The 129,520-nt window shown below is 43.9% G+C and overlaps 3 protein-coding genes across 5 annotated transcripts; 2 read left to right on the forward strand and 1 right to left on the reverse strand.

Moving 5' to 3' along the window:
• Positions 1 to 12,223: 12,223 nt before the first annotated feature.
• LOC311271804 (prospero homeobox protein 1-like) lies at positions 12,224 to 45,803 on the forward strand. Of its 2 annotated transcripts, none has more exons than XM_084377665.1 (5): positions 12,224 to 12,505; positions 15,464 to 17,527; positions 21,425 to 21,532; positions 26,666 to 26,860; positions 40,947 to 45,803. In XM_084377665.1, the coding sequence occupies exons 2-5, from the start codon at positions 15,530 to 15,532 to the stop codon at positions 41,130 to 41,132; spliced, it is 2,487 nt and encodes an 828-aa protein (XP_084233791.1). In that variant the 5' UTR covers positions 12,224 to 12,505; positions 15,464 to 15,529; the 3' UTR covers positions 41,133 to 45,803. The 2 variants fall into 2 exon arrangements, with proteins under 2 accessions (XP_084233791.1, XP_084233792.1); XM_084377666.1 differs by lacking the exon at positions 12,224 to 12,505 and adding an exon at positions 12,805 to 12,819.
• Positions 45,804 to 67,053: 21,250 nt separating this feature from the next.
• Positions 67,054 to 75,741, forward strand: smyd2b (SET and MYND domain containing 2b). 2 transcript variants are annotated; one of them, XM_084376671.1, is made up of 12 exons: positions 67,054 to 67,402; positions 69,055 to 69,118; positions 69,967 to 70,077; positions 70,166 to 70,226; positions 71,539 to 71,663; positions 71,849 to 71,916; positions 72,744 to 72,846; positions 73,952 to 74,062; positions 74,210 to 74,330; positions 74,509 to 74,683; positions 74,777 to 74,885; positions 75,341 to 75,741. In XM_084376671.1, the coding sequence occupies exons 1-12, from the start codon at positions 67,233 to 67,235 to the stop codon at positions 75,425 to 75,427; spliced, it is 1,305 nt and encodes a 434-aa protein (XP_084232797.1). In that variant the 5' UTR covers positions 67,054 to 67,232; the 3' UTR covers positions 75,428 to 75,741. The 2 variants fall into 2 exon arrangements, with proteins under 2 accessions (XP_084232797.1, XP_084232798.1); XM_084376672.1 differs by lacking the exon at positions 69,055 to 69,118 and having other exon boundaries at positions 67,265 to 67,402.
• A 342-nt stretch (positions 75,742 to 76,083) lies between these two features.
• LOC311271148 (tyrosine-protein phosphatase non-receptor type 14-like) lies at positions 76,084 to 117,027 on the reverse strand. The gene is made up of 20 exons (XM_084376670.1): positions 116,617 to 117,027; positions 105,197 to 105,598; positions 102,271 to 102,446; positions 92,969 to 93,066; positions 91,963 to 92,030; positions 91,565 to 91,635; positions 91,354 to 91,441; positions 91,157 to 91,245; positions 90,931 to 91,018; positions 90,659 to 90,741; positions 90,379 to 90,439; positions 88,852 to 88,930; positions 87,221 to 87,690; positions 85,801 to 87,126; positions 83,801 to 83,941; positions 82,517 to 82,735; positions 79,570 to 79,698; positions 79,126 to 79,360; positions 78,433 to 78,596; positions 76,084 to 78,068 (listed from the first exon to the last, which is right to left on the reverse strand). Exons 2-20 carry the CDS (start codon positions 105,368 to 105,370, stop codon positions 77,940 to 77,942), a joined length of 3,888 nt encoding a protein of 1,295 aa, XP_084232796.1. The 5' UTR covers positions 105,371 to 105,598; positions 116,617 to 117,027; the 3' UTR covers positions 76,084 to 77,939.
• Between the last annotated feature and the right edge of the window lie 12,493 nt (positions 117,028 to 129,520).

Raw genomic sequence — 129,520 nt, forward strand, 5'->3', positions numbered from 1 at the left:
CTCCCTCCATCCGCCCCCCTTCTATATCCATCTCTTAAGCACATCCTTTTTTTTTTCTCTCCTTTTCTCCTCCATCTCCACCGCCATCCCTTCCTTTTAACGGATAATCTTCAGCTAAGTGGACAGCACTTCGCTCTCTCTCGTTCCCTCTTAAGTGACCATCCGATAATCTCAGGATTCTCTGTTGAACCCCCACACAGAGGGAGAGTGGACGGATCAGAAAGCCCAGAATGGAAGGCCTAAACTGGGTCAAGAAAAGGCCAGCGCCTGGGTCCTCTGAGGCTGATGGGACCAGAGTGGGATGGAGAAAAGGCTGATGCCAAAGAAAGTTGGAGAGAGATCATCAGAGCAGATGGACACTGTCTCTTTATCCTTTTATCTGTCTATCTATCTTGTTCTCTCTCTTTAAGGCTGCAGGGCCTCGACTTTGAGATGGAGAGACTAAAAAAAACCAAAAAAAAGGACATCACTTGGCTGATACGGGGATTTGTTGTGCTTTTTATCCGTTGACACAAAAGAGCCTGAAAGGAGGGAGGGAAGATGCATTCTCACCGGTTGGGGGTCGGTTAAAGGACGTGACACACGTGACACACACACACACACACATATGCAGAGGTTGTGCTGATTGCACAAGATTCATCGCACCTCCTTACTGGAGAGAAAAGAAGCCCTGAGTCAGGTTACACACACATACACACACACGTACTTGTTTTTTCTTTTTTTCCGCTGTCCTCTTTACGGGTCAGCGGGTGAATAAAGCCGCTGTCACTTTCCTCTGGGAGGCGTCAGTGACAGGCAGGCTGACCACGATAAACTTCCGCACAGGAAGAGGAGATTCCTGCAAGGAAAAGGCCAGGAGGATCAGGAACGGCCCCGGGCATCACTTGTCCTCTGGCTTAGCTAAAGACACTGAAAACAGCAGTGTGTGTGTGTGAGAGAGAGAGAGAGAGAGCGAGAGTGTGTGTACGTGTAATACTGACGTTGTGGGGACATCATTACACAGTCACAATGTGGGAACTCGATTTCCATTGGGAAACAAACAAGTCCCCATGATGTAAATGATTAACTAAAGAAGCTCAGTGTGGAAATATTTCCCTTAGAAAGACAACAAAGTCAAAATGTGCGGTGCTTTTCTGCTTCTCTTCAGTTTAGTAGTACTACAGCAATATGCTGTAACACATTAACACCAAGCTCCCTGCTGCCATGTCCGAGGATGGCGCACACCAAAAAAATAAAGTCGCTGCTAGCCGAGGGGAGAAAGTGTGCACGCCAGTCGGAGGGAATATGCGGCCAATCGGTGTGGGTAGGGGCACGGGATTCAAAGACTTAATTTGGTAATGTTACATTGAGTCTGAGTACATTATGACATCGAGAGCTACTGTGACTAAACACGTGGAAAAGCACTTTGAGAAGAAGGATGATGAGCAAAAAGTCAAGCTAGCCAGGGCAGACAAGCTAACGTTAGCTCTGACAAGCGACTGCTTGACTGCTCTCAAATGAAAGTCATCTTAACAACTAGCTGTAACTTCATCATTGCTGAGTGGGAGAAACAGTCCAGCGTGGCCCCGCTTTTTCCTGCACTGGCACGGTGACAAAACCAAGTGTGAAATTAAGTCGAGTGTGCTCCTCAATCAGAGCCTCTCCGTCGCTGGGGGCTGACGCGGTGCATCTACAATAATTGAACTATCCATGACCCAAGGAAGAAAACTGACTCAAATATTTATTTGAATTTCTGCAAATGTGGACTTACTTTCAGAAAACTACGGTTTGATTCCTACAGGAGATAATGGAAAAATTCCTGCACCTTTCAGGTAACTTATTTGAAAACCTCTGCAGTATATTTTCAAGATAAGGAACTTTGCATATGTTCTGCAAAATAGGATAAAATTACTTTGCATTTTCATTTTAGAGGATTTCTTCTTCATCCAACAGGTACTTTCCCTGCTGTTTTAAACACAAGCCACACCTCGAGACAGAAACAGTTCATCTCAGAACGTTTCCAGGACCGAGGAGGGGACATTATTCTGAGAGCAGTTACTCATACCGACAGAACAAAAGACACTGCGTCCTATTATGGGTCTCTCCTCTGTCCCAACACTGGATCTCTACCACCACAGGTGCCACTGTGGCTCATTTATAGCCAGGTCAGCCCATGGTTGAGGCATGGAGCTGTGGTGTGGCATTCACACACACACACACACACACACACACACACACACAACTCACTTTACACGAAGTGCATGCAACTGAGTGAAAGAAGCTGCTTATGGGTGTTTAAAGAGGAGATTACTCCACAGTCTCTTCTAGGAACTGCCCAGTGAGTGTGTGTGTCTGTTGGCTAAAGCCTGAACAATGTGTGTGTGTGTGTGTGTGTGTGTGTGTGTGTGTGTGTGTGTGTGTGTGTGTGTGTGTGTGTGTGTGTGTGTGTGAGTGCTTGTGCGTGTGTGAGAAAGAGAAAGTTTCTTGTAAATATTTGAGTGTTTCGTAGTTAAACCTCATGGTCCTGATCAGTATGTATGAGTAGTTACCTTACTTTGACTGTATTTTATGGTAATTAAAAGCATATGTGTGTGTGTGTATGTACGCGTGTGTGTGAGCGTAACAGTGAGATCTTTTATCTCCAGAACAATGATGCCACAAATAGGCACATGCCTCGCTATTCTTGTCCTCTCAAGGCTCCTCTGGCGTTCTGGTGGATGTACCCAGGCATACAAGGGGTTAGGGAGAGATTTGGAGTACGTACATGTGCACGGCCACATGCACATACATATTCGTCTGTGCTCGTGACTTTAAGTTTTGTTAAAAAAATTTTGAACCCCCACATCTAAAACATGTGTCTCCTTTCTAACAAAACAGAAAAAAGCCTTTTCAGATTAAAACACACTGTTGCATACGAGCGAGTTTATTGGCAATTCTGCGCCTTTTACTTAGAAATTAAATTTCAGAGGAGGGAATCATTTGTGTGGTTGCATGCCAAGCAACACACAGCAGTTTTTTTTCTTTTCCATAACGCGTTTTGTCTGGTTTTGTCTATAATAAGACCTTCAAGTGGAATGCCAAGCACCAAACGCAGGGCTGGACTGTTTGCTTAGCAGTAAAAAAAAAAAAAATCAAGGGAAATAATCAGCAGATAACCCAACACTCCACACATTCTTCATTCTTTGTTCAATTTTATCTCTCTGCTGGGTGGTGAGAGGGTTTAATGCTCCATTATGATCCTCTACACTTGGACCGGCTGTAAAAATCCTTTTCTTTCCAGAAACATTATACTTCCTCCAGAGGGGGTCGTGATGGAAAGGCGCACCTTCGGAGCCAAAGTCGGCACACCCTGAGGTAAATGGAGCGGAGGGAGCTGATTGGCCCAGAGCACCTGAACCAAGCCGGCACACGACAGGATGAGGGTGTCGGCATCCTCCTGTTAAATGCTTGCTTCCTGCTGTTTTGCTGTTCTCTTTCTCCTCTTTCTTTTCTCTCATCCCGCTCTTCAAGCAGGAAGTCATTGGAATGGAAAAAAGAGTTAAATGAAGATGGGGAGGGGGCCGTGTGTTGTTCCAAACAAGCCGAGCCAAGCCCTGCCCAAAACTGCAGCAGCTAAAAATTCCTACAGATAGATAAGTTAGTCAGAAGAGGAGGAGGAGGAACAATGGCAGGGATGGGGTGAGAGATGAGATGGAGGAAGGGAGGAGGAGGAGGGGAGATGAGGGTGTGTGTGGGGGGGGGTCTTCTCTAGGGTCGTGCTCGGAGGGCGTCGGGCAGCACGAGAGGCAGGATGTTATGGTTTATTCAGCCCAGGAGTGGGGGCGACGTGGACAAGGTGTGCCTTGCCCTCAGCACCAGCCTCAACGTGATTTATAGCAGCGCTGGCAGACGCCTCTGTCCGCGGGGAAGTCTTTGAAAAAGCTGGGAGTAATTTGCATGGATGTACGCCCGTGCATATACACAGCATAGTATGTGCTTCGACGTGCACTTGTGTGTGGCCTTTTCATGTGTGCGTGCATTCACTTTATAGGCTGCCGGTTTTTTAACCTGTGGTTGGAGCATGTTCACGCATGGCCCAACAGAGGAGCTACTCTGATTAATTACAAGCTACACACATACATTACAAGCTATATAAAAAGGCCTGGATCCTATAGGCAATGCACAGAACTGTGATCACAACAGTGGCACCGATATAGAAATGAAATACACGGCCGTGGAGGAAGAGGTATTCAGATCATTTACATTGGTAAAAGTAGCATTACCACACTTTTAAAATACTCAATTACAAGTTAAAGTCTTGCATTCAAAATTTTGCCAAAGGTGTTAATGCAAAAATGTACTCAAAGTGCATTGTAAATAATTTCAACCTGGTTCAACGTACATATGTAAGTTTCCCCACGGCCTCAAAAAATTTGAGTTAAAGCAAAACTATGTAACTTTTAAAGTAATTCTGGAGAAGGACAGCTCACTTTGCATTAAGGTCCAAAGCCAAAGACCCAATTTGGTATTTGATTTTTACGCCATTTGACGACTATTTGACCAATGTTAGCTCAGATCGACTCCAGCGCCCCTCAACCCTGCAAAGGATAAGTGACTGCAGCAATGGATGGATGGAAAGAGACTCAACAATCAACTATCTTTCTGCAGAAAGTTACATAGTGTTGCTTTGACTGAACTTAGTCTGAACAATAAACAAACCTCGTGTTCACCGTGCTATTCGGTCTGCCACCTGGCTCGGTGAAAAGTAACATTTGAATCACACAAAGTAAGCGCATCTGTCGTGCAACCAAAACAGGAAAGGTTTCCACCGGTTGCTACCCCCGGGTAGTGGTGGAACAACTGGATTAACTGGATGCTCTACATTTTCAAAGATGGAAGGCAACAAGGGATAGAAACTGAGGTAAAACAAGAGTTAACAGACGGGCATTTACTCGACAGAAAGCGCTCTGGTGTTGTGTCAAAGTCTGTTCCCCCGTTGATATGTGCTTCACCTTACCACCCGCAACTTGAGATGGCTCCAAACCGGCATTCTTTCTGCCAGATGGAGGTCGAGGCTACGTCCAACTGGAATTTGAAAAGTTGAAAAGTTGGATCAACAACTGCTCAGTCACACTGACAAGGAGGAGTGGACACAGGATTTACTTTTCCATTTACATTCTCCCATTTTGAAGAGGCAGTTCTTCACTTGCCACAAACATATTTAATCTGCTCCTGTTGAAGCCATTTTGTTTTTTATCAGTACAAAAACATGACTAAGGGTTAGAATAGCCCAGTCGACCGGAAGACGCTGTTGGCATTTTACTCTTCAAAATAACAGATACGTTCAAATTTTGAATGTCGTATGTACCATAGCAACGTTTCTACCATACGAGTTATATCACGTTCACATTATCTGAGCCGTCTGTTATGTAGCGAGAGGAAGGGGTTGGTGCTACAACTTGGCAAGATGGCTACTAAGCCAGAGACCACTGTTCGAGACAGCATTTTGAGTCAAGTTGCAAGTTTCAGATTTCTGTGGTTTTACTCTGGCGTTTCTGGCATTGTTTCCATTACTGCATGTATTACAGAGCAATTTTCCATGATATCCATTTGGTCTCTGGAGGGTTTTAATTGTCGGCACTGTGCGCTGGGTAGTCTGCTAATATAGTGATCATGTTTTATTTTATTTAATAAGTTGAGTGAACTTGCAGCAGTTCATTCATTCTCAGCACTTTAAGCCAAAAGACCTCAAGTGGGAAGTCTTATCCATTCTAATGTTTTCTAAAAAACATAAACTAGAGATTTTAAGATGCGTTTACTTGAAATTATTAAAAATGGATCTTGATTCCACTAAATTCTTCCACTTATTTATTACAGTGTTGTGGAGTAAAAAGCATAAAGTAGAATAAAATGGAAATATGTAGGCTGACAGAGCCAGAGATTGCATTTTTGATCAACAAGTAACAAGTAAACAACACTCAATCTCTGTGTGTGTTTGTCTGCCTGTTTGTGTGTGTGTGTGTGTGTGTGTGTGTGTGTGTGTGTGTTTACGGGCCAATTATAACAGCGTTACCCTCCCACTGACCTCCCCCGAGGCAGCCGAATCTCCTCCGGTGTGAAAGGTCGGCGAAGGGGTCAAGAGAGGGTCGCCAGCGAAAGGCCCCTTTGGTGTTCGGAGGGCCCCTGCTGGGTGCCGGTCCCAAACATCCACAGCGGGGGTCAAAGGTTACCCAGATACATAAAGCAGACAAAAGGGTGCCAACAGGTACAAGACGTGTGAATGTCCACTGCTGTAACAGGAGAGCAGACTGTTGCAGAGAGCTAAACTTATAACTGGAGACTAATGTGTGTGGTGAGAGAGGCACTTTAAAGCTACTTAAGCCTTGTACATGTCACTTCATACCCTATAGACGCCTCTCTTTATAGTATTTGGGGGAAGTGCAGAAAGGCTGAAGCACAGGTAACTGATCACTAATTACTCTTAATTGCCTCAGTCAGCTAGAGAAAGCTCAATGTGTGTGTGTGTGTAGAGAGAGAGAGAGAGAGAGAGTGTGTGCCTGTTAAACAACCATATAGTCGTAGCAGCTATTAAAAACTCATTAACCTGCGTTTTATTTGAAGCCCCCTGCCCCCGTCCATCATCCCTCTAATGTATTTTCCGTGAGGTTTTTTTTTTTTTTCCTCCTTCAGATTTAATTTAGCTACTCTTTGATTATACGACCCGCCTCTGTTATTGTAGGATATCTTCTCCTTTCCTTGTAATTTTATTTTATGGCATGGAGTGAGTCGAGTACAATACGCCCCCCGGGGAGGACCACTTACCTCCACGCCAACAAATATAATTACCGCTGATCAGAGGAGCGAAAACAGACCGCCGCTTATCTGCCACAGCCCTAGTTTTTTTTCTCTCTCTCTCTCAGCAGTGTAGTCGCACTGGAGGATGATGGCTGTGGAAATCTAAAAAAGCACAAAAAAAAAAAAATACCGCATAGAGCAGAGGTAGAGGGATCGCTGCCAGACCCCGTTTAAAAAAGTGGAAATTTGTGATGCTTTCTTTAAGGACAAAAAATCCATTGATTACAGAAAAGTAATCGAGACATTACATGAATCACTTATACCTATTTAAAAATTCGGCAGACAAAAATGTACGTTTATTCAAATGTTATTCCAACTGTCATAACTGTTATCCCTGTATTCCCTCATGCGTCTGTCAAAATAGCCGACACCGTGGGGCGGTAGCGAGCACTCTGGGCAAAATCTAAAAAGTTGATCCACATGTCGAATACATGCACTCAAGCCAGCTTGGATGTGCGCCGGATGTAGCCTACCGATGGATCACACATTGTCAAGACTTAATTCAAGTCATATTCAACAAAATATGCAGCCCAAACAACGGCCGCGTCAAAATTGCCACATTATTGAACGGAGTTCGGCGTGGATTTTTTTTTTTTAACTTCGCAGCCGATGGAGCTGCTGTGACTGTCCGCGGCCTTGCCGTGAATAAAACAGGCTTAGTTACCGCCAGAAGTAAACAGCTAAAGTCCTTTCGTGTTTACCAAGTAAAGTCCTCTGCTCCATGTTGACAGGTGAGAGTTCATAGGAGCAAAGTTGGTCCCCTCCCAATGGAGCTGCCAGCCTGACTGTGTAACCCCCAAGAAATGGTGAGTGTGTGTGTGTATGTGTGTGTGCCTGTGTGTGTGTGTGTGTGTGTGTCAGACAGAGGGAGAGATAAACAGGGAGAGTTGCTGAGGGGGCTCTTTGACTTTGAGCGCATAAGCCCTTATTTCATGGTGCCATTGTTTGTTTTAAGGACGTCAGGCTTAATACAGTTCCAGGCGGTTTCCCAGCATGTCTGTCCGCCCAAGCACCTCCAAGGCGCTCGTGCGCGTGCTCACGCGTGCGCGCGCGCCCTTCATTCCCGTTGACTTCAGCCTAACCCCATTTCACATGAATAAAATGTGTGCACTTTCAAGGTTGTCCGTGAGACATGTCGAATTAAAGTCAGACTTCAGGATTTAGTCTTTTTTATTTTCTGCTTAAAAAAAAAAAAGTCAAATAATTTTCCAACATCACATTTTTACACATGGCTGCGACTGATGATGATGTTTATAATATATCCGTGGTTTTAATGAGTTTGACTGCAGCCATACTCCCATCAGCCTCACTGAGCAGCATTATTTTAATTGCCTATTATTTCCAGTGCAGGCCGGACATGGAGCTTTATTTAATATTAGAGCAAACAGGTTTTTTTTTAAAACCACATGTTGAAAACTGGATTTTTAAAGCGTTGCAATTCTGTATTTTAACACTCAGACTGTGAGAACTAAATGTAGAGCTGATCCAGAGAGGGTGTGTGTGTGCGCGCACATGTCAGTCCTCCTATATGAGTCCATCTCGTGGCACAAATGCATCCATTGCGCATATTATTGTTATTGATTATTTATCATTAGTTTACTCGGTGTTTGCTTTGTGTTCCCTGTGTTCCCATTCTGCATTCGTCGCGTTCCCTTTACATTGTGTCATACATCTGCTTCTGCAACAATGGTCAATACCCATTGATGCAAATAAAGCATATTTGAGCGAGAGTGTGTGTGTATATAATATGCAGTGTTTCTCATTGAATGCGTAAAACAGGCCACAGAGGATGGCCAACCTCCCTCTCTCTCTCTCTCACACACACACACACACACGCACACACACACGCCTCCATAATCACCACTACTTGTAGCCTAGAAAGAGGGATGTGGGTCACCGGGGTCCACACTGTGCCAGCTATCACAGCCCTGTAGCAGCCAAGAAGTAATATCACTAATAATAACATCTATGTAAATTCCTGTCATTTCACTATTTCTTACATTGTGTTCAGGTCAGGCACATGGAGGCTCCCTGTTTGTTTTTTTCTCCCTGAAATGTGTTTTTTTTGCCTTGATAACAGAAACAAGTGCGATATTATATTTTCCTCCAGCATCCTCATCTTTGATGGTTAAAGCTGAATACATTAAGTGCTGGACATGAGGCCCAACAAGGACTGTAGAGGCTCTGAGAGTCAGACGCCTACTCACTTATTACACTCGGACAAATCCTGCATCCTCCTCTCCTCCTCTCCTCTCCTCTCCTCTCCTCTGTCCTGTCTCCTAAACCTTTTTATTCAGGGACCCGGAGACCTCTCCGGAACAAAACAGCTTTTAGCGCTACCATCTCTCTCTGCTTGTGTTTTCGCAAATAGCTCTCTCTCTCTCTCTCTCTCTCTCTCTCTCTCTCTCTCTCTCTCTCTCTCTTATTTCTCAGAAAAAAAAAAAAGAAATGTGTGAGTGAAAAGAAATGGAGCTGTTGCAGGAGCTCATCAAGTCATTATCTGATTAATGCCATGCCAGGAGATTGCTTCTTCTCCAGAATCTATCAAGAATAATTCATGTAACTTAAATGCAGGTGATTTCAGGTTGGTTATGTTTTCAGTTTGCTCCAAAAAATAAGAGGAAAGACGAGCCATCAACAGCAGCAACTAACAACAACAACATAACAATAATAACAATAATAATAATAATAATAATAATAATAATAATAATAATAATAATAGAGAGATAGTTGACCCGTCGTTAATCCAAATTAATGCTGAGGAAAAAATAGGCCACTGGCTCTTCTCCACTCCGGCATACCATCACCGCGTCCCCGCGCTAATATCACTTAATTGCGGTCAGAATGTGATAGAAAGCACCTTTTATAACACCTCTGGGAGATATATTGCTATCACACCCTCCCTCCTTCTGCTTTTGGGCCCAACTCTAATAAATATGTCAATAAATTCAGCCATCAGTGCGCAATGCCAGAGCGCACTATCAGTCTTGGGCATCGAGGTGTGTCGAGCCAAAAGAGAGGGGGGGAAAGCGAGTTTGAAATAAATACACCGAGTTGATCCACCTGGAATGGGCCGCGATAAGAGCAGCCGGTGTTAACCACCACGTTTCCTCTACACCTCATCCGAGTCTTCCTTTTCCAAACACGCGTTTCTTTAATGTCCCGGCCTGTTTTTCCAGCCTGTGTGCGCACCGACGGCACCCGGGGGAGCCGAGGCCAAATCAGCCACACAGGCCAGTAGAAGGGGAGCAGGGCGGCCGGGACACCTGCTTTGGAAAAGACACTCCAGACACTAAAAGTTTGCTGACTTCGTTGCATTTCGTTGGTCCCAAAAAAACACTTGCTCGCGACATGGAAAAGAGACTCGCCTTTTCCTTTCTGGCACCTGACAGAGGGAGCATATGGAAAATAAGATTTATCGTTAAGTACTTTGGGATCCTGTTTGTGCAGAGGAGGAAAAAAAAAAAGAGGAGATTCTGCGTGCAACAAATGAATCAGAAGTGAAGAGCTGGAAAATAGGGCACAGGCACGCTGATCTGATGAGAATAACGCGTGAACAAGTTTTTTTTAATGGCTGCAACAAATTGATTCACCAGTAAAAAAAATAAAATAATAATAACGTTAATAATAATGTATATTTCGTGCGTTCGTTATGAGATACATTTAAAGGTGATGTGCTTAATACGAGGCTTACGCGCTCTCTAATTGCAGAAACGCAGGCAGAGCCAGATGTGACCTGCTTTATCCAGAGATGTCGTGAGAGCCGATGCAAAAAAATTATTCTCATCTGTAAAAGATTAATTCGAGTGGCACAAAAACAATTATTTCCTAAATTATATAAATGACAATTTGTGTGCGTGTGTGTGTGTGTGTGTGTGCACCTGTTGTAAAGGTAGAAGTGGGGAAATAATTCCTGTGCGCAAAAATAAAATAAAAAAAACTGCAGCGTAATAATAAATATCCAATTTGGAAATAATGCAGGAGGATGAGGGCGAGCGAGCAGTCATCGTTTCATAAATCAGAAGCGTCAGACGGGTTGGATCAGATGTCAGTGTCCGCAGGGTTCAGCCTCACAGGTGGGGAAGGTTGAAAGAGAGAAAAATCTAATAATTCATTTAAATCTTTAAATTTGCGAACATGAAAGTGGATTTTTTTGTTGTTGTTGTTGTTGAATAATCATCTTTCATGACAGGGCAATCTTTACGCGCGGGGGGGGATTGTCGTTTTCAGTGGCAGCAGGGCTGCAGGATCCGAGTGACAGACGTTTCATGATGATATTCGGCTCTTCTCTGAGCGTTTCAACAAAGAGACGTTTAGCTCTCCTCAGATATTGGCTCTTCCCCGGATAATCTGAATTCCAAAGCAAAGCTCGGAGCCTCTGTGCTCGCTTTGGCTTGTCCATAAAAATCAGACTTTTCGCTGCGGACCAATGAGAAAACCGTGCACGTAAAATATCTCTACATGCCACTTTGAACCTCCAATGCCCGAGTGACCCACTACTGTTGTTCCCTCTGAGAAGCTGCACGCTAAATATGCAGCAGTTGTCTTTGCGGTGAGGGGGGGAAAGAAGAAAAAAAATAGAGGCTGATGTTTAAAATATAAACCTTATTAAGAGATCAAATTACAAAGTTGGCAATCGAAGCATGCGTCAACACGAGCGTTAAAAAGTAACTTTGAATCACACTGCCACAAGGAAGAAAGCATTCGCATTAAAACCTCACAAAACTCCAACTTTAAAATATAATTTAAAGTGTCATTCATCTTAAAAATGTGTCTTTATGAGTCACTGTAATAAATCAACGTACAAGCGGGATTTAAACTCACCGGTTGCCAAAGAAATCTACACATTTTCTGTGTTTTCTGATTCTGATTTTCTCCTCTAGCTCTGACACTTAGTATATTCACGATCTCTTGGAACCACTATTAAAAAAAACTTCCCCATTTAAAGTCTTGAACATGAGAATAAACCCCATAACAACATGTAGACTATGTGTTTTATTGCGGCTTAATAGTGTAATGCCAAAGTGCGGAACGATTCTTACTCGCGCAGTCGCTGATTTGGGAAGAAAGAGATTAGTAAGAGTGGTATTTCCTTTTTTTTTTTTTTTTTTTTTTTCCTCCTCCTCCTCCTCCTCTCTCTCTCTCTTTAGTTGCGTGCTCAAGTCCCGTTCTCTGGTCAAGTTCAGTGCGTTGTTCTCCGGACCCCGGACGGACGCTTCTTATTGGTAGGCTGCGACGGTTACATCACCGCCGCTCGTGACGCGCACGTCTTCCTGTTTCCTTCAGCCGCGTCTTAAAGTGAATCTTTAGTGGCGGAGGAGCGCTCCAGCGTTCCCTCTGCATCCAGTGCGCCTCGGAGACGCACAGACGCAGACGCTCTCTCTCTCTCTCTCTCGCTCTCTCTCTCTCTCTTGCACTCTCTCTATGTCTCTCACTCTTGTAGTCACAGCAGAGGATAGAGGGAGAGATCGACGCGCAAGAGCTCTTTTCATCTTCTATATTTTCCCTATTTTGTTCCTTTCGCCCGCGTCGCTGACTTTATTCCAGCTCTTCCTTCTCTGAGAAACTCTTACATCCCTGTAATCCAGCCATCCGCCGAGCTCTGCAACATATTCCCTCTCTTCTTTTTTTTTTTTTTTTTTTTTTTTTGGTCGCCGTTGGAGTTCAGGTTGTCCCCCTCTTCATCTAAAGGGTAAGTAACCTTGTCCTCGGATACCTCCCTCTCCTGTGCTGCCTCGCCTGCGCACGGTGGGCGGAAAGAGAAAAAAAATAAACATCATTAACGAGGGGGAATTTATTCTGGTGATCAGCAGCTAATCATATCTATAGGGCATTATTTGCTCTGTGTCGTTCCCCTCATCTTGATGTGTGGTAAGAGTTGCGTGAGCAGCCCGTGTGTATTTTTTATTTATTTATTTGTTGTTGGTGTTGCGAGGATGATTTGCGGACGGTAGCCCAACCTTCCTCATCAAAGCGGCCATCAAGTTGATTTGCAACTTTTACGAAGTAAGTTTGGGAAGCTTTTTTTGTTTTGTTTTGGAGACGTGATGTAAAAACGTGAGTTGATTTACAGACGCGTACTGAGATTCACCTGTGTTTGATTTGAAAAGCGTGTATTCGCTGTTACCTCTTTGTCCTGTGGGCTCAATCTTGTTGTAACACCCCCTAAGATGCCTTTTTATCGTCACAAAATCCACAACCGGGCGGTTGCGGAGCTTGTCAGTCGCCTTGTTTGGTGAATTTGGTGTTTATCTTCTTACTTTTTTTTTTGGACAACTGTGAGAAAACGCAGCCGGTCGTATTGTTGTCAGTGTCCGCAGCTGTGTCTCTGAGATATCTTAGTCCATCCACTGACCAGCAGATGTGCCAAGAAACAGTCAGGTCTCTGCTTTAGAGCGTAAATGTTGTTGGACTTCAAGTTTAACTCGTAAAAGTTACAGAAACTGGGCATTATTTTAATTCAAGACACGTTTCGCACCTTAACTTTACTCTTTACTTTGTTCAGCTGAAAGTTTTGTTTCGGGAATTGAAAAAAGAAAAACAGGTTTACGAGGTTTTGGTGAGCTTGTTGTTCACAGCTTGGAATTGTTGAAAGGTCTTTAAATGAGAGAGAGACGGAGAGAGTGAGTGCGCATGAGCAATGGGAGACAGGTGCGCCGTCGGAAAAGACAGGTGCTGGTGACTATTTCAAGCTCATTGTTAAGATCCTGAGGCGGTAGAGTCAAGTTTTTTTTTTTCTTTCTTGGAGATGTATCACCTCTTGTCTGAACTGCTGGATATGGCTGTCAAGACTTGAGCCCAGGCCATTTATCAAATGGTTGTATTGTAGATTAATGTTGTGACTTCAGAAGGAGGAATTATTCACCTCTTATTCCAGCAAATTAGACAATTACAGTTTTATCTTGTGAGTTTACAAAATGTCAATTTCCCCAAATGTTTTTTTCAGAGTGAGAAACCTGCTTATGCTTGTCCGCCTTGTGCGGTGCTTCACACAACCCAGCCTCTAACAAAGCCAACAGTAAAGTTGTGTGTGTGCGCTCATGTGTGTGTGTGTGTGTGTGTGTGTGTGTGTGTGAATGAAAAGAAAGAAGACTTGCTTAAAAAAAAAATACTTTTAGCATGCAGCAAATGTGTAAAGATGTTAAAGTTTCTTTTAGTCGGAGCAGGCAAATAATCGGGTAAAGAAAATGTTTTTTAAATCTCACTGGAGGTCAGTTTCCCCCGTCACTCTTCAATTTAGATGTCTCTGAATGGCTTTTGTCTGAATATTACAGCAAAATTAAACATAGATTTGAATCAGTCTTTTAAAATTTCTTTATACAAATTATTTTTTTTCTTAAAATCTACCAAAATCAGTGTAACATTTGAGTTTATGTGCTACCTGTAAAATTCAAGTCAAGTAAAGAGTGTATGTATTACATTTCTGTAATATTTTATTATTCTTTACCGAGTCTCGATAAGGGCTGGTGTTTTCCTGACGAGTGTAAAAAGAAAAATGTAAATTGTCGCACCACTTTCACGCCGTTAAGAAACATCCACATATTTATATATTCACTAACCTCTTTAATTTTTTTTTAAAGAGAGGCATACAGATTAAACGGTCTAATAATATCACTACATTTGAGATTGGATGCATCTGATATGGCTCTGACTAAGACACTGCCACTGCTGCTTACATAGCATTATTGATGCAGGCCTGTACTGACAAAACGTTTTGCTTTCAGAGGGGCATTAGGGTTTTTGTAAGAGCGCTTTAAGTTGCTCCTTGCCAGAGTTGACCCTTGTGACCTATTCATTTGAGCAGAATTAACTGCCCTTGCCAGATGAAAAGACAAACAAAAAACACAGAAGTGAGCTCACGCTGGCACCAAAATCAATAGGCCTATTTTGTGTTTTCTTTTATGTGCCACTCTCCCCATTGCTTAAGATATGATGGCCATATTGATTTATGTGGACACAGGACTTGCATTTTAAAATTACACAACGTGTGAACATGGTTTAAAATAAGAATATTTTGCTGATCTAACCAAACGATATCTCAATTACTAAATTTAGGATTTAATAGTGTATCAAAAAAGGACATGTACAACATGCACTCCCTCCCCTTGTACGCGGCATTTTTTAAACACTCTTAACCTTATTTCTTATTATTTTATTTTGTGAATTAATAGCTCGTATGTTGGCTCACACCGCACAAAAATGGAAATGAGGACAAGTACTTAAGTAATTATCATAATTTTATGCAGCTTTGTGTTCCGTGGGAACTGGTTCAGTGTCGCGCGGCGTGTAACAGGGGACAGGATAAAATGTAGGACTTTGCCCTGGAATGTCGAGCCAAGGCCTAATTCTGACCCCATCTTGCCTGCTCTCTTTACCCCTCTGTCACTGATCCTTACTGCCTGAATCCAACCACGGGTGTCCCTGTCCTTGTAGGAACATATATGTCGGCTAATACAATTCTCCTGAGGTTGACAGATTTTCATTGTTTCAGCCTCTGAAAAGCTTTTCTGTTCAATGCAGATTTAGTCCCGACACTGAAGTGTTCTAGGACATGTCCTGCCTGAGTGAGTGAGTGAGTGAGTGAGTGACTTAGAGTCTAAAAATATATCTCACTCTAATGAGTCATGTATCTGTGAATTTTTGCCCACAGGTACTCAGAGGCTTTGATCCTAGAGGACTGGGTTTGTGGGATATGGCCCAATAGCAGCAGCCCGTGATGCCGGACCATGACAGCGACTCCCTCCTGAACAGACAGACCAAGCGAAGACGTGTGGACATTGGTGTTAAGAGGACCGTGGGCAGCACAGCCTCCTCCACAGCAGCAGCCACAACAGCAACCACTGATAACATTGCCCGCGCCAAAGCAGCCATTTTCAGTGCCATGAACTCTCTGAGCTCCCACTCTCACCACGGATCAGACACCGACTCCATGGAGTGCTCTGTAGTGCAGCCACATGGTGGGCCTGGCGTTGTATCAGCCAGCGACAGTGAATCCAAGTCCAATGTACTCCGAAAGCTACTGAAGAGGGCCAACTCATATGAGGATACCATGATGCCCTTCCCTGGCACCACCATTATCTCCCAGCTTCTCAAGAATAACATGGCTAAAAATGGAGGCGGACCCGAGAGGGGAGAAAGAGGGGACAGAGGTGATAGGGACGCCGGCTTCCCCGGATCAGGGCTCTCCAATGCAAGTTCAGATGCTCCCCAAGAGGATGCATGCAGTAACTCCTCCCAGGACAGCACCCCTCAAGAGTGCTTGTCACCGTTTGGTCGTCCTCCAGGCCTGGCCACCTTTGACATCGAACGACTCAATGATGAACACCTGCGTGCCAAGAGAGCCCGTGTAGAGAACATTATACGTGGTATGAGCCACTCACCCAGTGTGGTGGTACCTGCTGCTTCCCGTCATGAGCGTGACCATGAGATGGATGGAGATAGGGACATGGAGTTAGATTGCCCACCCCCTCAGTCCCAGCATCAGGCCCCCAGCAGCCCGCGGGGCGGCGAGGTGTGCAGCAGTAGCAGCCGAGAGAACAAGCGTAAGCAGCGTCTGCCTCAGCAGCAACAGCAGAGCTTCACCCAGCTGGTGTGCCAGAGGAAGGAGCAGAAGCAGGAGGAGCGACGGCAACTGAAGCTGCAGCTGGAGGACATGCAGAAACAGCTACGCCAGTTGCAGGAGAAGTTCTTTCAGATCTATGACTCAACTGACGACTCAGAACACAATGACCTCCACAATGACCTCCACAACGACATAGGAAACATGTCTGAGGACAGCCCAACCCGGTCTGACACCGGCGGTGATGATCGGGGTGGAGATGACTTGCGCTCTGACAATGAAATGTCTGACCTGGACCCGGGCCATTTCCTAGACAGGGCGCGGGCATTGCTTCAGGAGCAGGCCCTGCTGGACGGAGAGAAGCCAAGAAGAGAGGGGCTCGGCCGGAGCAAAGCACAGGGAGGTCCAGGCTCCTCCATGCATGCTGAAGGAAAACAGCTGGCAGAAACACTGAAGCAGGAACTCAATTCAGCCATGACGCAGGTGGTGGACACAGTGGTAAAAGTGTTTGCCAAGCCTCCACGCCCTACACCCCAGCAGGCCTTCCCCCCACTATCCTTACCACCTGAAAGATTTCCCAATGTTGTCAATGGAGACAACCCCAACTTCCACACCGCCAACCAGAGGCTGCAGTGCTTCGGTGATGTCATCATTCCCAATCCACTAGACTCATTTGCCAGCATGCCCGGGATGCCAGGCGCCGCCAATGACCAAACCGAGGCGCTGCCCTTAGTCGTGAGGAAGACACCCAGTGAGCACCACCACCAGTCCTCAGCTGTGGGTGCACATGGTGGGCACCACCATCCTGCCCTTCACCCCTCCTCGCTCTCTGCCTCCATGGGCTTCAGCCCTCCATCCTTTAGACACCCCTTTCCACTTCCTCTCATGGGCTACCCTTTCCAGAGTCCCCTCGGTGGGCCCACAGGTGGCTATCCAGGAAAGGACCGCTCCTCACCAGACTCCATGGACCTGTCCCGGGAGACCACCAGCCTGAGGACCAAGATGACATCAGGTCACCACCTTGTGCACCACCATCGCTCTTGTTCACCAGCACACCCTGGCAGCACAGCCGAGGGACTCTCCCTGTCCCTCATCAAGTCCGAGTGTGGTGATCTCCAGGACATGTCTGACATCTCACCTTACTCAGGCAGCAATGTATCCTTTCAGAAAATTTGTGTGGTATGTGTGTGTGTGTGTGTGTTTTGAGGAGGTTGAAAGGCAACAAGTGAATATGTATGACAGTGACCCTGATGTTTTAACTCTACGTGGTCCAGTTCAAACCAGCTCATGCTTGTGTAAGCCAGGAAAAATCTGATTCCAGGTGGTAATTCCCTGCGGAGACAGGTGCGAACATGGCATCAAAAGACACAAAGAGTTAAAAATCAAATCTTTTTTAGCCCTTTTGAAACAAGCCTAAGAATCTGAGAAATTGTTGATGAATCACTTTTCCTCCCACTGCTGTTCTCCTCTCCATTGTACTGCATTGTTGTATTTATTTTTATACTCATACCTCTTCCTTCTCACAGCACCGTACTGCCTTTTCTTCCATCTTCAATCCTAAGTGCTTTAAAAGCTTTCTTGTCACATATCACTTACTCACAAAGATTAGGGCCCCCATGACATTTACTGCCCCAATTCCCTTTATGAAAAAAATAGCCCTGAAAGAACAAGGAGGGAGATAGCATCCTGAAACTTGGCACACAATGGTGTTATATAGCCTCCCTTATAGTTTAACCCCAGTGTGCCCCAATCATGCCCTACGGATAAAGAGGCTATCCCCTATGGGAGGCTCAAATTGAATCCCCCGGAGACTCAGGACTAATAGCTTAAAGAGATACATTCAGGCCCTTCTCTGTTTCCCTTATACCTCCTTAGTCCCCAAGTATTCAACACCCCTTAACCCTTATGAAAGTTTGATTCGTGTCACACTGGTTGTCCTTAGAAGGCTTTGTCTTCAAGTCATTAACATTCATAACATGCTTAAGAAATTAATCCAACAGCTCTTTCCCTGTTGAGGCTTTATTAGTTAAGTGAATATGTATATTTAACACCTTAGCAGCCTTGTTTTTGCTCTTGCATGTACCTGAGTGCCGAGCTGTTATCGAGTGTGTGTGTGTGTGTGTCTGTGTGTGTGTGTATACACTTCTGTGTGTGTATGTGCATGTCACAAAAGGTTCGCCTGAGGACTCAGTAAAGATGTATATTTATGATTGCTTGTGTTTTCTCTTGTGTTCCTCTTATCATCCATCGCTGTTGTAAAAAGCCCACAATCATTGTCGTTTCTTTTCTCTTTTTTTCATTTCATAAAGATCTGTCAACAGCCCGGGGGGCCCTTCGGCTGTTGCTTGGCAGCCAAATACTTCTTTTTTTGTTTTCCCTCCCTGCAAACCCCCCTCCTCCCTGCCTTTTCTTTGAAGCGGACGTTAACAGGTGTTTGCAGCGAGCTGTTTATCTTTCATTACCTCGCCTTGTCTTGTCTTCTGACCCAAGGGTGAACGCTTTCCAGAGATCCATAATCCTTTGCTTCTACGGGCTCCCGATGGAGGGATGAAAAGAGAAAAGGGAGAGAGAGACATACAGAGACTGAGAGAAAGTAGAAAACAATCAAACAATAACCACATATGCCAGATGCTGTGGCTTTCATTGTAGCATTTATAAATTCAGGGCATTAACAGATGTATTCCCCTAAATGGAAAAAAACAGGCGTGTTTGTTGTTTCATTTTTGTTTCCTTGAGTTTATTCCACAGGTTTAGGAACAAAGTTAGGCTCTGACAAGATATCCGTTTGTTTATTTTTTATTACAATTTGCATGACATTTATGACTTTATTTGCATTTCTACTCTTACAGCTGGTTCCACTGATGTGGATTTTTTTTGATAATTCGTTTTTTTTTTTTTTTCTGTTTTCCGGAGCCTCAGAAGCCACAGACAGCTTGTCAGACATTTTGCGAGGTGTGTTCAAGTTCACCAGCTCTCGGCAGTGTTGTGGAGCAGATGGCTGCTATCAATTTCCTCATTTGTTCTCAGTCCGACTCCAAATATTCTTGTCCTTACACCTGGAATTAGGAAGTGGAGCAGCTATTTCCCTCTCATGACTTTGGGCTTTGGGGAAGTGTTGCGAGAATGATGATGTCTTGTCAGATGTGGCAGGCGAACAGTGGGCCAGCTGGTATGAGTGCACCATCATGACAAAATAATAGCCTCGCACGCCACCCCTAAGTCCAATCACAATTACATTTGCAAGCTGTGAGTGAATTGGAGATGAAAATGCCTCATCAGGAGATATGAAGCTTCTTAATTGTCGTCTGAAGGGAGGTGATATTGTGTTTATGGCTGGAGAGGTAAAACCTCGCCGTCTTTGTTTTAAAATAATTTTTAATTTCTGTGATAAGGGGAAAGCGATGCTAATCCTAATTGAAAAAGCAAAAACAAATTAATCTAAGTGTAAGTGCAGAGCTTTCACAGCGAATAAATCCCACCTTGCCTTTACTGAAAAAAAAAACAGCTCTCTTTTTCTCTCCCTCTGCCTCTCGCTCTGTCTGAGGATCCATTGTATCCCCTCCACTTGGAGCAGATGGTGTGGTGTGGAGAGTGAAGTGCTGCTCTTTTGGCCAGGCCTGACAGAGTAACACCAGTCTGCCAGGGTTTCCCCCACAAGACCCTCGCTGCGTATACAACTAACTCTCCCTCTCTCTCACTGAATCAGACAAAGTAGACAGGGTCTTTAAGGAGCCAACCCAGTGTGGTTCAGCATTTGCTGGCTTTGCTGTGTAACCCCGAGGCCAAGGGCAATCCAATCTAGCAGCTGATGCCTTCCTCCTACTCTATAGTTACAGCTACATCTGGACACTTGACTGATTTTAACGATCGCAGCCACCCCTGTAGATCATAAATAATGTCAAGCAATGTATTTTGCCCACTCAAGTGTAAACAGTCTTCATGAAAACTTGGGGCTGTATCTTCTGTGTAATTTAAAGCCCTGTCTTGCTCCTGCCTGATGAGAACCCTTGTTGAAACGGCCTGAGGTTTTAACACGCAGCCCGCCCCCCATCCCCATTCCCTTTTCAATGTCTTATCCTCCAGATTGATATTATCAGATGCATTATACGGCCGTTAATTCACCATGGAAATGGCTTGGGCCATTCGGTGGCGCAGATGTGTTTCAGTCCCCCATATCGCTGGCTGTGTCCAAAGCCTCAGAGCCCCTCTTCTCCTTCTCCTCCTCCTCCTCCTCCTCCTTCTTCTTTTGCTCCTCCAAGGGTTTGGCAGCGGCAGAGAGGCTGGGGGGTAGGGGTGGAGCAGAGGGAGGAGGAGGGGGATGTAATTGAAGGTTGGAACCATGCTATCCCTCAAGGTGCCCCCACCAGCCCATCTCCATCCTCTCTCTGCTGTTCAATCCAGGCGATCCATTAGGAAGACAAGGCCTCTGACATGTATTTGAATACGGCCTGTGCGAGTGTGAGAAGGTTTTTCATGTTGCTCGGGCCAGTGTTTGGGACTATCTCCTAGACCTTGTTTTGTCACTGATATGACGCCAGCATCAGACAGTCATATTCAGGCTTGGCATGTGTTGTCGCCAAGCCATTAGGCCTTCTTGCCCGTCACTGGCGTTAACTGCTGTCTTTGTCTGTGATATGCAAATGTCTCCTTTTTTCTTCTTCCTTTTTTTTTCGGGTGGAGGTTAGCGCGGGGTGTAGGCAAAGGCGTTTGCTCACTTTGACTGTGAAATGAGCCTCCTTATGTAAAAGCATCGGCTGTAGTGCTGGCCAGCGTTTTATTTACCGTGACGCTCTCACACCTGATACGGCCGATGCTAATTGCAAGCAAATGGTTCTGCTTTGGTGCACTGTCTTCAGCCAGCCCCCCCCCCTTCAGCAGCCTTGCACTCATGCCTGGAAGGAAATTTGGTTACCCATCATCCAAATGTTACTGCCAGTAACTAGCATGCACATAGATATTTGTGATAACATCCGTAGCTACAGTAAGCCTGATCTACCATAAGTTGTTTCCCTCCAAACAGTTGTTGATGTCCTTAATTGCGTTCATGTTCAGATCCAAGAGGGTCTCTCTCCCAATCACCTGAAGAAAGCCAAGCTCATGTTTTTCTACACCCGCTACCCGAGCTCCAACATGCTTAAGATGTTCTTCTCTGATGTCAAGGTAAGCGTTTACAACCTCTTTATCCATTATCTTCTTCACACACTGTCTATTTGGCTATTTTCTTTTAGACTTGACTTCTTTTGCTGCATGTAACAAGTCTAAAGATGGTTAACACTCTGTTGCGTCTCTTTTCTGCCTCTTGCCGCTTTTCTACCTCGCACAACCGTCAACGCACCTGCTTTAAAAGGGGAAGTTTGAGTTGTAATTTGGGATGTGCTGGCTTCGGCTGCCGAGAACAGTGTACGCTTGTCTGTCTTGAAACAGGGCCCTTTCCCTTCGCTTAAGTTATGGTTTTATGCAAAAGATGAAAGAAGAGGAAGTTGAATGGGTTTACATGAGGGAGCTGGAGAGCCTATGAGTATTCTAAAGATAAAGAGCGAGATGAGTAATGGAGGGTTGGAGAGGGCAGAGAGGAGGATGGAGCCTAGAGACGGAGGAGTGGTTATCCGAGCAGGTGTAGGGAGGATGGTTTGATGGAGGGAGGGGAGAAGGGAAAGAGTCGGTTTGGGGGGGGAACATGGCAAGGATGAGCGTTGGCTCCGCCGGGAGTTTAATGAAGGAAATTTGGAAAACAAAGAAGCACAATATGTAAGCTGCACAGAAAAAAAAACAAGAACAACAACACAATGGCCGTTGTAGTGTGTGCGACCGAGTTTGTTCGTGTTGTTGTTGTTTTGTGTGTGCGCGCCCCTCTCGGACCATACGGAGGGGTAAACACTGTGACATATCCAGGCCATCTTATTCAAATCAGAAGATAAAGGTCCCCTTTTTTCCCAGCTGCCCCCTCTGTGGATGCCGTCGCCGCCAACCATAACTCGAGGGTCGTTTTTTCTGAATACAGTTAAAAAGGAGGGTCGGCACCTGCACACGTCGTTCCGTTACAAAAACCCTCGATATTAAATCATCCCACTGATTTTATATTGGTGTGATATTTGCTGTTGAACAATCGCACCGACAATTAGCATTTAAAATGCGAATCACTCGTTCCACTGACTAATAACTCCCAATGAGGTGGCCTCCTCATGAATGACCTCATCAGATCCTTAAACAAGGTCAAGATAGTTAAGGGGATTATGAGTCAAATTGGTTTGTTTTTGTTTTCGGGAGATGACAATGGACTCAAGCTGTAAGTTTGTAGACATGTATGGGAATGAGACTGACTACTGTATCTAATTAGATCCAGCCAGCATGGCCTCTTAAGCGAGTGGGTGTCCTCAGACATGAGTCTTGAAGGCTAATCAGGTCTCGACTAATCAGGTCTTGACTGTCAAGAACCTAATGAACGTGGGAAGTGGGTTGCCCTAACAAGTGGGGGACGCCGTGGCAGTTGTTCCCCTTCATTAAGCGCCTTTTTAAGACTATTGTGACTTTTGTTTGACTTTTGGTGTTTGTGAAATGTTATGACAGATGCGCCATAATACCATTGTTGGTGCTGCTAATGACGGCCTATAGTATCATCCCTGGCTTTAAGACGTCTCATCATTAATGCAGATATTGTTTTGATAGAGGCTGACAGATTAATGAACAGATTAAATGAAGACTTTCAGTAAATTAATAAAGTCAGCTGAAGTTCTTGCCTTTGTAAAGAGATACGCTGTGCTGTAGATTAATTACAGCCTGTTTAGACATTGATGCATTGTCCTCTATTTTTCAAGCAAACACAACCTCACACACACCTTGCTTTCTGTGGCTCTTTTAGCGGCAAGCCTCAGTATTTGGGCCAGTCATGTGCTGTGGAGTAGCGGAGGTCAGGAGGGTTTTCCCTTTTCTATATGTCATTCCTTCTCTTTTCTTTTTTTTCGCTGATGGTGTGGCATGGTATGTGTGCCTCGGCGGGGCCGGGGAGAAAGAAAAGCCAGCCGCTGGATTTGAGTCGCCGCAGTAACAAAAGCCCGCTTTCCAGGGCCGCTTTTTGTGTGCAGTCAGCCAATAGGCAGCCGGAGATTATCTCCCACAATTCACCCCTGCGAAAACAGGAAACGTTGGAAAGCCCTGATGACTGTGAAGGGGCTTACGAGAGAGAGAGAGAGAGAGAGAGAGGGAGAAAGAGAAAGAGAGAGGGAGTGAGGGAGAGAGAGGGGGAGGCCCGTACAGGCTTCTGTGTCTTTCTGCTCTTCTCTCCGGTTGTTCTGGATGTAGCTTAGCACTCTGAGGTCATCTGTGTGCTTTCTGCTCCATTGTTGACCACTATGTCAGGGAGAGTGTTGGCGAGAGACTCACACTTTCATCCAAATGCTTTTCAGCGAAACGTTTTCACCCTAAACGAAAAGAAGGAAGTGTAAAAAACGGTTTCATTCCACGTATTAATAAATTGGCTGACGTGTGCGCAGACGCTCAAAGTGCCCGGATACTTTTGGCAGGCGACTAATATAGTTTAGACCAAGGATACTTGAGTGTTTTCCTTTTCTGGACTTAAGTATGCGCCTGTGCATGAGCAGAACATATGTGTGTGTATGCGTGTGTGTGTGCCACTTTCTATCTTGCGCTGTTAGCACTAAGCGCTGACCTTTCACAGGCTCTTGAGTGTGAGTGTGAGAAACACGCTCTCGCTGTCTCTCTCTCATCTGCCTCTCAGCCAGGCACACACACACACACACCCTTATAGACACTTATATGCTCAAAATGCAGCGCGTGTACAGACACACACGCATACACACACACACAAAGTTGTTATACGCACCTATATGCACAAAATGCAGAGCGTCTACACGCGCGCGCACACACATTTTCCTCGCTGCAGCTCATGTGTGTGCTGGCTGACCCCTGCCAGCTCTGATTAAGGAGCTGCACTGATGTGCTCCTTTGAACCAATCCCCTCCTTTTACCCTGAACACACTCGTCCTTAGCTGCTATCAGGGGTCCTCTGTCCCCCACCAGCAACTTAATGAACCAAGACTGCTTGAAGCTGCATGGGGGACTTGCCAAAACCGAGTCCCTGAGTGAGCTGGGAACAGTTGATGTGGATATAATATAATTTAGTGCGTTTACCTGCAAGTACAGTAAATATTGTATGTTTTGTGCACTCCGTGCTGTGATTGAGCCACAGTTCAGTTCACTTGCTCAGGCCCTAATACATCTTCCCCTGAGCTGTCGGTATAATAAAGTAATCCTTGTCCAAAGTGACAAATCTATCCGTCAACTCGGCTGCTGTGACACCAAAGGTCTCCTGCATGAGCGATGGTAACTCTTTCACTGACTTTAATCTCAGTATGTAGCGCTCGATCTCGCACGCACCTCAGGTGCGCGCACGCACACATGCTTGCATAGATCGGCGACCAATTCACTAATGTCTCAGATACACAGGCAGTAAGACTTATTCTGATCTTATACACGAGGTCGGACAACTTGGATGAAACAGTGTTGTTGTGCGTGGTCACACTCCGACTGTCTGCTACATTGTGTGGGTTTAAGAATAGCCCCGTGCAGCCGATGTATTTGTAAGTGTCAGTAGTTTGTTTGTTTGACACTCCGATGTCACGACCCCAGCTTGCTGACTGCTCACGTTCCGACCCTCCGCCCCCCCCCACCACCACCCAGCGAAGCGCCATTGTCCGACAGCACTGACCTGCACCCGTCCTCCTCTCCTCCCCCCCTCCCTCCCTCATTTCCCCATTTATGCTCACCCTGCACTTTACGACAGCCACCATGCCCCCCCCCCTCTACATACACCCTCCAAAACCCCTGCCAAACAATGTCAAGCGGACTTATTCTTTTCCACTCCGCCATTATGTCATCTGCTGATCATTCCAGAAAGGCACGGCGCTCTCCTTTACCCCCCAATTCCACCACCACCACCCTCCCCCCCGTCCCACCTTGGCCCAACTCTTTCTCCCCTTCTGATTCGCCAACTTTTTCCGCCTGCCTTCGCCCGTCCCGTTTGCCTCGCCCTCCCATCTTCCATGTGCTTGCGTGTGTTTGACTGCCATCCCACATCGCGAAGAGTGTGTGTGCATGTTTGTGCGTGTCTGTGTGTTGTCGAACAATAGCCGGAGCCTAATCTCCATGTCAAAACCGCTCTGCCTCCCCAGCGAGCAGTCCGCTCAGCGTTTAGTGGCGTTTTGTCCCCCCATTCTTCCAGCACCACAAAAAGACCAGAGGGGAGGGAGGAGGGAAGGCCTGTGTGTGTGTGTTTGTGTGTGTGTATGTGTGGACGAAGGGTGTGGGTGATGGTTGAGGGTGTCAAGCATTTCACATGCTAGAATTTTGAATTCGAGAGATGAAATTTCTGTGAGTCTCTGAGCGTTTATTTGTACATTTTTAAGGATTAAGAGCTTTCAGCGGGGCATTTTAGAGTGACCCAGCTAGGCGACTACCCTGATGTCCTTATCAAGTGGTTTGGATGTTTGGACAGTGTGTTTTCACTGCTGAGGCCAGGCGGAAAAAGAGCCGGGACCAGCCGAGGCTCTTAATAGGTTTACCTCGTCCCATTGAATCCAGCAGAGCGGGACAGATCAGATAGCCACAGTCTTCTCCGCTTTACGCTTATCATCTCCCTCTTTCTCTCTCTTCCTCTTTCTTTCTTTTGCTCTTTTTCTTCTCCTTTCTTTCCGCCTGGGAGGTGCGGAGAGGGGAGGAGAATCGGGGTGTAATTGGTGAACGGGGTTAAGTACATGTTTGAGCCCCCTGCGGGCCAGGGCGCTTCAGATGATGACTTAATCGTTTTTCTGGTCAATTATGTGTTTGCGGTCTCGCGTCCACCACCCCCCCCTCCTTCCACCTCTCTCACCACTCTCAGGGTTATGATAGGGGGGAGGTCTGCTCCCAGTGGGGAAGATGAACCACACACACACACACACACCCTCACTCACACACACTCTCTCCCGCCTCCTTGCTAGCTGTCTTACTTAATGTCTCTATTATCTTCCCTCACTCCACGACCTGTGTTCTCTCTTGCGCTCGTCTTTAATCTTCCCCACTCTTTTTAAGTTATCGCCTCACGTCTCGACTCCCTGATGTGAACACGCTCTCATCCTCACACTTCCTTCTACTCGCTCATACCTAAAATCCACTGGCTTAATAAAGATTAGACATGGCAGCCTTCCCTCTACAGCGATCCCGTTGATTTCCACTCAAAATGTCTTTGGATTTCAATAATTCCGGCGCCCTAACTCTTCCCCTCATCTCTCGTTCCAGTTCAATCGCTGCATAACCTCCCAGCTGATCAAGTGGTTCAGCAACTTCCGGGAGTTCTACTACATCCAGATGGAGAAGTTTGCCCGCCAGTCCATCAACGACGGAGTCACCGGGAGCGAGGAGATGAGCGTCAGCCGCGACTGCGAACTCTTCCGAGCCCTCAACATGCACTACAACAAGGCCAACGACTTCGAGGTAAAAACACACTTTCAGAAAATGTTTCAAAAACGTTCTCAGCGAGGAGGAGGAGGAGGAGGAGGAGCTGAGAGTGGAAAAAATAGACGTCGAATTTCACCTGATACCTCGTGATGCAGGCGGGTAGTGTGACACCATCTCACTGTGTCCTCGCTGTGACTGTTCTCAGTGCTGAGTTCAAGTCTCTTATACATCCTGCTGCACTCGGCACTATAATGTGTACCATCGTCGTTCTGGGAAAACCATCTCGAGAATAGTCAGATGATTAGAGCTTTGGGACGATTCTCTCAGAATATTCTTTGCTTAATCCTACAGTTTTTTTTTTCACAACAATTCAAACAGATACGTTTCACTGGACAGAAATAATACGAAGAAAATATTGTTTTCTAAAGCCAGGTACGGTAGATATGTGAGGAACTCTCATCCGATGAGGAAGAAACTTTACTGACACCTTGCACGTTTTGCCTCTTCCCTTCCCCTAATTCCCCTCAGTTGCTCCATTGTGTGTGTGTGTGTGTGTGTGTGTGTGTGTGTGTGTGTGTGTGTGTGTGTGTTCGAGAAACCACCCTTTACTTCCCCAGTCCTCATTTGCCTATCATCTGTGGCGAGATGTTTGCATGTGTGTCTTCCAGTGTATTGTAATCATAAATTTTCGGCAGGCAACTTCACCTTTGATATGTTTCATTTTTCACACTTCCTCCTTTTGCCACCATCCGTGTGTGTGTGTGTGTGTGTGTGTGTGTGTGTGTGTGTGTGTGTAAAATGTGTGTGTGTGAAACGTTCCAGGATCGCCAGTGCTCTCTCAATGTCAGCTGACAATAGGCCTTTAAAAGGCTTGTGTTAAGAAGGACCTGGAGTGATCTGGGTTTGTGTGTGTGTGTGTGTGTGTGTGTGTGTGTGTGTGTGTGTGTGTATTGGTTCGAGAGAGTCTATGTGCGTTCGTGTATGTGTGTGAGTGTTTTGTTGTTGCTGCATTTCCCAGTGTCCTGTTCACCTCGAAGGGTACAGCCGTCCCTTGGACCGGCATGGCATGCTGGCAAAGCACTTCTCCAGTGTGTGTGTGTGTGTGTGTGTGTGTGTGTGTGTGTGTGTGTGTGTCACTTTGAGGGGGGAAAAAATCTCACTGTTATCAAGGTTAAGCGTCCTACTGTTTTAGTGAGAGGAAGGGGAGAGAAAGAGGGGGAGAGGGGGAAGAGGGAGATGGATAGATAGGGGATAGAGGGTGAGAGCTCGGAGACAAAGGAGAGAGCGATGAAGGGAGGGAAGGAGAAAGGGAATCGAGGGGAATGGAAAGGGGAGAAAGAAGGGTGGAAGGAGGAGAGAGAGGGGGGAAAAGAGAGATGACGTGCAGGAGAGAAGTGCCCTTGCGAGCAGTGGGAGTTTTGCAGCGCTCACATTTAAAGTGCTTCACTCTCTTTCACTCTGTTTACGTCTATCTCTCTCTCTCTCTGTCCGTTATTTGTCCACTGGGGCTCCTCTGTGTGCACCCAAACACACACACACACACACACACACACACACACACACTCACACACACTTCCCCACATCCATCTTCAGCTCTCTTAAGGGACGCTTTGAAAGACTCTGGCAGGCAGAAGCACTTGTATATATGAGGTCTCAATAAGTCCATCTAGAGGAAAGAGAAACGACACGATTCCTCCTGTTTGGCTGCTCCTGACCACTACAGGATTGATTTGTTTAGCGATTTAGGAATAAGTTTAAATTTAGAAACAGAGTCAACTTAAAAGGGGGCTGAAAAGTTTGGATTTTTACACCACCAGCGTGCAAAATTGACTCCCAGACTGTAGAACATTTTTTAAAGAATAATAAAAAAACATTTTGTTTGTTATAATAGTGAAGATTTCATTTTTCCTGATCCTGGAATCAGGACTCATTTTCTTTTCTCATATTCGTATCAAATTATGATCTCACCCATGACAGGAAATGCAAGTCCCTGGTGGAAAATAATATCCAAAAGCTTCATAAAACTTGATTTTTATATATTTATATACGCCCTTGTTTTCGGGCACACATCTTGTTTTGTTCACCTCCCAAATATATTGAGTTTACTGTTTTAAAGGAGTAAAGAAACCAGAAAATATTCACACTGAAGAAGCTGTAATGAGAGAATTTTGACTTTTCTCAAACCTACGAATAGATTATCAAAACAGTTGCCGAGTAATTCAATAGTTGACCACTAACTGATAAATATTTGCAGCTTTAAAGTAAAACTAATGACTTTGTGCATTGAAATAAGTACATTAAAGGTGCACTATGTAGTTTTGGAAAAGCAATTCATAAACTCAGGAAAGGTCATGTTTACAATATTAATGAGGTAATAATACGAACTGAGAAATATTTATTAAACCGTAAATAAATAAACAAGCTGTTCTCAGAGGAAAATAAGGTCCAGAACACTGTTTCAAGCTAGAAAGGTGGCAGGGTCCGCCACATATAAACAAAGTAACACAGTGGGAAATTGTGTTGTTTTGTTTATTCAGTTTATCAAGTCAGGGGAGTTTGTTTATTTACTTTGCTTAAGCATGAAAATCAGTCAATAAAGATGCATAGTGCACCTATAAATTAAAAATCAAACTGCATCAGGGTTATTTCGCAGAGCAGTCGAGCTAAAAGCAAACTGGAACACACAACTCAAAAGTAGATACGTTTTTGAACTAAACGGATCTAAATGATTCTTGGACAGGTTTGACTGACTCACTTGAGAAAAAACCCCGGATAGAAACACCCTCTGGCAAGAGAGCGTGAAAATCCCCCTAAAAGGAAAAGTTTGCACGTGTCGCCCAACGAAAACATCCAACACCTTTTCCCCCCCCTCACCTGACAAACCCCTTCTTTCTGCGCCATATCTCAGACAACGCTATCATTCTTCTCCTGGCACCAGGAAGCTACTGTTGAAACAGGCTTAAGGGGAACAGCCTATTTGCATACATAAATGTGAAAATTTGCAAGAAGGCAGACAGAGAGGAAAAGAGTGAGAGAGGCCAGGTGAATAAGTCTTCTGTTTGGCCGAGGAGCTGCAGCAGAGGTGGAGGACGGAGGGAGGGAAGGTGTTTTGCATATTAAGGTTTTTTTTGCTGGGCAGGTGTCTGAGAGATACAGGAGCTGATTAGAGTTCAGCACAAGGAAAATTTGCCCAGCCATGCAAATTCTAACCCCCCTGACAAACCAACCGCCTTGGTGAGCACGAAGACTCTGCGTGTAAGTGTTTGTGTGTGTGTGTGTGTGTGTGTGTGTGGGTGTATTTGTGTGTATGACGGTGTGTGTGAGTGCGGGTGCGTGGGTTGTGTGTTTTGTTGCTGTTTGATGTTTGTGTGGGAATGGTGTGTTTGTGTGTATTATGCATGTGCGCGGACACATTTGTTATGTTTTTCCGTCTTATATGTGCGTGCGTGCGTGTGTGTGTGTGTGTGTGTGTGTGAGCGAGTGAGTGTGTGTGTGTGTGACTCATAGAGGTATTGTGGAGATGGAAATGTACTGGATGTGTATCAGGATGCCCCCAAGGCCCTTTTCTGTGGATCTCTCCCCTTTCTCCTCCACCTCCTCCTCCTCCTCCTCCTCTTCCTCCCCTACCTGCCTGCACCACCACTTGAAACAGGAGCCTACGCAGATTCAGCATGCACACACACACACACACACACACACACACACACACACACACACACACTGAGTTTTCCCGTTGCCAGATTCTGCATCATCAAAGTTCCATCCACCTTGGTGGCGTCTTTGGAATGAATATGTCCTCTGTTTCAGTGATCACACACACACATAGACACGCACACACACATAGACACACACACACACACACACACACACACACACACGTCTGTGGCCTTTCTTGTTTGATGCTAATCTGCTCTGTCACTGTGCTGGCCTAATACGCTCCCCATCTCCCTCCCAGCTCCTCTTTTGTCGCGATTGTTTCCCCTTTTCCTTTCATATCCCTCCTCCCTCGCTCCCTCTCGTCGTTCTCTCTTCCTTCTGTTGCCTCTCTCCTTTCATTCTTTCATCCTCCTCTTTTGCATGTCTTCCGTTATCCCCCCCCTCCTCCTCCTCCTCCTCCCCTTCCCTCCGTCCTCTCCCTCGCTTTTTCCCCCCATTAGGAAGTTTTAATGGCATAATTGTCACATTCCTTCTGGCACAATGAACACCAGCGGTAATTAAAGAGCTTGCCGTTAATTACCTAGACCCCGGCTCTACTTTCCTCTTTTCTCAGCCCCCCTCCTGATCCCCTCTCTTCTTCCCTTTCTTCTCCGCTTCTCATTCGCTCTGTCCATCGCCATCAAAGTCTTCCGAAAACACACCCGGCCTCCCAAAGCCTTGACTTTGAGCGAGCGAGCGCTTTCATGTGAGGACTCAAGTGAAAATTCTCGCTTAGTGTCCTTTTCTTTTTTACTCCGCGGCCCCCTCTGTCTGTCTTTGAACCCCCCCCCCCCAATGACAACACACATCATCTTTCATAAGACAGGAATGTGTATGACCTGGTAATGGGTTAGACACAGGGAGAGAGCGAGAGAACGAGAGAGAGAGAGAGAGAGAGAGGTGGGGTCTGATAAAGAGGCAGTTTTATGATGGCTCTGGGAAACTCTCAGATTTCCATAAGACAGAGCAGGCCAAGTTTCCTCTGTCAGTGACCACTCCTCCCACAGAGGACACACACACACTCACGCATGCACTCAAACATGCACACACCTCGGCATTTAAAAGAGGAAGTCCCTATGATCTCTATGTGAGAGGGAGGTACCGGCGGTGAGAAGCCTTCGTCCACACACACACACACACACATGCGGGTATCGTGTGTCCTCCCTTATCAGCTGCTCTTTCTCCTATTAGAAAGACGTCTCACTCCTTTTGTCCCTCTTCCTCTTTTGTCTGTCCATCCGTCTGTCATCCCTCCATTTGAATCGATAACGCCCTTCCACACACGCGCGCTTCTCCGCTGTGTTTTGACCAAACAGTGAAAGAAAGTTTGACTTTTTTTCCACCCTGCCTCACCCCTCCGTCATCCTCTCTTTTTCTCCCCAGCTTTTCCTCTCTCCCTCCTTCACCGCTCTCTCTCCGTGTGTCTCCAACTCTCCATCCATTACCAGAGCCACAGAGAGCTGAGAGCAGATGCTGTCTGTCCAACCGCCGTGCCCCATAGCATTGTGTGCTTCACCTCTCCTTCCCCCCTCGCTCCCTCGTTCCTCCTCTTCACGTCCCTCTCGGGGCTCCATTTGTTCTCCACCCAGAGAGGCTAATGTCTGTTTTCTCCTCCTCCTCCTCCTCCTCCTCCTCCTCCTGCTCTTCCCCTCCCTGTCTTCCTTCATTCCTGTTCTTTTTTTGGGGGTTTTCTCACCACGTAGATCATGTTTGTGTGTTTGTGTGTGTGTGGGACGCGCCTTTGACCGGGGTTCGACCCCAGGGAATTTGAGGTGAAAAGGTCACGGCCGTTGCACTGGATGCACGGGTACAAAGACACAGATACAGACAAGTGTAAACACACGTAAGTATCTAAAAAACACACGCTCGCACACAGGTGTGGTGTTTGGAGTAAAAGGCTCTAGGGTTCTCTTTGAAGAGCGACTGAAGACAAAAGCAGGTAGAAGATGGAGAAGAGAGATGAAAAAGCTGGCGGTATAGATTTAGGTTCAGAGCTGCCAAAAATACAACCGATACAATTTGCCAGTGGGTTTATGTCAACTACACACACACACACGCACACACACACCTCACCTAACCCGCCTTCTTCCCCCCTCGTATCTACAGTACCTACTGTCATTCCCCTAATCTCTATCGTTCCCATTGAGAAAAGGTTAAAGTGCACCAAACTCCCCTACATGCGCATTCATCATATACAGCAACAGATAACGAGTCCTTGCTGTCCTTGTGTGCCCACACGTCATTGTGTGTGTGTGAGGAAGCAAACACACCAGCTTCACTTTTCTACAGAGACGATACAATTAAGGCAGTAATGATGACCTGAGGAGAGGAGCCGTCTTATGTTGCGCGCCCATATTTATCACTTGCAACGTGAACTGAATCTCAGATGTGATAGATGATGTACACGGAGTGAGATGCCACTTATTTACAGAAGTCTTGAGACTGTGCAAAGTCGTATTACTGGGATGCTAATAGGCTTGAAATGTTGGTGTACCCACAATTAAAAAAAGAAAAAGCATATTTCCTCATAGAAACTCCCGCAGATAGCTTTAGTTTTGTCTACTGCAGTTTGGGTTTATCCATCCTGCAGCACAGTGGAGGCGAATATCATCCCATTTGTGGCGCTCACAGCTTTTCAAAATGTCTTTTCAGAGACAGTGTCCCCGATAGTCTGAGTAATCTTCAGAACACTGTCAACCATTTTCATTGAAACTGCTTTCTACCGACTAAATAATCCTGATGGAAATTGGTGACAGTTTGTTCTGAAGCAAAACTAGGACAAATAAAACCAAGAAGTTGGTAAGAAAATGTGTCTTTTTGGGTGAAGCAACCGCTTGAATGCACAGTAAGTAGGGGTCTCTCAATTAAAACAAAACTAAAGACATACACTGTAAAATATTTACTTTATTTTTATAGAGGAAAGTAGACTTATAATTTGAAGTTGTTAAAAAATTTTAGCTTGTACAACTTAAATGTAATAGTTCACTTGATAATTCTGAGGTAATCGCTTTTCTGACTTTTTCAAAGTAAAGTCAACTTTTAAAATTAAAAGTATTTCAAGTTAATGCCTTCACTGTTAAACATTTGCAACAGTTGCAGATGAACATCTGTCTTACGTGACTCAGTCAGAAATGGTCACGGACGAGGTTACGTTTGAAAGTTTTTTCTCGTTATGTTTTAGTCACGTTCACTGACTTCATCTCCAGGAAGTTATAGCTTCAGGCAACCAAACTAAAACGCGCCGTTGCCTTGAGAAAACGTACCATTTCTGTGGATTTAAAGGACCACTATGCAACTTTTTTCAGGCCTATAAACAAACTGACAGAGCTCTCTTGCAATTTGCAAGAGCTTAAATGAGTTTTTAACGAACATTCAGCCTCATGTTCACATTTTTATTTGTGAAGATTAGACTTTTAATGCAGAAATGTTGCATATTATACCTTTAAAGAGAGTCCCTACCACACCAGCGGGTTCACTGCGGTCCCTGTGGCAAACCTCTCAACAAAAGACCTTAAAAGATCCTAACAAATCTGATATCATTTGATATCACAGCTGTGATGTGAGCGTCTTTTTACGACTCGTCTTGGCTTTTTAGTGCTCTTAGTTGGAAGAGTTAGGGTGAAGAAAAGAATAGAGCGCAGGATCATCTGCTTCTCAGTGAATAGCCGGGGGCTATTGAGGGCCCCTGTTTGACGTAGCCTGACAGGTCTTTTCTTCACCGCGTGCTGCGTGTGTGCGCTCACATGTGTGTATGTGAGAATAAGCCACTTTATTCGGCGCGCTGATTAAATGACCAGAGCCGTGTGTAGAGCCTGGGGCGCCAGGGGTGGCAAGGAATCACTTAAACATAAAGAACTACATGATCCCCTCTCTCCTCTTCTCACCTGCTCCCACACACACACACAAACATATCCTCTCACTGCGCCCGTCCAACACTTGACTCTCCCTCCTCCCTGCTTTCCCCCCTCCTCCTCCTCCTCTTCCTCCTCCTCCCTTCTTCTCCCCTCTCCTCCCTCCTTCTGTCCCTGGTCACCTTGTGAGGGGCAGCCTGCTCTGTGGCACAGCTGCTGATTATGTCATTATTTCTGGACCATTTTGGTCTCCCTCCGTGTGTGTGTGTGTGTGTGTGTGTGTGTGTGTGTGTGTGTGAGACTAATGAAGCGTGGCAAAGGGACTCATGCCAAAATGACCAGGGCGTGCATCAGAGCTGCAGATGTGTCAAAGCAACCCCCCCATTCACACACACACACACACACGCACACACACACTTCCCATTTTCCCTGCTGATGCCAAACTCTCCCTCCTTCAATCCAATCTGCAGTTTATTATTTTTCTTTCTTCTCCTGCCATCTTGTTCTCTCACTTGCCCTTCCTTCCTCTCTCCTTCCACCGATCCGTCCATCCATCTTCCATCCTCCCTCCGTCGCAGCAGCTCCTTGCCCTCCATCCTTTATTGTTTGCCCGCCCACCCACCCCGCACCCTCCTTCCTCCTCCCACCTCTCCCACCCTTCTATTCTTCCTCTCCCTCCCTCCCTCTGTTCTCCTCCTCTCCAGATGTCCTGTTCCTATCTTCCAGACTCCCTTGCTCCTTTCTTTCCCTTCTGCCTCCTGCTCCCTGAGCCGGGTTGACTTCCTGACCTCCGGAGGCCCGCCGTTACATTGCTCCGTGACCCCCCTTCGCTCAGATCGCTTTCTCTCAGCCTGTGCTGAGCTCAGACGATGAATTTTTGAGTCTCTAAACAAGTGATTTCTGGCTTCCCCTGCTGTTTGCGATTCTTCTCAGTGCAGATTATTTCTCTCTCCGTCGCCCGCGTCTGTTGTTTGGCTTGATATAGAGCTAGCAACCTCACCACAACCCCCAATTTCTATGAAGCGAGGGGAGGAAAGACATGTCAGAGAGGCCCTGATATGATATGAATTCTGAGCCTGTGTGTGTGTGTGTGTGTGTGTTGGGGGTGGGGGGTTGAGGCAAGTAAAGGTGGAGGGAGGAGCGACGAAGATGGGATAGGAGAGCGACTTCATCAGCGTCTTTGACCCTGTCCTGTCCTTGACTCCCCGGCGGAGGTGCACCTTGAGAAGAGCCCATGTGACGCTAGTGATCATTGCTCGCAGACAGCAAGACGCACACACAAACACACACACACACACACGCACATGTATACACAACAGCCCCTCAAGGCTCCACGTTCTCAAGGCTATCAGTGGAGTGAGGGTGGCTGGTGTTTGCTCAGCTTTGAGGCCCGTTTCCCGTCCCAGTAGTCGCGTAAGCACGGAGAAAATCGCAAGCCTCGCGGATGAGAGATCTGAGAGGCATTCAGGAAAAGCGGAAGGTTGAGAAAACTAAGAAAATGAAGGCGCTTCAAAAGGAAACGATCCAATGAAGGATCCACTTCGGGTGGGTTGGACTCTTCAGCCATGGTACAGTCTTATCAGCGGGAGAGGGGGCTGAGGGGTAGGAAGAAAGGGGACATGGGTTGTGTTTGCCTAAAGTGACAGTGCGGGCCAAGGGCTTATCAAGGCCTTTGTAGATTATTGATCAGAGCAGATACGTGAGGCACAGGGGCCCGCGTGTGTGAGTGTGTGTGTTTTCGAGGTTCGGGAAGCTCTGGTTTGGCTCACCGAAATGTCACACGCCCGCTCAACTTCAGTTTCCACTCTTGTTTTGAAACGCCTGTGTCGCCGTCAGCAGAAAAACGAGAATATTCTTAAGATACGGTCACCGCGTCGTCTCTGGCATTGCAAAATCTATAAATTCTCTCTCCCACGCGGACAAACAAACACAACGACAGAGAAAGCATGGGAAGTGTTGGTATTCCCATGCCGAAGCCGGGGTTAGGAATTAACCTGGCTGGCAGCGAGGGCTCCTGTTGTGTCCCTGCATTTCATCCTTCAAGGCTGCAGCTCGCCAGCACACACGCTCTCTTACACACACGGCCTTATCTTCCAGGGTCTCGTCTTGTTTGGCCAACGCTGTGCAAATAGAAGGTGCAATACATCTCCTGACAGTTCCCAAAAGCAAGGGGGGAGAAACACGTTGGCCAAACAAACAGCCAACCCTGAGTCACCGAGAGAGAAGAGATTTCTCAGGCTTTACCGAAACACATGCAAAAGACACACACACACACACACACACAGAGAGAGTAGTGTGTGTAACAGTAGCCTTTATTTGAGAGCTCGGGCCTCTGGCTACCTTTTTTAAACGTTTGTCTAAGCAGTCTTAAGACAGGGGCCGCTGCCGGACTGAATAGCTCCCAGCGAGCCGTCCACAGGCTCCTATTGTCCTCCGTCATATTTTATTATCTCATCAAAAAGCAGGAAATCCGATTCCCTCTCTCTGAAAAAGAGCTTATCCTTCTGTCTCAAAGCAACCTGTCACGAGAGAGGGAGATGGAGAGAGGTGGAGAGAATGGGGGAGAAGGGGGGAGTCAGTGAATGAGAGTGATTAACCGCCTCATCGCTGCCTCTTGTTGAGGTCTTTCTTTCTTTCATTCTTCCTTCCTTCCTTCCTACAGACCACAATGCAAAGGTTAGGGAAACGTGTGCGTATTAGACACCAGCCTTTTCTCCTTTTGCTGATTCTTTTCTCCCTTTTTCCCCTCTCGGTCTTCCTCCTTTCATATTGTGTTACACAGGGGATGAGAAACAGTAATATCCTTTTTCATGAAAGCTTTTGTTTTTTTGGACCCCCCACCACACACACACACACACACACACACACACACACACACACACACTTCCATCCTCTCCACCTTTCTCGCACCTTCCTCAGAACAAAAGCTTTTATTTAATTTATCGAAGGCCGTGCGATTGTATCATCAGAAAGTAAAGCCTTGCTCTTGTCATTCAAATGTACGTATGACCTGGCAAACAGTGTTTTCCGTGCGTTACCGCTCTGGGACACTGATCAAATCTCTAGGTCGTGATTAGGTCATAACCCTTCTGGATAAAATAAACATAACTGCGGACAGCAGCCAGGTCGCGCCATCGTCCATATTGACATAAAATGATCACAGAGAAAGTTCGAGATAACAGGAAGTTGTCTTCGTAAATTTACTGCCACACAGCTGTCGACCGAGAGCAGTCTGAGCTTTCTTACGTCATCATTTTCCAAAAGCTCAGTTTCTAAAAAGGCTCTTTCAGCGGAGAAGAGCGTGCAACCGAAAGCAGTGCGTTTTTCAGATTAAGCCACCACACGCGTGGACGCACTCCAGGTCACCTCGCTTGCCTTTTCCAGGCGACATCCCTCGCATCGTACTTTATTTTCCTCCGTCTCGTCCTCCCTCCCTCTCTCCTCCCCTCTTTGTACATCTGTCCTTTAATTTTGGGCTCTGCTGAGAAGTTGTTAAAAAGCCCTATGAAATATGTATGAAGGATTGTGAGCCACGCGATTGGCCCCATTTACCGGACAGCCGAGCGAATGAACGGCCCACACTGGATAATCCCCCACAATGCCTCTGGAACAAAGGCCCAACAGCTGACCCTAGAGAGAGAGATGAAGAGTGGGGGGGAGTGAAGGGAGGGAAGGGGGGGGGGAGTGAGCGGGACAAGGGAGGGGTTGCAAACAGTTAAGGCTCACTGCTGGACAGGAGGCAGCGCCGCTCGCACACACAACTCACACGTACTCGCAAAACAAAGGCTTGTGGGACAGGAATAACTCCCTCTGTCCTGTCGCTGCATGCGCTCTCTCTCCTTAGACTCTTCTCAGCCCCTCCTTCTCTCGCCATCGCTCTCTCTCTCTCCCTCCCTCCCGCTCTCGCTCTCTCGCTCGCTCTCTCAGTCAAGAGGATCTGAAATACCAATACCCTTTTCTCCTTGACATTGCTTTCTCCTTGCAGTCAGCGTTTTGCTGTCCTTTTATAGTCAAAACGTCAGGAGAAATTCCATGCAGGAATATTCTTAGTAATGCGGCACTCCCTGCGTCTGGCGGCCAGGGCGCTGCGCTGCACCGGCCCGTTAGCCGGGTCTTTTGGGAAAAGGGTGCGCATGCCCACACGGACGCTCACAGCGCATGCACACAAAGTTGCCCTCGCGCCGGGGTCATTGTGCCAGTATTTCAGAGAGGACAGCAGTCCAAACAATGAATTATATCCACTTTCTATCGCACCAGAGGGGAATTCAATATTTGGGGAATTGGGTTAGCTTGTGTGTTTTCTCTCTCTCTCTCTCTCTGCCAAATGCACACACACACACACACACCACACAAGCTCCTTATTCACGACTCACCTTTTCACAGTGCACAGAGATATGCACACACACCAGACACACGGGCATCTTAGCCTTCATTCATCACCCCGAGGGGGGCGGGTGGCTGTCCCATGTGTGTGCAAGTGTGTATGTGTGTGGGTGTGTGAGGAGGCATGCCTGTGTGTGTGTACATGTCCGTCTGTGTGTGTTCCAGTGGCCACTAACCTTGCTGTGTCCTGACACTCCTGATGAGTATCTGCAGGACACTGGAGGAGAGGAGCGGAGCGGAGTGCGCACTGTCAGGCATTTGGGCAAGCTGCTGTATCTGTGTGTGTGTGTGTGTGTGTGTGTGTGTGTGTGTGTGTGTGTGTGTGTGTGAGACAGTGTGTGTTTGCGTGTGTGCGAGCATCAAGGGAGGCGGGCAGGGAGACAGTCAGCATTATCCAAGCAGGTGACCCCTGAAGGCTGCGTCGCCCTGGAGCTTTGAGTCGAGGAAAGAGACTCAGCCAAACACACCAGGGTAGCTAGTGTGTATGTGTGTGTGTGTGTGTGTGTGTGTGTGTGTGTGTGTGTGTGTGTGTGTGTGTGCAGCGAGCATTATGTAGAGTTCTGTAACAGTACAGGATGTGTCATCTCCTTGGCACAAGGAGGTGTGTGCACTGGTGTGTGTGCTCACGCCTGCATGAGTGTGTGCGTGTGTGTGTGTGTGTGTGTGTGACAGAGTGTTGGCTTGGGGGAAGGTGTCACAGATCTTTGCCAGACTAATCATCTCCATGGTGTCGGTGAGCGCTGCTGTCAGGGACACTAAAGAGGCGGCGTGTCTCCCCGTTCCCAAAGCATTTAGTACTTCCTCTTTCGCCAGCACCTCTCCGCCGCTCTTCACTCAGCTCCGCTTTCTTGTTTGGTCACAGATTTACAGTGGGACTCATAAAGATGTCACGCTCGCCGTGTTGTGGGGAGGGAAGTGGGAGGTGTGAGAAACCTGAGAATTCACAAGAAGTGACTTTTCTCAGGCTGACGCCTCAATCGGCTTTTAAGGAAGTAGATACTCGAGAGACGGGAGATTTATGGTTTTACATCCACTGTGAGAATATGAACGTAGTCTACAAGGGAGGAGATGGCAGTGTTGAGCACAGCGCATGCAAACACGGCAGGTAAATGATGGAGCTGTGAAGGGGAAGGGAGTTCGTTCGGAGATTAGACATTCATTTTCTGCGCAGTCAATGTTAGATGAACGGCAGCCACGTCGAATTGTCCCGGTTCATCAGTATGAAAGATGAGCAACTGTGTTAGAAAATGTGCAAGAAAAGAAAAAGAGGAGATCATTTCGACGCAGATAAAACTTTCTGCAAGTCGCATCAATTCACATGATTGCCTGACCCAATCACAGTCACAGTGTTCTGTTCATAGTCTGACACAGCTCTAGTTTGTTTCTCCGACTGGCAGCTGTAGCTGAGGCTTGTGGGTACTGTAGTGTTTACAGACCGATGAGAAAATGTGTTAAAACTGTGGCCTGCACATATGATGTCTAACTGATCAGTTACATTCCTGTTTTCCTGTGCTGAGATATATTAAGGAATGTAAATTAAATGTTGAAATATAAATTTATAGTGACAGAAAAATGCTTTGGGAAGCATCATAGTGCCAGAAGTAGGGTTTTCTTTTCCTTTCTTTTTCCTTTTTCCATATTTTTATGATCAATGTGACCAGAGAATCGCTTTTATAACCATTATAAAAGCAATTAAAAATGAGAAGACAGCAGGAGATTTATCAGATTATCAGAACTAATATTCAGCATTTTTCCGATGATCAGAATCTCAGTTTTTGTCTTTGTCTGATTGCAGATAAAATGCATTTCTTTGGCTCTGATGCAACAGCCTCTCTCTGTCTATAGCCACCACTCTGTGGTCTCACTCATTGTCCCGCCCACAACACTCTCTGATTGGTTAGCATGAAAATTGAGTAGTACTTCAGGTACTACTGAATATTGACACTATTTTTAAAATATTTACTGCAATTGTGTAACTGTTCCAAATATCAGTTATGGATCGCCTTCATTACTAATTATCAGTATCTGTCGATCCCTAATTGTGACTGCGTGTTAAATCCTGATTCAGCTCTCAGAAATCCATGCCCATGCACTCTAAATGTCTCAGCCTGCTCCGAATTTGTTTTGTCTTCTCTCTCACATCATATTTCAACAAATGAGTAACCGTTTCTTTCCTTCCTGTGTCTCTGAAGGTCCCTGATCGCTTCCTGGAGGTGGCCGAGATCACACTGAGAGAGTTCTTCAACGCCATCGTGGCCGGCAAAGACGTGGACCCGTCCTGGAAGAAGGCCATCTACAAGGTCATCTGCAAACTGGACAGCGAGGTCCCCGAGGTCTTCAAGTCCCCCAACTGTCTCCAAGAGCTTCTACACGAGTAAATCTCTCCCTCCTCCTCCTCCTCCTCCTCCTCCTCCTCCTCCTCGCTCGACGCTTTGCGCTTTTTATATTTTCTCTGATTTCATAGAATTTCAAAATGATATTCTCTTTTTGTTTTATTTCCATTTCCCCAACTTTACTTTGGATTTCCTGTTTTTTATTTTAAACTTTTTGAATGTATGAAAGTTATGAAGTAGCATTCCCAATCTGAAGCCTCTGTGGCAGTTCCTAAATGACCTAGCTATTGTGTTGTTGTTCTTCTATGATAATTATCATGATGGTTATAATTTGTTTTGTTTTTCTATGATTCTGAACTGAAGAGACTCTAATCTTATCGGGTGTTTTTTTTTTTTTTTTTGGACCGTGTGAACCCTCATCCCCCTTTTGGCCTGTTTTATGATCGACACTAACTCCAGTCCTCGGTGCGTGGAAGGAGTTCCCATTTACACAACTAAGAACATAGGCTGGGTTCCCTAAAGACTTTACTCGAGGCACCCACGGGGGGCGTCCCCCTTCCTTTCCAGTGAGTGTCCAAATGAACTGTGCTCGCGAAATAGACTGTGCTACTGAAGACGTCCCCAACAGGACACTCACACACACTCACACACACACACACACACAAACAAGGCCTAGTGAGGTTAATGACTGGACTAAGACTGGACTCATGGTACTGGTCTGTACTTGTCTGTGGGACTTGGACTGGTTTCAAATAGCTACTGAGCTCTACCATGTTTTGAAGTGTGTTTTCCCTGCAAGTAGGGCATTGTGTTTATTGGCTGTACATTCTTATTTTGATTATTATTATTATTATTATTATTGTTGTTGTTTATGATTATTATTATTTGTCATCACTGCTTGCTGAAGATTGGCACTTCGAGATTTGTTTGTCCCTTGATGCCGTTGCAGAAAAAAATAAATTATTGCTATTAATATTATTCCACGAGAGTTTAGATTCTGAAATATTTTACCCCCCTCATTTCCCATTTTTCTCCATTTTTTTTGTTTGTCCATCTTTGAAGTGGACTTTTTTTTTTGTTTTGTTTCGCCTGAAAAGTGTTTCGATTTGGGGTTTCAATGGAGGGCCAGAGTGGGCTACTGTAGTGGCTAGCCTTTCCTATTCTATAAAAGGAGAAACACATGAAGTAAACATTTCAGAAGTAAAGAAATATGCAGATGAAGTGCGTTTTTTTAACGGCTAAATTTCCATAGCCACTCCAGCTTTCATAACTAAACCTCGTTCAGCTATCAAGTAAAACTTATTATTCTAATTATCCGTTGAGGATTGCTGAACATACACAATAATAACTGCATAGTTTATTGTCTTTTTATAGCTCATGTGTGAGATGAAGTCAGGCAGGCTTTAATTGCGATTAGCCTATACAAGGTGTAAATTACATTATGAAGTTATTTCAATAGCAGTCGATACTTGAATATATCAGAATACTGTGGCAATCTAAAGTACGGTGTTGCTGAAACAATACATAGATACGAATAGAAGCATCGCGGAGAGGAAGATGATTCAAGGAGGGCAAAGAGAGAGGTGAATATAAGCTGAAACGGGCGTTCATTAATTCTGCTTTGAGTGGAACTTCCCCCACAAACAAGAGAGACGCACACCCCGCTCCTTCCCTCCATGTTCACCTGCCTCTGAGTGATCCAGCTCCTCTCTCACCGCAACAATACGAGGTCAGAGGTGAGCACTCACCCCAGGGGTAGATGGAGAAGCTCTCAGCACTACAAAGAGCGGGGACAAAGGCGCAGAGCGAGGAGCGACACGCACCTGAAACCCTCCACTCTGTCCCGCCGTCCCAAACTGGCAGCTTTTAAAAAACCCAAAGTGAGATTCTGTTGATGCCACTGTGCCCGGTTTGTTAAACGCCATTCCTTTCACGTTTTAGATTCATATCCCACACTTTCCACTTGTTCATGCATTTCTAGCGTTTTATTAATTTTTATCCGCCCTCTCAGGCTTTTAAGCGTTTTTAAGAAGCAGTTAGCGTTAGCTGCCCTTTTGATGAGGTAAGTTTGGAGCAATGAGAGGACTTGAATGCTTTTCTGGAGTGCGTGCGAGCTCGCCGTTGATCTCACCTTGGCGACATTAGCTTATAGTGTGTCTGTGTGTGTGCGTCACAAAAGATCAAAAGGGGCAGGTTGCTTAACCTGCTGACTTGTCTAAGCGAGACAAAGCGCCTGACAAAAGGAGGCAGAGAAAGACGGAGAGCTACTCCCTTCATTATGTTCCCCCTTCTCCTCCTCCCAGGACAGTGTTTCTTCTTAAGATCCGGAGCCCTGAGAGAGCGAGTCGGACATATTTCTCACTGAAGGATGGGCATGTCTCAGAGTCTCAAAGCACCAGCCAAGGGCTCTAAAGCGCCACAAAACAAAGGAGAAAGGAAAGGACACTTATCTGATGCACAGATTATTATCGCTCCACACCCTCCCTCCCCTCCTTCCTGCAACCCCGCCCTGAAGTTAAAGAGTTCCTGCGCCTAAAAAGATTAATTCAGGATAATGAAGACTTATGTGCAAAAAAAAAAAAAAGATGGATTAGCAAGACCTTAATACCACGTTGAGAATATTTTTGTCAAGTTTTCCTTTTCTGGGGTCGTTAACATTATTGAAATAAATATATAGCCTTTTTTAAGAATTGTAAAAGATAAATTTATGGGAGAAAATATATACAGTAGTGGAAGTTCGTTGGAAGGCACTGTTAGAAATTGTTTCATAAAAGAAAGCTCAAGGGTATTTTTAGTGACGGCTTTGTTTAAATCTGTATTCAGAATAAGTGAGTTGTTGGTAGATTAGGAGCAATAGTTGTAGGTTTTTTGCAGGTTTTGTGACCACTTTTTCCTTTTTTTTTTTTTTTTTGGTTTCCTTACCTTTTTGTATCTTTGTGCTGAACGGCTGTCTTCTCGAGATCGGAAAAAATACACTTGGAATATGTTTTCAGAGTATGAAATATTGTTGTTGCTACTGTAAATACCGTCAGGATGAAACAAAGAATAGCTGTACAGTTTTTTTCTATTATTACTGCTAGAGAGGGGTGGCTAAAAAAAGAAGGGTGGAAACAAAAAAAAGAGGGATGACCCGCTCTCTCTAAGTGGACTCACAAAAACCCACAGAGGAGAGGATTTTGGTTGTTGTTTTTTTCCCTGCCATGCCTTTAACGGGGGTCTGTTTCCCGTCGGCAGTGCCCTTGAAGTTGCACCAGCATCCGTTTCTTTAATTTTTGCCGACAGAACGATGCATTACGGCGAGCGGTCGGGTAATGATGATGTCACGGAGCGGCCCGTTGGCAGTCTGCGGACCACGTCTCGTCCACAGAAAAACAAGGGGCAGACTCCCGCCGACGTAGCTCTAGGTTTGACCCGGGAGAGAGACAGGAACTCATTGTCATCAGACGAGTCATGGAGGGGACACGCGTTGTACAGTAACAGTTTGATAATAAAAAAAGAGACTGCAGACAGAAAAATAAGTGATTTATAACATTTTTTACCGGGTTCAAACAGTTGGAAAAAGTTTGGACTTTCTGTGGAGTTTCTGTAGGCTTTGCATTGTGTGTGTGTGTGTGTGTGTGTGTGTGTGTGTGTGTGTGTGTGTGTGTGTTGATGTATATGAGTGTGTGTCTGTGTGAGAGAAAAGACCGATTATGAGAACCTGTGAACCAGTGAGTGACACAATTCTCAACACTGTGGCCCCTCCCCCACCCCTGGGAGTACCATCCTGACATGTAAATGATTCTCATTAAGCGTTGGCAACGTGTGTTTAGTGTGCGTGCCTGTGTGTGTGTGTGTGTGTGTGTGTGTGTGTGTGTGTGTGTGTGTGTGTGTGTGTTGCGATAATTTCCTCTGATCTGTTTTCTGACCTGTTTGAAAGGGGTTTTTGTTTCTCGATGCTTTCAGTAGTAATTCTTTTTTTTATTATTATTACATTGCTCCTCTTTTTTCTTTTATTTGTAAATATCAATGATGTGGACTTACAGTGATAAATACTGCCTTTGTGTAACTTAGCAATATGTTATGTAAATAGTGTTTTGTTGATGCTTTTTGTATGACATTATTATTCGATTCTAGTGCAGTAATTCCAACTGGAACAGCCATGTTTCAAATACAGTCTGAATAGTTACACACAGGTTGTAAAATACAACTCGTGACATGGCTGCTTTTTTTCTGTTATTGGTGTCTATTTGTCTTGCAGATTTTGTGTAATTTATTGGTTTAATTTATCCTAATTTATTTGATGTTATTTTCTTTTGTTTTTCAAACAGGGAAGGCTGTACTGCATTTCATTGAGTAGAACCCACTTAAAAGAAATTCTTATCTACCGAAAATTGAATTTAAAAAAATAAATAAATAAGCGTGCTCATTCGTAAAAATTGAGATCTTGGCAGCTAAATGGAACTGGACAGTTTATATAAAAAAAATAAAAGGTTGTTATGTTTTGTTCCAGGACAGGGCCGAGGGTGGGCTAGAAAGCTAAAAACTAGTTTGAAGCAGTTTTGTATTTTTCTCTTGAGATTTTTTCCCCCCCTGTATTGCTTTGGCCCAGCCCAAAAACAACCAGTAGTCAAATTGCCTTTCGTGCCTTCACCCTCTATGAACTGAATGTATGTGCAGTATATATGCAAGCTTGTGCAAAATGAATAAAAAATGGAAATAAAAATGAAAAAGAGAGTAGAAATGGTCTGGTGTTTATTGTTTATTAATATCATACTACAATCCATGTTTTGTTTGTATGTATGTGTGCAGGTGTGTATGTGTTAAGTCATACAACGACACATTAACTTAGTATCTCCTGTCTCGTTTATGAGCTATTTCAGTTACAACTACTTTACTGACTACAATGTATGTCCTGTATGTATTTACTGTACAGTTACTGTGTGAGTGAATCAGTGCCGCTCTGCCCTCTGAGTGATTCAACGCACTAATGAGGGGTTTGGCAGCAGAGCACCAACCTCCCAGCCTAGTTTTCTCCACAGACGAGTGCAGATGCCGCCTCATCGAGATAAATGCAACAATCGCCATCACAGGGACACGCACACGCAATCACTGAAGTCACCTCTTTGATCTGAAACGCTACAGATGAAATGAAGAAAGCGCATTAAAGATTTCCCAAATAAAGACAAGTCAATCAATTAATTAATCTGCCAATGTTTTTTCTTTAGAGATCATTTTGCAAAACTACTGACAAATACCTGTAATAATTTAAAGATTTAAAGCTATTCTGTTTAATGTCAGACATGATGAAAGAAAACACACCAGCTCCTCGTAATTTAACAACCTGGAACCAGATGAAAACATCTTTAATACTTCTAAAACTGATTATCATAATAATATTTTCAGATTAAAGGTGCACTATGTAGTTTTGGGGGTTCTTCATAGACATATTTATTTATTTTTTCTTTCGTGCCTGAGAAACTAAAGAAACAAACTCTTTGTTTTCGTGACTGAATAAACAATCTGACCTTAAAAGGACAACACAGTTTCATACTGTTACTTTGTTTATATGTGGCGGACCCTGCCACCTTTCTCGCTTCAAACAGTGTTCTGGGGACCTTATTTTCCTCTGAGAACAGCTTGCTTATTCAGTTATTGAAAACAATATGACTATATTATCATCTGAATTTAAATTCCTCTCCAAAAACTACACAGTGCCCCTTTTATCATCAGCTAATTGAAGTAGCTCCACTTGTAGTACGTCTTTGTGTGTGGTCGTGTATGTGAAACAATAAACTTCTAATAAAAACGGACAAAAACGTTGTGACATATTTTTTTAAGAGAAAATGATCAACACATTCTCTTTATGTTTTTAGGTTATTGTATTTGCTGATGATTTCGGGGAGTCTTTAAAGAAAAACATTTTTTAAAAGGTTTTGTGTGTTCTCTCTGCGTCATTTTGCTGTTTTCCTATCGTGACCTCCGTTGTACTTTCCACCACGCCTGCCCGTTGCTCGGTTCCTTTTCTTCCTTTTGTTCTTGCCTGACTGCTTTTCTTTTTGCTTTGATGCTCACTTTTGGAGTTGCTTCTTTTGTGTCTTTCTTGCTTGCTTGCTTTTATTCTTTTTTTTTTTTTCTCTCCCTCTCTCCCTCTCACCGTGTTCCTTTTCCCTCTCGTCCTCCGCCTGCCTCCCTCCGCTTGCCTTAACCGGAGGCTACAGCTCCTTAGGTTGGGCTGAGACAGCATCTTTGTACAACACCGACCGTCTGCTCTGTAATCAAATACCATCTGTCGCTACATCTGAAGACTCACTCTCTCGCTTCCTCCATCACACACACACACACACACACGCACGCACGCATGTAGGCACACACGTGCACATACACCACATCTGTGCCTCCCACTCTTGAACAGTCTGTGTGTGCGCTTTTTATGTACAATGACCCGTGTACTTACAATCATTCCACCTGATTCATTCTTGGCCTGCAGGGAGGAAGTCGCTGGAGTCACTTTCACCGCTTCCTGTTGTTTTCCACCTCTCCCACTGGGGGTTCAAAGGTCATTGTCTTCAGGTATATCCATGTTTGTTCTGTGGCTCTGTGTGTCAGCAAGACCTTGGCTGCTGTATCAGACAGGAGATAGTGGACTTTAGTTCCTCAGTCTTAGATCAACGGCCCACTATCTCAAAAGGCTGCCAGCCTTTCCCAATGTTTGCCCAATGTTTGTCCCTGCTCCGGCACAGAAAACGTTGACACGGTCCCCAAGGTCCCTCTCCAAGTCCCCCCCCTCCTCCTCCCTCCCTCCCTCCATTCGTGGTCGCCTGTTATCACACGCTCAGGTTCAAGAACGTTTTAGTTTAGTGTGAAGAGTTTGTTCTTTTCAGGCGAAATCGCTAATGTCTTTACATTACACTTAGTGGAAAGTATGTGTTACGTCTTGACACAGGTGGAGTATTTACAGCACGCCAACCCATCATCAAACAGAAAACGCTTTGGTAAATATCACCACACACATGCACTGATGTAACCCCCCGTGCTGAGGAACCTTTGTGACGAAGAAACACAAGGACTCAGGACCTCATTTCGATTTCTTCTCCGTGCGATCCTCCTACAGTAGCAGAGACCAAAATGAGCTGTCCAACGTTTGAACCGTTTTGACACCTACATCTGCAAAATGACTGTGGGCTTGAAACTAAAACAGCAGAATACTGTTGAAGTTTGTCTTTCATGGATGTATGTGTACTTCACCTTTTATTTGCTTAACAGTGCATTTACATCATTATTGCACCTGGGATCAGTGGTGGAATGTAACTAAGTACATTTACTCAAGTACTGACTTACATGCAAATTTAAGGTGATTGTACTTCACTTGAGTATTTCTCTTTTATGCAACTGTACAACTAATCTCCAGAACATCTCAGTGATAAATATACATTTTACTCCACTACATGTGTCTGCCAGCTTTAGTTACTTTTCAGATTACATGTTTTCATACCCTGCCAGTCCAGGTAAAACCATGAATATTTGCGATGAACTGAAGGATGAATTGTCTTAATTGGTTGCAAAGACTTTTTAAAGATCCCCTACACACATGTATCAAGGCATACAAAAATGTCTCTTATTTGTGTCTAAAATGTTTTTGTAGGGAAAAAAAGTATAATTACCACATTGAAAGCCTTAAAATGGCACATATTTCTTTAAATGTTACGATATATTAATATGCAAATACTTTTAATTTACCAATTTTGACTGCTGGACACAAGCTGTCTCCTACTTCACTGTAAAGTCCATTCTCAGTTTATGAGCACTGGAGGATTTCGGTTTTTCCACATCACACAGGATTATTTGTGATGTCATAAATCATGCTCGTAGGCCCGCCTCTTAAAATCAGATTTTCAATGAGCATTTATCATTCTATACAGTGAAGCTCAAATATTCAACTGCAGGCACAAGAAGAAAAACAGTGTTGACTGCAGGGCTCAATAAACTATTTAAAAACCCTCTTGAATTAGCTGGAAAATGCACTGTCATAACTCTGAAAACAGGTTATTTGTCTGAGACCTTTTTGAGATACGTGGTCCTCACAGGACAGCAACACTACAAACATATGATGATCTTATCGAATATAAGCCGTTGCTGTAGATTAAACTACCCAACAGTATATAAAGAGGTTAAAACGAGCTCAACCTGAAATGCAACAAACACACAAATGCAGCAGTAATATTAATACAAAAACATCAGATATACTAAATAATACTGAAACAGTGGCAGGGCCATTTTCACTGTGAGTGAATTCTGCTGATAATACTTACATACTTACAAATAATTAAACTCCTCACACAAAAAAATGACTCCAGTTTCAATCAAAAACCATGAAAACAGATTTTCCACATTGCACAGATTGATGGATTCATTCTGCATGTGTTCGTAATTAAACACTGGATTTCATCTATTGTGGATGGAGCAGCACACTGGTCTTGTGCTCCAGAGCCACTGGCACAGTGTGGGATTAACTCTGGGCTGCCCACATTTGGCATCAGTGATGGGGACACCTAGTGGTCAGTATGTGCAGCTTAAACTCAGTGTGTGCTTTTTTTATTGATGTCTTCTTCATATCGTCTACATGCAGACTTTTCCATTCTCGTGTTTGTTCAATTTGTTCTTTATTCATTATCTCTTGATTAATTTGTTCTGTTTTTCCTCCCCCCCTCTTTCCTTTCCATCTCCACATCACTTGCATGTGTGTGCATGTGTGAATTGGAAGATTCCAGTTGGACAGATCATTGTGCCCCCTTTTTCCTCCCAGCCTCTTTCTCTCTCTCCCTCTCTCTCTCTCTGGAAGGCTCCAACGCAACTGGAGCCTCGGAGGCTCAAGAGAGGAGCCTGGGAAAGGAGGAACAAAGGGCCGTCCGTCTGCAGCCATCACCACTCCGCACCTCCTCTCCTCTCTCCCCCCCCCTCGTTCTTCCCTCCCTTGGTCCCCTCGCCTCTCTTCCCTCTCCCCACTGGCCAGCGCCCCAAATTAAGACTTCAGACAAGAAAATGGGCTCAATAAAAAAGGGAGAGAAAGCGAGAGAAAGAGAGAGAGAAGGAAGTCCGTAACAAGCCAAGAGGAGCAGAGCGACAAAGCCTCTGTTGTTGGATGGCAGGGCCCCTCTGTCGCTCTGCGAGGAACTGTCACTGTGTCAACTTGGAGCCCTTGTTGCGGGTAACACAAACACAAACCATAATGAACACACACACACACACACTCAGAGCACACACGCACACAGGCAGAAACATGCTGCAGAGGACACCGCTCACACACTCGACTAAAAAAAGGCTGTACAGTGAGCAAACTCACAACACGTACAAATCATGCCAAGAACACGCTGATGCTCCAAAATTAGTACAGACAGTATAGGTGAGAAGACGGCAGCGGTGAATCCCCACAGCACACCTTCGTTTTGACTGCCAAGAAAGGTGAAGAGGGTGGAACTTCCCTTTAAAATTGGATGAAAGCGAAAGGTTTGTGAATGTGTGCACATGTGAGAGAAGGTAGACAATGGCGGGATAAATGATATATAAATGATATCAGGGCACCTATTGATACAGGGCCTTTAAGGTGCACTGGGGGCCCCAGGGGCAAACACCTGTTACGGGGTCTTATGACGCACACGCACATACAAAACACACACAAAACACACAGTAGCGAGGCCCGTGCTCGGTACATTTCTCAAAGAAAGATCAAAGAACTGCAGGTACACACTCCTACACACACACACCTAAAAAAACACAGAGTGACTTCAAGAGTAGAAGTGGTCACGAGGTCGGGGAGTGTGCGTGTACATGTGGGTGCTCGCATAACAGTGCATCGGGGGCAGAGATAGAGACTGAACTGGTTTGGCTTCTTCCAGTCTAAACTGGGTCTAGTGGGTCCAAGACAGATGGCACTCAGGGCAAAGCCGGTCTGGGCTCTCTGTCTCTCTTTCTCTCCCTCTCCCTCTCTCTCACACACACACACACACACGAACACACATCTCTTTTAATAGCCATTATTGGCATCCTTTGCCTCTTCCAGATCCCTGAATCAGAAATCACAGAGGCCCATTATATTTCCTATTGACCCATTTGGCAAGATGGTGGGAGCATCGAGTGCTGGATTAAATCGAAAGCAGTTTATAATCCAGTAATTCTAATGTTTTAATTACTTAGATGAACAGGAGGTGTTTGAGCAAAGGCTAATCTCTGAGACATAAGGGGGAGAGAGAGAGAGAGAGAGAGAGAGACAGAGAGTGAAAGGGAAAGAGAGAGAGGCGGGAAGAGATTTGTCTTTCTCCTTTGCAACACACACACATGGTCTTACTCGTGGAATATTATCGGCGTATTAAAGTTTATCACCTGTTATTGTCACAGATTAAAAGATTCAAAGACTTTATCGTTCATATTGAGGTGAGGCCCGCAGAGTGGAGGTGGGAAACAATTATCAAGCTCAGATGTCACCATGTATTGGTATTTAATTCACAATCGACTTGTTTTGACCCCACGTGCTCTTTTTCTGTAAAAATCTGCATTTTTATGCAAAATTATCCGAGTATCTTGAGTGGCATCCATGGCTGTAACCGATCCCGCAATTGTCTTTGATAGCCACCCCTCCCGTCAATCAGGCTGGAGGACAAAGGCTGCTAAACCAAGGCTGATGACCTCATGCCTGGGGTCTGCTCCATACCGAAGGGGTCTTAACACCGTTCAACTTGCCTTTTGTGTCTGGGGCCGTTTTTTTGAATCGCCTCGCACTATCTCTCGAGGCTCGGGATGCACGCGCGCACACAAACACATGCGCCGATGAGCCAGGAGTGAGCCTTAAGACAAGGGGTGACAACCGGGACAGCTGCAGGGGCTGGAAGCCAGTCTTAGCCCCCACCACCACCACCACCTCCCATACCGCCTCCAGCCAGCCAAACAAGCCATTGTTTCTGGCCAGGGCCTTTGGTATTTCATTTGTCATGAAATAGATACGGACACGGGACTACCATGAGGCTCTTTTTCCAAAAAAGAAGCTGCTACTGCTGCTGCTGTGGCTGCTGAGCCCAGATTGTTAACTCCCTTCATCCTTAACCTTCTCGTGGAGCTTGCCCCAAGCACCCTGCTCTGAACTATTAATAAACCTGCTTTTTCCAAGGTAGAGATGCAGGGAGGGGGTGGTCCATAGGGTATTGTTCTCCGAAGGGGCGTAAGAAGAAAGAAAAAGAGAGAGAGTGAGAGTGTGGGAGGGAGGGAGGAAAGGGAGGGAGGTTAGCTTACGTGCCAATCTGTTTTTGTCATCCTTTATGATCTTCATTTTCTCAGGTTTCTCAGCGGACATTAGGCAGGTTAGGCCTGTGAGCCAGGTAGGTCATCAACGTCCTGCTCAGCTGTTGTCAATCTCTGCTGAGAATGAGTTCGGTTTCGTGGGTATTATAACAGAGGGGCTATATCAGCCTCCCAATAATTGGCCAACCTTTACACGTTCGCATGGCTGCTCGACGCTAAGCTGTTTGCGCATGCCGCGTCTTAGAGCAACTTTCAACACGTAGTTAGCGGTGTAAAGAAGGAACTGACAACATACAGCTGCGCATCTCATGCCGTTTATGAAAACACAAGAGACCCTTAGATCGTCCTTGCAGCTCCATCATCTTTAAGTCCTCAAGACCACGAGAGTTCATGGGCATAAAAACAATACCCTTCTATCTCCGTCAAGGGCATTCCTTGGCACAACAATAGGACCATCTCCTCCCCCGTATTTTCCTTTCCTCCCCTCCCTCCTCATTCTCCAGCCCCTCCATCAAAGAGCATTCCAGCTCCAGAGCCCCCCTAAGCCCTTCACTCTGGGCCTGTCCATGTGACACGGCACGCAGACAGTCATCTTTAAGAATTGATTCACTCTGGTATCCAAAGCCTATGGAGCCAGGCTGCCAAGATACCCAGCATAGGCTCCACTCATGGGGTCCAGGTACACAACAGCTGCTCCCTAACAATAAAGGCAAAAAATGGGAGGCACTCGGGGGAAGATGCAGCCCTAACCTCCCTCTCAAGCCTGAACTGGTCACCTTGAGCCAGTTGTTGCCTGCCTGGCTGCCTTCAGAGACGACACAGGATCGGGTCCAACTTTGGGATGAGGGTGGTGGAAGGGGGCGGCTATTGAAATGAAATCATATTAAAAATGGACAGAGAGAAAGAGAGGTGTGGGACAAAAGAGGAGTGGAGAAATATTTTACCCTTCCTTGGAAGAAGCAAGCGGTCACGGCTGCGCTACCAAGATGGTACCGAGCGACACATGGAAGACCATAAATAAGACGGTGGCATGTTGTTTTCTTCTGAGGCGCATTGTGTAGCCAGCTGGAGGTCAAGTGAAGGAGATGCAAGCCCATCCCTGAAACCTCACACACGTACACACGCGTGCACACGGGGGAAGTAACAGCGGATGTGTCGTGATACTACGGAGGGAGATCACAAATCAAGCAGAAGGAGACAGGGGAGATATTACAGCACCTGAAGTGTTTCCATAAACTCCAGTGTACCAAAGCCTTGGGAAGTGGTATCACTATTCAAGCAGGTCCTGACCCACACACACACTGATTTATGATGATACAATTTAGCACATCATCCATCATAAATAAAGGAGATTAAATGAATAGACTGAGGGTGTTTATATAGTAATTCCACCCTCCGAAATTATGTATACTGTTGAGCCGCAATCTGAAAGCTAAGATTCCACGACGGTTTGGGAAAGAGAAGGCAAAGTTATGTAGAAACGTAAAGAGATAAGAGAAAGAGGAAGCGAGAGACAGAGAGAGGAAGAAGAGGACGGAGAGGAACTTGGCATCGTCAGTCTTCCTGTTAAAACGGAAAGGCAGAAGAGGGGAAAGCGAGAGCGATGGAGAGACAGGGGGAATTTACCAAAGCAGCTCAGGAGGGCCCTCATTACGATATTAAACAAGATTTAATAAGTGAGAGTGATTTGATGAGGTGATTATCCTGGCCCATTAATCAAGCAGGCTTCTGGCCTCGCTGTAATATGGCCCATCTTTCGCCCCTATACCAAAGCCTCTTTAGACGCTGAGCTCCTTACTGCACTAACGCCGCTTCAGAAACAACACCAGGCCAAAAAAAAAGGGCCATATTACGTCTCATCTCTCGAGCCTGCGGGTATTTTCGATGCTCACTCATCCCTCCACCTCCCTGTCCGCTCCTGTGGTGCATCTGGTAAATTGAACTCCTTAACATCTGGGTCAGAAAGTAAAGTCTTATCAGAGGGAGCCGAGAGTGATAACTGGCAGTGATAACGAGAAAGCATCTGTTGGCTTTAAGGCTTTTGGTTTGAGAACAGAAGGAAGTTGTGCGGATTTCGCTGGATTGTTGGGTTTTGTAGAGAGGTAGGGAGAGCGTGTGTGTGCTTTGTTTTTGTTTGTGTGTGGGTAAATGTGTGTGGATGGGCTGAATCATAGAATGCTTCTTAGGAAAATGAGGTACAAGTTGCGTGAGGACATGAGAGAGCCAGCACCGTCTGCTGGTGATGCTCAACCAGGTCAAAACTCAGTGATAAGGCTGGCAGACCACATGAACAAGGCCTTCTAGGGCTGCGAATTTGTTGATTGGGTAAAATAGTCCAATTAATAGTCTTCGAATTGTTGCAAAAACAGTACAAATCCCATAAAATGGTCAAATCCCAATAACATAAAACAAAGAGAAAAGTATAACAGCATTTTTGACATGTGTGCTCAATTAAGTAGCTTAAACAATTAATCCACTATCAAAATAGATGGCGATTATTTTCCCGTCAATTAACTAATCGTTTCAACATTAACACATCATTTCTGTGTATTATACAGTCGGATACGTACAGAAAATTGGCCCAAATACATTTCAGTCACTTGCAAAAACTAAAAATTATTACAGCATATTTGGAGTTCATTTATGTGGTATGACATCGCTCTTCCGGCTTTTTAGGCGATGAGGTTTGTCCTCATTACCAATCTCCAACGTGGAGACTTTTCAGTGATGTTTCCGACTTTTGGCAAGTATGCCCTCCAGGGCCACAAGCTGAAAGGGATGACGCATAAACAAAGAAACTGGCGTGAACAGGTAAGCTGAGGTGTGTCTTGTAAGCGTGCAACTTGGTCCTTCGGCAGAACAGGCTTTATCAATGTGCAGTCGGACTTGTGCATTTAAAATGTTGTTATAATCGTTTACTTCTGATGGTTCACCTTTCCCTTCATGCAGCCATGTTTGTGTAATGAACTGCCTTGAGGTTCAGGTGGGAAAACACCAATATTACATGTTATAATTTGGACACTGAGCACCGTCCACAAATGAGTCATTTTTCCTCTGAAGTGCAGCATTTTACAGTTAAGTCTGTAGCTCTTATTAGAGAAATGTATCAACCACCTTTCAAAAATGAGTTTGCTGCTTTTTTTTGTCACATCGGATGATAGTAAAATGAAATATTTTGGTTTTGGTCTGTTGGCTGGATTAAACAAAGAATTTGAAGGTGTAACATTATGATTGTGATGCACACTTCTCACAATTACCTGTCATTTTATAAACAAAGATACTGATCAAATATAGAAGAAGAAGAAGAAGAAGAAGAAGAAGAAGAAGAAAATAATCAGCAAATGACTCAATACTAAATGAAACTCTTGGTTGCAGCACTGTGCTCGACTTAAGCTTTCACAAACTGACTGCTGGTTGAATCACTATTGTGCTTTTTTGCTCAAAAGAAGAAGCAAAATAGACTTTTATGTGTGAATGCTTTAGATCATTGCTGTAAAAGTCTAGACACAGGTAAATCCTATCATTAGAGCACAACAATAAGACATCCTGGAGACACATTTGGATCTAAAGCAGTATCATTTTCTCCTCACAGTGGAGTAAATCATACCTCTAGGGCAACCGTGTGCCTTCAAAACTTTAACCTTCAGTGGGTACACCGACTGAACAAGTCCAGTCCGGCACAGCCCAGATCCACATATAGCCTCAAGAGTGGGAGAGAATAGGTATTACAAAGACAGCCAACCCCCCCAAAAAACATTTTAAAAGCTCAAGTGGAAGAAGATTACCTTAAAGCAGGCGTGGGACGGAGCTTTTTCTGGGAACTGCCTGAGAGTATTAATACAATAAGCACAGAAAATATAATACAAGAATGTTTTTATCAACATAATCCGGAGAGATGAGGCCGAACCAACCTGGAAAATAATCCCAAGGAGAAGGTCCCCTGGTTATCTGTCATCTGGGACACACACACACACACACTTATGGACTCATACACTTTGTCTCGTCCTCGCTTCAAATAATCGACAGATAATCTTCAGGAGGACGTCGTCTCATCTTTACTGTAACGTCCCCCGCAGCGGTGAGGGTCGGGAGGTCAAACGCTGGGTTAAGCTATCAATGAGAGGTCAGCTTGTTAGTGTTCCTATTAATATCACATCTTTGATATGATACATCATCCTTATTTGGACACTGGAAATGTAATCTGTCTGCTATCATCCTGTATCTGATTTCGACTGAATTTAACTCATCCTTTTTTAAAAATAAACCCATGCATTAAATTAATCCACTTTAACCCCTGTCCATTACATTATTTGGCCATATTTCATATCATCCTATTTAAATTTGTCTCTTTGTTATGTTTAAAAATGTTGTTCCAAACCATTTCTTTGCCTCACGTGAAGCACTTTGGATTGAAAGGCACACATTTTACTTCATAATAAAACAGTTGTATGATTATAATAAACCAAATAGAGGAGTGTAACTGTCATTTAGGAACAGCTCGAGGGAAGAAAGTAAGGGGTTTATTTGAAGGACAGATACAGAATTTGCTAGCTGACACTCTGTAAGACAATGTCGCCTTGGTGAGTAACTTTCTCTCTCTGTCGCTCTCTCTCTCTCGCTCGCTCTCTCTCCCTCCGTGTATCTAAGCAGCATAATTTGAGTAAATGACAGGGGAACATCTGCTGTGCATAAGAGAGAGGCCAACACTTTAACATGCAGATGTCTCTCTCCATCTGCATTAATTCAATAATTACCGCAATGGAGGGAGGGGAAAAAATCTTTTTTTATAGCTTAAGACAATGTTATCTGTGCCAGTTGGTAAGGGGAGGGCGAACGGGAGGGGTGAATGAGTGTGTGTGTGTGTGTGTGTGTGTGTGTAAGTGTGTGTGTGGGTATGTGTGCATGTGCTGCTGGAGGTTTGTGGGAGGAGGGGTAGATTATTACACCATTTAGCCAGAGCAAGCTGTCACATTGCGGAGAATCTCACTAATTCCATTGTGCCCTTGGTGAGTCACTGACAGACTCCAAGTGACCGGTGATGCCTCAACGCCACCACTTGGTCACCGAACGACCAACCTGCTCCGCTCAGGCTGTAACTGTGTGGTTCTTATTTTGTGTGTGTGTGTGTGTGTCAGATGACTAACGTGTATTTTAATGACTGCGAGCATGTGAGTGTGGGCTTGCATGTGTGCTTGCAACCACATTGTAACTAAATTAACAACCTGCCTCACTCCAGTGTGTGTGTGGGTTTGTGTGTGTTCGCACGTCTGTGCCACGTAGTGAGGACCGGAAGTTTTTAACCATTTACCATTTAACCACATTTTTTTAAAGTGATTGTTGTTGTTAAAGGCTTCATTACAGAAAAGTGATGCACTTTTCTGAACATCCCAGACTGTCCTACTTGTTCTAATACTTGTCTTTACCCACTTAGTCATTATATCCACATTACTGATGATTGTTTATCAAAAGTTTCATTGTGTTAATATTTTGTGAAAGTACCAAAAGTTATTGTTTATAAGGCCATAACACCCAGCCCTGGTTTGAAGAAGGGCTGTCATGATTAACCTGTATGCCGAGAAATGTTATATCTTAAGAAACTAAGATAATATTTTTATGTTGTTAATAAAACACATATGATAATATTGTCTAAATCATACATTGTCTCTGAAATCATTTGTTTCCTTCATTCTCGCTTTGTCATAGTTGGTGGCAGTAATGCAATTTAATAGTGTTTGCCATAAAACGGAAAAATTCAATCAGTGTAATCCTTCGTTTTGTACGCTTTTCAGTGCTTTCTCACTGATTTGGTTATAGACTCTCTATCCACCTCCCTGCACTCTGTTTTGTTTGCAATGTATTTGTTAAAAAAGATACAAAACGTAAAATACACAGAGGAATTAATTAAATATTAATTTGACTGATAGCATTATATATTCCTTTTTTAAAATTCTGTATATATCTCAATAATGTTGTTATCTTGAATTCTTGAGGCCACAATAATCTGCTAACAAGGCAGGCCCAGTTTGACAGCTCAGACTTGATTTAAGAGTTAGGTTAGAATTAGGTCTAGGTTAGGTCAGGATAAGGGTTAGGCATTTGGATGTGACAGTTAAGGTTTGGGAAAGGGGCCAGGGAATGCATTATGTCAAATTTAGAAGTATATGTGTGTGGGTGTGTGGTATAGCGCAGCCCGTTGGACGATGTCTCTGAATCCCCAATTGAAAGGAGCAGCGGCACAGTGGCAACACCTGAGAATGGTAGGTCAAGGCTTTGGCATACTACAAAATCAGTCCTTATGACATTTAAAATGTCAGGCAATCATATTTTGGCTGGCGCCATCCATTACAATGAAAATATTGGGCCAAGGAGAGCATTAACATGTAATGGTTTCCACTCAAATAGAGCTTATTACTTTGGTGAAAAAGGTGGGCTCGAATATCTCATTTTCATCAACGGCATTTATAAAGCAATCAGACAAATCTGATAATAATGTCCTTGTTCAGATTAAATGTGGAAAACTATTTCAATGATAGTAAGAGGTTACTTTCTGCTCGTTAAAGACACTCATAACCGGGAATTTTATTTAAATCATTTACCTGGGGGTGGGAAAAAAAGTACAGTACTGCAGCAGCAGTAGCAGGTTGTCCAATAGATGAACATTTGTTCCAGGAAAATGAATACCGGAGCGCCAACAACCTGTGAAGGCACATGACCTCCCCAATAAAAGGTCACACTGTCAATAAGTGGCTTACAGACACACACAAACAATTAGGGGATGTATCACTGTACATATACGATTACACACATAAATAAACATACAACCTGACATAATACCCGTAAGCATGCACACGCTCGCTCGTACAGCCGCACACAAACACTCGCACACGTCTGACTCTTCCATGCCTGCTAAACATAGGGACAAAGGAAAATATCTGTATACTTAGCAGGCCAACTTCCTTTGATTGCAGCAGTGCTGTTGTAGGAAACAATGCACAGGCACTATTAATACACCAAGGAGAAAGAGAATTCCTCTTAGAGGAAAGCTCAAAGGAGCCACCAGCCAGGCTATTTACAGACTGACTGACTGATTGGATGACTGACTGCACTACACTTACTGTAGTCTCTGCATCTTGTCTTACTCGACTCCTTTTTTCTGCAAGGACTCTGACATGCTGACACATGCAGTACGCTGTGCATCGGAGAGGCAGTGCTACATATTCGTGCACAAAACCTTCTATTGTGCATTTTGCTGACTATTCCGGCGATGAAAGTTTCAGTGTATCAGATTGAAGCAAGTGCACGAGGAATGTAACAGATCTCTTCCACTGCTGTGTCGCATCCACACGCCTGTGACATTTGACTGGTGGTAAATAGCCGCCCGGCCACACTTATGATCGCCTCTCCTTTCTAAAAGTGCCCAGTTAAAGAGCATCAAATCCCCACTCGCTAAACCCACACAAGCCCAACCTTCATTAGCATAGCTAACAAACTCCCTGAAAGAGCAACAGTGAACGGAGAGAACAATGGCAGTCTATTAAAGGGGGAGATGAGGGGGTGAGTAGAGGGGAGGAGGGGGGAAGCTATTGTTCTGGTCTTATTTAGCCCTTGGTGTCACCCTGCAACTGTTGTCACTTCTAAGTTTAGCCGGGCGGCTGAAAAGGACAGCGAAGAGAAGAAGGAGGAGGGAAGAATAAAGGAGGAGAGGAAGATGGAGGACGGAGGGAGGGTGAGAGGAAGAGGAGATGATGAAGGGCGGAGGACAGAATGGATGCAAATGGAAGATGGAAAGAATGTAGAGTGATGTCAGTGTTTGAAACCCGGAAATGTTCACAAGATGCAAGTCTAACTCAAGTTTCAAGTCTTATCAGCCTTGATAAATATATATTTACAGTCATTTCACTGCAGTTTAAGTTTATCCTTTCACAAGGAAAGGATCAGACTGAGCAACTGTGTCTGTGAAGTGCATTAGTCTATTTCAATAAACAATTAACAACCAAATTGTTTTAAAACAGCTTTTTAAGCCAGCTAAAGAGCAAGAATAGTGCTCCTCTGACTAATCACATAATCAATCCTCTGACTAATTTGTTTTATAAGCTACTTGAATGACACTGACAAGCAGTCAGCAGAGTGCGACACCTGAAAACACCGCCCCATTCAGAAGTCCATTAAGTTGAGTCTTTTTAGGGCAGCAAGCAACAATTATTTAAATTACTAAAACTGAAAATGACTATTATAATTCTCCAAAGCCCAATGGTGAGGTCTTCTTCATTTGTCTGACCAACAGCCCAAAAACTCCCTCACAAACTGAAGCACTCTACAGAACCTGTAGGCAAGGAAAGAGATTTTGGCATCAGGAACGTTTCATGTTTATGTTTGCAGTCTGTTAGTGGTCCGAGTAGTATTGACTAATCCTGTTTAAGCGAGCTTTGGTTGCATTCAGGTAAACAGTCCATGTGAAGAGGAAAAGAGGCGGAGTGTATCGGCTATCGACTGACCGTGATATAGCTTTAAAAAAAATATGTGTCTGCATATGTTACTTGTGAAGCAATCCGGTTGTAGACGTTAGTCCAGGCTCTAATCCCCAAATTCAAAGGTTGCAACTTATTGGACACGTTTCACAGAAGCCACTCTGAGAGGATTCAGGTCTGACAGCCTGGCGGGTGTACAAGTGTGTTACATACAACCCTGATTCAAAAGGGTTGGGATGCTGTGTTAAATGTACAACAGAAACTAAACACAGTACAAAGACGATAAATATTTCATGTTCAAACTAATAAACTTTATTGTTTTTAGGTAAACACAAACTCATTATGAATTTTATGCCTGCAACACTCAAAGTGAGAAGACCCACAGTGTCCGAGCTTCTTAGGAATCTGGTTGTACAGTACACGCAACAACTGAACAAGTCGTTATGGATGAGTCAATGTGCGCCCAACTCAATTAAGATCAATTGCAAGCCTGTGAAGTTTGCAGATCAAATGCGACTTGAGTCAAAACTCTCCAAGCAATGCTGGAACCATATGAATCCAGACTCCCCTGCTCTCAAGGTCTTTTTGAATTTTCTGAGTCAGGAAGTGTTGCACAAAGACACACAAATGGAGAGTTTATTTCTGTGTGTTTGTGTGTGTACTGAGAAAACAGAAACAGCAGTGTCGGCGTTTGAAAGGCATGAGAGCAAACTAGACTACAAACAGACGACCAAAGGAGCCAAAAGAAGAGACGAGGCAAGACCCAAGAAGAAAGAGAGAGGGAGACAGAGGAGGGAAGAGGGAGACAGATTAGCCCAGCTGTCTGCTCATAAAGCGGCCGAGGGGTGAGGCGCTAAGCCCTCCAGTGAAAGCAGAGCTTAGGTGGGTGACACAGGGCAGTGGACCCCACTCAGCCCACAGTGGCCTACAGCGTAGCGCCTGAGCCAAAGCAAAGACACATGGATAAACAGTGGGAGATGAGGCTCCGCGCCTGCAAAGCCCAAAGGGCTAAGACGGCCGAGCAGGCGAGCAGGCGAGCAGGCAGGCAGGCAGGCAGGCAGGCAGGCGTCACATTCCCCCCCAGCCAGGAGTGGAGACAGGGGGGTTAAGGCTTAAGGCTTGGCTCCCTAACTGGCTGACAAGGGAAGAGGCAGGATGCTAGACACTGTCTCAGTCAGTGAGTTCATCAGACGGAATGTGGATTTGCTGTACGTTGCCTGGGCTCGGCTCAGGAGAATAAAGGAACGATTACACAGGGTCTTGCCATGCGCCCCCTCCCAAAACAGAGCCCAGAATTATCAATTACTCTGTCCCCACCCTCTCCACTGGACGCAAACACACAGCAGCGTCCATCTCTCAGGCTGTGCCCTGCCGATGACCCCTAGTTAGCACGGCGGCCTGGGAACGGCATGTGATGACAAGGTCATGAGTATGAAGCGAGGAGGCCTCCGTCCACCACTACCGCAACGCGGGAAGTAGCAGAGGTCCTTAACTGCACTGGATTTCACACACAACCCTCGTCCGCGACCTCGTGGCAGAGAGGCATTAGCAGCTGCCGTTTTTACGAGGTCCCCGATGTGACAATGCACCGGGTATATCCATCAGCATTATGGCCATAAGTTATACATACAGTGTCTTCTAAGGGTGTAAAAACAACCAGAGTGCTAATGTAGTTTGATCCTTGAAGAGGTGCAGGGTGACGATGTGCAGATAAATTATGAGACAGTAAAAGTGTAATGGCTGTGCACACAGTGGAGTGGACTGAGAGGGCAGAGCAGTTCAAAGCAATCAATTGTTTACTAGGCAGAGTTCTGCAACAGGTACGAGTCAGCGAGGGCGAGCGAAGCAGGGACAGGAACGAAGGCTCGACCGCTAAAACCGGGTGTTAGATTAGACAATCTGACAAATGACCGGTGAATAAAGGGCCGGTGTATACGCAGGAGAGCAAGTCAGGGAATGGGGAACAGGTGTGCTGGTGAGTGAGGGGATCAGGTGACTGGAGAGAACACACTGGGGGCAACTAGAGGGCAGGTGGGGAATGGCAGGAATCTGAAATGACAGGAGAGGTTAATGACTGGAAATATTAGCAAAATGACTGAACAGAGAAGATGTGGTGAGCCTTTGTCTTCCTTAGATAGTTGCCTGTACAGTACGGTGCCCCCCCCCCTGTGTCTGCAGCCATGTCTGCCTTGGTTGCAGCATTATTTACAGAAGTGATTAGCTTTAATCACAAGGAATGAAGATTAACTTTCACTTCACTGTCATCCCACCATGCTCTGGGAAGACGTCAAGGAAACATCACTACATCTTACCTTTCTATTTTTTACATGTGAAATTGGTTCGCAAAGTAGCTTATGTAGCATGTCAAAGTTTTGTAAGATTTCCTCAATTAATTTTTTTAACAGCTCTGTTATGAAGAAAATGTCCTGGAAAAAAGCACACTAGGCGTATTAAAACTTAAAAGGCATCCCTACAGTATTTCCAAATGAATCTGACAATCATTTTCTCGAATCATCATTAATCATTATTACCTACAGCCCAAGGTAGCGTTGTGTTTTGTCTTGACATCTGTTCTGTCCAGTCAAAACCCGAAAAAAGAAGAGCTGTCAAACAAATATAACAAAGAAAAGTGGCAAATGTTTTACAGTTTAGGACCTGAGAGGGTCCGGCAGTTCTGTTTGGAAAAATTAACTCCATTGATGTGTGTTGAGGCGGTAAAGGAAGGCTTGCTTCTGCACATATGTGTCACTAAGTGCTGCATCGTAGGCAACTGGACTTTCAGTGTCTTGAAGACGTTTCACCTCTTATCCGAGAGGCTTCTTCAGTTCTAACGACTCTGAAACTCAGAGTTCACACGTGAAACGATTAATCGATTATAAAATAGTCTGCAATTAATTGTCTTTTGAATCGACTAATCAATTAATTGACTTATTAGTGCTGCTCTACGCGTTACAACATTGAAATAAAGCCAACAGTCACGTCGGAAAAGCTGGACAACTAATGTTTTATCAAAAAAACTGCTGATGAATTTCCTGCAGGTCAACCCAGCAGTGCTCCTGCCATCTGTAAATAAGAGCAGTACAACTTCTCAGGTACATAAGTTCAAACGTACAGTGTTGAATAAACCCAGTACAAATGTCACACTGTTTCCATTAAATTTGAGATTGTACCACAAAAAGAAGCCCTGAACTTATCTCTCAGACCAAACAGGTCAGGCCGACTGTATCTATTTAATACCTCTGTCCTGTCTCTTATTCTGTTGATTTTCCCTAACAGGGTTTCCTTGAGAACTAAATCTACTTAGGATTTATTGTTTCTTATTATTTCTCGTCATTGGAAATTATAATCCTTTCACCTAATCCCCCTCTCCCTCCCTCTCTTTCAGATCATATTCATCAAGATCATCCCCTCTGACAAAGCAAGAAATCAGCACAGCGGGGAGGTCGTACGAGAGCGCGTACTGAAACAGGGGGTTTCTTCCTAATCAAATCAGGTTCCTCTGATGTAATCAAGACGAGACGCCAAAGACGACCACATAATCTCCCAGGGACATGCCTCTCTTGCTTGTGCGTTATTAAAAAATGAGGAGGAACAAATCTTTAGATTGAAAGACTGGAAAAATGGAATTATAATAAATCAGGGGGAAACTGGGGCAAGGTTGGATAAAGCCTTCAGATACAGATGAGGGACAAATCTTCACAGTGGTTGGTGCTTGTATGTGTTTATGTGTGTGTGTGTGAGAGAGAGAGAGAGAGAGAGCGAGAGAGCAGGCGTGCATGTGTGTAATGTGCTTGCACGGTTGCTTATGAAATATTTCAATTTACTCAAGATCAAGTCCCTGACCTGAGCACCGTCTACCTCTGTGTCAAAAACCAGGAGCGCTGGTCGTCCCACTACGACTCAGTCAGTGTTGTTGGATAATCTGTCTGGATGCTGAGGTGACCGGTGGACTGTGATGCATCATGATGGGGCTCCTCCATCATCTGAGGGTGCACTTACGATTAGCACCCACATGATGGCAGAATATGACAAAAGTGGACACCAGAGGAGGGAACTTAAAGGCTCTTTCTATTAATCTGTCCTGCTCTGACCTCCACGAGGATCGAGGTATACATATAATTCAGAGCATGATCAAGGTCGGTGTTGTTACAGTTGAACTTCAACTTCATGAATGTATTTAGTGAACTGAGGTACAGTTACGCAGGAGCCGCAACACAAAGAATGAGATTGTACAATGAAGTAGGCCTTAACTGACAAGATGTTCTTGGCCTTCACCACCAGGTGGCCTTATTGAACTGCAGGAAAAAAGGACCAACACTATGAAGAGATGGCTTGAGGGTTATTCATATGACAACAGCATTGTTGTTGTTCTTCTTCTTCTCTGTGTTTATTGGCGGCTGGCAAACCAACTTTAAAGGTGCATACCGCCACATACTGTGTGTAAATGCCACACTTGTTAAGTCAGCTAAAGCAATTTGTGTTTGTATTATTTTTTCTATTTATCGGCTATAATTTCATTATCTGCCGATAACCGATATAAATTCTCCTTTGTCAGACCGATAATTTATCAGTCCGATATATATCGTGCATCCCTAATCACAATATATATATATGGACATCACGATATAGCATCAAAATATTGATATTAGATGATTTTATCAATATCACCCACTTATAGCGTATTACATCCATAGAGTGATGGTTCCACTCAGCATAAAAGACAGAGAGAGGTCAGATTGGGTCAATTAAGAGGGACCGGTTGAACTAAGCAGTCATTTTAGCAGTGGAAGGTTTCACACAAATCATCTTAATAAATAATTTATGAGGTAGAAAATGCAGTATTTCATAAATAAAGTTAATAAATGAGGATGTTCAGTATTCAAGTTGTAGTTAAATAAAACAAATAACATTAAAAAGAAACAATGCATGCATTAGAAAAACATGACTTATACAGACATAAAAACAGGCAGAAAGAGGGAAGATTTATCTGACTGACATTATCTGATGTTGAATCCCATCATGGAGATGAGATGAAGAATATGAAATGTTATAAGTCCCACATGACTTGTTCCTGTGATTGTTTGTTGACAGGTCATCTCTCTCCATTTGGCTAAAATAACACAGTTAACTAGCTGATGTGGTTAGCAACACTGGAAAACAAGTTAACACTCTCCGTTGTTTCATCAATAAGTCTGCTGAGCTTCATCCATCACTGCTAACTAGCTATCACTGTAGCTGTTGCTGAGATTTACCAGCCGCTAGGGGGCGCTGTTTCATTTAAGGCAACCAAAACAGGTAGGAAAACAACAAAATAAGAAATGAGTGTCATCGTGTGTCATAATCACCAGTGATCTCGGTGATTATTCAGTATTTTGATTAAAATGATGATAAAAAGTTATTCTGAATACTAAGAGGGTCCTGGCTTTCTTTCTCATGAAATTTATACTGAATCTTGTCTGAAAATGGTCATTTTAAAGGTTTGATATATGTTTAACAAAATAGTATGGAGGCTCATTTCTGCCAGTTAAACAGAAAAAATAAGATGAAAACTAAGCAAAAAATCGTAAGATTAAAAAAACAATATTAAAAAACATGATTATGACATAAAAATTCTGAGTATGAGATAATTATGAAATAAAGAAATCTATATTTTTAATAGATAAAAGTCATAATTATGAGATAAAAAAAGTCAGTTATTAAATAAAAAAGGATGATGATTATGACTTGTAAAGAAATCATGAGGTTAAAAAAAATCTAATTTATGAGATAATTATGAGATTACAAAAAAGTCAGAGTAACAAGATCAATGAGTCATAATTATGACATAAAATGTCAGAATTATATGATAAAATAGACAAATCTATAAGTAAAAAAGTCATAATTATGAGATGAATCTAAATTAAGAGATAAAACATCACAAATATGAGGTAGAGTCAAAATAACTAGATTAAAAAGTTATTATCATGAGATAAAAGTCATAAATATAAGACAAGAAATCAAAAATTTAAATTATAAGATATAAAGTTATTCAACATTTATCTTATAATTATGACTTTTTAACCCAAAATTTCGACCCTTTAAGTCATAATTATAACTTACTGTGAGAATATTTTAACAAGTCAAAGTTTCTTTAAGAGGCGCAATTGGGCTTCCGTACATAAGGGCGTACAATTTAGAGAGAAAAGTTAGTCTTACTGTCTGTCAAACAGCAACATGGGCTCTGTGGGTGTCAGTGCGGACTGTCACTGGGAGGGTGACGCCCCAACATTTGGCTCCGGGGTGCCACATCCCACTTTCTCCCCCCCGCGGACAGCGCTGTGGAGGCAGATCTGGCCATGAGGCTACGTCCCCTCTGCTCTCCTGGGTCCCTGCGCGTAAAAGAGTCACTGTTGGAGTAAGAGGCACGATGACGGGCAGCATCGAGGGACTCGAGAGGTTTGACAGTCCGGGGAGAGGGCGAGGTCTCCGCGTTACCAGAGCCTTTAAAGTTGGAGAGCTGCTGTTTTCCTGCCAGGCGTACTCTTACGTGCTGTCAGCGAAGGAGAGAGGCTTCTACTGTGAGTGCTGCTTCACCAGGTAAATCACTGGTTATCTCTGCGTGGCACAGTCCCATCTGAGCACGGGTGATTTTATCAGGCAGGCTACTGTACAGTGACACCTGCATCATTAGCCTCATTTCATTTGATTAATCTCTAATCAGATCTGATTCAGTTAAAGATGCTCATCCCTTTAACTGCTCATTACTTAGCAGTGTAATGGCAGCCAGCCTCTCCTTAAAAGTCTATTTTGGTTATGTGGCTCATCTTTCTGAATGGAGGTTCATCCTGTTCCTCATGACCCGCCTGGCCTTTCTATGAGTGCTCAATGTGTGAAATGGATCCTGTTACCTCAATGGCATCATGATTACATTACGCAGCACCTCTCAGCTCTATTGTGGCTAATGAAGGGCTTTTAATTGGAAATAACATATCTGATAACCGACTGTGCAGACACATGCCACTGTGTCATCTTTAAATCATTAAGTAATAAATACAAGTGCATACATTCTCCCGAGGCAGTCATTCAGCTCCTCACTGTCATCAATATAAAGGAGTTTGTGCAGGAGTCTGGATGTTCAGAGGGATGCGACTGGTTGCACTGTGCAGTAGCGATTAGTCATCCAATTTTGATAATCGATTAATTGTCTGAGTCATATTTTAAGAACAGATGGTCAAAAGATTTCTGATTTCAGCCCCTCAAAATGTCATTTCTTTTCTTGATTAGTCGTCTATCACAGAAAACTGAATATCTTTGGGTCAAAACAAGACGTTTGAAGACATCATCTTAGGCTTTGGCTGATGAATAATTAAGCAAGAAAATGATGAATCGATAATGAAAGTAATTGTTCGTTGCACTCACCTTTCACTGTACTGAGTGAGAACACAATTAGCTATTGTCCATATTCGCTCTCAATGGCAGGATATCAGCCTTTTTATCACTTTCTTGAAGGAACCCATGTCCGCAAAACATGGATGGAGGATGGGTCTCAGCCCTGAATAGACCCCATTAACTTTTGGTGCAGATGGGCCTTGTCAAATGCATGTGACGTTCTACTTTGGTAAGGTACTATGAGGTTTGAAGCTGCCATGATTTGGCCTCTTTGATGCGCACGATCATGTGACAAAAAGTTGATGGTCGAAGGTGAATTCATCTCCACAGTCTGGTTGTAACCCCCTGTTTAACCTGAAGCATTTCTTTCTAACCTACCTTCAATGTAAGACACCACATGGTTCAACGGCTCGGGGATGTTTCGTATAGCTCGCTTTAATTGGCCGCTGTAGAAAAATCAATCACCGTGATTTCTGAATGGACTTATGGACTGCTTTACTGTTTCAGTGTGGTAGAGAGACAGCTGCTCCTTCATAAGGTCAGCTCTATTAATACCACAGAATGTTTTAAAGCCCTTCATTGCTATCAGTTACGACAGGCCACCAGCAACTGCTGCTTCTTGTCTCGGAGAAATGCAGGATGTTTAAATATCCATACACACACGCCTACACGCTCGAGCAACTTCCTACTCACACACAGACAGATACTCCGCGAGACAAGCGACAAGATAACTCGCTATCTTCTGACGTGCGATGTCTGACGTTTGAGTGTCGTGTGTGTCTGGGAAAGTAAAGTATGTTAAGGATGTGTGAAGCTCTCTCGGTAACTAATAGACTCTGATTTTTTTTTGTCATTTATAGGAAAGAAGGTTTGGCACGATGTGGGAAGTGCAGGAAAGCCTGCTACTGCAATGTGAAATGCCAGGTAGGAAACAGTTGCTGGAGGGTCAGCATCACTCTGTAATGTGATGATTCCTGTGTAAGGAAGGGGGTGGGGTGAGATAATAGACGCTATACTGAAGCCCACAGCGCCAACCTACTTTTCAGCAGCTACTGTGTGTTGATTGATAACTTGATGACACATCAGAAAGCAAGGAAGGAGCTCGGTAATCGTGACTAAACGTAACGTAAATGAAATTTTAAGACGTTAACCTCGTCTTTGACCATTTCTGCCTGAGTCACGTCAGATACATTTTTCATTCGCAACCATGGCTGTTTAACAATGAAGACAACAACTCCCATGATCCCACACTCCGTCGTGACATCATCAATCTACATCTTGGTGTTCATTGTTCTGATTGAGAGACCCCTTCACCAAAAATGACGGACTGTACGTTTAAGCTTTATGTAGTTTAAAGGTGCTATTTACGAGAAAAGTTGATTTTTTGAGTCTCACTCCCAACTCCAGCATAAAATAATAATAATAAATAATAATAATAAATGAATCAATGGGTGTTATTTTAACCAAAATATGGGGATTTTAACATAGTAAGGTGAAGTATGAGCATGATGAGACACATGAAGCGATTTGTGCGTGATTGTAATGCAGTCAGTTTGCATATGGAGGGGTAAATGCGCGAGGGTAACATTACATTAACACAGTGTGGAGTCACATTCACCATGCTGCTTAATGCGGCTGGTAGTGCAGCTCAGGGGCCATATTCACCAACCGTTTTGTGGCGGTGGGACCTAAACTGTAAATAGCTGAATCTACTTCAAACCCCGGGGTTGCTCTTTTCTGTGTTATTATAATATGCGTATGTTTGTGTGTAGAAAGCAGACTGGGCCATGCACAAGCTGGAGTGCTCTGCAATGACTGCATTCGGAGAGAACTGGTGCCCGTCAGAGATGACCCGCCTGGTGGCCCGGATCCTCGCCAAGAAGGTCGGACGGTTGATAGAAGACACAGTGTTGTCTGGCTCATGCTGTGGTTCACTGAGGTCATTTTTGCTCATCACGCTTGTTTCCACAGAAAGCACAGAAAGAAAGATCTGCTTCTGAGAAGATCTTGCTCGTAGGAGACATGCAATCACGTGAGTTATTGCTCTTTCAACACACACATGAATTAATGACCAGCTCTCTGGGGGACAAACCCTTATAAACCCACCTGAAAGGAGATGTACAGATTTAGTGTAAAGTTTCCAGAGTCTGTACTTCAGTCCCAAGTGTCCCGAGATATCCCTCTTAAAAAAGCACAACCCATTCAGATTAGACTGAGGGAAACAACCACGAGGGCCCATCTATATATATCCTATAGATGTGGGTCAGATGGCCGTTCGATGACATAACAAGTGTAACATCTTGAACGAGAGGCAGGAGCACTTGAGGCTAACATGCCTAAAGTGTCAGTGTGGCTGCAATGATGTTGGATAGAGTTAAATGTACTGTAAAAACCCTTTTGTCGCTCCAGAGGGAGCTTTGTGATGTCTGGTAGATTTTATATAGTTTACAACTACTTCACAGAGCCTTACAAACTGTTGGCTCACAGAACGTAGTATCAAACCATAGACTGTATATAAAGTCCATGTATTAAACCTGCGCATATTAGATAAATGGCTGTGATTGGCCCGGGACGAGTGGAAGTCTGTCTCCATGTGAGGGGGTCCAGACGCCTCTTCAAGAGCAAATAAAACATGAGCTTGCAGATTTGCCTGGCTCCCAGTTTAGCAATATGGTACCCTGCAGCTAATAGTGTTAAGAAGAGTGTGGCGATGTTAGCTGCTTAAAGAAGCACATGGTTTTGTCAGCGTGCCCGTGTTTGTGTGTGACTCTGATCTTATGTGTCTGGAGGGAAAAGTTCAGCTCTCCTTTGAAACGCTGAATCAGTGTGAGCGTCTGACGAGAAAATACTCGTCATACCACTTTCATGGGTCAGGGACAAGACCCACACACACACACACACACACACAAAGTGACGTGGTGACAATGTGTTCCTGCCTCGGCATAGTGAGAGTGACGGGGGGAAGGAGAGCTGTTTATCCCCGTCTATTTACAGTTGTTAGAGGCTAACAGACCGGACCTGATGAACACTTTTCCAAACTTTTTGGACGTCTAGTCACATTGTACATACAAACACTGCAAAGAGGTTGAGGGTGAGAAATGATAGATAATACACATTTAGGATAAGATTTCCTACAAATGGACTGCACCCAAACTGGTGCTTCATCTGGGCAAAGAAGGTCTTTCCACTTTTGGATGGTATGTTCTACTTTGCCGCTGCCTAACTTCTTAATTACAGTCTGGCATAAGTTTTATATCAAAATAAATCATAGTCTAAAATAAATATGGCTAAAGAGATTGCACGCTGTCCTTGGTAAATACACTCTTCCCCTCTTCCTGTAACAGACGTGGAGGACGTAGATAATGACAAAAGGGAGATGCACGAGGGAGATGTTGCTGCGCTTCATCGTTTTTACTCCAAACATTTAGACCTGCCCGACCATAAAGACCTGCTCACGCTCTACTCCCAGGTAATACACACACGTACACATTAATGACTGTCTATGATGATGTATATACTGTATTCTGGCAATTTGCAAAAATGTGCTTGTCCATGATTTCCCCAACAACCACTACAGTACAATTGGTGTAAAACAAGTGGAAGATTGGTAATCTAATAGTTTTTTTCCCCCTCCCCTCTGTCCTTTATTCACAGGTTGCCTGTAATGGTTTCACTATAGAGGACGATGAACTGTCCCACATGGGTACTGCAGTCTACCCAGAGTAAGAAGGAAAGCTCACATGCATACATACGATCACATTATCACTGCACTGTTTCAACAACACATGGAAAGATACGGTATACTACACAGGACGTTTTCTCCTCCTTACGCAGCTTCTTCTGTGGTTCTCACTTTGGATGTTCCTAACACCTAATCACCCGACGTTTAACAAGAAGTTTAAACTTGTCTAAATGTAAGAAAACACTCAGAAAACAGTCAAAATTGAGCATAATTGAATCTTTAAAGTTAAACATTGTCTATAAAAATACTTTGTGGATTACATCTTGGACGCAACCCCCCTTGTTACAATACACAATAAAGGAAAGGCAAAAACCCAAAAAGCATAATATGACCTCTTTAACTGATGCTGAATGCAACATTTGGCAGTATTTGATTTTTGTTTAAAAGGTCAGTATTCAGAGCGACATGTAACAGATATCCAAAGAGACCAGATGGTCACTCCCTATCAAGACCACTTTCTCTCTCCAGTTGGTCATTGGGTTGTAAAATCCTCCCCCTGCTGTGGCTGTTAGGTTTTTAAACTGACTGTGTGAAGGTGAATTTGCACTCTCAGCTCATTTTTAAGCTATTTCCAGCCTGCCACCCAGGTAATTGCAAGGTAGCTAACATATTTCAGCGCGTACAGAGAGGTCTTGGGCGTCCTCGAGACCTCTCTGTATGTTCAGTCGCAGCATAGCCACTGAAAATAAAGTGGTTATGTCGCTCTGAGCAATAATAAGAAGGCACTTTTGCTCCCACTTCATTGTGAGAAAGTAGAGAACTTGATTTGTATTCTTGACCCTTTCTTTCCTGTCTGTCTCTCCACAGTGTGGCACTGATAAACCACAGCTGTCTGCCCAGCGTCATAGTCACCTATGACGGGACGTCGGCTGATGTTCGGGCGGTGCGGGACATGAAGCCTGGAGATGAAGTGAGGAAAGGGGACAGCTGCTGTTAGAGGGGGTTGGGTCTTGTTTTTTTTCCAAGTGTGTGTGTGTGTGTGTGTGTGTGTGTGTGTGTGTGTGTGTGTGTGTGTGTGTGTGTGTGTGTGTGTGTGTGTGTGTGTGTGTGGAAAAAGCAGCCGTGCTTATTCCAAGAGGGCAGAGAGTGTGAAACATTTGTCTGTCTGTGAGCTCGATTTGGTGGATCAGCCTGCTGCGAAACCAAAGGACGAATTTGTAAACTGTAAATTAAATGATACGCTACTTCCTTATCATCTTCCCTTAATATTCATAGGAATCAATCAACTTAAAATGATCTTTAAGCCAAGGTTTGTTTTCTATGATTTCTTTAAAGGAGCATTTTGTGAATGTGCTTATTCAGTTGAAAAAACTTTTAAGGGGGTTATTTGCTGGACTCTTTCTTGGCCTGGCACATTAACTGCCTGGAGTCATCACCGCAAGGTCGCTTGGTAATCAAGGTGAATCGGTTACTCTCCATAGGGATCAGGGTTGTTACTTATAGACAGAGCCAGGTTAGTTTTATCCCTGTTTCCAGTTTTCTAGGCTGCTGACAGTTGCTTTGTATTTAGTCTACATACAAAAGGGTAGTATCAGTCTTCTAATGCAACTCTCAGTGAACAACCAGTTATCCCAAAACGTCAAACTATTCCTTTTGAAAGCTTTAAACACACTTGACAGGTTCTGGTCTCACTCTCGACACAGGTGGTTTTGAATTAAAACATGGATGAGACAGTAGCTTAAAAATAGACGAGCCTTAGAAAACTTTGACATCAGGATTGCGAGATTAAAAAGCAGAAGTCTGAAGGCTTTGGCACGAGCAGAGCGTAACATCCCTGCTGATGTACAATCCCGGCTCAACGGCAGTCTACTTATCAGTGTGTCACAACAGCACTGTGAATAAGAGTGCGTGAGGTCTGAAGGGGGGATGCAGCAGCTGAATAAAGAGGCTAGTGGGGGTGTTTTTAGGAGCTTAGAAGCTTTCTGGCTGCAAATTGAGATACTGAAGAAAGATGAAGGATGGGGAGTGTGCATTATTTAGGATTCTTGTGCGTTGTGTGTTATTCCCACCTCTAGGTGCTCATCAGCTACATAGACCTCCTCTACCCAACAGACGACCGCAACAACAGGCTGAGAGAGTCCTATTACTTCACCTGCGACTGCAAGGAATGTAAAAGCAAGTCCAAGGTAAGACGCCAGAAGAAGTGCTGAGTGAAAAAATGACATGCATTATTCTGCTTGACGAACACAAGTGGGACCATTTTTGTCAGTCATTACTACACTGTAAAATTTAGAAACTGCTCCTAATGCTCGGTGTCCTGTCTTCACCTCCAGGACAAGGTAAAGTTGAAAGTACGTAAGAGGAGTGAACCCATCGAGCCTGAGGTCATCAACAGCATGGTGCGCTACGCCAGGAAAGCCATCAGAGAGTTCCGGGCCTTCAAACACACAAAAAATATCCTTTAATGTCACCTAATAACGCTCTCTTCAGTCCAGTAGAGTTGTGATTTGTGATTCTGAGAGAGCAAAACTCACGTAAAGTAGCTTCCCAGACTCAAACATCTGAATATATGATCAGAGGTCACTTTGACATGTCAGTCACTGGTGTTGATGCAGCCTTGACTCTGCGGCACCCCCTGGTGAGTTACTGGAGATGTGTGAGCAGAGCCTGGACGAGATGGGAGCCGTCTTTGATGATTCCAATGTGTACATGCTCCACATGATGTACCAGGCCATGGGGGTTTGTCTCTACATGGAAGATCCAGAGGGAGCTATCAGATACGGCGAGAAGATCGTCCAACGTTACAGGTGCTAAGAAACAGTGAACAGTAAAGGAAGATGCTTATTGCAATTATTTACCTGTTTAAGTGTAATCACTGTGTGATCTCTTCCCCAATGCAGTAAGCTGTATCCAGCCCACTCTTTGAATGTGTCCTCCATGTACCTGAAGCTGGGCAGACTGTACATGGGGATGGAGAGGAACTCGGTGGGCATCAGCGCTCTCAAGAAGGTAACCTGACCCCAGCTGAGCTTTTACACCAGACTCTCATACTCAAATATGGCAGCTACAAAGCACTTTTAACCAAGTGAGCATAAAATAGTGATCTGCTGATAAAATCATTCAGCCTTGGTATCATTTGAAATTTCAGCACCAGTTTTTAAGCAACATTTCACTTGTTTTTCGACAAAGCCCATTTTTTTTACTTAACAAAAGAAGCCTCCTTCTCAAATGTTAAATGTTAGCATCTGTGTTTTGACTATAAACTTTGCTTTCACTGTGAATTTTCAACTCATGTCAAAGACAAAGCGATCCAGTTGTCTTTGCAACAGCCGCGCCAACAATTACGGTGATATAAATACATGTAAGTTGGCACCAGGAAGTAGTGAGGTGTTATATACCCAGACCTCGTAATCATGTGCATACTTTCCTGTTTTAAAATTAGATTTGTTTGTGTGTCTTCACAGGCGATCGCCATAATGGAGGTGACTCATGGGAAGAATCACTTCTATTTGAAAGAGTTGCGGAAAGAGGCCAAAATGCCGAAAAATTAAAGAAAGGATGTGATGCAGCTGATGTCGAAGGACTGCATACACTCCTCTGATGAGGAGCTTCACAGAACTGAAGGCACTTTCTACTGTTTTTGGAACGGAAGCAAAGATGGAGAGCATTCGTGTTTTTCTGATGAATACATTTCTTGGAGATTTAACTTTTTACATCAGTGTTATCGGTGCAACAACTTATTAGTTTGCTGAATGTAGGACACTTTTGTACCAGAGATGCATTTAATGTTGAGTTCTATGAAAATCTGACATTGTGGACGCTGCTTTTTACTCATGTTGACCATAAACTGTAAAATCCTTCTCCACATTGTGTTTGTTTTGGCTTGTGATTGACACGTCAGCTGGACCCTGTCATCCATCAGAGTCCAGTTGTTTACAATGTGTGCAGGAGGTCAACCCAACGAAATCCCTGTCAGCCAATCAGGACAGCTGCCTCACCACAAGGGGCCTATTAAAGCTGCAGAATGTGCCTGAGTCACAACGGAGGGCTGGGAAAGAGCAGTGTGTTTGCATTAACACCTCGCGCGAGTGCTTTGCGCTAATTGACGTCTCCATTACCGCGAGGGAAACACTCTCCACAATCACAACACCAGCTAAAAGAAAAATATTTTTAAAAAATCTCAATAAATGAATTTGTGGCCACAGTCTTAAAGAAAATAAGGCTTTATTGCATAATAAGCAAGTACGACAGCTTCATACATGTCTGGGGAAAGAAAAACAAAAGACTTGATGCACTGAAAACGCATATACAAAACATATGTACACATACTTTGAAAGGTATTTGGGAGTTTTGCCAAAAAAAATGAAGGGGAAAAATTAAATATTAACAAAGAGTGGAATGCCGTGTGAGAAAAAAATACTGTCACGAAGAGAACAGAAGTGCAACAAAACACTTAAATGTCAAGAGAGCATAAAGCTTATACTTACTTGAGAATATATATACATTAAAAATATAAAAACGCATGCATAGTTTATTATGTTGCGGTATTTTAAGGGTACCAAGTCAAAAAAAGGAAAAAAAAAAAAAAAAAAATGAAAGAAAACTATATAAAACATTTGTAGAAATCTTTTCTCACATGCCCGTTATGTACAGAGTTACTTTGGACATGGCTGACTTTGCATTACGATCCAGAAAAAAAAAAAAAAAAGTATATTAACATAACATGTAAAGGGAAATTCTTCAGAGTGTATTTTGATAAACAGGAGCCAGAAACATGGCAACATTGAAATTTATCAGGTTCAGATCAGACTTTGAAAAATGGCTGCCTTTATTTTCATTATTTTTTGGGGCAATGTCACTTTTATACTATCATCCTTCAAAAATAAACCAAGAGATCAGCATTATGCCACTGCAAAATCCTTACCGATGGGTTAGGGAAACGATTTTGAAGTGTTGTTCTCATTATAAAACATTAAATACTGATTTAAAGATTTAATCCTTGAAAGGGAAAAAAACAAGGCAGCCAGGAGGCATCTCCTTGTCTCATGTTTCAATAAGGCACAGTGATACAGTATGTACAGTATTTGCTGTATAAGGACACAAGTCTCAAACAGTGAAATTATATTCATAAATTATCTCAAATTCACTGGACAAACTCATTTTAGACTTTTGAAATGCTTTTAGGTAAGAAATGTGATAAGTCACACGTGATCACAAGATGTTGTGATTCAAAATACTGCGAAAATGTACTTTGTGCGTCTTTAAGAGGAGGAGGGATCTTAATAGAAATATATCAAATGAGGCAACTCCATAAGGAAATGTGAGCAGACCTTTTGACATCGACAAGGAAGGCTTTCAGGAAAATGTGGTCATGATTAAGACGAGTGATGGAAAAAAAGATCCCCAATGCTCCTCCGTTCAATAGCGAAGGTGACCACAGTCTTGATAGAAATAAATAAAAACATTTGTTACAATGTCGAAGTAAATATCTGCTGTATTAATCAATACTCTGTTAAAAATAAAGGAACATTTTAGAACAGTGATTCAGAGAATACTTTTGTTTGGCAAACTCTTTCAGAGTAGAGAAAAATAGTCATAATACTGCTGCCACCTACTGTTCATGCAGCAAAGTGCCATTTCTAATAACGGCTAAATAGTGAATGAGAAATGTAGCAGGCAGACTTGAACTCTCAGAACACACACGGGGACAGACGTACACATTCACACCTCACACATGCAGTCTCCACACAGAAGGACCAGGTCCAAGGTTAAAACCCATGGGGGGGAAAAACATCTGAATACACTGATTAGGAGAAATGGTCAATTTCTATACAGGCCTACTCGAATCCTTTCCTCCCATGAGGTGAGTTAGTGTGGAAATACACTAAGATTTCCATAAACTGCCACATAGATAACTCAACATGAATCTCTGTATCTGTTCCAACCAGCTATAAGTTGTACTGTATTTCTTTTTTACAGTCCTCGTGCTAATTTGAAGTACCGTTGTCGTCATCTGGTGCCGTTCTGCCCCGTCATGTAAGGTCAAAGGTCGGGATGCCAGGCTCAAATGAGGCGGGAGTTCTTGAGGAACTGGATGAGGACCTGGTAGACAAACTTGTACTGGGAGATGGTCTGCACCATCAGCATCCTCTGCTGCCTCAGCCCTGACAACATGGTGGGAACCTCCACCGGCTGGGAAGAAACAAAAGAGAAGAGGAAAAAACAAATTCATTAAAGTTAAATTACACTGCCTCCTCTCCTGAAACATGCATTTGTGTTTTCTCCCTAGGATGTTGAATCAAGATGTCCCATTATGGTCCAAAACAAGTTTTACCGACGTCTAGGATGTCACGGACACGACATCACTGCCTGGACAGCGTTGGCTCAGTACCTTGATTTGATGGTCTTAATACTTGAGTAGTAATGTGTATATAATGTTTTAAAAATGTTTCTTTTCAACAACTAAATATTTAATGTCAGTGATGGCAAAAGAAATGACCCAAACTTAATTACAGTCCAGTCAGACGCCCTGACTGTAAGCCCGCTCTCCACCCACCTCATTGTGCTCCAGGCAGCTGATCATGAGCTCAGTGAGGATGACCACACCGGTGCGACCCACCCCGGCGCTACAGTGCACCACCACAGGTGGATTGAGGCTCTTTGAGGTGTCCAGCATGGAGTTAGTGTGTCTCCTCACGGACTGGATCTCCTCTAGGTAGGCTGCAGGACAGGAGGAAGGAGACACAGGCAAGAGGTTGGCAGGTTGGCCTTCTTTAAAGGAATCACGATTACACTTATTTGCTGGATAAGAATATGTGAAGCTAGAACCAGGAGGCCGTTAGATTAGCTTAGTTTAGCTCAAAGAGTGGATGCAGGTGAAACAGATAGCCTGTTAAAACGACAACTTATCGTTTTTACAATTCAGTTTTGTATGGACTAAACAACAGAGCAAAATCTGAGCTAATTACTTTTACGGATGCTGGTAGGTGTTTCTTTTAACAGTGGAGATCAAGCTAGCTTTTCTCTCTGCTTTAAGCTGCTCCCAGTCATTATAAAAAGGTTGAGCTAACTACCTACTGGCTCCAGCCTCATACTTACCACGCAAGAATGATATTCATGTCAAACGCTCTTCAAGACGGTATATAAGCAAATTCAACAAAATGTCGAACTATTCCTTTAATTAGATCATCGCTTCCTGTTCACAAAAAACACATCACAATCACAATAACGACGACACAATCCCACTCACAGAGGAATCCCTGGACATATTCGGGGCAGCCCTGCTCAGGCCAGTCGGTGTACTGCAGGTGCCAGACCGTCCTCTCCTGGCCAGACAGCAGGTGTTTGACCTTTAACCCTGTGGTGGCGTAGCAGCCCGAGTCAGTGCGGAACTTGGTGGTCACCTTGAACTTGCCGTGAGTGGCCGAGTTGTGTTTGGAGCCCAGTTTGGGCCAGTAGCGGTGACTCTTGGACCTGCCGCCCTCCTGATTGGAGGACGAGGATGGGTTGGTGATTGGAGGGAAAGGAAAGAAGAGAAGAAGAAAATAAGGGAAAATAGACACATGCCATTAACACAAAGACGCGGCGACACACACACGCTCCTGTTTCTCGCACCCAGACAGGCGCCAGCTGTCGGCCGCTGAAAAATATCCACATCTGCTTGCGCCATGTGTGCATATGTGTGTGTATGTACCTCCTCGGCAGTAACCATGGCGATGACGTTGACCCCCTGCTCCCACACCATCTGCCAGAAGTCGGCACAGGTGTTGGCTAGCGGGCCCTGGGTGGCAATGTAGTGCCACTCCTCCCCTCTGATCATCACCTGGGAGAACGCACACACAAACACACACACACAAAAGAATCTATTAGTGCACGTGGAGACGACAGCTAACAACAATCAGCGTACACGCAGGCAAACAAACAAATATGCTTACTAAAGACCACACTGAGCCCCCAGGCAGTTGCTGGGTGTTTTTGGCTCCTGTGTACCGGTTTTTAACTGCAATATATAAAACCCGTACCTCTGTGGAAACAGCACAATCATGACAATCACTGACACTTGCTTAAGATAACGCAGTTATAATAATAAATAAAAATATAAAAGGGAGCGGCGTTGTTTCTTTGCTTATTTATAAGAAAATGTAAAAAAGAAATGGAATAAATATATACAACATTTTTACAAGTGGCTACAAGTTATTACAAATAAAGGGGGGAAAAAAAAAAATAAAAAACATTTACAAACTCTGCTCTTCTCTCCTCTCTGCTATGTGTAAACAGCCTGCGGTTTCGTTGCTGAATCTTTGCCGCATGACTGTTGGTCTCACTATAGTCATTCACTGCTGTCCAGTTCATTTATTCAATTTAAAGTTTATTACAGAATGTGGTGAGAGTTAAGGGTTTTGGCAGAACTTTCAAAGAGATATTTCAAATGAGTAATAAAGTCATCTTGATGAAATATCACAATATTAAGCTTAGACCTGGTTATTTTTTTACTGACTGAATCATGTGTTGCAGATGATTCGTTCAAGGATCATCAGAAATGTGAACGTCCAGTGGTAATTTCTGTTTTTACAGTTTCTTGGGCCATTTTTTAAAGAAATAAAACATGCCTGTCAAACCTGCATGAGAAGTTTTGGGGTTTCGGGGGTTCTGAGAATTAATTTGTCCTTCTAAAAGTCCAAAATGTGAGCAGCTAATTTAAACACACTGACAATAATCTCATCCACCACTGGAGGGCAGCATAAATATCCTTTTTCATCCACAGTTTGTGTCTTTTCCCCTCATTTATAAAACTACCAACCCCTTCTTTTCAGCTTTCTTCAGCTTCCCCTCATTAATAATCATAAGGCATCACACAGCACTGAAAAACTTCCCATCGTCAACACACTCCAGCCACACAGACTTGAGAGTGCCATTACATAATGAGCATGTCCCAGCTAATACCTCAGGCCACCTCGTGACTGTAAACACTGTATTAAGAGTTGATGGGGAATAAACAAGGCCTTTTGTTCTGCGGCAGTTACCTTAAATGACGGGGGGGAAGTAAGAGGGTTACACCGTGATAGGCAGCGACTCAGTGCTGCTTTGGTGATCGCGCTCGGGTATGCACACAAAATGCAAACTCATGCATACACACAAGCTTGTGCTCGCGCGCTGTTTGCAACTACGCATGAATAGAGGGGCTAGTGAGAGCAGCTCAGGTTGACTTAAGAGGGTTTGGAGTTTGGACCACATTCTTTGGGAATTCCACCAGCTCTGTGAGCTTAAAGGCCCAAACGGCCTTCAACAGCTGCCTTTCATCCTTTCCTCCGAGACGTTCGCTGCTCAGGAATGACCACAACAAAGACGACAGAGAGCTGAATGTATCCAGTTTATGCTCTTTGTTTTAATTTATGTTGTATGATGTGGGTGTTGCAAAGCACTGTGAGACTGGAACTGTGATGAAGAGCCGCAACATAAACTTGAATCTTATGAAACACTTTGTGAAATGTTCTAGCAGTCACTATAATTGTCTTCCCCTATATTAGTTCACACTGAAAGCTGGCAGATGATACAGTGTGGTTTAAAATCAAGGTTGTCATCAACATTCAATCTTATATGATGTTGCCATTCATAGGTGCTTTCATCCATCTGTTTTATGAGAGTTTTAAATTTGCACATAAAAATCTGAGTGGTAATGCTGATAATTAAATGAAAACAGAAAATAAACTTTTTTAGGCTTAGCTGAGGTGGAAAATGTGGAGTACTGATAAAAACAATATGTGACAAAGTGCAATGGAATCAGAGTTAGTAAATAATGAAACATATATTCCAGTTTCCATCATGTTTCCTCCCTCTTCCTCTGCAGTTGTTACCCGACTGGAGGACCAAGTGAACCAATGAACCAACTCCCAATATTCACATGACAGAAGTGGATGGAAATGCACATCCATTCTCCTTTTTCCTGGACATTTGGTTAAAATGTGTTCTGGTTATTTCAATGTTTTCAGATACACTGAACGCTTCTTTATAAATTTAGCTACTTAAGCTAAGTTAACCTTTTAAAAAGGATTTTCTGAAAACAATGTTCGTGAAGAAGAACAAAAACAAAAGAACAAAAAGGACGATATTAACTTATTTATGTAGCGAGACCTTCGACCTTTCATGAGTACACACAGTGGAAGCATCAGATCAGGGCTGCCAGTTGTTTTTGGCCCGCCAGATGTTGCTGTCGCTTTTTGTAAGGTTAAAATCTCTATAATATATAGGATTTTTACATTAATTATTTCTCAGAAACTGAGCACCGTGAGCAGAGTGGCACTTTGTGCAGAAGTCGGTCACTAAGGGAACTTGAGATCTTATAAGCCCTGAGAGGCTAAACATTTTTTCTCCTGTTTTTTAATCATAAAAACAGGAGAAAAAAACATTTAGATCAGCCTTAGAAAATGGATCACAACCATTTTTTTTACTTGCCTCTCAGGGCTTCCATATAATGCTTAATAAATAATAAATAATAATAAAATGCTTCTGGCACGTGATCCACCATTAAGTTTCAGTGTTGACGCGCCAAGAGAAAGAGTAAGAGCACTTCTGCGTCAGATAAGTTTCATAAAAGTCCCTAATTCACTTTTACACTTTTACCCTTGACCCCTCGAGCGCACCTTGATATGCGAGGCGTTGATGTAGCCCGTGTTGTTCTCCTTGTTCGGTACGAGCTCGACCCGATTCTCTTCATACGGAACCACGTCACGGAAGCGGTTGCGCTCTGTGTTTTCGGGCAGAGTCGCCGTGGTGAGAACGCAGTCGGCCCTCTTCTTGGGAACCTGCTCGTACTCAGTGAAGACCCGCTCCTCTTCCAGCTTCAACTCCAAGGTCTTACACTGGAAAGAAAGAGAGAGAAAGAGAGGAAGAAAGAGAAAGAGAGGTGGGGGTGTTAGTCATTGAATACCAGGGAACACATCATTCAGAGGTTTCTCTTTCAGTCCCCAAGAGGCTTTTATTCATTTACATTCCACCATACCTAAGAGACTATTCAAACCAGGGGGATCTCATTATAATATACGTCCACATCGCTAAACTCTCGTCATCACTCACAGCTCAACACTGACTTCTATATCAAAGAACTCAAAGTATGCATAATGCATCAACACAGCTGTAAGAGAGCAGAATACGCAGTGATCCTGGTGGGGGGTTCGTGTTTACTAGGCCAGTCATGTTTGAGAGGGCAGCATCTCTCTCTCTCTCTCTCTATCTTTCTATCACTCTTTCTGTGCGGCTCGCTCGCTCGCTCTCTCTCGGGTCACATTCTTAACATACCGACGGGCCTAGAGGCGATAAGCACCACCATGCCACGCGTTCCACAGCCCACTTAGGGCTTGCCCCCGTTAGCTTAGCAACAGTCGGGACAAAGGCCGGGTTTCACACCTCCACACTCGAAAAGGGAGCAGACAGACAGTATTTGTGAAATGAAATCGTCTGTAAATGTCTTTCAGATTTGCAGCCAAGCTTCTTTTATCACTGCCGCTGGGCGTTTATCCTCCAATCATACAAGGAAGATGTGTGAATTGAATGAGAAAACTGTAAATCCAGAATAGCAACAGATGCATAATCGGGTTGTGTTCATATTTCCAGTCTAAAATTGTTTATGTACTTTTTGAACAATCGTGAGTCAAAAAGATCTTAAAAGCTTATTTTATCACCATGATACCATAAAATCACAGAATTTACAACTAATAACCTATAATCTTTAAATATAATGCATCCAAGGAGATTTGGGTAATGAGCAGCAATGAAAAAATGGAAATTATTTCCACAACAACACCTTCATTTTTAAAAGTTATCACTTATCAATCAATAGCACGTAATGTCTCACTACAAAAACATTTTCTAGATCTTTCAAAAATACTTCCTGATACACATTTAAAGCCATGAAAACAAAATCTTACCCGTTCGTCCGTGGCAGACTTGGCGCCTTCCTCCGCGGGACTCTCCGGGACAGGCATTCGGGCCACGTAGAGGCCGTTGAGGGCGGCCATCATCAGCGGCCTCTTCATGGAGTCCACGGACATCTTCTGTCTCTCCAGCGTCTTCAAGAGAGAGGAAAATCCCGGTGTCATGCTCAGAGGTACCGGCAGCATTTGCGAGACTGACTGACCTGCGCTGGCCTCAAATCGGTGAGCGTGCACATGTGTGGAAGTAGGTGGGGAGTATTTGCGCATGCATGTGTGCGTGTGTGTGTCCGGTTTGTAGGGCAAACCGGGCCGTACCAGTCGCCTTGTATCCGGTCCAAAGGTGTGAACTAACAAGCCCCGTACACAAAGCCTATTCAAGAGCAGACTGCAGCTTCTTATCCATCTCACTTCGGCCTCGACTTAATTCTGATGCTTGTTTTGTCCTTCCTCTCATATTTATCGTTCTTTTAGTCCTTTGTTTATTCCCACCTACCTCCTTGGCCTCCTTTTCCTTACAGAACACACGCTCCCTCTGTCACCCTGTCAGTCTTTTTTTCTCTCTCTAACACGGCAGCCAAACTCTGACCCACATTGCGCGGTCCCTCCTTCCTCCGCGGATTACCTCTCCTAATCTCCGATGCTATTAAACCTCCAGGACAGCTCCACCCTTCACCTCTCCACCTCCTTCATCCCCTGTCGGACAGTCAAAACAACAGCTTGGGGGTCACTAGGGGTACCTTATAGGTATGAGATAAACAGGCTGGTATAAATGAGGGACAACAGCTTTTGGAGTTTTAGATGGAAGTAAAATATTTTGGCCACACCAGGTCACCCCTGAACAGAGAGGTTTATACCTACTAAGTGAGGCGATTATATGGTTTAACTTATACCTGGACTCTGGTGCCGTGTCAAATGTTTGTGCCTTAACAGAGAGCCGAGCTAACACAGAAACACCCAACCCAAAGAATAATCTGAGGGATTTATAAGGGTTTTAGCTGCCTGGGGGGACTCAGAGCCTAGTGCTACCCTCTCAGGTGCTGAACCCCGGATTACTACTAATCAGGAGCTATGAAACTAGCTAGCAAACAACAGACTGAAATATTTAAAACTGTACCAGTATGGTGGGGGTTTTGTCAAGTACAAGATGATGTTGGGCGCATAAAGTTTTTTACATAAAAATTCATAATATGACACGATCGAGCCTGTTATTGACGCTATGTTTGTGTATGTTACTTAGTTATAGGGCTGCAGCTGACAGTTATTTTCATGTATTTTATCAAATAACATGTTCATTATTTTAATCCAAATTAAAGCTACATTATGTAGACATTTTGTCTGATTTAAATTACAATTGGGTCCTTTAGGATCCAGGTTTTAAAAAGCAGTCCTCTGGTCCAGCATCACCCTTCTATAACACTGTAATGGGCATTATGGGCAGTTCAAAAACAAATGATCAACAACACAACCAGAGATATCTCCTGTTTCATTCTTCTTCCTTTTCAAAACCTGGCGCCTACATTACCCACAATGCAATGTAGCCACTGAGTGACAACACTGGAGGCAATTTATCAGATTACATGCAGCTTCCTCTGGAGCCACACAAGGCTTTCTACTACTTTTTTAACAGATGCAGAAACAAAAACAAGCTAACCAATCGAGGTAGCAGTAAACCAACAACTCCCGTGTCCTGCAAGGTAAAATTACTGTTTTTGCCAAAGGAGTCTGGTGGCATTGGTGAGATCTATATAGCCTTCGGAAAGTGCTGTCGGTACTCCTGGTGATTCTCCAAACTGGGGGTGGGACAACTGGCATCTAGCGGAGGTAATACCCTGACTTTGGATAAGTACCTCATATAACCGCAAATCAAAAAACCCAAACTATGCCTTTAATCTTCTGTGGAAACATTTCAGGACTAATAAATCACGTGGATTATTGAAATATGTGTTGGCACTGGGATAAAATAAATGATGAATGAAGGAGAATGATTGTCTTACCCTTTGAGCGAACTCCCTCTCCACAATGCTGTCTTCTAAGGAGAACATCTCTGACACCGGCCTCTCTTTGACCGGCTCCTTCCTCACCCTCTCCTTCACGCTGGTCAAGTCCGGTTCTGAAATGGACGGACCCAAAACTGCTCCATTCACCCCACCCTGGTCCCCACGGGTCAGTGTCCCACCACCACCTGCTCCACCACCACTACCACCACCTCCAGGCCCACTTGGGCCCTGCCCAGCTTTGAGCCCTCGGCCCTGGGCTTGATTTGGGTCCATTGGTCCCTGGTTGCTCTGGGGTCCTTGATTATGGTTGTGGTGGTGGGTGTGGTTGTGATTGTGGGTGTGGGTTCGGATTTGAGCATTGCTAGGGTGTCGAGGAGGACCAGGGTACTCTGGAGGGGGTTTGTTGGGCAGCTTGGCCAGAGCAGCCTGGAGCTGAACGCTGATATCCTCATTGAGTCCTGGGATTTGAACATCCAGCTCAGGCCTCTCCTCTTCCTCCTCCTCCTCTTCCTCACTCTCACTACTGTGTATGAGCATGGTCGCATTGGAGAGAGTCTTTTGATGCTGGTACGCCACTGGCCCAGACGGCGCTACAGAAGCATCGGGGGCTTTTTGGGCAGGCATCTGCATGGGGAGCTCTTGCGACTGCTGAGGTGGAGGTGGAGGCTGCGGTTGTGGCTGCGGCTGAGGGGATTGGGGCTGGGGTGGAGGGATGGATTGAGGCTGAGGGGGCATTACATGTTCTCTGAGAGTGTTCCTCCGATGAAGGGGAGCATTCATGCCCTTCATCACCATGCCCTCCATCCCTCCTCCTCCACCTCCTCTCATGCTGCTGATCACCTCCATGCTGTGTCTCTTGCCCAAGGTGGAGCGGTGCTTAGCAGCTGCAGTCAACGGTTCGCTAACCTCCTGCAGGGACTGGTGCACCACTGCCGAGCTGTCCGGCTGGAAGGTCTTGACCGACAGCTGCACCATGCGGGTAACCAGCTCCGGACTGCTGCCCGCAGTGCAGCGGTGACGGTGGCTGGCCAGGTCCGGGGTGCTGGTGGCCGGGCGGAAGGAGCTCGAAGGGTATGGTGGAGGAGGGCGTGACATGTGGTTTCTCAGCATGTTAGCTGTAGCTGCATAGCTTCCCGCATTAGTCCCCTGTTGTTTGGTATTCGCCAGCTCGGGTGTGCTGACAGTGTGAGAGATGGAGCTTCCTGCACCTCCAACCCCGCCGCTGCCTCCACCTCCATTAACACAGGGTGAGTGACAGGGGCCCTGGCTGCTGGCTGGTCCTCCCTGATGAGGGCCATGGGACACAGGCTTACTGTAGCTGATCTGTAAGTTGAACATTCACAGAAAAACAGTGTGAGATATAGAAAAGACCAGAAATTTTAAAAACAATTAAACACAGAGCATCCACCTCTCTCACCTGTGATGTGTACGGTCCTGGACTGGGCCCCAGGCCATGATAAGGGCCCCTCTCCCTCATCTCTGGCTGGCTATACACCAAAGCCTCAGGCTGCCGATAAGCACAGGCATTACTGATGTTCAGACTGCGCAGCGACTGGCTGTGGAGGTCATGGTGAGCGGGGAGCATGCGCCGCTTCTGCCGCATGACAGCATCGTACTCAGGCGTGGGCCGGTAGGACGGAGCGATGATAGCGCTGTGGCGGTGGCTGGGGATGTAATCCGGGCGCATGAGCTCACTGCCGGGGATGCTGAGGTTGGAGGACATGGGCGAGGGCGGGATGAAAGTCTGGGAGTGATTGAGGGAGCTTAGGCTGGGGCTGCTGTACATGCTTCCGTTGGGCACGGTGCCGTTGCGGAAGGGAAAGTCCCCCGGGCAGCGGTCCAGACTGGTCTCTGACTTGTAGTAGGGGTCGTCATGGAAGATACTATCTAAAAATCAAAAGAGGGAAAATGAAAATAGATTTTTTTTTTTTTACAGATTTTGAATGTTTTTGGATGATGTGAGCCAACCATAACCCTTTAAACAGCTCTACTAAACCTAACCCTAAACACTTGGTGCTATACGCTTCAGTTTTCCATAAAACTGATACTGAAAGAATACAGAACATGATGAACCAATAACAACACAGTACCTGGTAAATTACTGGGACTCCCTAAAAACTTGACCGCCTCAGCCCGTGCTTTGAGTGGACGTTTTTTCAATCATTTGTGTATTTGACCTCTTAAATGTGTGCGATAAGTAATGTTTTTTCAAATACGTCATCGGCAGAATCTTGTGATTGGTTAGTGTTGGTTTAGTGTAACCCTAAAATTCTTCGTGTGTCCTTTTGGGCAAACCTGATTCTTTAAAAGTGAAAGGAACCGACGCTGCACCGAGGGAGCTTCGGGTGTTTTCCAGTGTTCTGGTTTCATTTTTAAAGCTGTCGATCAGCAGTAATTGTGACTCCCTCAAGGTATTTCTCATGTAGCGTAAATCTGAACGTGTCCTTCCAGTAGCAGAAGTAGTAGCAGTAATACTAATTTGGATAGATTTGGAAGATTTTCTTCCCACCATAATGAAGGAGACAGTGGTATGCATGTTATCCCTCTTTATTCAACAAACAGAGCATTCTCTCGTGTGAAACTATCTCAAACCCACAAGCAGGCAGACGTACATAATCTCCATCCAGAGTGATGCCTGAGGTCAAACTACAGAATGATCTCACACCCACACATAGTAGCACACCCAGAATGTTTTTCCACTCGCTCTGCTTTACTGTCGAGCCGACGCGAGTGAAGCTCCTCGGATTATAAGGCGGACTGAGTGTGTGAACGAGTCAATGAAAGAGTGGAGCACAAATGAGGTCACCGCTCGGCACCCCCGAACGTTGGGCTCTAATTGGCTGGGAGATTGTTAAAATACAAATGGGGCTGTGAGTCACACGCCTGATGGGAAAGACACAATTAGCTCCATTCAAATGCTTCAGTTATTATCAGGCAGGCTGAGAGCTTCAATCACAATGTGGTCAAAGCAGTGAGCTGGAGGCGTTGAGACTTAAATGTATGTATGTGTGTGAGTGTGTGAGTGAGTGAGTGTGTCTGTGGTTTTACCTTGAGAGCTCTGCGTGTCCTGATAATGCTCTCCATACTGGGAATGCATTGACTGGAAGTTACAGGACTGGGGCCGCGGCTGAATGAAGAAACACATTAAAAGTTAAAAGGACACAATTACTTGTTCCACTTAATTAAAGCTGCGTTTCCACACAAAGCACACTGAACTTTAAGCTCCAGGAACAACTTTTCAAGGAGCTAAACGGTTCCCTTAGCCTGTTGTTGTCTGCCTTTCCATCGCAGTCTATAGACCTGCAAAGGTTCAAAAAGGTGACTGCTGTTATGACACATCCCTTTCGCAGACTAGTGACTAACAAGGACTTGGTCGACCTGTCGTCTGGTTTCTTCTGTAACTCCATGTTGATGTGTGGAAGCACATTAAATAACAAACTGGTTTGTCGCTGTAGTTTCTTAAAAATAGAAGGATGAAAAAAAAATGCTGCGAGTACTCATCCATTCAGAAATGTTCAGCCCCACCCCAAAGGTTCCTGTACCTTCAGAAAGGACTTCCCCAATCAGGGAATTTTTGGAGGAGAAAATAATGTCCCCAGATCTTAATTTAGACCTGCGGTGGAAACGCGCTGAGTTACTCCAAAGGTTCCTCTTCCTGGGGAAAGTTTCTGCAGTGGAAACGCAGCTTAAAGGAAAACCAGGAATGAAAATTCAGTCATTATCTATTCACCCTCATGGTGGTGGAAAGTCATGCTAACGATTTCAGCTTAAAAAAATGCAAATAACGTCTTTTCAAATCACTTTGGCATCTCAGGGCTTCTTGAGACATGGATCACACCATTTTATGCGTTTTTGGTTGGTTTTTTTTCACATTTTAAAACAAGTCCCCATCTACCTTAGTTGTTTAGGAGAATCCTGCAAGACTGTTTTGCTGTGAAGCTCCAGAAATGTTTTGTGGGCTGTGAAACTTCACCTGACTTTCCACCAGCATAGGGGTGAGTTGATAATGACTGATTTTCAAGGCATGAGAAATTAAAGCCATTCCTCCACTTTGCTTCTGTCTTACATCTGAACAACAGGTGACTGTGACCGACTCGGATCCGCTCTGGGGCCGCGGAGCTGTCAAACACCAATACACCAGTGCCTGCGGTTCTCCAGACCGACATCTGAGCACTCCAGGGGCCTGACTGAACAGCTATTGTGCCACATTTAGCTGAGCCATTGTCTGGCCAGCAGGGAGGGAGAAGCACAAATCACTGCCTTCATTGTCGCACCGGAAATCAGACCAAGCAACACCCTTGCAAACTTTTCCAACAACACCCACCACACCACCAACGCACGTTAAAACCGAGGCTCCATGGCACAATTAAGAGCTGCCCTGAGTGGGAGAGCCGGGGTCAAATCTCTTAACCGCAGCTCGTTTCTGTCTTCCCTTGCAAATTCTCCGTCTGTCTCCTGGCTTCTCTTCTCATTTGTAGAGGCCAGCGGCAATAACAAACAGGACTGCGTCAAACCACTGAGCAATAACTCGATGAAACATATTAAAACAAAGTGAGCAAATGACTCTGACCGTACCAGAGATATGCGGTGGGTCCAGGTGGGTCGCCTCCTGATCGGTGCAGGTGAGTGAGTGGGCCTAAAAAGAAACGAGGTGACAACTTAGAAGATGATTCACAAACTGAAAGTGCTGTGAACTCTGTGTCATCAATTCAAGATTTGTTGTAGAGACCTACAGCTTGTTTTGGCATTCATTTTTTTTCACATAACCTTCAAAGGGTTGGTGAATGCTATTTTAAAGAATCAAATGACAGATATAAAAGCGTTTTAATGGCCTTCTGCTGTCCTCAAGACTCACTCTGCACAGATCTTGTTCTGTTTGTAGAATTTGTGTCTGGCCGTGAAAAGACGAGCGATGTACTTTGCCATTTCCATGTCCTCCTGCAGATACGAGCACACAGAGAAAACATTAATATTTTCAAACGTGCAAACTTGTATTCATAGCAACTCAAGACCGAACTTGGCCCCGTGTTTGTCTCCGTGCAAGGATATCTGAGAATGTGTGTTTAACTTCCCACTGGAAACCTTGTGTGAAGCGTGCGTGTGCGCGTGTGCAGACACAACACTCACCATGTGAAAAATGATGGTGTCGTCTCTGCTTGTTATCTCCACTGTGATGGCTGACTTGTTGTGCGCTATGGTGCCAATGTCCTTCCACCTGTCACACGCACAAAAATGCACACAAGGATTGAATTTTCCCACACGAAATTCATAATGTTTTCCTGCATATTCATTCCTTTGTCTGATACACACTTCCTCATTATCAAAGATAAAAAAAATGGATAAATCAACTTACTTGTGGAGCATGATGGATCTGCCGTTTCTGTGTTTGACAAACACCCCAATGAAGGACACGCCGATGAAAATATCGTTGGTGTAGTTGTCCTGCCGGGGAAGAATTTATATCATAAGTTGATTTTCGCATACTAAAAGAAAGAGGTGTGTTTGGGGGGTGATAATATAGTAAAACATAATATAATATAATTAATCTACCTTAGCAGGAAAGCTCTCCTGACCAAAGCCGTCCAGTTTCTCCACCTCCTTGATGTACAGCAGCTCTGCCTCAGCTGTCTGCATTCGACTGGAAAGCACAGACAGATTCAGCGTCAGGTACAAGGTATCCCACTGTCTCTGAATCGTTTTCTCTTCTCTTTTTCACACGTGCACACATGTACATACAGTATCAAACAAAGCTAGACAGTACCAGTGACTTTTGTGCTCCTCTGCAACTTTCTGGGTCCAGTCCTCCAGCACCTCGTCTCCATTAGGCCAGTTCTGAGAGAGAAAGGTAAGAGAAGACAGGTGATGGAGGATTAACCAATCTATTTCCTCAACACCCTAGCAGCTAAACTGTCGTCAATGGTGTAGCAATGAACAGCACTCGTCTTGCAATAAAGCAAAGTCAAATACAGTTTCATTAATGCAACATGCTTGGTGGCCACTAGGTCTTTATCTCAGCCCGTACTGTCACTCACATTCTAGCTTGTTCTCCTTCTGTTTTCTGTCTGTCGCTCAGGTATGCAGAGGGAGGAGAATGTGTGCCTTCAGGCAACACACAGACACACACACATATATTTGAAGAGTGAAGGTTTGAGGACTCACCACGGGGAAGAGCACGTACTCCCTGAGGAAGTCCTGAGACATGAACTGAGTGAAGTCCCCGAAGTCGGCTGGAAAACATGAACACACGTACATTTGTTAATTTTCCTACACGTTTTTTTTTTCTCTTTAAATCCAGCAACTAGCTACTTTTTTGAGTGTTGTGTTGCCTCCACATGAACATCCCCTCGTGTGATAATCACAACCTCGTAAGTCGGAATTTTCTGAGTGATGAGAGCCCACGAGTTGTGACGTGTTTGCTGACATTTTCAAAAATGTTCTCAACTTTTGTATGCCTTTGCATAAAAACTAGCGAGCTTGCTAAACTGTTACTCTCAGTGGTCTCTAGACGCTGTCCCCGCGCAGCGTTCTCAAGACTCAACCACTTGAATGTTCATGTTTTAATCACAAGCTAAGGAGGGGGAAAAAAATCCTTGAGCAGAAGCTTCTTTTTAGCTTAATTGGCTAACAAGTAGGTAAACTAGCTACCCCCTTTATTCTGGTCCTTGTAAGTACTCGAGCACAGAAGTAATATCCCCACCTGCACACCATCTAACATGCTCAGTCCTTCAGAAAGGGCCCCTGAGTGCGTCTTATGTGCTGTTCTGCTGTCTGTCGGACAAAAGGAAGTACAGCGCGGGATCCTCGTCTCCCATCAGATAAGGGTCTTCCTGATGCTGCTAAGGGCTAACCTTGGAACTAGCGATAAGCTAACTGTCTGTTTACATTCCCCCTGGGACACAGACAGCACCCAGGCACAAGACCGCGGAGATGGATGGAGGTTGTGTGTGTATGTGTGTGTGTCAGGACTGATACCATAGGAACTCAAGTGGACTGGGCTCTCCCAGTGGTATGCAGCCATATTAGGTAGTGAAGTCAAGATGACCTGAGAAAGTGTGAGTTTGTGCTCACTCTTTCTCTCTTATGCCGCCTGTCTCCGTCTGGTAGATTATTCACATGGGATGTTTGTCCATGCACGTGTGTGTGTGCATGCGTGTGTGTCTCTTACCTTGTACTGCTAGGCCAGCTAGTCTGATCCCCTGCTCTACTCCGCAGTGGAGACGTCCATCCAACACCTCCTTCTTCACCTGCAGGTAATACTGATACCTGGACAGAAAGACAGAAGGGAGAAATAAAAAGGAAGTGTTATTCAGATTCTGAGGATGATTTGTAAGGCAGGTCAAAAATGCAGTTTAAACAATTAGCGTTTGGAAAAATATTTGATCTTTGTAGTCCACAACGTTGATTTATGATCGAATATCTGAAATGCAATGAGAGTGCTAACATACTAAACACTGGTCAGCGAGGGAAACATATCATGCTTTCTACACATTAGCATGCTACTGTCACTGTACACATGTTAACATACTGGTGTTAGCATGTATCTGAATGTAACACTGCGTCTACATACAGCCTTATAGAGCCGTTAGCATGACTGTGGCCTCAATGCTCAATCATGTGGTGTCTGAATGATTAGAAAAATTAGCTCCTGACAGGGAGAATTTACATGAACGGCCCTGAATTCACAACAACAACAACTTTGAAAGTCTGTGCAAGGTTTTGGTAAACAACTTGATGTCATAAACTCAAAAACATGGTGGATGAAAGTAAATGTTTGGTTGATGTAACTTTTTATATTACATATATTCATGTATTGCACATCATTAATATAGTATGAGGTTGCACGTGTTAGTCGATGTCCACTTAGAGTGACTTACATTAGTTCAAAAGGATTATTTATGAGTATTAACCCTGATAACAAGTCAGGTAAAGTAATATTTTCGTGGTTTTAGGGAATGTACTTGTGGTGCAATAAGTCTGGGACAAAAGCAATAAAGGGCTCCAGGGTGCAACACATATTTTGTTTACTTATATAATGTATTGAGACATTAAAATGTATTATTGGGATGAACCTTTATTATGTACCGGTGCACCTAAATGAAAATGTTGGGCACACCAGTGCAACCAGTGTAAAAATGTTAGTCTGAACACATCTCTGAGTCCATGTTGTTTCCACATTCCACTCAAAAGCTCATGAACACACTGGAGTTGGAAGAAACTTCCCAACTCAGGAAATGGGATCATCCGAGGAGCACGTGAAAGCACTAAGACACACAACAGCCCCTCTACCGGCTAAACTGTACAAAAACTCTGACAAAGTGGGTGGCAGCATATTAGTCTTCAGAAACTCACCAGAATCTGGTCGGTGGTTACTGTTATTTTTCCAACTCGCCACACTGTCTCTGAACACCACTTATAAAAAATCGAGTAGGAAAACATGATGGGTTTTTAGTTCGACACATCTCTCCAAAGAAAGTAAGAAGAGCTGTGCTCGAGGCGTTGCACATTAGCAGCTGAAGGATTGCAAACATCCACCGAGACACCACAGAGAGAGAAAGAGAGAGAGAGAGATGTGTTTCTTCTGCTTCTGGTTTGTGCAACAGAAAAAATGCGTCAAGACAGTATTGGCAACAGCATTAGCCGGTTAAAACAATACCAGAGAAGCATGTTGCAGAATCCAAGTGAGGAATGAGTGAATCACCTCTATTTGAAATGCCCGTGACTCATCTCTGACTTGAGAGGAATGCCAAATGTACACCAGCAGGGGCCAAACAATATGGTTTATAGGTCTGTTTATAGGACGTTACATAGAGCTGATGCTAATCAGGACTGAGTTTAATCTTAGTTAGGACCAACACAAGCTGGACAAAAGACAGCACGATCATTGCTGTGCGAATGTGAAACACTGTTTTTGGGCAGTGGTGGTTTTGCCAAGTGTAAGCTGATACGATGACACTGTTCAGATGATGTTGGGCCTTCACGTAACGCTGTGAAAGTCCCAAAACCAAGAGGCCAAAATACCCCGAGCTCCTTAAGTTTCTGAGCTCCTTTTGTCCACTTTTAGCTGTGGTCCAACTGGATGTTTGTCTTTTGAAGAATGGGGGCGGCCACACAGGAGGAAAGGGAGAAATGTCAGGGTGACCGAGCTCGGCTGCGTAAAAACTCGCACACCGTTTCCTGTTTGATGCCATGGTGACCGCAGGCCGAGTCTTTCCAATGTGGGCTGTGATGCACCTTTTTTCTGTCGTGCACACGCAGTCGCACACAGCCCGAGAGAGCTCCATCACACGGCTACATCGGGCCGTGTACATGCCAGAGTACACAATGTGGAAACCACTCTGCTATACATGCTTAGTCATTCACTCTCAAGCACATAATTTTGAGCTGATTCCTCAGTTCCTACAGTTTCTCTCCCCTTGTTCATTCATCAGCTCCCTCTGTACTTAAAGCTGAACCTCACAGTTTAAGAGTTGTGTGCCCTCCTCATATTCTTCTTCACATTCTCTCCCCCACTTCTTCTCCTTCTCTTCTTTTTTGAGCTCCACTCAGCATACTCCCGGGCCTATAATCTGACCCCGCCCTCCTCCCTCACCCTGTCATTACACCCGTTGGCTAAGCTGCCATTCCGTTCCCGTGGCAACCCTCTAATTAGCCAACCCCAACCGCCGCGGCTGCATCGGGGGGGGAGGAGAGAGGGGGGGAGGAGCCTGATGCGGTCTGAAAGGGGGAGGAGCCTCGCGGGACACAAAAACCCTTCAAATGATTGTGGACTTTGTTTTTACAAACTCTCCATGTTTTCCCAGCGCTCTCCGTATGGGGTCTGGGGAAATGTTGAGGTCGACAGTGGTTGGTTCTCATTCTGAGGTTCAATGGTAACAACATGATGGTGTTTATACATAGGCGAGGCCAGCGGTGGAGACGCGGACGGTAAACTGTTAAAATAACTATGAACAAGTGAAAGCGTGACAGTAAAAAGACAGCGGAAGAGCCACAGAACGAACAGCGGTTCCCAACCTTTAAACAAACCTTTGTTTTCTTGTGTACGAAACCTGCATATGTCTACATGTTGTGACCAGTTTATTTTTGTTTCATTTGAATACTTTTTACTGGCATCAAGAGGTGAAATGATCCAGTACAACACTAGGACTGGGCAGTATGACCCATAATCTATATAAAGATAAATTATCAGACAAGATTACAAACTTAAATATTGTAGTATAACAAACTCTGAGTTGCTTCATGATTTGAACTAAAGTATCAAAGTTTACATAGAGTCTTGTAGAGCACTTTATCATAAATAGGGTGTGTTAACTGAGTTAAAACTCTTTATAAACCATTTATTAGGCAATTGTTAAATACAGTAGTTGCAAACGGACTTTTATGAACCTTTACAATTGCTTAGTAAATAGTTTATAAAATATTTAATTGTTCATTAACAGTGAAATAACTATTACCTTAAGTTTAATTAACGATAAGTTCACCATTTACTAATGATGGTCATTATAAAGCGTTACCTAATTGCCTTTCTAACTATTTTTTATCTATGAATGTAACAATTATTTTGTTCAACTGTCTGTTTATAGACATTTCAAAGTAATATGAGTAAATGGGTGTTTAAAATGTAAGTTCACTGTAAAGCCATGCAAGCCTCGAGTACTGTAATGCATGAGGCTTACAACAACATTGACAGGCGCCTGGAAAATGTTAATGTATGAAATCACCCTCGCCACATACAAAATCCACATGTTGCATATTGAGGGGCTTAACTACAGAAGGATATTCATCCACTTGTACATTAACATTTAAAAAAAAGAAAGACAATCCTCTCCTTGAATACGTTAACACTTTGAAAACAGACAATGATCATAACATATGTTGGGCCTGCAGAGCTCCAGCTACCATTTTCCAACAGGGTTTACTGTGTTAGTCTTTGCAGAAACAGTGTCCCCATTACTCTGGATGATCTACAGAACACAACGTCGACAGTTTTTATGGGACTATTTCTTCAGCAGGAAGAAGTTCTGGTTAAAACTGTCACAGTGAAGTCTGGGGATTATCCAGAGTAATGGGAATGCTGTTTCTGGACACGTACTGCTATGAGTCATTTTTTTAGTGCTGCGAGTACCAGGAATAAAATTCCTTTTACCTGCACGGGGACACTTATCCCGTAAACCCTGGCTACTAAAACAAAAAACCACGAGAGCTCAGTGAGAAAACATATTTATGTGACGTCTGTCTTTGATACATACGTATATAAAAAATAAACAATTCATTATGTCTTAATATTTGTTTCACAACTTACAGTGTAATCACACTCTGGCCTGTTACTCATGAAACTACACATACATCTCCACAAAGACGTCATTAAGGGCAGCACACACCTGGCACGTCTGTTAGAATGACATCACTATGCCGTAATAACAGGTGAACATACATACATAGACATGAGGTAGAGCTTTCCTCGCTGAGAGTTACTTGTGACTTCCACCATGGCAGAGTGCTCTGCTGGCACTCCAGGCAGCCACACAGGCACAAAGAGCCCTTTATATGCCCACGCATGTTCAAGCCCCGCTCAAGACATGCTGCCAGATGTCCAAGTGGCCCCGGACAACAAGCCTGCGAGCATATGCGCATGCATGCATGAATGTGTGTGTGTACATATGTCTCCTCTACCCCCTCCACCTCTGCAGTGGTATGACCCTGACCACCCCCTCAGCCCTGGATGGGTCCAGACGGCTTGTGTGGGAGGCAGGAGGATTTCACTTTGAAATGTGTTGAATCAGCAAGGGGCACAACAGAGTACAGCTGTGTGTGTGTGCATATGTGTGTGTGAGTGATAACTAGCTGAACAAAGCTAGGATTTCAAGGCTGATGGTGCTGTTAGCCTTGGGGGCTGCTCAGGCCAGCTGGCCTCGCTCTGGTCAACAGCTCTCTGTTTAGGTTCCTCACTTTCTCTCTCTGGGCCACTTTGCCCCTCCTTCATATCAGTGAGATGGGAGCAACAGAAGGCTGCAACCACATACACACACACACACACACACACACCTTCTGTAAAATGTTTGTGTGCTAAAATCCAAAGATTTTGAGAAAGAAAAGGAGAGGGGTGGTACAGGATATCTGGTTACATGTGAGTGATATATAGGAGGAAATACGGGATAAGTGCATGAGGCGATTCAGGGACGAACACAGTGCAACCAACTCTGGATGATACAGTTAAGCACTAGAGCTGCAAAGATCCATCAATGGGAAAATATATATATATATTTTAATTGTTTCAGTCATTTTTCAAGCTCAAAACATGAACATTTGCTGGTTCCAGCTTATTAAATATCAGGATTTGCAGATTTTTTGTCATTTATGAAAGTAAACGAAGCAATTTGAGGACGTCACTTTCAGCTTCTGGGAAAGTGTGATGAGCGTTTTAAAAAAATTCTTTTTACATTTCACAGATTAAACAATGAATCTAATCTAAAATAATCAGCAGATTAATCGAGAATAAAAACAATCACAGACAGAAACACGGAGAGACAGAGAGCAGTTGTCCTGTCTCTGTACAATAAACAAGGTAGTCCCCCCACACTAAAAACACTCCAAACAACTCTGATTTATAGGTTTACATGGGCGGCCTAAAGGACCATTCTGACTTACAATCCTCCAGTGTTCCAGCAGCCCTTTGCTGCTGTGGTTTATCCTTGTGGCCATGTTGGTGTAAATAAAGCTACAAGCATATGGTCTGAGGCATTGTTTTTTTATTAGCTTCAACACTGTGGAGCATGCACATGTGCACTAGCATTTAGTGTGTTGTTTGTTTGTATTTTAGAGAAGGTCTGGAGAAAGAGTGAAACGTCTCAACTTAAAAAAAACTAATTAACATTTTTGAAGTTTTACAAGTTCATAATCCGACTATACACTTCTCAAATTACAGCAATATCTGCAGCTATGAGCATAATTGCATTAACATAACGGAGAACAGTGTTTACATGGGCTCAAACTATCTTGCGTTACTGCTATAATTGCTTCATAATTGGATTATTGGTGTAAATACGTAGCCAGTACACACACACACACACACACACACACATTTCCGCCCCCTGCTCTGGGTGATTTTCACAGCTGCGTGGAGGGAGGAAGAGAGGGAAGCAGAAACAGATGAATGGATGGACGGGAAGAGAGCGAGATCTAGTATCAGGTTACACATCAGTCAAACACTGGGCCTCGAAGACCTGACCACATTATAAAACTCACATTACTTTCTCAGTGAATCTCATTTGCTCAGACGAGACAGAGTCAACAACACTTTGTCTTTCTGGGTTCTGGGAACAAGTTGCGATGAATTTGCGATCTGTTTTTCCCGTAATTTAATTTACTGTTTAAATGAACAGCAGTGACCTACATCTCGGCCGGTATACAAGAAGAAAGACTCACAAAGTAGGATAGTGGTCGTTTTCTGATTTTAAAAGCAACTTTCCTCGGCGAAACAGTAAATCACGGCACCAATGTCCCAAAACCCAAATTCACTCACTCCCACTCTCTTTTTACGCACAAGCGCAAACATACTTTTCTATGTGGACACATAAATATGTATAAGTTCCAGCGAAAAACACACACAGGCAGCAAGCTCTAACCGCATAAATAACAAGGTGCGAACCCAAAGCCAAGTCTCGCTGCCAAACTTTTACTTTCTCTGTCCCCACTTGTCTTCCTCTCCGCCTCTCTGGTATCCTTCCCTTCCCCCTTCATCACCAGGTGTGGAGAAAAAGGTTTTTTTTATCTCTGGATGCAACCCAAATAGGCCATAAGTCAATAAATTATCATTTTAAAAAGAGGGCTGCCAGTTTTCACTGTTAACATTCCCACGCTGATTTATGGACTTCTCAAAGGAAAGTAGACACAAACATGCTTTTAACTATTCGCTAAACCCTTGATTAGGTCTGGGTGATAAAAGAAAAAAAATGTTTTGAACTTCAAAATAAAAAAAATAAAAAAAAAGTTGTGAAGATTGTTTTCAACTTGAAGTGAAGTGGGGGGAAAAAAGGAACGGGGCTTTCAAAAAAAAAAAAAGCTTGCCTCGGGGAGCGTGTATGTTCTTACAATGTGCTGTATTGTGACTAACTCTTCTGACAGGGCTGCAGCTGGCTTCTGAGAGGATTCTTGGGGGAGTGTGTGCGAGCCGAGGTGTGTGTGAGGTGAGAGAGAGTGTGTGTGTGTGTGTGCGTATGTGAGTGTGTGTTTTGTAAACCAGACATCCCCCACCCCCACCGCCTTTACCCCCAGCACTTCTGCTGCGAGGAATGTGTGGTCCGCCTCCTACGCTGGACGGCTGTGCCAACATTCCTGACTGAACAGAAAAGGAGAAAGAGGGAGAGAGAGGGAGAGAGAGAGAGAGAAAAAAAGAGGAGGACGGAGGGAGCGGGAGATGGAGATTAAAAATGTGGGACTGGAGTGATGTGGAGATCTGCTCTTGATAAAAAGGAGTAGGGGTGACACTATGTACAGGGATTGTCAGAGAAAGAGAAGGGGGGGTTGTGAAAAAGAGGCGGCCATTGTTCCCTAAATTGCCCCTAAGGCCCCCATCATAACCCCTTCAACCCCGTACACACACACACACACACCATAAAAGCCCACAAGGGTTTCCTGGAATAGCATCCCTTCACTAGAGCAGATCCTGGCTCCTGTATAACGGACCTGCGCACACACACCTTCTAATTACTCCATCACACATACACAATGAGTTTATCAGGCCAATCACTAATAACAGGATGATTTCACTACCGTATTTTCAATGTCTAGTACTGCCGCTAGAAAATACCCGGGAAATTCAGCAGTGCAAATGCTTCACACGCTCTCTCTTACACACACACACACACCTTAAAAACTAACTCCGGCGTCGAAACGTCATGCTGTGACCTGCAATCGACCTTTCCCACATTCAGCCAAGCAGAAGCCGCAAATTCACCAGCTTGGTGCGAGGCAGACCTGCAGAGTGTGTGTGTGTGTGTGTGTGTGTGAGAGAGAAGGAATCTGAGATGGCAGACTGTCCACTACACACTGACCCCTGGATGCCCTTTTCACAGCAAGCTAAAGGGGCTCATTCACACTCCGTCTCACAAACACACACACACTGTGGTATTGGGAGAAAATGGCGCTTTTGATAATGCAAATATACCTTCTGACTGACATGACATCAGTCTCATGGATGTCAAGCTCATCCACGCTAAGTTAGGAAGATGACAGCCCCATTCTTAATCCGGACTGCTCAGCTCTGATCGAAGTGAATGTGCCTGTCTGTGGTCTTGATTTAGTCTTAATCTTGTGTCAGCTTTTATCCTATTTAGACAACATCTTCCTGTGTTTTTACACGGCCAAGTTGAAGTCAACCAAACATGTCATGCGGGTAATAAACAATCTAATCTTGCCTTTGTGTTCACACCTGGTATTTTTAATGTGTTCGTGTTATCCTCAATGATATTGAATCTCGGTCCTCCACATTCAAACTTAAAAAAAATCCATGTTTTTTGAGTTTTTGAGTTAGAGGGAACTTATTAAACCGTCTGGAGCTGTGTTTATGACAAATTCTTCTAAAAAATTAAGAATTGTAAATTCAGCAAATATATAATCCATAAACTTATTCCTTATTTTGTATAAAAATATGGAGTCTCTGTCCCAGCTAGCTTCTCTGTGACTAGATACATTTGATGCCTTGTTATCAGCAGATCAGCTGCACAGATAAGTGCAGCACTCAACATCACACACCATGTTGGGCCATTTCTCACACTCATAGTGCTTTCATTTTTTACACAGTTTAATTGATGAACACATCTTTTGGTGTTTTCATGGCACCGAATAGAAGTACTATCTAAAGTAACTAAAGGCGTGTCTCTTTATTTTTCTCTAAATTTGAACTACCTTTATTTAATGTTAGCTAAAAAACAATGTTATGTTGTTACGCCTAGCATTAACATGTGCTTTTCCCTCATCTGGATAATGTGATCTGAAAGTCTGGGCCTTAGTAAAACCTCTATTACTATACTATTTTAGCCTTGTTTTAGGTAATGAAATCTGTCTTTTAGTCATCAGATTATATTGAACAGTTCAGTCAATCTAGTCTGGGCAAAGCCATTTATGTTTATATTATTTATTATATTGTGAAAAACACAGGTAGACTGATTAAAAATGCAGCGCTGCAGAAAGTCTCTGGTCTCTTAGTAACATTTTAAGGAATACATCCAGATCAAGGTGTATGGCTTTTAGCTGGTTAGCTCGTTAGCTGAAACACTCACTGGCATTTAGGTAAGTAAGGTAGACAGACAACACATTCGGAGATTCACAATAGCTGGCCTCTTTGTAGACGGATGGATTTTATAATGGTACAAGTTGTCGTTGTTGCAGGTGAATATAAAGTAAAAGCATGAGACACACTGGTTATGTGAGTGTCTGACAAACTGCAGGTAGTGTTTAGAGACTGTTTACCTGGTGGCTTCTTGCTCCAGCCGGGAAACACTGGGCACGTAGAACATGACTCCGAAGAAGAGCAGCGGCTCATTGCCAAATTTATCCAGCTGCTTCTTGAGGGGTTTCTCCAGCTCCACCCAGCGATGGGCCGGGGCCTGGGTCTTTCCATGGAACCACAGCCCGAAGTAATGGGTCTGCAGCCGGGGGGGAGAGAGACGGAGGGAGCGTCAGTGTGGCGCACGAGGGGATTGAGACAGGAAACAGGTCAAAAAGCAAAGGAAAGAAGGGAGTAGAGGTGAGATGAGGAGGAAGAAAGAAGAGGATGAGTTGTGTAAGCTGGATGGAGAGATAAAGAGACCAGAGGGTGGTAAATGGAGGAGACAAAGCGTTGGGATGGGAAATGGGGGTTTGTAGGGATGGAGAGAAATGAGTTCAGGAGGGAAATTGGAAATTAGTCGAGAAGCATACTGGGGATAACTGAGCAGAGCAGAGAGGAGATTAATAAGCAGCTGAAGCACAGCAAGCGCATATTTCTCCTTCAAATCTGATCAAACCTTTGACGTCAGCAGCATAGCTCCATTAAACATTAATATTAGACCAGACTCGTCGATCCTATCTCACTAAATCAAAATGAAGACCAAGCCTCTTGCCCATTATGTAATGCAGAGATTTAAAAGATATTTGAAAAAGAAAACACAATTCAGCTTAATAAACAGCAAAAACAAGATTCTGAAGTAGCAACATAGGCCTTCTCAAGTTTGACTCATTTAAACTGGTGAACTCCTCAGAAAACAGCTCATCTAAAACAAGAGTGAGAGGTGTTAAGTTCAAGGTTAATTTAAAAATAAAGTCTAATCTTGTGGTCACGTTCTATCCTTGTTATGTCTAACTTTTAATAAAAATCTATAATGTATGCCCTTAATGTCAGTTTTTCCCCACAGTGTTAAAAACGCTGTCTAATATAAAAGTATTTCAAGGTGTTGAGGTTAACAACACTATCTCATGATAACGATATATCAATATACTGTCCGGTCCTGACGATACTGATTTAGTTTGGGGTGGTTTCTTGACATGATATATAATTAAATCCTATAGAAGCCTGTTTACATGGATATGTGGGAGGTTTCAACATGCTGTGATTTGCAACATGAGCTCATTTCCTGTCGCGAATCAAAACAAACACCATACCTGCAATCCGTGCACGGGCATGCGAGAGCCCTGCAGGACTTGCTCATTTTATCTGCAGTTCGGTAGAGACAGTCATTTGTGAAACATGACACTGCTACCATTTGTGATCTGTGTGCGAGCAGTGCTCACGAATGGCTTTTGTGAAACAGGCCGCTGACTCGCATTGGTGCCTCTCCTGAGTAAAGATATCACCAAGTTTGCAACTTCACAGTTTTAGCTCCCGTACACCTGTTTTGACTGCATGGTTTGCCTCCACTGTAATGAAAGTCATAAAGATGCAAGCTGCAGCTGCAAGGGCCCAAACACTCCTTCCTCACATGCAAACAGACACACACTCAAGGCCTCAGGTGGAGCAATGATGAAAACAACAAATTCAGACGGACACACACATACACTGCAAGTCCTGAGATAGCGTGCATGCACGGAGGCAGACGGAGGCTGAAGCCGAGGCGTCACACCGCCTTATTTATAACGTCACTGACACCTGGCAAATACCACAACACTGTGTGAGTACGCACAAGTACACCGCCCCTCCCCGCCCTCTCCCCGCTGTCGAACACTCGTATTCATCAAACTCAATCAGTCGTCACACATTCTTTCTCTGATCTGTGAACAAACTGCCCTGTCGCACACAAAACAACTCCACATCGCAGACAATAAAAAGCCCCGTGCAAAGCTGGCCACAGGGAAGAGAATGTCCCTGGCATGAGTCTACCTGAGTGCAGAGCAAAGTGGTGGTTTGACTGATGAAGGGAAAGAAATTAGGGGAACAGAAGAAGAGGCAAGACGAGAGGAAACACAGAGAAAGCATGGACAGGAGGGGTGGAGTGGGACAGGGGGATGAGCAGTATCTCTTTCTTCTGCAGTGAAAAGAGGACAGAGGTAGCCACGCTTCGTTAGAGACAGACAAGGACCCCGCAGGAGAGAGACAGCAGAGGGCAGGGAGACACACACTGGGTGTGGGGAGAGACGCGTGGCGATCATACACACACACACACACACACACACACACACACAATCTGACCATGCATTCATAAATGTGTGAAAGTCAAATATTTTTGTTCCTCTGTATGCTTGACATGGGGGATTACCAAGGATTTGTCTTTGTTTTTTTTTACATATAGTTCGTAAGGTGATAGCTTGATGTAGATGGCTTAAGCATTAACCCACCATGATGTCACCCACTGATTTGTTGACTACCGTTTTGAAGCCTTAAGTTTGGCATGAAGGCGTCGACGTTTTGGTTTTTTGAGAGCCAGAAGTGACCGCATTTGGACAAGAGAGTGGAACTGGGGGGGAATTTCTGATAATGGAGAACACGAGGACACGTGGCAGCGACACATTAATCACAAGGTAGCCACGCCCTGAAGCACACCCTGCTTTATGGTGTATTTTACTTAAATAGGACCATAATTTACAAAATGAACATCACGCTGTGTTAAAGAAGACTTAAAACTAGCAATTGAGGCAATAAACTCATCAGGAAACTGTTTACTGAGGTAATAAATCAAGCGAGAAGTTTGGTCATTTTCCCATAGACTTTTATACATTTTGAAACCAGTGGAGTTCACTGAAGAAGAATCACTGAAACTCTTTAAACCTCGATATATGCACCTGCAAGAAGAGCAGTTCCTTGTTCAAATAAAACAATTGATTGCTGAATTGTAACTGAAACAGTCAAATAAAGCTACAAAACATGAAAAAAACAACATGAGTCTAACGGCATGTACTAGGGTCACATAATAAAGCACTTCACCTCCCGTAGCTCCAGCCTTTGGGCCACCGCCTCCAGACATTCCTGTCCCGTGCTCTCCACTGACAGAGTGCATTCAATCACATTGCTGTCCAGCAGGCGAATCCGTGTCACAAAGTAGTTCTTGCTCAGGACGTTGTAGCGCCGTGTGCGCCGCAGCTTCAGCCGGAAGGGCATGGCTGGCTGGAGGTCACGGCTGAGTCAAAGGTCAAAAGTCAGTTGGGAGCAAGCAAGTGGAGAGAGGGGTGGGCGGGCTCTATGACCTGGCCGCTGCCCTCCTCACTCTCGCACGACGCCAGCCACACCACCGGGTGGAAAGATGCACCCTGGCAAGGCGCTGGCCCATTCCCAAAGATGTCCGGAGAGGAGGAGGAGGACGATGAGGAGGACGAGGAAGAACGGGTGCTGTGGGGGGGAGATGAAAAGAGAGGAGGGTTGGTCAATAACTAAAAACTCTCAAAACTTTCACATTTCACATTAGAGCCAGCAGGAGTTCAAAACATTCATGGTGCCCTAATCAGTAGACATTCTTCCTATCAAACCCTCCCACGTCATTTTTTTCCAGTTTTATCACCCTGCCTGGCTCGCATAAACAAGCAGAAACAAAAAACAGACGAGGCAAGCAGAATCACCAGCAACAACAGCAACGGCGGCGGAGGCGGAGGCGGAGGCGGCGGCGGCTACAGTGCTACGATGTTAGCAGAGGCAGGAATCGCACGGTAGCAGACAGCTTTATCCCTATAGTTATGGCAGCTGGGCTCTCTCCAGCCCCATGAGGCCCGGCGTCGGGCAAAGCTGGTAGACAGAGGCAGAGATGTAAGGCTATGGATGAATGGACATCAAACGTCCGAGAGCAGACATCCATCTGAACCCGGCAGCTGGCTTTGAGGAACTAATGGAGCTTCTAAGTCTCATATCTGCCTGTGTGGGAGGCCTTTCCTTTCCTTTTTATCTCCCCCCTCTCCCTCTCACCCTCTCTCTGTCCGACTGCAGCACAGTGCCAGACATTGTAGCGTACAGTGTAGTGGTGTGTAACATCACACACACATGCGGCAGTGGCACATATGCTTCTTCAGGCACGCTCGTTGTCGGCTACTGCCACAAAACAGAAAACGCGAATTCATGTTGTCAACAAGAAGCTCGTGAAACTGTTAATTACTGCAACACTATGACGACGCACACACACACACACACATGCACGCTGTGGTTTTAAGGTTGAGACAGGTCTTTGGGGAACACTTTGAACACATCTCTGGGTTAGTCATCAGTTCTTAGCTTTCATGTCTGTGATGATGAATGAGCTTTGAAGTCGGGAACGACACACACACACAAACACGAGTGTATTTACTCTATATATTAACACCTGTAATGTATATTGTCCTCAACAGCGAGAGGCAAACCTAAGGAACTTTTCACACAGGTTATATCCTACCTTTAATTTGGGGGATTAAACCAGCAAGAGATTTTCTTTTGCGTAATAATGCCGGTGTCAACAGGAATTAATTCAAATAGCTAAAAGCGGTGTCATTTTAAGGGTGGTGGCCACTTTGTAGCCTTGTTCGACAGGAACTAGACCACAAATCCCCAAAAAAAAGGCTCCACGCCCCCTTAGCAGGGAAAGAAAAACTTCTCCGTACAAAAACAGCGACAAAAACTTCAGGAAAGTGCATGAACGTGGGGGGACGAAACAGGAAAATGTGTTAAAATGAAAAAAACTTGGTGGAATAGAGGCATAAAAAGACCAAAATGTGGCACGACAATGCTCCAGTGATCAGGAGAGGAGAAAAGGGGGGGGGGGGGGGGGGTGGAGAGGGAGAAGGAGGAGGAGTAAAAGATGGAGTGGATGTGTTGCTTCTTGTCCCGGGCTCTGGCAATGTGCTGTTGATAGTCAGCTTGGACCCCGGCCCAGATTCCTCTCTACCCTGACTGGAAAAACAGAGCACACCTGACACAAGTATGCACACACAAGGAAGGAAAGTGTGTGTGCATGAGTGTGTGTGTGTGTGTGTGACAAGGCTGAGTGAGCGGGAGAGAAAGACCCAAGGGGGTGGGGAGTCTTGAATGAGAGCGAGGACAAGAAGCTACAAACTGCTGACTTACAGCCGTGTTGTTTGGTACGGCTTAAACTACGCTCGGCTTTTGTAACAGCCGTGCCCCTTTGGGAGCCATAACACATTCCTTACTCCTGAATCCATCTGAGACAGCTCACTGTAGTGTGGCATCATCCTATTCATGTGTGTGTTTTTTATTTTTTTTATCGGGCGTTCATGCCAACACACACACTCAGAGCGAGGAAGCCACAGCAAGTGAATAATTGGGCTACATCGGGCGAGTAAATCAGCTTCGCTTCGGGATATGTGGCCACCGTGACCCCAGTTGTCACCTAGACCCAAACCGCAACCCCTCTGACCCTCCCCCCCCGCTTCTGTTTTAGGGGAAGTGACATCACAGGTTGACGGTAAAGCCTCCCCGAAATGCCTCAAGAAATGTTCCCAAGCACACAGGCCCTGCGAGATCACTGTCAACAAGTTAAACACACAAAGACACAAATAAAGACACATACTTTCACTGTGTAGTGTACAAACATAGACATGCATGAACAGGGAATACCACAAACACACACACAGGATCACTCACACACACACACACACACACACACACACACACCAGGTTCTTCAGAGGTTAGCCAGAGGACCAGACAGCAGTTAGTGCAACTCTAAACTAGTAATCAGTGGCATGGTTGGGAGTGTGTGGTTGAGTAAAGCCAGACAGACAGACAGACAATAGCTTGGGACCGAACCCACTCCTCGACACACACACACACACACACACACAAAAAGAAAACGCTGCTTCAACACCGCTGCAGCGACATTCTCTCCCGACCGTCGTGTTTATTTCCAGCGCGCAAAAACAGCGTATACGTTTATGAATTTGCACATTGTAATTTTGTGGCGTGGAGAAAACGTGAGGGAAAATTGAGGGAAGAGGGTTGTTTTTCTTTTTCAGGGCAGCAAGCTGTGGCTAAATATATAAGAAACCATTCCCATCTTTTGTTGTGTTTTTTCTTTATCCCCCCTAGACTGATGTGGTGAGGGGCAAAAAGGTGAAAATAAAAAAAGGGAGATCTTTTTTTTTTCTGTTTGTGTTTGAAACCACATCACCACAAGTATATCCTTTCTTAAGCACTGTTTGCAGATGCTTTTTTTTTTTTTTTATGAATCAATCAAGATATAAAAGATCTTTGTGGAGTGCAGGAGCCACCTAGTCGATTCATAAAAGGTGAACAAAGAGCAACTTCGAAAAGATCCTTTCAATTGAGCAATACATTAATGAAGTCGTGCATGTGCTCCCATGTAAAGTTAGACAAGCAAACAACGCCGTGTGTTCTGTCAGCCGGCATCAGATTCATTCGTGTCAAGTATTTTTGAGCTTGTGTGTCACAAAATGTCAGCATGACAAATTTCAACAAACAAGACAACTGACTGATTATTTCCTGAATGTTGTAAAGTGTGTGGCTGGGGAATGGAAATGCCTTTGTTTGATACAAAGAGAAGTAAATCATCAGAGAAACGGGGAAGTTAAAAGGAGGCTGAATGACCTTCACTAAACTCCTCCCCCAAACAGCCGTTGTCCAATTATAGCGTTGCAACTGTAATGGGAGGGCAGTCCTTTCAAACTTTGGGATTTCTGCACATGCCAAAGTGCTGTGCATGGTTTTCTAGTACGACACATACAGCAAAACCAAACATACAAAAACGTAAGGGAAAAAAAAAGTGTGTGTAGGTACTCTTGTGTAAGCTGCAATCGTTAGCGTGCCAAGCTAACTAGCTTTCTACCAACAGCAGTATCCCAGCTCTTTCTTCCAGGGCCAAAGCAGGTTTGCAAATTTAGTTTGATGGGTGTCCGGTTACCTATAAAAAGCCCTTTTGCACAACTGGTTAGTTGCTGCTGGTCCTTGATGCTACACTATCACAGTTTAGGCTAACTTTAGCAGCTCTGTGCCGCTCTTTAGGCTGCAGTTTACACTCCAGCCAGAGTAACAAAATCATGTTACATCTGAAAAACACAATCCCGATAAACACTTGCAGTGTTAAAATGGAAAACCGCTAAGTTCAGTTAAAACAACGGTACGTACGTACGTAACATTGTTATGTTAACTTTACACCGCAACATATTGTTTCTCTATACCCGGGTCTTCAGAAGAGATCATCACTTCTTGCCACGGATGTATAATGAAAACTGGACCATTACCATTAGATCGTGTAGCCTATTTAGCCATAAAGTGAATAATAAAAAACCTTTTACAGGCTTCTCATTTTAAAACGAGTCAGCTAGAAACATTAAAAAGTCAGCCAGAAGATGACTTTTTCAACCGACCCATGCAGCTATCATTAGCTTATTTAGCGAGCTAGCCACAGTTGATAGAATCGCCTGTGACAGTTGTCAACGTTCGCTGGCTAGAAGTCTACTTTTGCCTGATTGGCCTGAAATAAAGCACCCATTGTTTCAAAAATGACTAAAAAGTGTAAAGAGTGATAAAACTTCCCCCTGTTATTACTGCAAACTGCGTCATGTACAGTGCGGGAACGCCGAGCTCGACAGGTGTAGCAAGAGTAACTGATGGGGGGCAGGGATTTACTGAACAGTCAGACATATGCGTCAACAGCTGACAACATAAGGATATAAAATCTGTTAAAAAACAATGTTGACTCGGGTTTCCCCCTCAGGGCGTGATGTTTTGCTGCCAGTCACCTCTCAGGTATGGATTCAGCACATCAGGCCAGAGAATAATAACCAAAACAAGCTGTGACAAACACAGACAGCCCGGCAGCATTACACAAGAAAACCACAACCAGACTGCTGCTCATCCGCAGGTGAAACACTGAAGGAAATCATAACAACACCTAATTTTACTTTAATAATTAAACTATTAATTTTATTACTATATAAAACTATTCCCGAGCATCTGCTGGACCTGTTGCTGCACGCGATCCGTCTCCCTCTCTCTCTCCGGGCCGACCCGTCTGTCGCTTTGCTCCATTCACATCCACACAATAGCAGGAACAAAACAGCACTTTGTCGCCTACTGCTAAGACCATTAGACGCAGGCCTCCGAGAGCTGAGGACGCAAGTGTAGCGTGTGTAACTCAATCAATCTGATCTCTGTTGCTTGTCTCTGTCTGTAATACCACCACCACCACCACCACCTCCCGTCCACCCCTCCTGTTACACATGAGCGCTGTAGCAAAACAAGCAGGTTAAGTGCTTCACAGCTCGCAGCCGCTCTTCCTCCAGCGTACTCTTTTTACAGTTTGGTCTACGAGGCTGAATGAGGCCTGGATCAGGTAGTAGTGGAGTGGAAGTTAAGTCTTATTTACAGGTTATGTGCTCAGGGTGAAAATAATATTCCTGTACAGTGTTTTGCTTTTTCTGTATATTCTGCTACTGGTGTATGTGGAAAAAGATGTCACAAATTCACAAAATTAAAGGCAGGACTTCTGATGAGGTGTTTCAGGAGCACTGTTTTCTGTGGGAGAGAGCAGTTTGCATAATAGCTCTCCTTTAATTAACACTGTCAAATCAGAATTGGCATAACTTGAATTAAATGATTGTTCTACCTTGCTATGTGTTGAAGAACCTATCCAGTGACTAAGCCATCTGTTACACTAAGCAGAATATTGGTAAAATATTATCCCACCAACATCTGCTTCAAAACAGCCAGATTTGTCTCTGATGTTTCCCAAAATCGTCTTAGGACCCTGATCCTCTTTTGTCCAACCGGCTCACCGCGGAGCTGAGACGAGCTCAGCACTGAGATGTTTTGGGGAAACACGGCTCTGAAGTCCACACACATTCCTGGTGAGCCAAAGTTTATCTGAGTAACATCAGCTACTCGGGGGCTGACCCCGGATCAGACTTTATCCTCAAACTGTGTCTTCTTTTGCTACGTGCAAAAGCACATACAGTGAAGGAACATGCACGCACACACTACACAGCAACTCTGCTCCCAGCATGCCTCAGGGACAGCAAGACACACCACAAGGGCCCTCTTTGTTATCTGATGCTTTGGCCATGTGTGTTTCTGTCTGACCCAGTGTGTGTTTGTGTGTTAATGTAGTTTCATGCTTAAAAAACACAGTTGACTTTGCTTATACTTTTCCTCACCCTAAAAGGAACCTAAATATACTGTACGTTCCACAATATATACTGTATGCTTGCACACACACACACACACACACACACACACACACACAAACACACTGTCTGCCACATACAAACACTAGCAGCTGCAAACAGATGGTGGAGCCAGGCGGGCAGACAGTGTGTTTCCAGCGAGCGCATCTGCTTTTTCACTTTCCAGCTCTCTCTCTGTTTTCTCTCGCTCTCTTTCTCAAAGACACACACACACACACATTCTCTCTGCTGTATGAGAGCACGGCGACGGTGACAAACACATGGAGTACAGTGTTCGCACAGAGGTGACATCCAGACGGCGAAGGAGTCTTGTCTGTAAGCTTTACACACCCTCTCTTTCCCTTCCCCGTCTCCCCCCTCGGTCTCTATCACACACACACACTTGCGCAAGAAAAAAGTGGTTTAAATAGGAGCGTAAATCACAAAAGCTGCAGAATTGTTCGTATAACCGAGAGCAGATTTCCACATCTTGCATTGTTTTGTGTGCAAGCTCTGCTCAAGAAAGATGAGAGGATAATTTAGCAGCCAAGTTTAAGTACATTTAATTTCTTTCTACAATCCTGCTACTATAAGCCAGTGCAACATCTGGCCCTATTTTAAAGTTGCATGCATCTCCAGGATTGCTCTGACCAACAATATCTGCCACTAGTAGACGATTATTTAGCCTGCATGCACGGATGTTGCATGTATTTACTGCCAATTCCTTGTACCATCCAGCGCAATAAGAGATATCTGTCTACGGATATTTTTCAGCAGTAATAGCAGCTAAACGTACTCTCTTACAAATGCTAACTTTTCAACTTCTGCCACTTTGTAGTTACAGCTTGGACTGAGCTATGGCTGTAGACGGACAGAGGTGACTGTTTATTATTCTGATAAACCGATGAGTTGTTTGGTCTATAAAATGTCAGAAAATTGTGAAATATGTCAATTGGTGTTTTTTGTTTTCTCCACAAATGAAAGATAGTCAGTCTACTGAGTAAAGAAACCAGAAAATATTCACATTTAACAAGCTGGAATCAGAGAAAATAGGTGGCGATTAATTAACTAGCAGCTCGAGAGACAATCCAAAATCTTTTACAACACTACATACATTTTCTTTTCAGACTCTAGACGATGAACTTTGCAGGATTAGCAAAACAAACTCCACTGATGCTCCTTAAGATGATAAACCATGTGATTTTCCAGCTCCACTTTATTTTTGTGCAAGTCTGACACCACACGTAACCCTAAATATCATAAAAATGAACTTGAGGAAAATAACAGTGGTGCTAACAGTGTTTATGGGCTGCAGCGCTGTTAACAGTGATAGATAGGGAATGCCCAGTGTTTCAGGCTAGCATCGCCGTCTAAACACTGTCACTCGAACATGAAGAGGGGGGAGGATCAAAGAGGGATGCAGCTCAACACTGGCCAGAGACCGCCGCTCCAAACCAACAATGACGTAGCTCTGCCGACTCATCCCGAGGCAGTTAAATCTGAGGATTGACGGGATGGAAGCGGGTAGAGTTTGGAGATATGACCGAGGGAACGAGTGCAGCGCGTGTTTCTTCTAAATGCAAACAAAGGGTCTGTGATTCCCAGCAGCCGAATGAGAAAATAAAGACTTCAGATAAGTGGAAGGGAAGAAGAGATGACACCAGTGTTTCTCCGGCTCTTATCATGTTGGTACAGTTGGTCAGGAGAAGCGGGGGAGGGCGGGGGTGAGGATGGAGGGAAACGGGGTGAGTAAACACGGACAGCGAGGCCAGATAGCGGCTCCACAACAGAAACATGGGACCATCAGCCGTCGGCCACCATGTCTGCTCCTGCCAAACCACGGTGCTGTTCACATTTTCCATCCCCCTCCTCCTCCTCCTCCTCCTCCTCCTGGGAACCACATCACACTCACACAAATTCAACTCCACACACACATGCTCAATCACCAGAAAGCCACTTTGTGTTTTCTCACAGCTGAACCTTAAGGCACTAACACTAAACAGGGACCTCAACAGCAGCCAGTTTACAGGCCTATGAAAGCAGCAGCACTTTGGGGTTTGCTACTGCTGACATCCGGCCGGGGAAGGAAAGGGAAGGAAAATACGAACGTTTAAAACTTGAGATCAAGTAGAAAATGTCTCTGATGATGCTTTATTAGAGGTGGGCTACACAGCGCACACACTTCCTCACGAAATAACCCAAAAAATATGTGTGTTACGCGTGCGGTTAGGCCACATGATGGGCTGATCACAGGGGGAGGGGATGAAATGATTTAATCGAGCGGCTCTTCTAAACTTTCCAAATGTTATCGGATGGAACGCATCAAATCATGATAGTGAAACGAGTGATGACACATCACATGACGTTGCAATGACAAGGTTTAGCCAGTACGTCAAATTGGCTTTGGGGTGAGCCCTTGAGCAGAGTTCAAAACACCGATCGTCACGTGAAATGCATGACTACAGAGACAATGTTTGGCAGTTCACAGTTAATTGACTGATTGGTTGATTTAAAGTACTAGGCTGCTAGTATTTGCAGCTAACGTCCAGGAACTATTGAGAGGCTCCACGATCCCCCATTGCTTTTTAAAAAGAAATAAGGTCCACTGGAGCAAACAGAGATGGTGGGACTCTCCCTACTCGAGGGCTCTGGGTCTGACCTGCCGTGAGGAGGGGCGGGGCCGCCGGTGATTGACAGCTCACCCGTAGCACCTGCCTGGAAGGGGCCTAAGGTGGAGTGTGGGAGAGTTGGGCAGGTCGCGGCACGCTCTCCGCTCTGTTGTTGTCTGCCAGGCTGCCAAAGAGCACAGCACTTACACAACGCACACACAGATCATCTGACAAAAGCAACAAAGTTTGGATACACTCACCACACACACACAAACACAAACACACATGTCACAAACACAGCTTACCTTCCTCAAACTCAGATGTATATTATATTTATATGAGTGAGCTAAAACTGACAGTCATGTTGGAAAGTTTCATATACGGCTGCAACTAATGACTTTTTTCATTAGCAGTTAATCTGTTGATTATTTCTCAGTTGTTCGACTAATCATTTAGTCCAGTGTTTTTCCATCTCGGTCCTCTGGGCCACCTGCCCTGCATGTTTTAGATGTTTCCCTGCTCTGACACACCTGATTCAAATGAATGGGTCGTGGTCAGGCTCGGCAGCGCTCGATGACGGGCCGATCATTTGAAACAGGTGTTGTGGAGCAGGGAAACATCTGAAACATGCACATAAGGACATATGGAAACAGTTAGTTGAAATGAATCAACAACAGATTTGATAATCGATTGATCTTCAGGAAATGTGAAATGTCATTAACTGCCCGCCACAGCTTCCTGCACCCAAAGGTGAGATCTTCTATCTGCTTGTTTTGTCCAACCAACAGTCAAAACTCTAAATTAATTCAATTTGCAATGATGAAAGCAGAGAAATCTGACATTTGAGAGGCTGCAAAAACCACATTTTTGGCACTTTTGCTAGAATATTAAAGCCTAAAGATTAACCGACTCTCGTAATTGTTCTTTATTAATTTTAACTAACAATATCAACAATAAAACATATTTTTAACATGCAAAAGGGATGTTATAAATAGGATAAAGGATGACTATTATGTGAAAATCAATGATTAATAACTTCCCTTTGCATTACAACAACTTGACATTATTTCATCGCAAATCCATTCAAACTGCGAGAAGCCACAGATGTCGCAGCCTTTTCCAATGTTTACATGAAACCGCTGCAGTGCTGCGTCCTTGCAGAATAACAAAAGAAAACCGCAGGACGAGTTCGAAGGAATTCCATATGTCACTTCGCTCTCAGTCAAAACTGCTACAACAACAACCAACAATAACTTTTTTCTCCCTCTTTCTCTTCCTGTGCTGCCGCATGAGCGCTTGACCAAAATTACAGGTGTGTTCGCCCCACATAGCAATCAAATGGCCTTTAGACTCAAATGACCGCTGGCTGCACAAACAATAGCCACTTTTCCTTTTACATGCAGGCTCACATTATACAGTAAACACCTATTATAATCGTCGCCAATGACCTTAAAGAAAACATGCTTATAGGACTCAACGAGGTATTTTTTTTTTATGTTTTCAAGGATGACGGAAGGATACAGAGAGGGGGGGTATGGCCTTTGTGGAGATGATCAGAAAACATGTATTAGCGTGTTTAAACGAGCCTGATCATTAGAGAAAGAGGAGCACAGATGGGAGACTACAGGAGATCACACTGATTTGACTTTTGGTCCTTTAAATTCTCCACCAGTGTTTTAAAAGTGCTGTGTACTCCCAAGCCACTTGCTCTGGCACCATATAATTTACACAGCATGCCTTTGAGCTTATAAAGACAGCCAGATGTGTGTGTGTGTGTGTGTGTGTGTGTGTGTGTGTGTGGATGGCCTACGCCTCCTGCAGCTATGCTATATTTGCCTTCTCCCCCTTTTTTTTTTTTTTTTACAGTAATGTTAGTAGTCCAAGGTGCCTGTCCAAACACATCTTTTACAAACTCTCACACAAACATGTATGCACACGGCTCAACAACAAAGTGATACGGTCATCATCGCCTGAGTTAAAGACACACACACACACACACACACACACACACACACACACACATGTCATCCAAGATTACTGAACTATCATTAAGCAACACTGACTCTCTGGATGACCTCGTGAATTGTCCACTGCAGGCCAAGTCAAAAGCTTTTTCTTCTGCGGAAAAAAAAAAATGTGATTTTGATTGTAATAACAGAGTAGGGTCTAGATAATCCAGCTGGTGTAAACTCAGCCTGGCATGTGCCAATTTGCCTCCCCAGAAAGATGTACAAACTGGATCCTAAAGGAGGAGGAGGGGGTGCTGCAGAGGGCTCCATACAGTGTGTTAATGTAACTCCAATGATACCTCCACTGGTTTCCAGTTTATCTACAGGCTCTCTATGAAATCACAGCCAGCAAGCTTGTCCACGTCTTATCAAGTGTAGAGGAGGACTGAGGGCTCTGTCTGTATTTTAATGTATGTTTATCTGCTGGAGGACGGGGGTGGGGGGGGGGGAATATTTGGGATCCCCTGTCTGCCCTACGTGGCCAAGCCATTTGGCCTACATTTCAAACAGCGCTGAGTGAGGCTTTAAAAGAGTGTTTTCCTCTACTTAACAATCACGACCAAGCATAACCACACCAAAAACTGTACTCCTGGAAAAGATTTTTTTTTTTTGTCTTTGCAGGATAACTCACCCCTGGTCCTGCGCTACATGCCGTTTTTTCTGCTCCCCGCTGGAGAAACTCCTCTTTTTTTTTTTTTTTTTTACTCGACGGCGTTGAACCTCACAGCAAAAACATAATCCTCGTGGCGTTTTCTTCCTTATTCTTTCAATAAGTTCCCATGTGGACAACAAAAACCAGGAGAGGCTCAACTTTCAGGAGGAAAAAAGTCGCAGGAGCAAAAGAGAGTCGCAAAAAAACCTCAGTCGTGGAGCTGCTCTCAACTCCAACTTTTTTTTTTTTTTTTTCTGAAGTTTTCAAGGGTTTTTTTTTTTTTTCTCGGAGAACAAAAATAATTCAGTCGCACATCAGAAGTTCTCCAACTTGGCCGTGAATACGAACGACGTGGTCTCCTTGTGTCGCAGGGACTCTCCAGTATGTTTATAGTAGTGGTCCCTCTAGTCCAATGGAGGCGTTCAGGACAGGGGGAGAGAGGAGCATATGCTGCGTTCACAAGCCGCGCAAAGTGTCGGAATCGCCGGGCTTACGCCGAACGTTCCAACAGGGAGGTGTAAAGCGAGACAGATGTGAGAGGTCATGAGATGATTGACAGCACAATGAAACAAAAAACTTATTTGACTTTTCTCCAGTCCTTTTCCTCGTACGTTGCAGGATCATTTTAACGCCACAGATTACTAAAATGAAGCTAATAATCGTAAGGTAGTAATCGTAGGTCAAAATTTGTAAGAAAGTACATTTTTGAGTCAAATACTGTTGCTTTGGGTTTCCCATTTCATCAAATATTGGACCTTTGGGATGGCGGGCCGACCCAACCTACAATCCCAAAGCGTCATTAGGCTATTTGACGAAATGGGAAACCCAAACCAACAGTATTTGACTCACAAATTAACTTTCTCACAAATTTGACTTTAAATCAAAACTCTGACGTCTTACAATGCCTTCTCGTCTTGTAGGTCGGGTCGGCTGCCATCCCAGAGGTTGAGTTGGGAAACCCAAAGCGTCAGTATTTGACTGAAAAACCTACTTTTCCTACTAATTGGACCGAAGTAAAAACGTTTAAAACCATTGTTGTACAGAAGGCCTGAGCAAAAACAAGGAGGTTTAATGTGTTTGACAGTTAATGGCAAAAGTACGCTAATGGTTCAACATCTTGGGAAAAGTTATTTGCTTCTTGCTGTGAGTTAGATGTAAAAATGTATACCACACTCGCATCTGTATGGTTAAGATACAGCTAGCAGCCGTTAGCTTAACCTGGCACAAAAACTTGATTTGCCCTTGTTGTCAGTCTAAATGCTAAGCTAAGCTATTTACATTCTCATCCAACTCTTGACGTGAATGCGAATAAGCATGTGTACTTCAATTTTTAATTATTCATTTAATAGACTAATTTGTTTGCCCACTGTCACACTCTTAAAACATAGCCTATCATGCTGCTTAGTGGATAAAAGAAACAAAAAAATCCATCCTTGCTGTTTTTCCCTACTGAAATACCTGAACAGTGAGTGTAGGCTGGGTGCTACATTCAGGAGTCCTCAGATGTCGCAGCCGTGGCGGGGACCGTGAAGGCAGCAGCGGGCCCAGATGCCTCCGCAGCGCCGGCCCCTCTGCTCTGACATCAGACTGCAGGAATCTGAGGAATGCCGGGCTCCTGGGAGAAGTCCTCCTCGTTTAATGGTTTTCCAGGGGCCACAGAGGTGACTAAACGTCGAACAAAGGAGGTCCCCTCACATATTTATGTCCCCCCTGTCTGCCTTTTGGCTCGGGATGAGTTAGGGCCTCGGTGGGGCAATTTATTTGCATAAGCTACATTTTTACAACATGTAGGCTTTAGGCCATGTATAAGCACTTTTTACACGTTATTTCACTAGTTTATTTTTCATATATCAGCCTGTGTGTGAGTTGTCCCATGCAAGACACTTTATAGCCTAAATTAATTTATATTTTTTTATCTTAAGTGTGAAACATAAAGTGTATGTTGACTTAAATTAGTTTGTGAACACACCAAAAAGGATAGTATGTGGTGGTATGTATGAAAAGGGCCGTTGTAGGTACATTAAATCAATGTAAAGGGTCACATTTAATGCTTAAAGTTTATCACCATCATGCTGATTAACTGGGTGTGCTATTTATTACAGGAGATGGACCAAAACAGTTTGAAATGTATTATATTTACATATAATAATTGAATTAGTTTAATTTAAGGGACTAAGTTATATCATTTATTGAGACACTTTACATTGAACTTATGTAATGAAATAAGATGGACATTTATGTGTAATTACTAAACTTAAAGTTATTGTTTTAGGGGGAAAAATTGAGTGTATGGTGACATTTTGTTTGCCAGTTATAGTGAAACTTTAAAGTGTCTTTAAAGGTGTGATATGTAAGAATTGGCCACCTGTGTGATTCATTGTCCAAACAAATGGGGGGCAGCGTATCACCTAACAGCTAACTGCTGCTTACTGTAGGTGCTAGTGGCCGTCATGTGTCAGCTTTTTCTCAGTGTTTTTATTAACCCTCATATTCCCAGAAACAATGACAGACACGACCTCCGAGTCTGCAACGGTGTCCTTGTCCCTGCAGAAGTTGTCGGCCTGTTGTTAAGCATCTTGCGTGTATGTTTGTATATATTCGTGATCATTTCTTCCTCCTTGTTTCTGTTTTCACGGCCTATTCCGCTACCTCAAACCACCTTAAACAAGTCAGACTTTACCACATTTAATCATCTGCCTTCGCTGAAATACACCGTCACCCACTCAGTATCATGCTGTTATGAGCCTTTGCGAGCGGGGTCCACAGTGATCTCATTATGCCTTTTCAAAGCGAACTCTGTAAATACCACAGCAATGATTCATCATTTTTTATCCTACAAGGCTGTCACAGGAAATGTTAATGGTGCCACAGGAGAGTAAGATATACAGGAAATAGAATTACCATCCTACAAGTTTATTAAACAGGTGTTAAAGTGATCTTCTGCTCGGGATGACTGTTTTGTTTCATAAGAGAAAAAGTAAAGGGATATATCTTACTGTGATTTCACAGTATTGCGGTCCTCTGATTATTACAACCAACATCATTTTTTTATGTTTGTATATGTATTTGTTCCTAATCTATTGTGGATAACAACTGAACTCTGGGCAGAATAAAGACAACCAAGCCTTATTTGTGACCAAATTGCAGCCTCTTGTGGCCGAAATGCAATTTACAGCAGCCCCAGTAACTACTGTAACATTTTCAATAAGCTAAACCAGAATCAACTCTTTTACTAGTAATTGTAGAGCAAATGAAATAATCCAAATAATCTTAAATCTAATAAACACAGATTGCATTGACTTGGTAATACCTGCATTGGTGTGCAGTCACATCAGGCTTCAGTCACATGATGTAATCTTGTCTCCTGTGTAATGTGATGACGTGGGATTATTCTCTCTGTGGGAAAACAATTCTTGCAAGCATTTAATAGCAATACTTAAAATTCATCACTTGTATTGTAAGCAGTATCATGTATTTTGCTACCTGGCTGACCGCCTTAAATTTGATAACACAGTGAAAGAAATGGAAGTTGGTGATGAAACCTACCTACAGTAGTTTTTCTTGGCCCATCCTTGCTTGGTGGTGTATTATTAATCAACTTTTACAGGAGAAACATGACCGCACACGAAAAATGTCTTCAGCTAACAGACAGTAGGGTCCAAAAGTCTGAGACCACTAATGAAAATACTTTTCATTTTCAGTTTTGCATTTGATCTGAATGAAATACTATATTCTTTCTCCTTACAAATTATATATCAGTTGAACATTTTGAGTGAAAAGTTGATTCTTTCAGAATGCACATAAATCTCAAAATGTCTCTGTATTTTTAATGTTTTGAGTTTTGCTGGGATGATTTTCGATCTCTCAGGAAACAAAAACTGATGTATTGAAATTCTGATGGTCTGATCACCGTGTGTCTGCATGAGCGTGCACCGTCCCTAAAACCATCTAGACATGATTTGACACTAAGGAAGCTTTGAGTGATTATGTCATTGACAGTTTGACTTCAAATTGTGCAGCTACAGTGAAGATGAACAAGAGAAAAAGTGAGAAAAAAAAAACCTTAACTGGACTGGACTGGACTGGACTGACAACACGGATGTCCTGTACAAGAAGGGCCAAAGTCGCCTCCGTCTGCTGAGGAGACTGAAGTCCTTTGGGGTGCAGAGGACATTACTTCAAACATTTTATAACACTGTGGTGGCATCAGTGCTCCTTTATGCAGTGGTCTGCTGGGGAGGCAGCAGCACGGACAGGGACAGGAAGAGACTAAACAAACTGGTTAGGTGGGGCAGCTCTGTCCTGGACTGTCCGCTGGATTCCAGCGAGGTGGTGGGTGAGAGGAGGATGTTAGCCAAGCTGACGTCAATCATGGGCAACACCTCTCACCCCCTGAACCAGACTGCGGAAGCTGTGAGCAGCTCTTTCAGCAGCAGACCCTTGCACCCACTGTATTTATACTCTATCTATTTTCTATTTAACTTTATACGTATTTGTCTGATTCTTTTTCCTGTACTGTTGCACCTTGAGCTGTTGTAACAAGTTCATTTCCCCATTGTGGGATAAATAAAGCCTATCTAATTTAATCTAATCTAATCACAGAGTAGGTGTGGAGGCCTGAGTCTCAATAGACCAGAATGTCCTGTACTCAAAAGAAACATTTAATTTTCAGAACAGGTTTAAATTGTTTTTTGCCTTTCTCCAGTGAGGCAACTCTGTTACCACTGCACTGCAAATCTTTACATTTCCAGGAGAAAAGCTTGGGCACATTCAGGTATAACGTTGTTGAGAGGCATTCTGTGATATCATTGAATACGGGAGACATGGTGAGCCAGAATAAAGACAAGTGGAAACAACATAAGAATGTACAAGCCCAGCAAATAACATTAAATAGAGGGATGGTGCATAAGAGTAGAGGCAAATTCCTGTTTTTAATTTGCTTTTTGAAAAGGGTACAGCAGGGTGTGTCAACTACCAGCTCCGAGAGAAACAATATGTTTTTTATTTTCTATTTTAGGACCTTCGGAAAAAGGCAGAGGACTGCGCTTCTGGAGGTCTCCTGTGGGAGATGCTGTGGGCGTGTAAAACACTGCCATCGCTGTAATGAGACCTTCAGTCCTTTTACGCCGATTGTGAATTATATTCTGCCTCACCGACATTAAGGTGGTTTCCAGACACCCAGTAGGCTCATGTGGCTCTCCCTTAGGTGTTCGTTTACATTTATAGTGGGCAAGAAGGAGAGAGATGTAATAGAAAGAACAGAAATTGTCCTATAAGGCGTAATATAAATGTTTGGATGGTCACCAGCAGGAGTATAAAAGCAAAATATCTGATTGTGACTAACTGGAAGTGGTCTGAGGGTTGTAGATCTTGTTTAGCTCTTTGTTGTTGCTGAAGTTATTGTGCACTTTATTATTTTTGCAGTGTCAGTTATTGCACAATGTGGGAAGCCTCTGATTTTGTTTTGTTTTTCTTTTAGTATGAAGCTGGTAAGACTCACAGCTACATAAATTAGGTATCCCTGCTCTGTATTTCTCACATTAAACATGCATATGATGAAGAGCTTTATAAATAGCCTGTTGTGAGACAGACTGAGACAAAGGAGTCAATAATTTTCCAGTAAAACTTCCCAAAAAGCAGCCAGTCAGGCATTTGAGGCTTTATTTTAAGAAACTTTATTTAAAAACCTGTAAATTAAAGTATGATAAGGAAGACCGTTTAGGTGAAAATAGAAATACAGCATAATATATCAAAAGCAACACATTCATTACACATTTCATACATTTCAAGTCAGATGGGAAACATTGTGTGCTGCTGACATCCTGATCGTGTAATAGTGGTTTGTGTGGCGCTCCAAAGGAACAGGGAGTTATAACGCCATGTCCTTGAGTATTATTAACATCTGCCACATCAAACCTTTGGCATCGGACTTGGACATCCTGTTCTCTCAGTTTGTTTAGGTAAAGGATGTCTCAAAAGAAACATTAAATTAGACATGACTGACTTCGTGCACAACTTTCTGGTGCAGATTCAAAAAGTATGAAGGGCATGAAAAATGGAAAACATGAAACAACTGTGAAGCAGTAGTGATCGTTTTGATTTTGAAAAAATCAGGAGGAGAAGCTGCAAAGACAATGTTGTAATCTGGACTCTTCTCTGTGTTCATTTGAAAACTACAACATATTACTGTTGAAGAAAACAAGCAACGGGCGAACCAGACCGGATATTCGTTTGCACGGGACACAAAGAGCCATCTCCGGTGTGAAAGTCCTGTGTTTGTTGTCCCTTCTCCTTGTGCAGACTTTGTCACTCTTTTACTACGTCACCTGATCTCCTCCTTTGCACCCAGCATAATTACTACGACCACTAGAGGTCGCCATCTGACAGCAAATGTAAATATGGGTTATATTAAACTGCATTAAAATGCTAGAGCCAACTGCACGATGGGTTTAAGAAAGATCATATTATGATCGTCACAAAAGACTTACTTCCTGTTGGCAGCAGGTGGCACAATAACACTTATTTGCATCTAGACGTCTTAAAAACTTGAGGGAGATTGTACAATGTATGCTTGAAGTACAATAACATCCTGTTTTATGGCGAAAATTTGAAATTCACCGCACCACCATGGGTATGACATGAACACAAAAGTTTAGGTTAAGGTGTTTACAGCTCCACTTCCATTTCACCACTTCTAATGCCTGTGTTTTAAGTATTTAAGCTCCTCAAAAATGTGTTGACACACAGCCCATTGGAGTGAATGTGAGTGTGTATAGTTGTTTGTCTCTATGTGTCAGCCCTGTGATGAACCGGCGACCAGCCCAGGGTGCATCCCGCCTCTGGTCCAATTTCAGCTAGGATCATCTCGAGCCCCCTGTGACTCTGAGTAATGATCTAAAAGAGAGAAAACTTAGCTGGACTTGGCTGAACTTAGTTTCCAAGGACAAAATGACAAAGTGAGTGCCAGTAAACAGTCAAGTTTGAGTAAAATTCATGATCAGTTATGAGAGAGGTATGGTGGTGAGAAAACGAGAACTTGTAGGCGTTTCGTTAAACTGTATCGAACTTGCAGTAGGTTCTGATATAAGCCGGCATGTCTTTAGGTGCCCAAAAATACGTCTAGAGGTAGAATCTGACTACTTGCTGAGGCCACGGCCACACATCTCTCTCTCTTTGTTTTGCTCTTTCATCCACACTGAGCCAGTGTTTCCCGCCCACCGCAGCTCACCTTTTCTAAACGGCTCCTCCAAGGTGACAACAATGAAAACACCTGCCTCGCACTATAGAGTGGTAGGAGAAAAGAGAGCTTTTCAAATGAATTGACACTGTACAACCTATTGCAGCATATAAACATGACTTCTCACTTTTTCTGCTTGAATCTCTTCTTTGAACCTCGGCTTCTTCCTCCCACGACACAAGGGAGGAATTGAGGCGTCGCACATTTGCCAAATGGGACATTCCTCCTCGCTCGGGTAATATTTCGGAGCGACGTCAGCCGATTCATGACGCACAGTTGCATAACCCGTCACTGAGCTTGAAATGGACCTCTCTGGATAATGAGAAAAGCTGCAAATACTCCACATAAAGTCGATAATTGGTTTGTAAAAGGTTACAGGTACAGTAAGTCTATTCCTCTGAAGCTTAGGTGGCCTGTTGCAGCACTAACCGACGAAACAGTCGATGTAATATCTGACGCTGCAGCTTTGGGGGGAAATAATTGGGCTCATCTCCTCTCTATGATTGAGCAGAGATGCACTTGGAAATGAACAGAGGACATCACAAATAGAAGACGCCTAGCTGGTTAATGAGTAAACAGAATTGGAATGAATTAGATTTTTATTATTCACCAAATAAATGGAACAAAATGGGACATATGAGTCAACATATGACACATTAATTGAATTTTTGGATGTGTCCACACCAGGGCGGATATGTTTATTATTTATTTATCTGTTATCTAATTATTCTGTTCTCTCATGCAGCTTGACAAAACAATGGAGGCCCAAACAAACCGGACCAGACACCTGGATTAGGCCTGGAAGTGTCCATAACACTCCAAGATGCATTTAAAGAACTGGATCGAAGATATATTTAGTGTCTGGGTTGTGGGCTGCAACATAGACGAGGAAGATGAGGATGCCCAAATGATGCTTTGGGATTTATAATCCAAAAAGACCTCATGGGGCAGACCTTAATTGATACCCTGGAGAATGGACGAGCAAGATGAGGAAGCATTACTACCTAATTGGAGAGAATCCACTGGGCTTTCAACAGGCTGCAGATTTACTGTTGTTCCACTCGGGTTGTATACAGGCTATACTGAAGCACAATTCAAGGTGGCCATATTCACTTGTTCTGGAGCTTCTCCTTCAGCCAATGTAGTTTGCTCAATGGTTTCTCATTGATCTGTTAAACTTTCCGTCGTTGTAAGCACCCAGGGCTCCTCAAAAAGTCGCCAGAATAAATGTTGCCATTGTACATTTCCGCAAACCACGGATATGTTGAAACTTTATGTTTCTTTATGTTGCAAATTTATGTTGTTTTTTGGTCATTTTTCCATTTTATGTTGTGACAGTGCTGTGCTTATTGTCTAGTTAGGTTTAGGCAGAACACACCACCAGGTTAGATTTGGAAAAGATCATGTTTTGGCTGAAAGGTGCAACATGAAAGAATTCATATTTCTAACAAAAAGGGGCAGCATCACCTGATTAACTGCAAACTGTATTCTTCTTATACATCCATGACTGTAGCTACTGTGAGCTTGTTAGCTCAGTTAGCCATGCAGCTAGCAAAACTGCAAAGGGAGTGTTGGTGTTTACCCCACTAGCACAGGAGCTTTGGACCACTGGGAGAAAGAAGTTTTCAGATCCGGGTTTACTGGTTAGCATGCTAATTTGAGTAGATATCTCTTCAACACAATACACTGACATCTTTGACATAATACCAAAACGGTGGTTTCTTCACATTCCTTTGATTCATTTAAGTTAATTTTTGAATGTTTTAAACTAATTGTCTTACATATTGCACCTTTAACTGGTTCTGTTGCTACAAGCCAGATCTTTGTTTTCGGCTGCAAATTGTCCCAAAGTCTCATTTATAATGTCCTGTGGTATTAGTTTTAGTATTAGTTGAGTTGTCGAGTTGTTGATTGCCTTGATGTCTTCTCCTCTGTGCCTTTTAGTGACTTAATGTAATCACTATTTGTAAATAAATAGTCAAAAACAGGACCGAAAAAAAAAAAAAAACTGAAAATCTGAGTGGATTTCATTCTATATTCTTAGTACAGTCAAAAGTTTTGGTTTTGTTGTGTACATGCAATGCACGGTCATATGTTATAACCTAATGAGACATAATAAAGAAAAAGCTTTCCATTTGTTTTAGTGCAAACAAAAAAGCAGTGAAGGTGGAGCCCCATCTGACACATAATCAGGATTTGTTACATTTTTGTGAAGTTCCCACCAGAAACAAATCCCCATTGGGAAGCACATATTCTCAGCAAACTAAACATAACCAGAGGGTGGTCTTGGATTTATTATAATGAATAATTGCTTATATTGTACAATTTTATTACACTTCTGAAATTGCATAGTTTTTATAAATGAACATTCCCGAAGCAAACTCACACCACAACCATGACATGGTGAGCATGCTAAGGTATTTCTTCTTCTTCTTCTTCTATCTGACATTATTCTCATAATATCAATGTTATCCTTAGGGAGGTCTACAGCCTCTCTTGTTCATGTAGCACTATTGTTGTCGTTGTATGGACCGAGTGAATGGGAGGTGATTCATTTCATGCCTCTTTGTTTGTATTGATTTCCTATTTCTACTCCACAAGATTTCAGAAAGAAATATTGTACTTTTTGCTTCAATATGTTTATTTGATTATATTTTTAAATGACGTTTTGTTATAGATTAAACTTCCCTCCAGTATTAATAATTACAGCTGAAATGCGTCAATTGACACTTATTTTATTCACTATTTTAGTCCTCTTACATGCAAAAAATGCTAAACGTGACGGTTCCACCTGCTCAAACATGAGGACTTTTATTAAACACAGCAAAGTGAAGGTGTCACTTTGAGTCCTGGTTTTACAAACTGAACAATTGATCAGTTCCAGAGAAAATGATCAAATGATCAGATTAATCCATAATGAAATTAATCATTGGTTGCAGCACCTTATACAAAATAGTTAAAAAGTGTCTTCGCTTGCACTTTTTTGAGATTTGGGAAGGTTAGTGCTGCATACAAAGTACTGTCAACACCAACCAGAGATAGATTTAAAAAGGTTTTGGGTCTCTAAGACAAGTATTTACTGTACAGTCGAACTAAAGAAATACAAGGCCAATAGTCCTGAATGTAAGCAAAATGCTAGAGCCAAAATGGGACCATACACTGCTCTGTGCATGATATTGTTTTTCGACAAACATCATACAGCATGAGCATGAGGTCACATTTTGTCAATTGAGTTGTATTAAAGCATTTCGTGTATCAGAACGCTGCATATTGAGACAAATATTTGTTTTAACAGCGCCGAAAACGAGCCATATGTCGCCATCATCTGCATCTGCAAAGGTGAGATCTGAAAACGTCGGTCTTTTCCCTTCAAACTCTGCAGATTGGTGAGATGATACCACTTGTATACATGGCAGTTGGTTAAATGGCAAAATCTTCGTTAGGCAGTGATTCACATCCTGCACAGCCTTGTCTGGGGGTTGTATTATTATTATTAAGCTGTGGAAGTAAGCAACATCATCAGGGAGGTGAATTACACTAAGTGCTGTTGGAATGCATCATTTGTTTTTGACCTTTATTTATCCATCGTAGGGGTGGCTTAGCAAGCATCCTCTTTTTATCTTAGCACTCATTCCCAGAAATGACTCAAATTCACAAGCACGGGGCCCACCAGAACAAACACCACCTGCAGAGGAGGGCCACACAGAGGTTAAGTGAGTTAAATCTATAAAAGCTTTGGCACTTGTTGCTGAGGGAGAAGAGAGTCACTCCCACTTCTGCCCGTCCACATTCAGGTCTTAAAGGTCCAGTGTGGAGGATTGATGGAATATTACTTCATGATTATGTTTGTGTACAAACACCTGAAACTAAGAGCTGTTGTGTTTTTGCTACTTTTACTTATGTTTGTATATACGTATATTGCTAAAATTATTCTGCATTAATTTAGAACTGGAGGAAGGAGATCGGAGTCAGCTCAAAATTCAAACAAGGGTTTATATCTTGTACAAGAGGAGCATTCACAAAGCAACACGCAGGTCTGTTACAAAGTGAAGACTCAATGTCTGAGGAGAAACACATGGTATTTATCTGTCTCTGTGGGTGTGTTCTCATCCTGCCCTTCTGTACCTAAAGTAATCACTCACACAGAAGGAAGTGATAATATTGAACATACATTCAGTACCTTGAGTGATTTACTCAATACAATTACATGTGCCTTAAAACAATACAAAGGGTCACAAGTTACAGGTCACAGTTCATATTTAACAGTCTCTATCAAGAGGGTTGTGTAACATCAATTCACATTCCTCTACATGTACTACAAAATTCTCATAACACATCCCTCCTGTTTATGCTGACTTTAAGCATAATTATAACATACATTTTGTAGAGTGTGAGAACGAAAAACCCTATCAGGCAGTTCAAAACATTCTAGTTTACCATTATCTTTCTAGATAGGGAAACTCTCTCATGGTTCTGCTGCCCCGGCAACCATGCACAGATACTCCATTTGACAAAGTACAGAAGTTACATATAAATAAACACAAATTCAAAATCATTTTGATTACATTGTTACCCCAAAACAAAACATAAACGTCCTCACCAAGCTAGTCAACCCATCGGGCTTGGCTATGGACCTATCCCTACCTATCTATACTATCCCTTGCACGTAAAAAGAATAAAAGAAATGGGGTTATTTTCAATATGTACTCAGTAGAATAAACACTTAAACAGCAATTATCCCCTAAACTGTGGTGTCCTTGTCTTCATCAAACAGGTTACCATATAAATCATCATCTGTCAAATCGAATGTAACATTTTCTTGCGCTGTATTCTCATAATCCCCTCGGTTGTCATCAATGGTGGGGACCCTTTCATACAGAATCGTTGTTTTGGTCACGGCGGTGTCAATGAGTCTCTGTAACAGTCCTCTCAAACAAGGAATACAACATCCACAAGTGATTGGAATAGCAATCATCATAGCTTTTATAGAACCTGCCCATTTCCAAAAATGTCCTGTAACCATCCTGTCAGAGCATCATCGAAACCATAATTTTCAGCTAATTCTACAGATAGGATGGTTAATCCATCCAATACCTTAGTGGTGCTGCCATCAGGTGCTGTATTTATTAGGAATAAATGTACAACACATATCTCCAAACATTCTACATACTCCTCCTTTTTTCAGCCAACAACATGTCTAACGCCATCCTATTCTGCCATGCCATTAAACTAGTCTTATCTAAGTGTTGATGTATGCCCCAATTGCCTCCTCAGTAAAATTCAAAAATCTCTCTTAAATAATAATAATAATAATAATACATAGGTTTTATATAGTGCTTTTCTGGGTACACAAAGACACTTTACAAGAAAAATACAAAACAAACAGACAGTACATACATACACATACAGGGACTCAAACAAAGGTAGATAAACAGCAATACAAAAATAAATAAATGAATAAAAAGAGTAGACAGGAAAAATAAGGAGAGATGGTGGAAGATGATTTTGTCAGGTCTTGTAAGTGATGTTGAAGAGATGGGTTTTGAGATGACTTTTGAAAGATGGCAGTGAATCAGAGTTACGGATGGCCAGGGGGAGGGAGTTCCAGAGGGTAGGGGCAGCAATGGCGAAGGCTCTGTCTCCTGT

The sequence above is a fragment of the Pagrus pagrus genome (genome assembly GCF_965226575.1).
Source record: "Pagrus pagrus genome assembly, chromosome: 16".
In the NCBI taxonomy this organism is placed as follows: Eukaryota; Metazoa; Chordata; class Actinopteri; order Spariformes; family Sparidae; genus Pagrus; species Pagrus pagrus.

Bases quoted from the DNA above. Each gene is read 5' to 3' on its own strand.
- smyd2b (XM_084376671.1), top strand. From the start codon at position 67,233: ATGACGGGCAGCATCGAGGGACTCGAGAGGTTTGACAGTCCGGGGAGA. The intron at 70,078-70,165 runs GTCGGACGGTTG...TTGTTTCCACAG, and splicing joins CCCGGATCCTCGCCAAGAAG to AAAGCACAGAAAGAAAGATC. The intron at 74,331-74,508 runs ATATCCTTTAAT...ACTCTGCGGCAC, and splicing joins GGCCTTCAAACACACAAAAA to CCCCTGGTGAGTTACTGGAG.
- LOC311271804 (XM_084377665.1), top strand. From the start codon at position 15,530: ATGCCGGACCATGACAGCGACTCCCTCCTGAACAGACAGACCAAGCGA. The intron at 17,528-21,424 runs GTATCCTTTCAG...GTTCATGTTCAG, and splicing joins CACCTTACTCAGGCAGCAAT to ATCCAAGAGGGTCTCTCTCC. The intron at 21,533-26,665 runs GTAAGCGTTTAC...CTCTCGTTCCAG, and splicing joins TGTTCTTCTCTGATGTCAAG to TTCAATCGCTGCATAACCTC.
- LOC311271148 (XM_084376670.1), bottom strand. From the start codon at position 105,370: ATGCCCTTCCGGCTGAAGCTGCGGCGCACACGGCGCTACAACGTCCTG. The intron at 90,440-90,658 runs GTGAGTCTTGAG...GTTTCTTTTTAG, and splicing joins CAGAACAAGATCTGTGCAGA to GCCCACTCACTCACCTGCAC. The intron at 87,127-87,220 runs GTGAGAGAGGTG...TTCAACTTACAG, and splicing joins CAGGACCGTACACATCACAG to ATCAGCTACAGTAAGCCTGT.